Raw genomic sequence first — 143493 nt, 5'->3', positions numbered from 1 at the left:
TTTTTCTAAAAAAGTAATTACTAGTGAAGTAAAGGATGGGTTTAGGCATCCAGAGGTTTGAACTGACATGAAGTATTTGGTGCTACTATTCTAAGAGGTGATTTATCCTGGTGGGTCCAGAAGGCTGGGGCAGTGAAAATATTTCTGGCTGCTTTTACTGCTTACCCTGCATAAAATCCCTGAAAGAGAAGTGTCTGAACCATCCTGAAGAGTAATACTGGAAAGAAACCCAGGATGCGTGGTTCCTTGCAGTTTGTATTCATCATCTCAATCTCACTGTTTTCTTTCTGTTACCTGGAAAATTCCAGTATACCATGAATAATATTTGCTGCTAAAACACCCCAACACTTTCACTGTGTTTATAGAACTACAAGCTAGACCTGCAAATGAAGGGAAGGTGAGATTATTTGGCTGATTACCCATTTTCACAATGATAGGTTTCCTTGTTGCTCGTGAGAACGAAATGATGATGTTCCAGTCACGACTGCACCTTGGCAGCCTTTGAATTTGGATGTGCAGAGCTTTCCTTGAGGTAATATCAGAGCCTGGTAGCACAGAGCAGTAATTGATGGGACTGATCTGCCAGTGAACCCTGCAAGGTGGAAGAAGAATAGCAATGACTTGCAGGAGCTGCAGTAATGAGCCAGGCTGTGTTTTACTCTGCTTTTTGAGGTGTGTGCAGGTTGCTCAGACCAACTCTGTGCTGAAAAGTAAAGGGCATCTTCATCTAACCCCCCAGAATTTTAGTTTTCATCCATTTCAAATAGATCTAGAAACTGAGAGGTTTTGTGGGTGGTCTAAATTCTCTTGTGTATACATTATGCTAAAAAGGGTTTGTTTTTTTTTCTTTTTATGAATCTTCCTTCTGAGCAAAATCCCCGTGCTATTTGGAGTGTTGCTTTTGTGTTGTTTCATACCAAGTTACAGGATGGTTTCTTGTATGTAACAAAGCAGGCTGCTTAACTTACTCAGGTGTTTAAAAGAAAGAAGAGTTTCCTTCTGCTAAATAGTCCTTAAACTAATAATATTATGTATGATTTAGCATTAATAGACTTATTTCTGAATTTACTGAAAGAACTCTCTGCAAACAGCTGGCTTCAAACAAGGGCTGCAAAATGTCAGACTCGCATTCTCTTATTTTATTCCCTAGCCAATATATTTCAGATTTCAAATGATGCTTTTGCTCACTTGTTGATACAGAAGAGTTCACCTGCAGAGCACCTCTCCTTGGCAGGCACTGCTGAGGGCTCTGATGCTCCAGGAGGTGCCTTCCAGCAGGGCTCACCTGGGCTGTGCTGGTGTTCAGGTGAGAATTCAGGGTTTTTTCAGTCAGGTGGATGTGGAGCTATGGTGGGATATGTCAGAAAAACCACCAAGTCTCACAGGCCACGTTGAGTGAGATGTTTTCTCGTGGCTTTTTCAGTTCTTCTCAGTGAAAGTGCATGAGAAAGTATGATGTGAAAGCAGAAAATGGGGCATTAATGAAATTGGTAACAGACGAGCTCCTCTCTCTGCATGTTGGGTAACACAGCAACGATGGTTTGCACAGGGCTTTGGCAAGATGAGAAAAGTTCATCTTTAATCCTTAATTTCCTTGGTTTTTCCCTGTCCTTTGCATGCACCTCCAGCCCTAGCAGCACTGCTAAGTTTGAGTTTGTTAGTTAGAGTTGAGGGGAAGGGAAGGCACAGTTTGTGTTGCTGAAGATCAATGGCAGCACTTTAATTGACTTCCATGGGGTGAGCAAACAGCACCCAGAACCAGGGGTGGGGGAAGGAGTGATGGGCCATTACTGCTTGGATGTGAGGGGAGGTGGGAGTTAAAAGGGTCATGAAGTTTATGCATTATTGACAGAATGGCCATAATGACTCCTTAGGAGCTATTACACGGTGATATGTGGAGGCCTTAGTTGGGGATGGTTTAATTTATGAATCATTTCTGTGATGGATTGCCTGCTCTGTCAGCCTGGCTGCTGCACTAACTCGGGGTTCTTAATTCATTATGGGAGATTTCATGCAAAGTAATTGCTGTACAACACCACTCTTCAGAATGAAATAATGTGGCTGCTTTCCCCCACCTCCTGCTGGTGAAGCTTTTGTTCACGTTCTGAGCAGGGCCCCGTTGGTGAAGCATCATCTGGAAAAGCTTTGCAAGCTCTGCTGAAGGAAGGAGCTCCTGAAATGCCCAAGGTTTTTGCACTTTTGGGTCTGATCTTTCAGGTTTCGGCTTCTCATCTGTCTAATGAAGTCTCATGTTAATTCTGGCAGAGGGAACATATTGAAATTCTTCCCTCACAAATGCTCTAGAGGAATTCAGGACTTGGTTCTGAAATATTGGGGGTGAAATTCAAAAAGGTCTTTTTATTATTTTGGTGGTTCTCCTGTATGGCCCTTGAATGAAGCTCATAATCTTTCTCTGCCTTCCTCTTCTTACTGCAAAACAAAATTGCCCATCTATCCTTTTCTAAGAGGAAGTGAAAAATGACATTTTCAAGCAGCACAAAATGAAGGAACTCAGTTTTACAGTGTGTGGAGCCCCAAAAAAGTACAAATGAGTTTTGAAGAATTAGACAAATTCTGTTCCCACCTGCAACACTTGGATTCTGTGGCCCAGATGCAAGTTTTGTCTTGGGAAATCTCAAAAGAATACAAACAGAGTCTAGAAGGATGGAGCACCCCTCCTGCAAGGAAAGGCTGGGAGAATTGGGGTGTCTGGAAAAGAAAAGCTTTGGAGTGACCCAGCTGTGGCCTTCCAGTACCTGAAGGGAGTAGAGGAAAGATGGAGAGGGATTATTTACATGGGTCTGGAGTGACAGGACAAGGGGGAATGGCTTCAAAATGAAGGAGGGCAGCACTGGATGGGATATTGGGAAGAAATCTTTGCCTGTGAGGGGAGTAAGGCTCAGAGCAGCTGAGGCTGCCCCTGGCAGTATCCAAGGCCAGGTTGGACACTGGGGCTTGGAGCAACCTGGGACAGTGGGAGGTGTCACCATGGCAGGGGTGGCACTGGGTGGTCTTTAAGGTCTCTTCCAACTCAGGCTATTTTATTATTTTATCTTTCTTTCTTTCCCTCCTGATGTGCTGATTGCCCAGCCCTGGGGCAGCCAGGACATCTCCCAGCCCTGGGACAGCCAGGAATCTCCCAGCCCTGGGGCAGCCAGGACATCTCCCAGCCCTGGGGCAGCCAGGACATTTCCCAGCCCTGGGGCAGCCAGGACATCTCCCAGCCCTGGGGCAGCCAGGACATCGCCCAGCCCTGGGCTAACCAGGACATTGCCCAGCCCTGGGCTAACCAGGACATTGCCCAGCCCTGGGCTAACCAGGACATTGCCCAGCCCTGGGCTAACCAGGACATTTCCCAGCCCTGGGCTAACCAGGACATTTCCCAGCCCTGGGCTAACCAGGACATTTCCCAGCCCTGGGCTAACCAGGACATCTCCCAGCCCTGGGCTAACCAGGACACTGCCCAGCCCTGGGCTAACCAGGACACTGCCCAGCCCTGGGGCAGCCAGGACATTGCCCAGCCCTGGATGCTGTCCCAGGTCAGGCTGTGCTCACCTGGGCACCTGAGGACCCTCTTTGCTCACCTGGTTCCCCCTGTGAGCCCTTGCTGGAGGGCAGGGCAGCAGGGTGAGGTTAAACTCCTGTTCTCCAAGGCCTGGAGGAGCTCATCTCCTCCACACACAGTGCAAGGGATGTTGGAGTCAGCCCCAGAATAAGAAGCTTGTTAATGTGGCACATGCTTAATTTATTCTGCTCCTCAGGGGGTGAGTGGCGAGTCATTACTGAGCAAGAGCACAAACACAGAAATCCAAGGCATGGTTTTGATAGTTATTTTAAAAATCTTAATTCCTTCATTCTGCTTTCCTAATTCAAAGCAGGGATGGAATTGTACTATATTCTTCTGGGAAACACAAAACCGGATTCCTCTGGGGGAAAAAATTCAAATTTGAATATAAAAATAACTTGAGTGATCCTTTTTCTTTCCATTAGTATGTCCTATTTTTGAAGTCTAGAGATGAAATCTTGTAAGATTTTTTTTTCCTTTTCCTTTCAAATAAAGGGATGAATAACTTAAAAGTGGAGTCCCAGAAATCTTGTAAGAGGGTACAAGCTCTTGTGCCTGGGACAAGATTGATGAGGTTAGCCTGACTGGCAAGTGTGCAGTTTACATGCTAATAGCAAGTAGGTTGCCTTGCAGGGAGAAAATACATTGCAAAGTAAGTGTGGAATGTTTATTAGTCCCAGTAAAGTGCAAGGGAGGCAGTGCAGATGGTGCAGGAGGGATGTCGTGCAGGAAATATCACGCACGTGTGTTTCTTGGCCAGAACTCCTTTGTGTTCTCTGCGAGGCCTGGCTGCAGGCAGACGTGGCCCTCATCATCCTCACCCCACGCTGGTTCCAGGGGCTGCAGGCACTGCCCAAACAGCCCCATGGCTCCAGAAATCAAGGGTGGGTAAGACCTGGTGAGCAAACCCTAAGGCGACCCATACTTGGTTTCAGGGGCTGTGGGCGCTCGTCTCCGCTGCTCACACAAAGCCAGGAGGGGAATCCTGCCCTCCCCTGCTCCCAGCCAAGCCTGGGACAAGGAGGAGCTGAGTGGAGAGAGGTACAGAGCCTTCTGCTCTGGGATAGCAAGCTTTCCCCTCGCTGGGGGAGAGGGAGGGCAGGGAGGGTTTGAAATCCCACCGTCCTTTTTGTCATTTGAGCCATAAATTTGAGGGAGATTTTAAGGCACAGTGACTGGAAATGAAATTTATCTTATGCTGATCCTTCATAGATGGCACTTTTTGTTGTGGGAAGCACCTTGGCTGCAGCTGCTTTGTTTCCTTCTCCATTTTACATAACCTACCACTTACTAAAATCAAAACGTGATGAATTTATATCACTGTAATTTTAGGATGTGGAAGGGGATTCCAGTTCTTTTATGCTGTACCTACTTTTCTCTAAATGTTCTTCTTCAAGAAGAGAAAATTCAATTAGTTTTCCTTTTGAGTATGTTTGTTTTATACAAGAAACTCATCAAAAATATCCTGTAGTAATTACTGGTTGTCTTAACCTTGCAGTACCCAAACTTCATTTCTTAAGTTTGTTGGACAAACCATTTGAGTTTTCATTCAACACAACTAAAGATGTACTCCCATTCCTGTTTGCCAAATAAGAATGGAAATTTCCAACAAACTATTGTGGTGTTACCAACTGCAAATAAACCAAAGGAAAAGCTGGCAGGAAGCAGGAGGAGTCTGTGATGCCTGGTGTTTAAAAGGGTTATTTTTCCCAGTGAATGTGGTTCTTATCCGTGTTAATATTTCTCCTGATTGTGGATTTGATCTTACTTGCCTGGTGTAGCTCTCTGCACTAATTATTCCAATATATCTTGGATTTTAAGTCCCTTGAAACAGGTGACAAACGTGGTGGACTAAGGAATCAGCTAGAGAAAATCCACTCCGTATTTTTGGGTTTTGGTTTTGCCTCTGGGTACAGACAGAAAAATACAAATCAAGGAAGGATGGACAAATAAAAACATCTCTTATATGATCAGTTGTTGACAATAATCTCCAACAAAAAGCCACCTGCTCTAAATATGCTCCAAAATTCATTATCAGTGGCTTTCCAAGCTCGAACACTTAGAAAATAAAGAAATAAGGAAAGTCTTACATTGATGCTTCACTATAGAAACAGAAAGCTCAAAAATTGGAGGACTCTAGCAAGAGTTTTTAAAAATAAAGAAATAAAATCACATCCCTGCATGCCATTTATCCACATCCTTCCTCATTTGCGTACTGGCAATCAAAATAACCTGCTCCCCAATCCTCGGAATAGGCTTTTCCAGATTCTTTTTTTTTTTTTTTTCTTTAATTGCCCTATTTCCTTCTGGCATGTAACACAGGGTATTGACTTTTTTCTTACTTCATACCTGAGGTGTAATAGTTTTCAGAGACATGCTTTTCTAGAAATATAAAATTTTGGGCAGTGTATTTTTAAAGCTGATTTACTGTTTTTCTTTTATTAGCTTAAGGGTTAGAAGCTTTGGACAGATTTTAAAGTGTTTGATCTTTTTTTTCTTTTTTTTTTTCTTTCCTGTGAAGATGACAGTTCATAGCAATTAGTGAGCTTTATCTTTCTGGGTTTTCTGCAAAATAAGTATCTCTTTCTGTGAAAATACAGTTTCACATTTTAAACAGGGGCCATTTTAGAAAAGGCCATACCTAAAGAATTTTTGAAACAATGGTAATGATGAAAGATAATCCTTAAAAAAATAAACTGAACTTCATTCTCTCCTTTATCTCAGTGCAGATTTTACAATTTGTAGGGAGAGAGCCAGTGTAATATCTGGGATTTGTAAATCAAAGCAGGAGGTCAGGCAGGCTCAGATGTGTGAATGGATGTTGGCCATGGAGAGGGCTCATAAGAAGGGAAGATGTTCTTATTTAGAGGTTTCATTCTTTTTTTGTCTGCTGACATCCCTCTGTTTCCCATTCAGAGCACAGTTTGCAGTTTACAGAATTTACATTTTGGGTTGCAGCAGTGCCCTGCTCTGGGGGCAGCTCCAGTGGCTCCAGAGCTGTTCCCAAACCTGGCACTGCCCCATCACAGCCCAGGGCACGGACAGGCTTGGGCAGTCCTGAGCTGAACGTGTGACAGTTCACTGCTTCAAACTCAGCAAGGGAAAACTACACTTTTTGTACTTAAAAATCAATTTTCTTCCAGTTCCCTGCTTTGCTTTGTCCCCAGACCATCTTGGGCTTTCCTGTTGTGTTCTGTTGTAACTGGAACATTTCTTTGCTTATCTCTTGAGCCCCTTTTCCCCTCTTTTCCACTTCTCCTTTGGTGTTCTCTGTGTGCTCAGCTCTCCCTGGGTGTGTGCTGTTGCTGTTTTCCCTCGCCCAGGGTGGAAGGAGCAGAGTAGTTGTTCATGGTAACAAGGCAACACCTCACATCCTTTGGGTGTGGATAAGTGACATTACATCAACAGCTCTTGGTGTCTGTGGAACCTGAGGAGCGTGGTTAATCTGGGACACATCTCAAAGTGGCAGAGGTATTACTCTCTCTTAAAAAAATTTGACTGTGCTGGAGAATTATTTGTAGGAATTAATCCCATTCCCTTTTCCCAGTGAGAAGGGGGAGAGTCTCTGTCTTGCCTCTTTGGAAAGCATTTAACTATTCAATTAGCAAGTTCATCTGGAAGCATGTGAAAAAAGACACAGGAATCCCCCTGGGCATGCTGTATGAATACCAATGTATTAATTAAAATCCACCTAAATTTGTCAGTATTGTGCAGTTGGGGCCATATCACAGGGCCATCTCCTATCATAAAGCTCCACTGTACACAGACAGCGTTAGGTGTTTATCCTTTGGAAAGCACTTTATTTCTAGGATTTGTGTGTGCTCCTGGGTTTATAAAAAGTCTCTTTACTGCAAAGACCCACGGTGTCATTCCATGTGCTGGGGTGCCCCACGCTGGGCCCTGGAGAGGCAAGCTCTGTTTGGGTTTGTCCCTCTGCTCTCCCCTCTCTGTTTAAACTCCAAAACAAAGCAATGTAAACACACGGCTGAAGCAGCCAAACCCAAATGTAATCCATTAATTTCGTTGCTTTGGGCTTAGGTTTTTTTAAATGCTTTGCAGTGCATGTTCCCAGGCTCCTCGGACTTTGTTCTGAATCACCAAATCTGCCCCTTTCTCCTCCCTCACTGCAATGCTCTGCTCCACCAGGCTCAGAACTTGTCACCTTTTCTGCTTCCCCTCCACTTTCTCCTAACTTTCTCCTGTTCTTTTTAATTATCCTCCCTTTTTCTCTAGAGAACTTCCTACTCAGCTTCTAAAAAATTGCTATTTTGGGACCCCAAATCCAAGTGAACTTACAGCTAGAACAGATGCTCGTGCTTTGGAGTCCACATTTCCCCTGACCACTGTTATGAACAAGACTAAAAGAGACTAAAACCCAGGATTTCCCTGCTGGCTAGTGGCAGGAATCCAGGAGAAGGATATTTTTGGGGGAAAATCAGCAGCTATTGGAAGGCTCGTGCAAATTCCAAGGGTGGCAGACCTCAGGTAATACTCTCAGTTGTGGGGTGAAATTGGGTGCTGTGCTGGAAAGTATTTAAGTCATGCTGGATTTTATATTAATTGAATATTAATATGTGCTGAAGGTGTTTAAAAGATGTGTGGACCTGGCACACAGGGACATGGTGGGCTTGGCAGTGCTGGGTTAAAGGTTGGACTCGATGAACTGAGAGGTCTTTTCCAACCCCAAAAGTGATGATTCTGTGGAAATGCAGTGAATCCCATGGGCAGGAGCATCAGTGCCTGTGTCCAGTGCCACATCCCTTTGCTCCTGTGTCCCTTTGGTGCAGGGGACAGGGAGCAGGGCACAGGTCCAGGTGTGTCACCTTTCAGGGGTGCTGCTGCCTTGCCACTCTCCCTTTAAGCCCTTTGTGCCTTCTGTGTTGCTTTATAAAGTTCATAAAGTTTTCCCATTCCATTTGCTGTTGCTAGGTGCTGGATTTTTTTTTTTTCCATTGTGCTTGTTATGAAGAAGCCTTCAGCAGGCTAAGAATATTTTATAAGGTTAGAAAATGGTGTTAAATGTTAATTAGCAGTTGCATAATCCCAGGTGGCATCCTTTCACATGCACTCGTCAATTTTTAATGAGTGTCACTTGTGCACATCAAACTCAAAATTAGCTTTCTTTCCCAAGTACTCTGTTTGATTTTCACACTCACTTCCCCTCCCCTTCTCCTTTGATGTTACTGACACAATATATCATGCTGGCATTTGCTTTGGTTTCATCTCCAATGCATATTGTCATGTAGCTAGTTAGTTATCTGCAACATAGACACACACTCCTACCCGCAGGAGCGCTGTTCAGAGAGGCACAGGATGAAGCTTGACTTTTATTTTTCCCTTCTTAGGCATAGCCTCTTGTAACTGCAATAGGGGAAACCTGATGCAAAGGCATTTTAGGTTTTGATCTGGAAATTCTGAGTGCTGGAGCTGCTCTCTGAGCTTAGCTGGAGGTGCCCCTCGCTGATCTGCGTTGCACCTGGGGGTAGTTCATCCAAATTAAAAATTGGAGCAAAAATCTCTGTGTACCCTGGAAATTTATCACCAGCTAAACACTAAAAAATGTTGTGCTTCCATATATCTGCTAGCTGGTGGGATAATTCCCCACTTCATCAGTGCATTGTTGCTATAAAAAGCATGACTGCTCGGAGGTGGAAAGGAGATTTTTACCCCCAAAACCACCCCCAGCCCAGCACAGGAGTGCTCTCAGTGGGGTGATTTGGCTCCTCGAAGGGGTGAGGAAGGCACCAGTGCTGGTTTGCAGCAGGTGGAGTGGTGAAGGTGAGGTAACCTGGACACTGCTGCTCTCAGGGGGAGCCGAGCAGGAGATGCCCCAAGAGCTGGGCTGGCAGGAGGTGCACACCAGGTCATAGGTGCAGACCAAAGGGCAGCCAGGCTGAGATGATCCCAGGAGCCCATCCCGGGGCTTCCTCAGTGTAGCAGAGCTGGAAACTCAAATCTGTGTTCATGGCCTCATGGCAAATAATGGGCCCAGGAGCCCAGACAACTGAATCCTCACTGCTGCTCATTTCCATCAGTCCTGCTGCTTGTGAAAAGCAAAACTCCATCCCCTCCCCTTCCCCCAGCAGCACAGCCTGGCCCTGAGCTTCTGATCATGGAAGTAATTTCGCTTTGGTCTGCATTTTGCTTTGATTTTTATTTGTTAAGGAAAGAGTTCTTCTAAGCATGGGGATGATTTTGTTTTGTTAAATGGAGTTGTTAGCTCACTTGGCAGGAGGCTCTGTACAGACTTTGCTTTGATTTCCCCTAAGAATACCATGTGTTTGTAAAATATTGGCTTCTTGACACCATAGTGCCAATGACCTCTCTTTCCAATGAACAAACTCAGCTTTAAATTATTTTTATTAATCAAGATTTTTATCTCTTAGCAGAGATTGACAGTTTTCCAAAATCTTTTTGACAGCTACTGTTACATGCAAGAGGTGAACCAGAATTAATGATCAAGGGTTAGGGGGGCCTGATTCCTGCTGTTACTTCCCAAAATGTAAATTGGGGGAAAGCTTGCTGATCCTCCTGTGCTTACAGCAGCACAAATGAGATTAGAACCCAGTCGTGTATCCAGGAAAATGAAAATGTCACGGCAATGACTTGTGTCCAACTTGTGGAATAAACAGATCAAGCAGGAGTAATTGCGCTTCTCTTTCCCCCTCTCTGCACACAGATACTTCTCACTGTCCTTTGATGATCTCTGCAGAAAATATAGATGATAATAAATATTTCCACACCCTTTGCTAGTTTGCAAGAGTAATGTAGCCACTTAGAGAGAAGAAAGTGGCAAGATAATGCACAAGGTGTTGAAGTGCCAAAATATCAGTGTATTTTCTGAAAGCTTAAAACTTAAAACCTGGGGTTCGTGGTTTTGGATTTTTTTTTTAACTTACAGTAGCAAAGAGGAGGAAAAAAAAAGCTGTTTGGTTTTTCTGGTTTGGGTTTTTGGTGTGGATTTTTTGTTTGTTTGTTTGGGTTTTTTTTATCCCAGCAGTACAGAGAAGCTCCAGTCCTGGACAGACCCCAGTGCTGGCACTGTCCAAGGAGGCAGCAGGGATAAATCAAATGGTGCCACTCTGCCAAGTCCCTCAGTGCTGTCCTCCAGTGCAAGCAAAGATACAAAACACTCAGATGTGCCCACTGAAACATATTGTGCTTTCATCTTAGAGCTCTTAATGCACACGAGTCTTAAAAGATCCCTCTAATCTCAATTAACCTGCTTTTGATCCTTTGTGACAAAAGGCAAGCTGTGGTGATGGGAATCCAGCCTGGAACTTACATCTGCTCTAGACCCATCTGGAAACTCAAGTGCAGTGGATGACTCAGGAGAGAAATGATCACTGGGTTTTTTCCCAGTCTGGATCAGAAGCTGAATTTTGGAAATGCAACGAGGTGGTTTGTTGGGTGGTTTCTGTGGTGGGAGTTTGAGCCCTACTGGAGTTTCCTAAAAGCTCTGACCAGGGCACAGCATTTCTTAGGACTAATTCTGGGTTTGCTTTGACTCTCCCTGTCACCCTTTGGGTTTTCATCCTTTCTTTTCAAGAGCTTTGGGCAGTCCATTGAAGCTTTGAAGAGCCAGGTACCATTAAAGAGGATGAGGTTTTCAGGCTGTTTTTGTTGGCACACTATCACACAAACTATCAGCTGCTTCTGGAAGATCTCCAGTCATTTCGTGTGCATTTGTGACCAAGCATGCACTGCCAGGCATTTGCCTCCTGAAAGCAGCTTATCCTTCTGTGCCTGCTAAGCCTTGTGCAGCAGCCTCAAAATGCTGCCTGAAGACAGCAGCAGAAAGGTGCTCTCAGTGCATCCCTTCATGTCCTGCTTCCTGACTCGTAATTAGGTATTTTTCAACACACATACTGTAATAAGTGAAACCTATTCATTTGGAGGGCAGGGGTTTTTCTTTTCTCTCCCTCCTCGCTTTTGAATTATGGTTTACTTAATGTAAGATACCCTGCTTTCCAAGAGACAGAAAATTGGTTGCTCCTGCCAATATTTGGAGTTATAAACCATTGCTTAAACTTTATGATGGCATTAATCCCAGTGTATAGATTGTTACTGTGGTTAAGGACTGTCTTATCAGCTTTAACAGCCCTTGGAGTTGCTTCAGGCCATTAAGCAACAAATTGGCTGTAAGGAATAATTTGTTGCATTTCTCCTACCTTGTTTTATAAGGAAAGGTGTTATATTTAATGTTATGCTTGCCTGGGTTCAGTTGTCAGCCCCAGACAATGCCACCAGCTCTTCAGTCTGTGTAGCTGGCCAGTTATTCCCTCTCTTGGGAATATACCTTGGAGAAGGTGACTTGGATTTTAAAGTATTTTGGAATAATGGCAGAGTTTGCTTGTTGAAATTCTGAGTCCAGCACTCTCGTGAAATCTCTGCTCTTGTGGTTGGGTTTGTTGTTTAACCCATGACAGGCAAAGGCAGACTTTTGATCATCCATTGGCATCTCAGTATGGAGTTTTGTGAATGCACATGCTGGCTTTCAGAAAGTTGTGACAGGAGGGGGATGTCTAAAGACAGAGTTCCTGCAGAAATTTAATTATGGAATAAAATTGTTAAATAAAATTAGAGGTGTGATAAAACTAGAGTATGGTCCTGTTTTGAATGAAGACCATGGAGATGTTTCGTGTCATCTTCTCACTTGCATTGTGTTAAATCCTATTAAATCAAACTCTTAATTGACTCCAAGCTTGTTCTTGGTGGGTTTTGTTCTCCATGTGTAAAGCTTCTTTTACCAAAGAGAGGAATAAAGACTTTTTCAGCCTTCCTAAGTTTCATTGTAGTTTAAAGGAGGAAGAAACAAAGGCACAAGTTCTCAATGAACAGAAGTTTCTTAGCAGCAGCAATATTGACTCCCTGTGTGTGCTGTTGACAGCAAGGTCCCTAGTGCACATAAAAAACATTCCTGTCTCCATCCAGGCACTGGTGCAGCAAACACTCTTCTCTTCAGCCAGGCCTTACTCAGTTTTTCTCCATTTATTCTGTTGGTTCATTAGAAATAATTCAGTTTCTCTGGAAATGGGCTGAGAAATGCCCCAAGTGCATCTCTGAGGAAGGGCTGGGAGTGAAGAACAATTGCACTGCTTTGCATCAAGGATCCACCCGGAGCTGGAGATCACAGGGGTGAAAAATGCTGTGAGAAAAGGTAGGAAATGTGTCTGATGGTTTTTTTCCTGGACCATCTCCTAGTCTGGCTCCCATTGAAACAAAGGCTGGATTCCAGCCAGGCCTGGTGCTCTGCTCCAGACAGGTGTTAGCATTTCACAGTTACTGATTTGGGCAGGGTGATTCAAAAACCTGTTAAAAGCCTTTTCTCCTTCTGCCCTTAGACTGGGGGAGCCAGCAAACCCAAGGACAGTGCTGTAGGGAAAGCTGTGGGTGAGTGAACTCCATTGATTTTGATGCAGAACTCCATCGATTGTGATGGAGCCACGCTGACTGACACCACCCAAGGAATCTGCCTGAAGTGAGAGGTGGATTGGATTTTCTTTTTTTTTTTCTTCTTAGAGAATTGGGAGGCCTTTACATTCTCGTTAGCCCAGAAATGTGTAAATTTGTTGAAAGCTTTTGGTGACACAGGGAGCAAGAAGGATGTAATTTGGCTCTGTGGAACTTTCAAGCAGGAAAGTGGGAAACGGAGAGGTTTGATTTTCCTTTTAGGAGAATGAAAATCAGAAATAAGCACTGAAATCAGTGAGCTACACAAATGTAAAGAATGGTGAAGGCAAAAAGCAAGTCTGTCCCATTAGCATTTTACTTGTAAGCTCAATGCATCTGATAAAAAAATCATTTAGAAATAATAAACATGCCATTTCTGCAGTCACATTTCAGAGCAGAACCACACTTCGAGGGCTATAATTGTGACCTACATTTTGAATTATTTGATAAGGCTGACCCCCCATGATGATCTCAAATTAAAATCTTATAAATTACCACTTTCTGGCAAATAGGCTTGCTGTTATCATTTCACTCTGACATTTATTCTTTGCTATGGGTCACTGCTTTATTACTGTAAGAGCTTTTGGCCAAGTGCTGTTCCCAAAGCATAGAAAAGACGTTAAAGGTTAATTTCTTGCAAACTGTGAGAAAATGTTATGTCTCATTCATTTAGACTTGCCTTACTGAATTTGCATTCTTTTTATAGTATGCGTATTAGTATGTAGCTAAAATCCCTCACAGCAAATCAACCAATAAATTGCACTGAATTGCAGTGCAGTAATGAATTGCTTGTCATTTGCTTTCTAACAACAATAACAAGAAGGTTTTTTATGCTCTTGGCCAGACAATTGACATATTCTCTGGTGGTGTAACTCTGGAGTCTTTGGAGCTCTGCCTGCAGAGAGCTTGGCCCAAAAGCTGCTGTGCCATGAAAGTCCATTGTCCTGTCTTCATCTGAGCGTGCCTGGGGCTGGAGCCCTGCTAGAAAAAACCATGGTGATGAGAGCTGGTGTTTGGTTCCACTCTTCACTGGGTATTCAGATGGACAGGCAATTCCCCTGGAAATCAGCAGCTCTGCCTCCAAGGTAAAACCACTCCTGGCTCGCCAACACAAGAGCAGATGGGCTGGTTCCCCCCAGGAGGAGCCCTGTGGAGCGTTTGTTCTGCATGCAAACAAGATTCATGTGGGATTTGGCACTGGGACTGTGCATGGGGGAGTTACTGGGATTTATCAGCCCTGCCTTTCGGGTGGTGAGGAGCCCAGAAGGCAGCAGGAGTGATCTGAAGGTGCAGTTGTGTTCTTTGTGAGGGTTTCTCCTGGAGGTATTCATGTCACCCATCCCGGTGGGAAGTGCTGTGCAGGGAGTGTTGATTGTCTCCAGGCTCAGCTGGTACCCAGGAGGAGCTGAATGACCCTGATACCTCCCTGCTGCCAGGGCAAGCACTCCCCTGGGGATTGAAATTGTCCTTGGAAAACACAGGGTACAGCACAGGGTGGTGACAGTGAGGGCACCACACACTCCTGGATCCTCCCGTGCTCCTCAGAGGAGTTTGGCTGTGAGGAGGAGGAGGGAGGGAAACACTGACACAGCTTTCTACCAGACAGAAATGATTAAAAAAGTGACTCATGGTTCCACACCGTGCCAGCGATCACTGGGAGCTCCCTGAAGAAGTAGGTTAATAAAGTTGTGGCCTAATTAAGTCACAGATCTTGTTTTTCTCCTTTGCCCCTTGGAGGCTGACACGTCCCAGACTCTGCTGTGGCACCAGCACCTCGTGCAGGACAGGTGAGGTGTTTTGCACACTGAATATCCCACCTCTGCCTTGGATATTGACCTGTATTAGCCAGTTTATTGTTTAATATTTGGGTTTTTAATGCAGTTTCTGCTCAGCATCAGGAAACATCTGTGGGATGCCTCCCAAGGCTTTTGTCATTACTGCACCGTCTAGTCCTCATTCTCCCCAGTTATTTTGGCAATCGTGCAGTCTCCCTCTGCTGCCAAGTTTGGAGGCTTCAGTAAATATCAAATTACATGTGGAACCTGCGTGTAAGGAAAACCTATTCATCATAAAGGCCCTGCATGAGTCATGGTGCAGTCAGGGGAGGATGAGCTGTGTTGGGATCATGCAGGGTTTGCTTCGTGCCAACTGTGAGTTCCTCAGAGTTGTGGAGGCTCTCCCTGTGCCCGATGCCAGGGGGTGGTTGTTGCCCACTCCAGGTTTGATCCTGGTGGTGCTGGGGTGGATTCCCAGTGAGTTTCGTAGCAGTTCAGTGCCAGAAATGGAATTAGTGCCTCGTTCCTGGCACTGAGGAAGGTTCACATGCAGGATAAAACCAGTGAAATGTTCTCTCTCCAGTTGTATTGTGCTGATACACAACAGGGAGTGCACACACAACGTGAGATTTACATCCTACTCTTCTGTGGCTATACTAGGGTTAGGGTAGGAAATGGAGCTTGATGTGTGCCCCTGTTTTAACCATAAAATAAATCTGACCTCACGAGGTTTTATTTTCTTCAGTGTGTAAGCATATTGTGTCTGTAATTTCGTTCTTTCTTGGAGTTTTGAGTTAAGCTCTCTGATAGTTGTCAGTGAAGGATGTAGAACCATGGTTATGAAATTCAATAAGCCATTGATATGATTATAATAGCCTCAGCAAATAGCTGTGACACTCAGCCCTCACAGAGCTCATTTTTTCATTCTCATTCTTACCTAAAAGAAGTGCTAATGAGAACATTTTGGAGTGACTTCTATAACTTTTCTCTGCTTTCTTGTATGAGACTCGGAGGTTTAGTTTGGATTTGTAAGACAGCTTTTTTTTTTTTTTTATGAGGGTTTTTTTTTTTTTTTTTAACAGGAGAACATCAGGGACTGCAAGGAAAAAAATGATAGAAACATGTTGGAGATGAAAATAGATCAGTATTTGGCACTTCATGCTGCTTAATTAGGAAAACATTTAGTTCTTTTTAATTTAATTATTTGGTTGATGTAAAGAACTGTAAGGATTTTGCCATTAAAGATCTCATTGTACATCAATATTCACATTGATTTTAGGCATGGCTTGAGATCATGCACGTTTTCTCCAATGCATTCCTGGTGCAGATCCACAAATTGTTGTCTCTGTGCCAGTCTAAGTGACAAAGGGGTCACCTGGTGGCATCTTCTGGAGGGGATCCAGGCTCACGTGGGTCAGGTATTCCCTTAAACTGTCCCAAGAGCTCAGCAGCTGAGAAAGGAAATACATTTGGTGAGGAGCATCCAGTCCTAGTGCTATGCTGCAAACTGTGTTAAAGAATAATCAAAGAAAGTGCCTTGAGCTTAGAATTTTATCACTTTGATGACAAAATTATCAGTTCATGCTGAGTTGCCCGTGTCAGTTGTGTCAAGTCTAAATTTGGAACTCGCTCTGTTTCTGTGGCAATAGCAAATAATCCTCTTTTTTTAACCTTAGTGGTAATTAATTCTTTATCTGATTTAATTCTGATTGTTTTAAAGCTTTGTAATCTAAGTATTATAGAAATTATCCAATTCAATTTTTTCATTGCTGAGAGGATACGCGGTTGTCTTACATCTGGAGAAAGTTGGGTTTCCTCATCTTCTTGGAATCCCCAGCCCAAACTTGCCATAGGAGAAAAACGGTTTGGATTTCATTTTAAAAACAAATAATGAATTGAAAACCCCATTCAGCTCCTTAATAAGTAAAAATAACTGATCAAGGATACAGACTGAAAACTGGTTTGTCATTAAGTGTGTGTTGGGAAGAAATGAATTTTTATTTTAAGAAATGAAATGTGATCCTTTCAAGACCTTAAACCAGGAGAAGGAGTGTTTCTCTGTGCTGTGGAAGCCAGGCTGGTGACAATTGTCAGCTGAGTGAATTAAGGAGAATAACGAGTGTCTCCCCTGACTCTGTTCTGCTGCTTTGCTCTCCAGCTGCTCCCAGCCCTCACTGGGGATTTCTGTTACCTCTTTCATTGATAGCAGGCTGTATGAATTTGTCCTCTAGGTAAACACATTTCTGTTTTAAAGGGTGCAGAAATGGTGCCAAGTTACAACTAAATGATCAAGATGTGCTCCCAGCTCTTGGTGTAGTTTTTGGCTCATTGATTTAGTCTGTGGTTGGCTGCAGTAGATTTAAAACCAGACAAGTGAGGTAGTGGAAAATAAAGGAATATCCTGCAGTGGCATGGCCTGGCCAGATGATGCAACAGGGGTTTTTTTCTGCTGTAAATCATGGCATTGCATAAGTTTGAATTAAAAGGGAGATTTCAATTTACATGTTAAGTAGTGAGGATGTAATGTGTAACTTCAATATAAAAAGGCAGAAATACAGTATTAAATGGAAGTATTCAGTGTTAAGGCTCCTGAGATGTTTGCCTAGGTTATTATTCTCCTAAGTTTAAATACACAGCAGTGCTTTTGGAAAATCACTTGTACAGACATGCTATTTCTCTTTGGGTAATGATGATTTACCACCTTTTATTTTATCTTTTGGATGTCCAGGATAGTAGCATTGGCACACTGAAATGAAATCACATTTCTTACAACCTCTTTCATTCTCTTTAACAGTGTTTGACAAGACAAAGAACAGTACTACAAAATACCCATATGTCCTTAGGAGAATATTATGAAACTAATGAGGCACATTTCAATAACTTCAGTCACGTACTCAAAGGAGGCAGAAGCAATATATTGACTACTGAAGTACTTATATAAGGAAAAAATTGACATTTACTGTGTCGCAAGGACTTTATGACCATTTTATGGAGATTCCTGGACCCTGAGATCTAATAATCTTTTTGATTTGTCACTCCAGTGGAATGACTGTGCTCACGAATTTACTCTAAATAAAATTTTCCAATCATCCTTAGGAAAATTAGAAATATATGGCAGATTAAGGAACCAACCATTCATCTGCTGGGTTAAACGTACTAACATGAACTTAACAAGCGATGTCGTCTTTTAACACATGCAAAGGACCAAATTATCTGCTGAAAGACTGACATTATGTAAATGTAACATTTGCTGGACCTCTAAACCCTGTGATTAAATTACTGTCTAAATTATTCTGCAATATGAATGTCGCCTACAAAAAGAAAAGCTGTAAAAGAAATGACTGTGACATCTTCTGGGTTTGCAGTATTTCCATAATGAGTGTTTGAGACGAGGGGTTTGTAGGTATAGCTCAAAATCTTAATGAAATGAGGAGAAAGAAAGGGGAGGATGTGACGTGAGGAGAAGTTGCTCTGCAAAGAGGTAAATTTATCCTGGGGTTTCCACAAGAATTTGTTAGCAGAAGACACATGGCTCAATTAAGAGGGGAATTTAATCCACAAATCAAAACTTGTCACTGGAGAGATGCCTTCCCCCCTTCCTCTGTGGATGTGTTGGGTGATCAGTGGCAGGTAATCTGTTTTCACTTAATACTCTGAGAGTGACACATCTGTAAAACAGCAAAAAATAAAAGAGGGAAGAGTGTGCTGAGACTCTGGTATTGCAGGTAATTATGGCCCTGAAAGGCTGCGTGCAAATTGTTCCCTGCAAAAAGCCAGAACAACCCATCAGTTAACTTGCACTGTATCATTAACTCATGTAAATTGTCTTAACTCGTATCTCACTCATTCAAAAAATTAAGATCAAGCAGAACAAATGTGCTTCAGCAAATGGAAGAATTGAATGTTCTGTTAATTGGCTGCTCAGGAGGCTGTGACAGCAACAGAGAGGGGCTGCACTTCACCCCCTGGCACACCTGTGAGGTTACTGAGAGCCTTTTTTGGGTTACCTGGCACCAGAGCCCGCAGTGAGGAGAGCCAGCACTGCCCTGGAAGCCCACAAAGGCCAGGGGTTTGCTCCTCCAGCATCTCCACAAAAGCCCAGCTGGGAGTCCAGCAAAACCAAGATGCTCAGAGAAGCCCTCGATATCCACCTCCACTGGCAGGTCAGGATTTCTGTAAAGCTCAGCTTTATTTCTTTGCTGTAGCTTCTGCTCTTTGGTGGGGACCTTTTTCTTTCTCCTGTCTGTGCCTCTTTCTCAGGGGAAGGATTTGGGGAGGACAGGGGAGGCTGTGGGAGGGAAAGGCAGCTCTGAGACCTTGGACAGGGAACACTCCTTCTCCCCTCTAATTGATAAATACTTAACACTAGATAAAAGGAGACAAATGTGTGTCCATTGAGCTAAGGTGGGCTGTTCCATTGCTGGGTTTAGAGTGGCTGGTCTGAGCTGGCACTAAGGAAGACTGACAGTGCAGTGGGAGAGAAAAGGCAGAATATTAAACCAGCAATCAAGCTGGTTTTGTGTTTTCAGGTTTTGCCAACCAGCTGAAACATCCCAAACAGACTGTCTCCACAAAGGTGTCCTCTGGTTTGCAGGACACCTTGTTTAATTTGTGCTGCTAGCTTTCTTTCCCTCCCTCTCTTCCTTAAAATAGGCACTGCAAATTTTGTTTTGCCCTGTAACAGTATCTCCTTCCTGCGGAGTTTTTTTGGAGTTTTTATTCACAGTTCTTTATTAGAGAAGACAGTCAGTGTGACTGCCTGATTAATGTATGACCGTGCTGATTAATGTCAGTGACTCAGCAGATTGGTCTTGGGGGTTCCTTTTTCAGATGGACTTGACATTTCTGATCAGTTTTGCCTCAAGGTTTGTTGTTATCCTAAGGGAAGCTGCTCCAGATTTCCATCATCCTTAGTGATATTTTATAGTGGAGAAGGCAGGTTCCATCACATGGATGTCCCTGCTTGTTTTCTCAGCAGCTTGATGGGACTTCTTGATTCTTTTTATGAATATTTGTGGTTGTAATGAATAGAAAATGCAGTGTGATCATTTTGCCTGCAATGTGTACATGTTACCTCTTCTCACACACCAGCAGTTTCCTCTCAGTGCTGTTTTCCTGGGAGCCTTGTCCGGTTCTTGTTCCATGTGCCAAATCCTGTAACAGGAGGAGCAGTTCTGTGTTCCAGACAGGACCATTTCGTTCAGATTCTGGGGAAATCAGATGTTTCTGGATTAGCTCATGCTGCCCTGAGCCAGGCAATCCTGGTGCTGTTTCCACATGAAACAGATCTCTCTCATTCCCACAGACAAGAAAACTCACCTCCTCTCCCCATGTCCTTTCTGTGACTTTGTACAGTGAAATCAAGATGGAAAAGGGTTTAATTTGTGTGATTTTGTGGTGATGGTGCCTATTGCAGTGTAAGCTGCCTCTCAAAGGGCTGTGATGGTTTATTTCTTTTTGCTAGGAGATTTTTTTCACAAATGGAGCTGGCAGTTGCCCTTCTGGTTTCCCTTTAAACCTTCCTGGTGTGTGAAAAGAAAAGCAGAAAAAAACTAATAACAAATTAATAACAATTATAATCATAGAAGAAACCTTCTAAACTGATCCTTCTCCACAAACCATTTACAGATTCAACCAAAATGACATCTTCATGTTGAAATTTTCTTTTTATTTATGTCTCCTCCTCACTGGCCCTTACTAATGGAGCCTGGCCCCTATTTAACTGGGAGAGGGCTCTGCAGAGGGACTTAATTGTTTGCAACTTTTCTTCTTTTGAAGTAGAAATATAATTTTCTGTGCAACTGTACCAAAGTTACCTGCAGGATTTTCTTCACTTTTTGTTTGAAAAGGAAATATTTGGGGTTTTCCTCTTTCTGCTCCCTGTTCCTGTTTGGTCAGTGGCCCATAAATACATCTGAAAACAGCCCCTGATCTGAGCAGTTCAGTTTGTAATTGAAAATACGAGGAAAATAGGAAAGCATAGAACGCAATGCTATGTGTACTCCTTGATTTTTAGTTTATTCACATTCTGAAGAAAATGAGTTGCAAAGGTAAATAGCTGAGTTTAAATGCTTTGAGGGTCAGGGCTGGTCAATATTTGATTATCTCTGAAATATATATTGGGTTTTTTTTATCCCATAATCCCTGGCACCTGAGAATTTTGGTCACATCTGGCACAAACACTTGTAGCACTTCAATTTCTTGCCATCCACCTTAAATTACCCCAGGTTTACACTTGTGTAACTACAAACTGAACTTTTTCATTAATTTTTCAGCATTAAAAAGAAAAAGTAGGCTAAACTTCAGCTGTTGTAGATGAAGTATTTAGAATAATTTCCCAAAGCCCTTCATAAATGTGACATTGATTCATTGATATACAGACCATTAGCAGTTAGTCTCCTCTGTTCATCTATCATTTCAATTATCTCTAGACTTCCCCAGGGTCTTTGACAAATGGGAGACAATTTGCATTTTGTACATTAATGACCTTGGTGGAATTTGTAATTTTATTCCCCCCATCTTATAATTATACTTCAGCATTGGAGGGGAAAACCCCACAAAACTACACCGGTCCAGTTTCTAATTTAATTGGAGGCATGGGACTGTCGAGGTGAGGGGAAAGGAAGAAATGAGGAAAAGAAAAATGTTTAAAAGTATTTTGCACCTTGTGAAGAGCTTTCACCTGAAGATGAAGCAGATAGTTGGAAGTTAAGCTTGAGCTCTGTTTTACAGGGGAATGTTGTCACAGGCTTAGGGGAGCAGTAAAGAACACAGCCTAAATCTTGGCCTTGGGAGATTTGCTGGTCTTCTCCCAAACCAACTGACTTCTTCCTGGACAAGCTGTCTCTTGGTTCCTTTGATAATGCACTGAAGGAATTTCATAAAGTGATCCCTAAAAAGGGAAAGAAGGAAAAGGAGCTGTGTTTTAAGATGTGCATTTCAGGGGTGTATGGCATGGCTGGATGCTCAAGAATCTTAACAATTCCTATGAATAATTTTGGGTTGTCTACTGCTAACAAATTAGCCTTCCTAGCTTTATGTTCTGTAGAAGATTTTTTGTTAAGTTAAACTATTAATTTCCTCCTCTCCCATCTCTGAGCCTCGGGTCTTTTGCCCTCGTGGTGTAATAACCAGGTTTTAGCATTACCTGTGTTGGCCACTGTTCACACCTTCTCTGTGTTTAAAAAAACAAATATGGAGAAATGCACATTATCTGCACTTTCCACTGTTTGTTAATGGCCATAATGCAGGAATCCTGGAGAGGAGATACAAGTATTTAGTAAAATTAGGAGTTATGAGTACCTAGTAAAATGAGTAATTTTACACTCCTGACTGGGCCAGAGGCGGTGCAGTGTGGGCAGAAAAAGTGAAACTAATAACTAAAGTATCCTGTAGCTGAGGAATAGTTTATGGTCTTGCTGCATTCATTCCCTCAGGGCAGCTCTCAGGATTTTGGGGTGATTTGTTGTTTTTTGAGTAACCCAGGCACGCGCACGCAGCAGCCGCACCCCGCGTGGGGACGGCGAGCGCTGCCTTCTCCAGGAATATCCTCCAGGTGTTAGCAGCAACTGCAGCGTGGGATCTGAGACTCCAGAGGCTTTGCCTTTCCCTTTGAACACGAAATCTCTGCAGTCTCTCACACAGCATTAGGTGGTAACTGTTGGCAACAGCGGCGATGTTGGGAGCGACGTCTGTTTCTGGCTGCATTTCCAGAACCATCCATAACGTTGTGGTGGATGTGCTTTGCTCGTAGATCACACTTCCCCTTTGTGCGTCACACTGGATTTGGCTGCCTCTTCCATGCAAAAAAAAAAAAAGTAATTAGCCTGGGTTGAATGTGAGGAATTTATTTTTTGATTGGAACTGAGGGGTGAAATTCCGAGCGCGGAAACCTGAGCTGCGAACCGGCATGGACCCGCCGCAGTCCTGCCGTGTTGCTCAGGTTTGGGGGTGTTCCACTCATGCAGCTGGAAGGATTTTAGGATTTTGGTGTTGAACAGTGCTCAGGCCAGGCTGTTCAGCCTTGGATTGCTGTGACGTGCGTTGCACCACGGCTTTTCCACCAGCTGAGAGCCGGCAGCGCGGGGTTTGGAGAGCTCTGGTTAAATGAGGAGCTCTGAGCGGCCTGTGAGAGTGAGCTGAAGATCAAGGTCAACATATTTATTGATGTACTTCCTCACTCTTCTGAAAACAGGACTCGGACTCCAAACAATACACTTGCCTGTGGAATACACTTGGCTTTGCCTACGTTATGCACACAAGTGTGTGATGCAGATGTATTTATTTTTACACAGCCCTCTGGCCCTGTTTGAATTTTTCTCTCCCTAGTAGTGTTTGCCCTTTGTTGTCTGTTTTTAATTTTTTGAACGTTTTCAATATGTCTTTAAAACTTCGAGTTTATTTCTAATGCATGATCTGTTTAAGAGATTTAAATTTCATGCTTTGACCTTACTGTTGCTCAAAAAACCAGAGTTTGTTATCCTAAACCAAACAATCTTATAGGAGTGTGGTGTGATGTAATATTTTACTGTGGTGCACATTTTGTTAATAGTGAGGAACATGGAAATATATGTCAGCTGTTTGCAGGGAGAGAGGTAGAGGAACGCATGTTTTAAGGTGTAAAATGATCATACTAAAAAGACCAAATCGTGTAGTAACTTTGAAGTTCTAAATTATTTAAGCTGACGAGACGCTGATGTCTTGCTGAAAACATAAATACAATTTTTCTCTTTGGTTATACCCCCTGAAAAAATAGGGTTTGGCTCTCCATCAGGACCAGATGCCTGGCATCCAGAGAGATTTAAAAGGCAAATCTAGTTTGTGTTGGGAACCAGAATGTGAATTTTGGCTTACATGAAACTGACTCTTCCTGCTCTGGTACGAATTAATTTCAGCCCTGCAGGATTAACATTTTCAGCCCTCTAATTTCTGCCTGTGATCACCTTTGACTCTGGTCCTTTGGAAAAACCTTGGGATCCCATATTTTTATAAGCAGGGTTTCCCAGGGTGAGGCTGAGGCTGCTCCCTGTCCTCAGGCAGCAGCAGCACGTGGTGAGCACATGTGGGAGCAGGAGCAGGAAGGTCCCAGGTTCAAATGCTGGTGTCAGGCTGGGGGAAGTGGCTGCCAAAATGCTCCTTCTGCAGAGTGTCTGCCTTACCCCACCACGCTGGGCCTGATTTATTTGTTTTAGAGGAGGGTCCTGTGCTGTTCTGTTCTGCTGGGAAAGACCCTGAGAAATCACAGCTGCACTCTGCTCCTCGTTGTTAATTTAACTGGAGAGAGAAAATCCTGTTTCTTCAGTTCTGCTTCGAGTTTGTCACTGGTGAAATCTGCATGGAAGTTAATGGCTTGTACATCCCTCTTTTTTCAAGCTTGATGTAACTCCATATTTAAGTGCCCTGGTTGAATTCCTTAGTGGGGTTTCCCTTTCAGCTAAAGGATGCTCACCTGGTGCTGTTCTGCTGAGCAGGGTTCAGACCTCTCTGCAATATTTAGCTCCAGTGCAGTACTAAATGCCATCTCTGCCTTTTCTAGGGGCTCCCTTTCAGCAGGCACAGTCAGCTCAGCTTTGGGGGTGTTCCAGCAATCACAGTGTGGAAAAGTCAATGAGCACCCATTGGTGTCAGGGAAGTTGGAAGAATTCATAAGACAAGTCAAGCAGTGGAGTCTCTGGGAATAATGACTTCCCTTGGGTTTCATTACAAATTAAACTGCTGAAGATTTAATCTTTCTTTCTTTTTTTTTCTTCCCCTGGGTTGCTTTGCCCTTGACACACAAGCTCAGTTACTGGAAGGCACAGTGACTGTGCCTTACACTTCTGCAAGTTGTTAGAGTTTATACTTCTGTAAACTGAACAACCAGTTCCCATTTGTGTCTGTTGTGAATGAGTGACCTGGTTGTGTGGTTGTGTTTCAGCCACGCAGGGAATGATGACAGAAATGTTATTTTCTGTAGTAGGAAGTGGAGTGAGTTTACATTTAAAGTTAGCACAGGATTTTTTGTCAGGGCAGTGAGTAATTCTGCCCACAACGAACTGCTAGAAAGATCTTCTAGAAATGGAAAACAAAAGATGGGAGAGGATATTCAGGAGGCTATGGGAAAGAAGAGAAATTTAACCCATTCCAGGCCATAGCAGAGTTTGATCTAATCCCAGGCTAGACCTGATGATGAGCAAAGTTTTGGATTAGACTGGCAAGAACAACTATTAAGAAAAATCAGAAAAAGAAAATAGGACCTTCCATTTAAATCTCCCTAATGAATTCCTATTCTAAACTAGAAGCCAGCACACATCATCCTTTCTCTGCTGAGAATTTTTTTATATTCATTTCTGTTCCTAATGGTTTGGGAAAAGAAAAGGGGAAAAAAGAAAAAAGGGTTTTCATTATTCCTGTGAAAAATGAACTCATTTGCTCACATGCTTAGTGCTGGGGTTAATTATATTATGAAAAAGCACAGTTTGTAAGGAACTGGCTTATTACAATACGAATGCCCTGAAATTTCAGCTGCCTAATTTGTCAGCTTGCTCAGGCCATACTATAGTAACACTCAGGCTGTTTGTAGATTAAGCAGCAACCTCTGGGCTTGGGGCTTTGGTCCTGCACTGGGGCTTGTGGGCAGAGAGGGCTTTGACAGATTCTGCTCTGGGGGTTCCTGGTGGCAGCACCGTCCCCCATCACCTGCAGTCCTGGCCACTGCTGCATCAGGGACTGCCTTGGACCAGGGAGAGCTGCCCTGGTGTGGACTGAGGGACCAAAATTGGTTGTGGAGTGCTTCAGGTGTCCCTCTCCTACAGTGCTGCACTGGACACAAGGACACTCCTGGATTTGAGATGTTTATTCCACAGATGTAGAGAAAAGGAGACATTCGTTTGCTCAGGTTGATGAGTTCTTCTGAGGACAGAGTAAAAATAGAGAGAAAGCTGGAATAAACTTACTTTATTCTACACTTCCAACAGGACTTTTCTTTGTTGTCTTTCTGCAGCTAGAAGCTGAAGCTGTGATTTGTGTCCTTTCCCTGAATGTTTGGAAGCTGATTTCCAGATAAGCTGTTCTTGCAGAGCTCGGTTCCCTGTTCCTGCATCCTGCTGGCTCGAGCTCATCCTCTCACACTCCTGCTGTCACCAACTCAGATTGCTGCTGTACAGATTTTCCTGTAATATTATAGCAGAGCTTCTCAACACCCCACGTTGCACGTGGTATGCCACCACTAAATTGGTACAATCTGACCCATCCTCACAGGTTTTTCCTGGAACAAGCATTTATTTCTGTTTGAAATTGTTCGTTCGCCTTTCATCATGGGCACCCTCAAAGGCATCACCAACGTGCACCTCTATCTTTATCCCTGGTTTTGTTATTGCTGTGTTGGATTGCTGCCATGCTCTTCATAAGACCTGACATCATCAATCCCTTAAAAGCACAGGTTGAGCAGAGTACACAAAGTGCAGCCTTTGCTTCCTTGCTGTTCCTTTCTGATGCCAGTGCTGTGCTCTCTGAGCTTGTGTTTGATCATGAAGATGTTGGCACTGGCTAACCCATGGGTATCCTCAGGTCATTCACACTTTTAGATGGCACCGCCTGTCACTGTCCAGCTGTCTTGGCCTGAAAACCTCCCTTTTTTTTTTTTTTTTTTTTTTTTTCATGGAGATCTGTAAAAATTACTGTAAATGCAAAGCTTTCAGAAATGACCCAGCATGCTGTGGGTTTTTTTCTATATCCTTTTCAATTCAGTGGTGCTGCCCTGGTTTATAGATGTTTACAGGAAGCTGGAGAAAAGGCAGAAGTTCATGTAAATTTTCTTGAGATCCAGAAGCAAGAGAGGAGAGTTGGAGATAACAGAAGATGTTAGCAAAGAGGCAGCCTTAGTTCATGGCCAAGTGGTTTACTGACTTCCCCTCCCAGGAAGGCAGGAGGCAGCAGGGTCAAGGATGTCTGGAGTTCAAGGTGAATTTTGTGAACTCTCCTTTGGGCACCAGGACTTGGCTTGGCTGGAGTCAACTGTGGGGCTTGTGCTTGGGGTTTAGCCTTCAAAACATCAATCCAATTGCTGAGAGTCCTGCAGCCTCCCTGATAGTCACTGCCTTGGAAATGATGTTTGAAGAGTGTTTGCCTGCCTGCAAAAACACTAAAGGCTTACGGTGTGAAATCAGACTTGGGAAGTTCAAAGCCTTTCCATGGTTGTGAGTGCATAACCAGCACTTGTCGGTGCTGGAAGTCAGGTACACTGCAAAGAGACTGCATTTTTAGGGCAAAAGCACTTCTAGATAAAAGGAAGGACTTTTAAGGATGTCACTGCAGAGCCCTGAATTCTTTCTGAAAGGATTCCATTTTGTGGCATAAAAAGTCGAAGCAGAAAGAAACTCATTTCGGCAGAGCTCTGATGTGGGAAAGGTGCCATGCAGCCAGCCAGGCTTTCTTTTATGTTTTGCTCATAACCATCGTAGCAGGGAAAGGCAAACACTTGTCTAATTTGATAAAATATCTTTAATTGCAGCAGCAGTACTTGAGGTTTGGGCTGGCTGCGTCAGCTCTGTTTGTAATCACAGCTCCAGCCGCACTCCACAATCAGCGCCAATTGCTGCCAATTAGCAGCCGCTAGGCTGGTGTTGCTTTATTCAGATATTCTGGGGTGTTTGGTTGCATTATTCATACCTTGTCTGGGAAAACATCGTTTAAAAATGAGCACCTTTACAGGATTTCTTTGTACCGTGATGGACCTCGCAGCTCCACCTCTCGGTTTAGTTCTGGTTGGTGAACGGAGGAAAACTTCGGGCATGGTTCTGTGTCCTGCATTTCACTTCTAGGAAACATCCTAGAATTTCCCTATCCTGCTTGATAGGGAATTGTAAAGAGAGATCAAAGAAATCAAAGCTGGTGTTCTTTCATGTAACAGATTGGTTGTGGAAATTGTTGTTGCAAGGTGTCGTCAACGTGCAGGACATTAGGAATAAAAAATAAGAAAAATTTTAAAAAATGAGTAGGGTTATGGAGGAGTGCCATCAGGGACAGAGATTTTTAAAAGGACTTTCAAGGGCCCATTTCAGAAGTGAGTCTGGTCTGTGGTGTGGGAGAGCCTGGGGTGGAAGGGGCCATCTCTGTACCTGCAGCAGGTACAGAGTGTTCTCTGCAGTGGCACAAGATGAGCCGCAGGTCCAGTCTAACACAGCAGCATGTGCCAGCATCTTGGGCTTTAAGAGCTTGTGGTTTCACCTATTTAAACTCTGAGCTTGTATTTTCCCCTGTTAGGATTTTATTCTGACTTCAAAGGAGTTGTTCTTAATGTGAGCAAGTGCAAATGATTGAACGTGTTTGGTTTTTTTTTTTCTTCAGATGATGATTTTAATAAGGAGAAATGAACACTGGCTAAGTATGTTTAACCAGGAGCTTTGTTTGCTTTTGGTTTTGCATCTAAGTTGAATTAAATGACTTTTTTTAGTGCCACAGTAAGAAAAGGAGGCAAACCATGGCAGAGCCCCACATCCCTGGGGAGCAGGGGCCGTGCACGTCCTTTTTATGTGACGGATGCTCCCTGCATGTGGGGATGTGACATGGGGATAAAGAGGAATGAGTGCAGCAGTAATTTCTTTAATTAAAAAAAATTAAAAAAAACAGAAAAAGGAGGTGATAACTCGTGGAAGCACAAGGAGCACAGCTGGCAGCAGAGGCAGTGATGGGTGTTTGCTGGGAGGTGATGCTCCAGGAGCCTGTGCCAAACTCTCCGATGAGTTTGCTCCACTAATCAGGCGCTTGTTAATAATGACTCAGATTTACGATACTTCATAACAGCCCAAGAAGAAATATTCATCCTGGTATTGACTTTGTGGGGGAAGAAAACCTAATAAAGCATTGAGAGTGCTTAATCAATACCTGGGCAGGGCTGTGCTGACTATCAGAACGAGCAGCTTTGTTTGCTGTTCAGGCGGATAATTTATGGTTAGTGCTGGAAGTGATGTATGTAATTTATGTTTTAGAGACAATTACTGCTCAAAGACAGCTGCTGCAAAGCTTTTTGCAGGAAACCCAGAAAAAGACAAATGCAGTCTTTGGAGTGTGAGTGTTGTGCCTGGCAGCCTGTCCCATGTATTTGTTCATTATATTATATTTACATGTAATATTGATATGATATATGTGCGTGTGTGCTCGTGGGAGCTATGTTGCATTGTGGCCTTTAAAGTTCAAATCAACTTTCTCAGGTTTCAGGATTTTTTAGACATGTGGTTTTGGTTGCAGACCATCCAAGCTGTAATTAAAAAAAAGCAAAACAGTTTGTAAAACTTAAGATACGTATTTTTTGGATCTTCAGGATTTTTTAAAAATGGAATGAAATTATTTAGATTGATACATGAGAAACTGCCAAATGGGCATTGTGATTTGCAGACGCTTGCATATAATACCTCCTTATAAAAGCAAATTGTAAGGTAGTTGCAGTTCTACATCTTTGTGAGCCACACACTCAGATTGTTAAAGTACACATATAGGAGCATTTCAGATGCACATGATAAACTATATTTAGACATTGTTCCTAACCATTATGAGGATTTGCTTTGGGGTTTTTTACCCAACAGCATTTATATTTTCTGAGTTAATTTACATCTCTAAATTGCTATAAAAGTCAATATAAGCTGTCAGTGCCTGTTAGAGAGAGGAATCAAACTGCCTTCTTAAAGATATTTAACACTGGGATTCCTGAAATTAGCCCATCTTCATCAAAGTCTTCAGGAGAAGGTCCCCAGTGTCATTAATGAAATGTTGTCTTCCCTGTAAATAAATATGTTGTGTTTGCTGTGACCCCTGATTGAGGCAGGGTGTGTTACCCTAACGCTTTTAAACTAATCAAAATCACCTCCTCGCTCCGTGCTGGTGGGCTTTGTTCAGGCAGGATTGCAATAACAATGGGAATGGTTTTTTACAGATTTTATTCCACTTCAGTGGTTTATTACAAGTCCAGGGAGCTCTGACACGTGCTGGAGTCAGTGGCTCACGGGTCAGAGCACGGGTTAGCCCCAGAGCTGGGCACCCAAATGGCAACTTTGCATGTGGCTGCCTTAAATAAATAAAATTATTGCTAATATACAGCTGATAAGTGCATAAACCTTGGAAAGTGGGTTTTAAATACTGTGTGGCAGTTACGAGATCCCTTTTGTTATCTTTAAAAATTAGTCTTTATATTAATGAACATGGCATAAACTTGTTGTATGGAGAAAATAAAAATACCTTAACCTGTGGGCAGCGAGTTAACTGCTGTGTTCCAGTGATCTGAACACAAAAACTGTTGCCAAAATCAGGGGGGGTTTCACTTCGTGGTGTTCCTGCTGCAGAGCTCAGCCCCTGCTCAGTGCAGGTTCTTTCTCTTCCCCAGCTCTGGCCAGTCCTGTGCTCAGGGCAGGTTTAATCCCTGGCTGGATTTTAAAGATGCTGAATTGAGCTCCAGGTGGAGACTGCAGAGCTGCAGCCCTCCCCAACAGCCCAGTGGAGAGGAGACTTCTGCCCAAAGCCAATGTGCATTTCTGCTTTTTGAACTCATTTTTCTTCATCTGTTTCTACTTTTGAGAGCTGGTGGTAGAGCAGGTTGCTGCTGTTAGATTTCAAGCTTGGAGATACCAGTGAAAACCACTTTGTCCAGTGTCTGCTTCTGCATAAAGCCTTCATTTATTTGTAGGAAATCTGAAATCACTCTCATTTTCATAAAAACTTGGTGAAGGGTTGTTTTCCCTGGAGCTGAGGATGTGTCACTTTTTCAGATGGAATAACACCAACAAGAACAGAGAGGTGAAGGGATTGGAATTGTCCTTCTCCATTTAGCATGTAGCTCCTAGGCAGGGTTAATTGGGCAAAGGTGATCTGCTTCATGAAAAAAAAAAGGTCTGTTCCCTTCCATATCACATATTTTATAAGATTTTTGGAGAAAAGACACCTTTTCACATAGTTCTGTTCTATAACACCACAGGTGCAGGGAGTGTGGGACATGGGCACATGTCAACATGGATATATTTTAACATAGTACTGGATTTAAAATATATTGTGGCTATTTTTCCCCCCACATGTATGCTAGACAGATCATATATAAAGTTAATATCAAGTTAATCTAGATGCAAGGTGTTTTCAATTATTTTTCCCATGGCAAGATTGAAGGCTCACATTCAGTATGTCCCATGGATAATGTTTTTGTGTTGCAACATTGGCTCTATAAATAAATGTGAAACATTGCAGTAGGAAACATCACATTTATTTTTTTTTTTGAAGTGCCTACAGCATGTCATTACAGATGGATTGATAGGCTTGATAACATTGAACTTTTGTCAGACCTAACGTGGCAGACTTGTTACGTGTCAGAAATTTTCTGTCATTTTTCTCACTATTCAAAAGGCAAAATATATTTGCAACCTTGAGTGACATTGAATATGGAAAGCAGACAGAAATTTATCATTTGACAGAATTGTTTTTGTTGAGTTGATTTTAACTTTCCTTTTTTTTTTTCAGTGGCAAAGCTGTAATCAGATTTTAAAATCCTGACTACTCTGTTTTAGGAATATGGAACAGCTGATTGTGGCTTGTAAAAGCTCTATGACCCGGCCTTTTACAAATGTAAAACACATTCTTTATTACTTCACATTCAGATCATTTATTTTTGTGCTTCTCTGGACTGAGGCAACATCTGACCTTTATTATGGAGTTGCAGAAAACAGCTTGGCAGGGAGCAAGCAGTGGGGAAGGTCTTGAACAGGAGACAGGACAGATGCTTAGAGAGCAAATTTTCATAGCATTAGGGCTAAAACTGGTGAGACTTATTCCTACTCATTGTATTCCTTCAAATGTGATTGCTCTCTGATAAAGCTGTACCAAAAAAGCTCTTTTTTTTGTGTCTTAAACTCAGAAATTAAATCATAGTTTATTTATGATGTTTAGCTTTAAATAAGGTGTTTGTTTTAAAGGCACATGGAGATGGAAAGTCAGGTTTTGCGAGTATAACAGAAGAAGTGGCGGGTTTCTGGTGTAAAAAAGAGCAAAGAAATGCATGAAAACATTTCATCAAAAGATGAAAACAAATACTAAGGCAGAGACAAGGAGATTCTGGACAGAGCATTAAGAGTGTAGGGTTAGAAGAAGGAGGAAATGAGGTTTTCAGTCATGCAGCACCAATAGCTGGGCCATAGAATTTTATGCTGAACAAGGAAGGAAAATATTTTTAATTGCTAACAGGAACACTGCAATCAAAGGAGAAACTTCCTATATATATTAGCATGCACCAGCACTGTGCACTTCCGAATGGATTATACCCTGGTGAAATCAAGGGGATAATGATGAGCTCCTCAGCTGGAAAGGTTTTGTTCCAATATTTTGATTGAAAATACAGACACTGGTGTTAATAAATGGGGCTGCATATCCTAGACCACCTCACCCAGTCAATATTTTACACCAGGAGGTCACGTAGCATTGTGGGCGCCAAAGAATAAAGCAGCTCTTCCCTTAATTTAAAAATAAATAAATAAATAAAAAGAGCAAGGAGTTTTTATTAGTTTTCAATGCTGTTAGTATAAATAGAAGTGGGAGCTGTGGAGCCAGGTCATTCTGTGGCTCGTTAGTGTTTATTACCACGAGGCACATCAAGATGTCTGGGGGATTAAATCCCCTGGCAGGGCCCGCGCGCGGCGCCGAGCGCTCGCGTGCCTCCTCCCAGGGCTCGGGAAACACGTCCAAAATCTGCCTCCTGTCGTGTGTTCCTGCCGAGGAGAAGCGAGCAGACGCACGTTCTTATTTTGGTGCCGTTTGTTTTTGGAGGGGAAGGGGGTGGGGGGAGTGTTTCAGTGTTTTTCTCGGGGAAAAGTTTCTGTTTTAAATCGCGTTCCCGTGGAATGGAGAAGAGCCTCGTTGGCTCAACGCGGGTTAGGATTTGGTTTGTTGTGTAGCTCTGAGATAACTGAATTTTATTTCTTTTTCCAGTATCACTGAGGACAGAAAAATGATAATTTTGTTGGTCATTGCATTGAATCTAACGCTGTAGAGAAATGAGATGGTTTTAGTCGGTTTTTGCCTCAGCTACGCTTTAGCAAACATTGGTGTTTCACGATACACTTTCCTTTTAGCTTTTTAATAGTCTGAAACCTCCTTAAAAATTTCTTTTAACCTGTGGCTTTTAGCCAGGATCAGAAATGAACCAGTCAAGTGAAGCTTGAGCTCATCAAAGAACTAACAAACCTTGGTCAATCTTAGTCTTTAACACCGAAGGATTGCAGTTGAAAGGCTCTCGCCTCTCTTGCATGAATGTGAAATTCTTTTTTTTATTATTTTTCTTTACAAACTAATTAAATGGTTTTTTTAAAAGCCTAATTTCCCCCTTGGGAACGAGGAGTGCCACTAATACAAAGTAACTGCCTGTGGTTTTTACAGTCATGATGATGCTTATCTTCTGCTGCTTAATCCTCCTTCTCCTGACTTTCCTGCTGTCTGACCTGAAAGCAGAGTGAGCTCCCTTCCAGTGCCAAAAGCCTGGCAGATCTGTTACCTCAGCCTGGGCTTTGAGGAGGAGGTGGGCTGTCCCCTCAGCCCTGCCTCTGCCACCAGGTTAGATCAAGACATTTGCCCAAAAATTGAAGCCAGGCCCTGCAGAGCACATTATTCTGACACAGGTCTGTCGCTGCTTGCCCTTGCACTGCTGGGCTGGGTGTGTGTGGGGGACATGAACACTTCAGAGAGCAGAGTGAATGAGAAGGCATTTCCCAAGCTCCGTGTGCATGGAATCAGTGCAGCAAATACCTGCTGGGTTGTTACATTTACCATCCCCTCTGAACAAATTTTCTGTTTTGGAAATCACCTCCGTGCCATCTGTCTCTGCTCCTGCTCAGCAGAGCAGCACTGCTGGCCTGATGGCTTCTATCATATTTCTTTGAAATTTCTTATGTAGGGTATTTAAGTAGATATGTAAGTGAATGTCTTTGCTATTGATTTTTTCTCTGCCACAGGCTGTCTATTTACTTATTTATTTTTTTCATTTAGTTCTTTAATGTTCTTCATTTGTAACATGTTAAGTTCCATTTTGCATGCAGGAAAACACCAGCTTACAAAGTGGATAAGTCAGGGGTGTAGATAACAGCACCTGACACAAAGCAGGACCATAATTGATTTAAAATCCTGCCAGCTTTCAGAGGTTTCTCATCTCTGCCACTGCTTTTAGAAGAACCCTGATACCCAAGTGAGGCAGCTGAAAACGACTGTATGGGGGTTGTTCCAGAGGTGGAGGTTGGTGAGCTGGGCAGAGCCTGCAGCCAGAGCCAGGTGGGCTCTGCACTCACCTTGTGCAGGAGGGAAGGAGGAAAATCCCAACCTTGCAATTCTTAATATCACAGAATCATTTAGGTTGAGAAGACCTTTAAGACCATTGAGTCCACTCATTAACCCAGCCTGGTTAACTACCAAGCCCACCCCAAACCATGTCCCCACATACCACACCCACTTATGGCTGGGCTCCAGGATCTCAGAGGTGTTTTCCAACTGTAATGATTCTATGATATCTGTCTTTTAAATAACTCTAGGCATGGCAACTCCACCACTTCCCTGGGCACCCTGTTCCAGTGCTTGGCAATCCTTTCAATGAGGAAATGTTTTGTGATACCCAACCTAAACCTTCCCTGGCACAACCTGGTTGGGCGGAGGGGCTCAGCAGCGCACCCGGGAGTCGCTGCTGCTGGGGTTGCTTCAGGCTCCTGAGCTGTTTATCTCAGAAACCTTCTCATTTTTTCCCATCAGTCAAACCTGACTGTCCTCAGATCCCCAGGTGCTGTGGTCAGTGCCACCTCTTCACTGTCTGCTCGTGCTTTCTCCTGGCAGATGTCAACGAGTGCGCCACGGAGAACGGCGGCTGCCACGACCGCTGCTGCAACACCGTGGGCAGCTACCACTGCAAGTGTCCAGCTGGCCAGAAGCTGGGGGAAGATGGAAAATCCTGTGGAGGTAACGCTTTGTGCTGTGTCTCACTGCTGTTGAAGAGTCAGCAGACTTGGGAAGGGGAGGGAAACGCTGCCTTTTATGTGGAGCCAGCTGAAGAGCGCGTGCTCAGAGTTGTCGAGAGTGCAGATCTTCTCATGTCTGGATTATGAAGATGTAACTGTAAGAACACTTCAAAGGGTTGGGGTTTTGTTTTATTTTGTTGAGAAAAATGTTATCACTTAACCTGGATTGGCTGTGCCATGTTCTGATTATGGGATTTCCGTCATCAGGTTAAAAACTTGAAGAAAGTGTATACGCTTGATAATATTTCATCTGTCTCTAAAGCAAAATGGTCCCTATCAGAAAATACACGTACATTTTCACATTTCAATCACAATTCCACAGCTAGAGATTAACTGAATAAAAAAGGATTTAAAACCACATGCTATGTAAACCCATTTATCTTTTTTGTAGGGGAAAATTAAGTCTGGTTAGTGTATTATAGGGTAAAATTTGTTCTTATGAAGAAACTTAAGTTAGAACACATAATGAAATAAGGTCAGACTTCCTAAAGGTACCCTGGCAAACAGAGTGGGTGTAAACAAGCCCAGATGATGTGCTGACCTACAGTCACTACATTTAGTGCATCATCAGGTGCTGCACTGCAGGCCAGAGCAGCTCCTTCTTCCTGAGCTCTGCCCTGACACAGGTAACGGGGATGTGCTCTGCTGTGTGCCAGGATTGCACCTCCCCTGCATTTCAGTGCTGCAGTAAATGCATCAGTGATGATACTTTTTTAATCTCAGGGCAGCTTTTCATGAACTGTATTATCATCTTTTTACAAGGACCTGTGTTCTCTGGCTTTTCCCATTGCACAGTACCTCACAAATTCCATTCATCCAAGATTTCACTTTACCATTGTCCAACTCCTTTATTAGGTTTGTACAAAGCACTGTATTTCTTTCCTGTGCTCATATGCTTTATCCTAACATTATAATTTATTTGGCTGCACTCCTTTTTTCACTAAAAGATGATGGAATTATTTTCTATGGCAACCTATCAGTTGAGATCCACCTTGACAGTGTAAATAAGCTGTAGATGGTTATTTTATTTTGATTGAAGTATTTCATTATGGTCCTCCATGTTTTCATCTGGGTCTTTGGAGAGCTCAGCCCAGGAATATCATTTATGATTCACAGATCCCTACTTCACCTCTCTTACCTCTCTTTGAATGGCAATATGCCCATGGGCCAGTGCACAGGTTTGTGTTTTGGTGACTGCTTACTGCTTGCAGTGCATAAAAGTTGTCCACACCCCAAGGTTTTTGAAAGCAGGACTCCTACTCATCATATTCCTCAGCACACAGAGTCATTCTTCCTCTAGATTAGTTTTATTTTAATAAGTTAGTCGAATGAATGTTCCTTCTGCTCAATTCAATTCTTACAATACTCTTTAAATTCTAGCATTTGGACGGTCTTTAAAAGCTCAAACAGAGCTTAAGGTATTTGATTTTTGTACTAGATTTTATCTGACCAGGAATTGCAAGGGAATACATTATTAGCTGTGTTGAAGCCATGTTTTGAAAGCTTCAGGCAAAAAATGGAAAAACACAATGAACTGGAAGCACTCCAGTCATAGAGCAGAGTGAACGTGGTGGAGTCACTTAATACACCTGAACTTCTGCAGAGGTGACAATGACAGTGAGAATTGGGCTGTAGTGACCTGCAAGGAGGCCAGCTCCAGCCAACTTCTGGCCATCATACAATATGAGTAACTTAGTGGTTGGTTACTATGTGAGGGGAAAAGTGAGCTCTCAGACAAAACTCTGTGTGTTGCTGGAAGGTCTTGCAGGGCGTGAACTGGGGTTTTATTAATGCCTCTGCATTGCTCAGAGGAGCCATTTTTGCAGGTGGGAGTAAAACAGCTCCTCATTCAGGTTAACCAGTGGTGTTTTGGAGGAATAAAGTTTATTGTTGTTCTGGGTTGTCCCATTCTTTCTGCCTTTATAGCATCACTGTGCTTTATGTCATCCCTTAGTCTAAACTCAGGCGTTAAATAGATGTGCACTATTGTTCTGCTCCCATTATTTGTCTCATGGTTGGTTTTATTTCACTGGTGCCTGCAATGATCGATCAGTGTACAGGGTTTTTTATAAGCCAAGGTACAAATAAGGTGTATTGTTAGAAAAGAGCATGGAAGTAGCACAGATTTTATTCAGCAAGTCATTATTGCTGGAAAGATTGATCGTGTTTTTCAGAAACAAAATAGAGCATCCTTCTGACAAAAGGGAAGGATGTCAGGAAAGAACTGTTGGGGTTGTTTTGTTTTTTTTTTTAGCCATTTGTAGCTGTTTAATGCTGTGGAAGGGAAAGTGGATAAAAATTCTCTAACCAACAGTGTACTGAAGTGCACTGTTGTTTTGATCAAGCATTGCTGGGGGTTTGTGATCAATTTTTTTGGAGACCCAAAGGCCTAATTTCACAGCTTGAATGAGCTGACAATGCTCAACATCTCCACCTTCTAGGGTGTCAAAGTTGTGTGCAAGACACAAGGCTCCATGAATATGCACAAGACAACAGCATAGAATAGGTGAGATGATGTTAAAACAGTTATTGCTGTAGCTTTGGTTAAACCTTCCCCTTCTTGGATCATTCTGGGGCTGGTTGGACCCACATGGGTCAGGGGATAGAGCAGCACACCCTGTGCTGTGGGATCTGTCCTGATCCAAGGGCTGTAGGGTATTTCCTGGCTATTTGTAGGGATCTTTTCTGGCTGTTTGGGGGTTCTTATGGCAGGATATGTCATTCAGAGTTATGTAGTTTGTAAAGTCTTACTTCACTTTGGTGAGGGATACTGGTATTGAGAGGCAAGATGTGCTGAGCTGAAGGCCTGTGCATCTCCAGAGAAATGCCAGCCAGAGCAGTGACCTGATTAGCCTTTCAAAACTAATTATCTCCATGTTGTACTGCAGCTTTCACTCTCCAGCCTTCACGCTCAGAACTTCAGTTTGCTTCTCTGACAGAGAAATATTTCCTGGCAGCTCCTGGCGTAGGCATTACAGATTGTGACAGAAAGCTCCTGCTTCCCTCCCGCTCCTCGTGTGCCTGATGGAGATGAATGATGAGATGGGATTTGGCTTTAAATCACTGCACAAATAATGTGACAAATTAATATTTGACATTTACTAGTGTAGGACTGTCAGGCTGATGCTGTGCCCTGAGCATCCGTGCGGTGTTGCTGGGGCAGCCTGGGCAGGGGCCGTGGGTGGGTTTGCTCAGAAAGGTGTGAGCTGCTCTGAGGAAGGGAGAGGAGATGGGTGTGTGTCCAATCCCTGCTTGTTTGTGGAGCAGAGGTACCACTGTGCCAGCGAGACAGGCTGTGAAATGCAGAGATATCCTCATTTCATATTTTATTCTGATGCGGAACAGCTCCGCTCAAGCATCGCGAAATGCAGAAACGGTGTTTTCTGAACATAAATACCATTTAAAATACCATTTTAAATGGTAATTTTAAAGCTCAGTTGTTGGCACAAGTCCAGATCTGTAAGGGATGCTGAGGCTACAGCTACAAAAGCGTGTTTTCACACATGAATAAGCTGCAGAAGTCAAGTAGAAAAAGGTTGTGACCTTGTGTTAACCTTCTTTGGTAAACTGTCATTTCTTATTTATATTATTGTGCTCTCATCTGTCAAGGCAACTGAAGGAACGTAGAGACAAGTGAAGTCCTGTGATTAACTGTTGATGAAAAGGAGCTCCTATTTTGTTGATTGGAGTGATGCTGCAATGACTGTAACCCCAGCCCTGGGGGTATTGGTCAAACCTGGGAGCTCTGGCAGGTTTCCTGACCTCTGAGATATAACTTATTTTTGTCATATTCTGGTTTTATTGAAGAGAACAAATGTTAATTCTGTGTTTGGGCTGTTTTCCCTGCCCAACAAATCAATGTACCGGTGTCTGCCATGTCCTGTGATAAAAAAATGAAGGGCATAATATCATGCACTTCAAAGGATTGTTATTATTATTATTAATAATAATAATAATTGAAATACCAAGGCATTTTTATTATGTTTATTTCATTTTATTAGGAGAAATGAATCTACTGGAAGGATTCAGGATGCTTTTGCATTATCTTGGCTCTAAAAGTTGCATTTTGCTCGACACCCAGTGTTGGCAGGCCACGACACTGAGGTACTTATTGCCAGGAACATTTCAACAGCAGGAGAACAAGGAGAATATGTTTTACAAAAATCAAAAAGTGCCAGTTCTTATTCCAGGTGCAACAAGTACCCCACCAACTGAACTCAAATCTTAGAGCACTCAGGTGGAGGCACCCTTAGATGAGGTGAAGCCACCCAACCCTCTTCATCTTTCTCTATTTCAAGACCTTGTCTTGAGACAAGGAAATAAATCCAGTTGCAGGGATTGTATCACAATTATCTAATTGTCTGTAATTGAATTACTCTGTCCACCTAATGTCTGCCTCCTAGAGTGAGAGGAATGGACAACTCCACCTCATCACCTTAGCACACCCTGGGTGAGCCGTCTTGATAAGTGAGGCATTTCAGGGTATGGGAATTTAACAGCAATTCTAAAAAGAAGAGAAAAAGAATACACAAAAGAAAAAGAGAGAAGGGAGAGAAGTTAAAATCTAATTTCTGATTTTTCCAAACCTGTTGTTAGTGGCTCTCAGGTATCCTGGGACTCCAGCTTGGGTTTTTAGAGCTAAGTCAGATAATTTCAAGTATTTATGCTTCAAAGTATAAATAATCAGCAGTAATCTGCCAGGAGGGTGAAGAGTAAACATTTTCTGCTCCGTTAGTTTGTACATTCAGAATGCTGGTAAATGTCTTATATTTGAAGTGAATTCAACAGGAAGCAATATCTGTTTTTACATTTAAAAATTAATTGTGATTGCTCCAACCTGTCAAATCATTATTTTTAGTCATAAGTAAAAAGCTTAATAACTGCTTTTGATTTCGGATCCCAGTTGGTAATAATAATTAAAATAAAGGGGTTCCCCTACTTCTCTTAAAGAGGGAACTGTATTAACTGAGATTAATTGTGTATTATAAACACTGTTTGGCATTGTGCACTCAGACCTCGGTGGTCTTCTGGAGCCTGTTGGATTTAGGCAGGACTGTGTGATTTTTGTGCATGGCTGAGGAGAAGCTCCAGGCAGAAACTGCTGGAGATGTTCTACATTTGCAAATTTGATGGGGAATCTAATTTTATTTCCACTCCCAAGTCATTCTTTCAGAATTCTCAATTTCAGGCGTTTTCTCTGAGAAGAAATGATGGCTGGAGGTTGTTCCTCTGCCCTCCCTCGTGCTCTCCCGTGCCGTGTTGGATCTGGCTGGGATCAATAGCTGCGTGCAGCTCTTACACTCTCCCAGGCAAATTGTGTTGTCTGTCTGCATTTGTCTGCTCCTGGTAGTTCTACAGCAAAAAATAGACTCCAAATAAGCAGCAAAAATGACAACTATTCATAGTGAGGGCAGCACTGACTGCAGCCTATTGGACTTTTTAAACCAATTGCCTGAGTGCTGATTCCTGGCAAGCCCGAGCAGGCAGGACCCCCAGCTGAATTTTGGGGGCTCATCCAGGCTGGCAGTGGCTTGGTCTGGGCAGTGCCCTTGCTTTTTGTGAGCCCTCCCCAGCAAAAAACAGCTCAGCTACACACTGGGGACACACAAACCCTTTCAGTCTTATTAAAATATTTCAAACTAAGCTCAGCAAATTGCAGCATTTTTTGTCTGTTTCTCGTCACTTAGGGAAGGGACACATTGCTCAGCCAGAACAGGCACTTCCCACCTGGTTCAGAGCATTTCTGTGTCAGTCTGGGCCGAGGAGAGCATCTGAAGCTCTGATATCTGATTTATGGTTGAATTTTAATTGCCCTGGTGTAGTTTCTTCCCGATTCCTGCTTGGCTGTTGCCGAGGTCTCCCCGCTCCTCCCTCACACTCCGAACAAAGGCGGCTGCGAGCTGAACCACCCAGTTTCTCACATCTGCCATCCCTCGGGGTAGACAGGCTCACAGTTATGACAGCTCCCTCCAAAGTGAGCACTGCCACTGAAGGCTGAGCCCGTTCATCCTGGGTGTGTTTTCACCGATCGCAGCTGAGAACAGCCTGAGTCAGTTTGCAGTCACTTCTTAAGGAGAAGTTTTATGCATGCCAGTTGGGTCGAGGGTATTATTATCCCAATCCAAGGCTCCAAAGCAAGTTGAAGGAGTCCTACCCAAAAGCCCTTGACTTTTGGGGAAGACTGGGACCACTTACATTTCAAGGATTCAATGATTGTTTCCGGGTAATCTTGGTAAATCTCTTCTTCTCCGTGGAGCTTGTTTTTTGGTGCCTAGATTTTTGCCTTTGAACGCTTAATTCAGCTGCAATGTTTTAATAGCAGCCTTTTGCATAAACAAGTCGTGGAACTGGCAGTTTAATTCTCAGGTTATGTCAGGATTACACAGGGTTAGGTGTAGTGCAGCTTGTCACCGTGTCATACGTTCCCTGCAGCTCAGCTTGTGCCGTGTTCCAAGGTGGCAGCATCTTTTTAAAAGCACAGCTTTGCTCGTACCCCACGGAAAAGTGGCGCCTTTTCCCTTTGCATTGCAGTTCTCAGATGAATTATTGATCGCTGATCTGAAGGGGGAGGATTGTTTCTGGGTGTCACAGGTAGCAGCACACGCAGAGCCCCGTCCCCACGGCATCTGCTGGCGCCGTCCATCTGGCGCTCGCGGCTCCCCGTGCGTCACGGCTCATTTTAGGCTCGGCACATGGGTTGTGCTTCCCCAGCCTTCCAGCCACCCTGTCTGCCTCCAGCTCCACCAGCTGGAAGCAAATATGGACCAGGAACCTCAACCTGTTGTTATCCTTGGAAAGGAGCGTTTGTGGGACGTGCAGGGACAGTGACCGTCACCCCTCGGTTCCTCCGTGAGTGACTCCAGGTGTTGCAGTTGTGAGTTTGTGCTCACAACAAAGTTGGGCATGGGCAAAAAATACTGGCCTGGAGAATTTCCTTTGTCCAAGTCACTTGATGCATAAAGCTGTATTGATCAGCTATTGACAGTGAAAACATTCAGAGTTCAGAAATACTGCAGTATTTGCCTTATTACTCAGGGTATTAATGCTTTTAATTAACACAGGAGCTGTGAATAGTTTGATGAAAAGCATTATAGAATTGTATGAAAAGGCTGTTACTGTCCAGATGAAAGAAAATATTTGGAAATAATGTGACAAAAAATGATAGACTGCACTACAAATATGTTTTGAGGTTTTCTAGGGCTCTGATTAGTTTATATTAGCTAGTTTTTTGCATTTATGACTGCATCAGAAGGGCAGGTTATGGAGAATGTTAACATTCCAGTGGGCTGATTGACAATAATTAGTTTATTTTGAAGGAAAGGAAAGAAGCGTGGTATTGTTGGAGCTGACTAATGTGAATTAAAAGCCAGGTAATCTTTTCTGCAATTACAGAGATACAATGATTGCTGTTACCAGAGAAGAAAATCCACTCGTACTTTTAAGAATCATTGTGTAGGAAGAGCTTTGCAAGCCTGAAATTGAAGCTCTGGTCATGGTCTCCAAAAGTACACTTAGTAGTAATTTTATGCAGAAGCAAGACTTTTGAATACTTAAATTATAGCTTGTTTGTAGCAAGGTATTTACCAGCAAATACAGGCATCTTATAAACAGCACATGAGTCATCTTGGTGTTCATTCCGAGCACATCGAAAATGCAAATTGCAGCTGAATTATTCTTGTGCGGAGAGGCGAGGCTTAGAAAAACCTTAAATTTGTACTTTAAATGGAAATTGTGAGAGGAAAAATGTGCACATTTGCCTTTCAGAGGAGGGTGTTGTGTAGGGTGGCTACAGCTTTTTCTATAGCTTTGCCTACAGGCTGCGTAAACAAGAACTAACGGCAGATACGGAGAGAGGAAAGAGCACAGCTCCTGAGTGGTGTTTATCTTCCTCTTTGGGAGCATTTAATACTGTTCCTCACCAGGACAGCTAATAGAACTCCCCCTTTTTTTTTTTTTTTTTTTTAATATTATTGAAATGCCTGTGGATTTTATGAGCCATCTGATATAACCTTAAAAAGCTTTAAAACAATTTGTGATAAAATCTAAGGCAAACAGAAACTCGTCAGCTTCTCTGTTCAAAGCCTTGGCCCAAAGGAAGAGATCCAGACGTGACTGTCAGAGAGATACAACTGCTGGGAGAGCTACACTGCGTTATTAAAAGATCAGCAGTTTGATCAACATCATATTGGATTACTCAAACTTCAATTACAGGAGTACCTGAGGGCTTTAGCTGGGATATATTAGAAGACCAACTTGAAGTAAACCTGCTGTTGTTGCACGCCAGCTGTGTCAAGGGCCCACCTGAGAACCCTGTGAACAGTTCCTGTCCCAAAAGGGACTCAGTGTCAGCCAAGGAGTTCAAAAACAACTAATGAAAGTGGAGCAGTCAACTGATTAATTTGATGGGAATTTTAATCTCAGGAAGAGAAAGGAAAAAGGAAGGAAAATAAATTCTTCCATGCCTGGTGACATTATTCATACAAAGACAGGGTGAGAGAGTTGGGGTGGTTCAGCCTGGAGATGAGAAGTGTCTGGGGAGACCTCAGAGCCCCTTCCAATGCCTAAAGGGGGGAGCTGGAGAGGGACTTTCAACAAAAGCATGGAGTGGTAAGAGAGAGGGAAATGGCTTCAAACTGACAGAGGGCAGGTTTAGATCAGATACTGAGAAGAAATTGTTCCCTATGAGGATTGTGAGGCACTGGCACAGGTTTCCAGAGAATACCTGGAAGAGTTCAAGGTGTCAGTCTGGACAGGGCTTGGAGCAACCTGGGCTAGTGGAAGGTTTGCAGCCTTTCTGCCCATGGCAGGGCAATTAGAACTGGTTGATCTTCAGGGTCCCTTCCCACCCACCCAAACCATTCTGTGATTCATGGTTAGCATCCAGCTCTGGCAGTCAGCATGGATAGGTTTTGGATGTGTTAATGTCACTCCTCTCTTCTCCTGGTAGAATCTCTGCAGAGTCATACGGGGTTTATGTCACAAAGGAAGCAGGGCAAGGAAATCTGTGTAAAATGCTGTCCTGTGCTCGCTGGCAGTTTATGTCTTAGATTGTCCTGGAGCTGGGATGGCTCCAGTGAGGATCAGTGCTTGTGGGGGCACCTCAGGAGTCACCCCATGCACTGGTGGCTGTAGAGCAGTGCCAGGAGCCAGCAGTGACAGAGGGAGAGGAGTTTGTGCTGTGGGCTCAGCTTCAGAGTGGCTCAGTGGTGCCTGTGCCCTCCCTGTTCTCCTGGTCCTTGTCACAAATCACATCTGCATTTCCAGCCAGCACAGCACACTTGCTGTAAGCTGGAAACATCAGATTATGAAGGTGTTTGCATGATTATGATTTCCTTGTGCATGTTTTACCTGCTGTGTGTGGAAAACACTTTTCTCTGCATTCTGCTGTAGCAGAGACACGGAGCTCAGCAAGTGTGCATTAATATTGCTGCTGGCAAAATCCAGGTGTTCCCATCACATCAGGCATTTCTCTTTTTATTCCATAACTACTCTTGCAAACTGCCACATCCTGCCGAGAGAAGATGCTGATGGCCCAACATCTAAACCTCCTTAATGCAGCTCAGATCTGAGTCCACACGAGGAGTTTGGGCTGTCTCATGCTGTCACTTATTAAGTGCAGCTCCTTGTAGAGATCCTCTCCTCCTTTGCCACCCTCCCACCTCACAGCAGGGCCCAGCTGGGTTGTGCTGAGGAGCTGTATTTAAAAATTGATAGACCCATAACAAATATTCTCTCTGCTGTTCTGCCCCACATCAGAAAATCTTGCAGGAGTGTTGCAGTAGCTGGTGATCTCAGAGTCTTCCTCCTAAGCAGAAATCACCTGAAATTTTGATTGTTGGCTTTAAAACATTCCCACTTCCCTGTTTACAGCTAGTACATTTAACTCTTTTCTACTGGAAACATTGACCTTAATGAAGCTGGTTTTTCGGTGTGTGAATGGTTTTTTAGGAGCCTAAGTTACCCTTTTATCTGGTTTGTCGTTCTTCAGCTTGTACTCTCTTGTTATTTCATGTGGTCATTCACTTATCCTGGCACAGTTCTCCACTGAGAGTTTGTGTCCATCTGTGTGGGTTTCAGGTTGATGGGAGTTGGAGTTGTCAAGGGGGAGCAGTTGCCAAAATATCTATTATCCTAACCCCACTGTGGAGCCTGGTAACCCTATCACTCTTCCTTTTGGCTTTTCTTTGCTGAGATGCTGCTGTGTACTACATCAAGATCCCAAAATGGATCATTCTTTTTTGTTTTAAATACTTAGAGTGGAGAAAAACATGCAGAACTGCATTGTGAAAAGATGGAAAAATGGATTTCTTCACGGCTGTGTGAAAACATCTCAGTTTGAGGTCTGTCCATGAAATTATCATGTTCTTGCTTTAATTCTATAGCCTGGTTTTCTTGCAAATTGTCTGGTTTCAATAATTGCTTAAAACGTGTGTATGTGTGTGTATATATATATATATATATATCTCTATGTGTGTATATTTAATGAAGAATTCCTTGAAACTCTAATTAGGGCTGCTTGACTCCAAAGCAGTTTACATATCACAGGCTTACACAGCTATCAAACAGATGCTTCTCCTTTTTTTTTTCATTCAGCTGACATTTTCATTTTCTCTGCATATTTTGAGCACTGAGCAGTGATGTGTTTTGACTCCTGAGGCTACAGATGATATCAAAATGAGGATTAGAAATGAAGCTTTACCTGTCAATTAAGTTGTTAAGCTTGTCCTCCACAGTGTCTACACTTTGAAATGGCCTGTTTATTGAATTTGAAATAGTTTTCATTCTTGACTTAGTTTAAATTGAATGGACAGTTCTAATTATAATCTTCAGGGTTTTCATCTGCAACATATGGTTTGCATTTAGAGCTGTGGATGAGGGGCTCTTGGATGTTTATTGAGCTAAACCACTGTTAAATATCTCGTGAGAGAGTGGCATGTCAGGCATTGAGAGTAAGCAGAAATGGGCAGTACAAACACTGGCCAATTTTCTCTTTTCACATCACTCTGTCCAGGAGATCTCCTGGGGGACAAATGAGAAATGACCTGGTGGTGGCAGGGTCCAGGCATTGGTGAGGAACAAGTCACCACTTTAAGTGGTTGCCTTGTGCCAGTCTTGTCTTGAAAGCAAGAAAGAAAGGAAGGAAGCAAGTCCTAGAGCATCTTTGATATATTCCTCCCCCATCCCCAGGTCAAATACGGTGACTTTCAAATTACCAGGATCTTTGTCAGGTCAATGTTGTTCTTTCCAATCACCTTGGCCCCCACTAACTAGGGTTGCATGATATCTCATGGCAATTTATTCATCTGTTTGTTCTCCAGTAAGGCCAGTGACAGACCAGGAAATGAAATCCAGGTCTCTTAGACTTGATGGAGTGATTGCCCCTTGCAGTGCTCACAGAAATCTTCTCCCCCTCTAAGCAGGTTGTGGGGCAGCTCCTGCCATTCCTGCTCCATGGATTTGTCAAAAATGCTGTACCTTGGAGATGCCTCTGTCCTTTTCCCTTGAAAGCAGGCACCAGGAGGTGCAGATCTGGACATAAACATTTACTGGCACTGGCACAGGGTCCCATTGATGACTCTGCTGTTCAACGTTTCACCGTGCCGTGACTCCCATCCTTTGGTGTTTTCTGTGTAGAGAGAGGGAAACCTGGAGGAGAGAAGTGAAACCTGGCCTAGGCACAGCTGGATGTCCTTAAAACTACCTGGGGAAACATCTGAGGTGCAGGGCAAGGTACCAGCTGTGAGGTGGAAGATGCCTCTCCACGATGGACCAAATCTCCAGGGAGGTCTGGAGGAAGGACTGACAGACAGCGAACCTGGGACAGAAAGCTGTGGTGGCTTAATGCCATTATTTACCTTCCCATTTTCATGGGTGGATAAATAATTAGATAACTTGTAAAGCCACTTTCTGTGCCTGCAGAATGGGCGCTGCTAGAAGTTGCTTTGTCCTTAATCCCAGGTGAGGAAATGTGGTAGAAAAGTGGCTGCTCCAACGAGGGTCCTCCTTCATTGTGAAATCAGTTTGCAGAGGCTAAACTGGGTGAGGAGTCATTAACCCTGCCTTTTAACCAGTCTCTTCCCAGCCACACCGTGCTCCTTTGGTTTGCTGAAGCCATTCCATGAATGAATCCTGTTGGAGCAGCCTTGCCTGGGACACCTGGGAGTGAGGAACGTGAGGAAGCCGCAGCAGTCGGGCTGACCCGGCGGGCTCCGAGCTGGATGCTCATCTAATCCATGCCAGGGGCCAGCAAAGGGCAGAACAAATAGCAGAGGAGCAAAAATAAAAGCCTGGGAGTACTAACAGTTCCAAATGACCCAGCTGGCTCTGCAGGAGCACATTTATCCACGCTGAAAGCTGTTTCGTGGAGGTGTTTTAACACCAGGTTCTGGAAAACCACTCAAAGGAGCTTGTAGCACATTTGTGGGGTTTTGTGAAGCATTAAAAAAAAGCTCAGGACCAGGACTTTTGCAGTTTAAACCCTCCTGCTCCTCTCAATCTTTTCCACCCAGTTTGGTTCAATGAAAAAGAAATAAGTTTTTTATTAATATGCACTATTTTTTTTTAATATTAAGCTTTGTTTTGGACCAGACTTTAAACTTGTATTTTCCTTCCTAGAGTCAATACCAATGTAAAACTTTTTTCATTGTGGAAAAGATGGCCAAATATTTTTCTAGCAACAGGAGTTTCAAACCCCCTCCAATCAAAGTTTCAAAGCCTGAAAATCATTTTAGTGTTAGTAAAAGAGGAGAGATTCTTTTCAAAACTTCTGCTGCAAGAGCAAATTATGTCATGCTTAGTAGTGAGTGCATTTGTGAGGGGATTCACACTGGTTGTCAAATTTTGGACATTTCTGAGCTTGAGACTTCAGCAGTTCCGTGATTTAAAGTAAGCTGTGAGTTGAATCTGTTATCAATTTACCTACTTGAAGCAATAGCAGGGGCTTGTTTTAAGTTTTACTTCTATAGAGTAATTTCTGACTTTTGTGATCAGCTTAAGAATGTCTGGGAACCAAGCCTGTTTCCTTTCCCATGAGTACATAAATTATTTAATTGAAAAACACACTAAATAATGTGCAAAATCCACCATGTAATTAGTGGGGAAAGACCATATGATATTTTCACTTCGTAACTTTTGTGAGGTTTAAACACCCTTTGGAATATAGAAAAGAGAGTAGTAACAGTGTAGTTACAAATAACAGAAGGCAAAGCACTGTCATGCATCTTTGTTGATTTAAAATATCACATTAAATAGCAAACAATCAGAGTTTTCTTATCAGATGTATGAAATGATCTGCAGCTGAGGAGTCTGGGGAGCTGATTGGGGCAAGGGAGGGGTGAGCCAGATTGTTGGAATTTATTTCCAAATCTGTGTTGGAGTTGAACAGTTTATCCACTTGTGATAATTTCAAATAGAGCCACTTACGGTTTCTTGTTGTGGTGCTTTAGTTAAAATCCAATCTTCTCTCTTTCTCTATCACCTTCATTCCTGATTTATCCACACAATATTTTGTGGGAACCAGTGACCCACAGAGCTCCCTGGGTAAACAGAGGTCAAACCCTGATTTCACTGAATTTTAAGATAATGCTGCAAAGACTAGACCATGTTTCTTCTTTCTTAATAAATAACCATTGTAATTATTTTTAATTACAATCTGAGTTTAAATCCATCAGCATAAACTGTTCTCTAAGTAAATACAAGTAGGGGTTTACAATCCTTTCCAGGGTGAAATTTTTCCTACTTTCTGTTCTAAATGGTGAGGTTGGTACTGTCCAGTTCTGGTTTCTTTCTCCATCAGTCCCTGGGCACTAGGAAGGGTGAGTTTGTTGTCTGCCCATCTCTCAGAAAATACTGACTCTGAGCAGTTCTCAGTCTGCAAGTTTTAATAGTGGTTTTAATATTCATAAGTGACTATTAAATAGTGGCTTTAATAGTCAAGGGAGGGAAAGGCTGTTCATTTGTCACCCTCAGGAAATGCCACTGGCTGGGGGAAGCTCCTTGAGAGGCAAACCTTGCTGTCACCTTGTGTCACGTGGAGCTCTGGGCAGTGTCCTCCTTGGAACACCATCCCTGGGGTACCTTTGGCACATCATCTCCCCTCCATTCAGGAGTCTCAGAATGGAGGCTTGATATCCTTCTGTTTGTCTGTATTTTTGGACTTCAGTTCTCTATCTTGTTTGCATTTCTTAGTGGTCTAAAAAGCAAAGCTTTCTGTTAGTAGAGAATTGATCTGTCAGGATTTTGCTTTCTTTCTTCCTTTATAAAAACCATGATTGCAGGTTCACTAATTATCCGTGTTTATCACTGCTCCCTGTGTATTTTTGAGGAACTGATTGATCATAGCTGTTCCTGAGCATTTTAATAATGATATGAAAGAAGCTGCTGATGTGACAGTTCTGAATTCCAAACAAGCAGTCACACAGCTCTGTGCTGAAACAGGTTTGGGGCAGGGCAAATGAACTTTTGTCAATGTGGTTCATCAAATCAATTAGGGACCAACCTCCTTGGGGATGAGCAGGGCTCTCAGTCGGGGAATGGAGGATTTCACAATCTGGAATTTCAGCTGTAGGATCTGCCCTTGGAAAGGGCACGGTGCTGGCAGTGGGCTGGGCATTTGTACATCACATCCTCTTTTATTGTGTTGGGAGCTTGAGGTGTTGGGATGGAGGAAGGGTCAGTCCAAGTGCACAGCCCTCAGGAGCATGAAGAGCTAAAAAAGATGTGTAACATGGTGGCTAAAATGTTTTACATCTTGGGAACACACAGACTTTGGTTTGTATGACTGTTAGGTAATTCCTGATGAAAGGTGAATAAACAAGGACACAGGAAGGGACCTTCAGTGGGGAATCCCCCTGTAAAGCATCTCTGAGATCTTTTGAAGGTGAGGAGAATATCCACACCCCACCTCTGCTTTGTTCACCCAGCAGTGTAATCTCCTTGGCAGGACAGCCTGGGGACAGCACACAGCTCTCATTTTCCCTCTTGCCTCCATGGATTGCTCTCCCTCTGTCTTGTGGGGATGCAACTCCTTTCATCACACTCTGACTTGTGATAAGCAAATCATAAGTGGCTTGAAATTCAGGTTATTCAGATAAGATCCTAAGTTGTAACTATAGAAAGTGGAGCAGGAAGGTGTTTCAGTTTGATCTGCACTGGAAATAATCCAAATTTAATCACAGACACAGATACAATCTTCCATAATCCTGTGATGTTCTAGAATTGCAGTGGAAGGGCTTTATAATTTCAAGAATACTTTTAAATATTTTTATACATCTGCTATTCTAGAATAATTTCATCTTTCTGTGGCTGTTTCCAAGTAAAAAAAAAATCTGGCCACTCATGTACTGGCACCAGCAGAAGCTGTTGTTTTGCTGTGTCCTTTACTAGTACAGCAATTTGAACATAAAATTCCAAATAGTTTAGACTTTTAAAACTTTCAAATGCAGTTCAGGCATTTAGATCAGTGTCTGCTTTGCAGACTGCTCCCCAGACAAAATAATTAGGGAATTTTTCTGCTGTAACTGGGGGCGAAGCTGTTTCCTGGCCGGGAGATGGAGGAGACGTGGAAAGGCGACTGCGCCTTGCATTTCTCTTGATTTTATCTGTAGGATGTGAAGGAATCTTTCAGCATATAATCCTTAAAATATTGATCTTGCAGAGGAAGTCTGGGGCTGGAAGGGCTCATCTGTCATCAGATTTGCTGTTGCTGTGGCGTCGTGGAGCTGCATTTTCAGCTCCTGGGTCTCGCCTCCTCTTGCTGCAGGGAGTCTCAGGCTAGGGCTGGGTCCTGCCCATGTGCACAAGTGCTTTAGGATCTTTTATTTTGCATTGAATTGTGTTGCCTCTCAGCAGTTTCACTGCTTTATGGCCCTCTGGGATGTGCCAGCACGAGGGAAATGCCACTGAGGGAAGAGCTGCTGCTGGATGCAGAGCTCCCCCATAAACCAAGTCACTCCTTTAAATCTCCAAATGGAGACTAACAAATATCACTAACTCCCAGCTCGTTTTTATTAGCTGGACTATTTTTCCTCCTTTGTAAGTGCCAATATCTGAACTTAAAACTGTGTTTGGTATATGAGAGAAATTCTCCAGCTGATCGTAGCCTATAAAATTAAAATATTGAAGCTCCCAGTGTTTGAGTTTATTGAGGTATAAATACTAGAGTGTGGTGTACTATGTGGTTCAGCTGCTTCCTTGTTCTATTTTTCTGAGTCTTTTTGCTGATTTTATTTCTCTGACACTCCATCCAGAGAGTCTGATTTCAGTTCCCTGGGTTTGATTTCATCCTGGCATTTTTCAGCAGTCCATACTTAGCAGTATGGAATTCAACAAGGTGAATAACATTTTCTATTTGCTGTTTACCTTTTAAAAAGCGAAATTTCTGTTTAAAGAAAAGCATATTCCAGATGTCTCCGGGCAGTAGGACATGTGTGTAGTATACAGTCTAATAAAACAACAAATACAGCAGAAGGATCAAAAAGTGATGCATGTTAGCAAATGGTCTGAATTTAAACACTAGTCAACACCAGGACTTCATTTTAAGTGAGGGAAATTCACATGTGAAGTATTAAAATTTAACTTCATAAATACATTTCCTCAGGAGCGGGATGTTGTGCATTTCCAAGTCTTCTTTAAAACTTCCTCTTTCAGTGAATTCTGATGAGATTTTCTAAAGTGGAATAAACATAAAAGCATTAAAAAATATGTAAACCATGAAAGTTAAATGCAAAACAGATACAACCATAGCAAAGATATAAAAGCCAGACCCCTTGTTGCTCAAGTGCAATATGGGGGGGAAATTCCTTCACTGTGGACTCGCTTCCCCACAGGAGCAGTTGTGGACTTGCCTCCCATTAAATGATTTCAAAAACGTGATCTAAAGAGCAATTAAATCAGCAGGAGGCTTCAGTGTTGAAAGGGGCTCCTTTAGAGATGTCTGTTGCAGGATGGAGGCTTGGCTGGACTTGAGGAAGAAAATATCTTTGGCATTTGGGATAATTTGGGACCAGCATTGCCCCTGGGGGAGATGGTGGGAGGTGGAGTTGCTATCCCTGGGGACTGCTAAGGAAAGGACAGAGAAAATCTAGGCAAACATCTGCCAGGTGAATCTTTTCCAGGGAATGGACTAATTGACCCTTATTTCCAATGACCTCTGTGTTGATTTTTAAGGTAATGGTGTCAACATGTCAATCAAATGCTATTTACAGTAGCCCAGCGTTGCTGAAGAGGTGCAAAAACTGCTTATGTGGTACTTCTGGAAATCCAGTTTTACGACTCTGTCTTAGACCTTCACCTGTTTACTTCAGCTCTTCTTGATCTTTGTCCATCGTTGTCCATCATTTTCAGATGAAACTTTACAGCAGTGTTCTCAAGCTGGTTTAATGCTTATTTCCCTCTTGGTTTGACCGAATGTAATCTTCTAAACCCCCCTGAAATGTGGAATTATGCCTGCTTAGCTTTGGAAAAGCTATCAGCAGGAGTTCACATCATTTTTGGGGAGGTGGTCTGAGAAGATAGGCAGTTTATGGACAGTTTAGGTGAACACAGGGAAGAAAAATGCACAATGTTATTTCCCCTCCCTGGAAGTGTCCAAGGCCAAGCTGGATTAAGCTTGGAGCAGCCTGGGCTAGTGGAAGGTGTCCCTGCATGTGGCCAGGGGGTTGGAATAAGATGAGCTTTAGGGTCCTGTCCAACCCCCAAACCATTCTGTGATTCTATGGCAAGAGACACAGAAAATGTGGCACAAATTCCTCACTCTTATAAAGTTTTCTCTTTAAGCTCTCTGTGCTTTCCATGGTTGAAAACGTAATGGTGATGGAGAATGTGTCTGTTTTCTGTTCATGTCAGTTGTACCTGCTTGTACCCCCAAGAACAAATAGGATTAAAGGCCTGATGCAAAAGAAAATCTTCCTACAGCAAGTTTTTATAAAAGCCAAAGGTTTGACCAGCAGTTCCTAGAGGCTCAGATGTGTTATCTAACCCTAATTCTTCCCCTGTATTTTTCTCTTGGCGTCTGTGAAAGAGCCATGTCACAAATCACTCTAATTAACAAGGACTTCAGAAGCAGAAACTACAGAGGCAGTGCCTGCAGGAACTAGGAAAAATACCATGAAATCCCACTTTTCTTTGCTGCCAAAACGAAGTAAACAACAACCCAGCCCGAGCACTGCATTACGGATGAGCCGTGCAGGAGAAAGCAGGCTCTGTGTGTGCTGGGCTCTCCTGTAACCCTTCCTCCCCATCTCCCTTCCCTCTGCAGACGTGGATGAGTGCGAGGTGCTGAACGGGGGCTGCCAGCAGGGCTGTGCCAACACCCAGGGCTCCTTCCAGTGCCAGTGCCGGGCGGGATTCCGGCTGCACGCCGACGGGCGCACCTGCATCGGTAAGGAACTGCCAGCACGGGGTTCTCTCCAGGTGCAAAAGGTCTCTAGACTTCCCCAAACTCAGTTCTGACTAAATATCCGTACCCATTCTGGTTCAAGCAGCCTGTGAGGGTTCAGGTATTGCCACATTTACTCTTTGGTTTGGGTTTTTGATAGTGTCTCGTGTCGGTGAAAATTCTTTTGTAGCAGGCGTTGAAGATCTTAGGGGGTCTTCGTTTCAAATGACAACATTTTTTGAATTCTGAGTGCTTTTTCTTTGTGGTACATCTCCCTGTATGTTCCAGCACTGCCCTGCGACCTGGTGATTTTAGAGGTTGTTTCCAAGCTAAAGGATTGTGATTTACAGGGTGGAGTTACCCCGTGTGCACCATGGAGCTCAGCCATGACACGTTGCCTGTTTATGTGCCTCAAATACTCAGAAAGCTCAGTTCAGCTTTGTCTGAGCTGTGAACAATACCAGAGAACAAGTTTTCATTTCATAAACCTGAATGTTCTCAAGAAGTTATTCAAAATACTTCATACAGTGATCAGCTTTGTTTGCAATATCTCAGAAATTATCAAGGAGAAACAAAAAATAAATCCTGAGATGAGAGACAGGAGTTTCAGAGAGCTCTGCTATCATGATAATGGATGCACACGATACTGAGGGAGGATATTGAGTCCTGTTCCAGCTGTTTAGACAAGACACCAAAATAAATGGGTATAATAAGCTCTCATGCACCGAAGAACAAGACAGTTACTAATTGATGAGGACAGGGAGAAGCATTTCATACAAATCAGGAGTGCCTAGGACCAGGATTTGGGCAGTAGCTGCTTGTTGGGGATGGAGAGTTTGCCCCTTGTGCAGCACCAGGTTGCACATTCAGCTTTCACCACTCATGTGATGAGAAGCAAACCACTAATGCAGCTCTCCTTTGACCTAGTGCAGCTAAGCAGAACATCCAGCATTTCAAACAGGCTGGGATTAGCAGTGGTATTTCTTCCATGGATACTTCAGAGGATGTAACGATCTCTCCCGCATGCTGAGGATGAAAAGGGACCACATTCTGGCACTGAGCTGTTTATGGAAGGTGATTATCTCAGCTGCAGAAATAAGAAACAAGAGTCCCTTTGGACAGGCTTTTCAGAGGAGCCCAGCCCAGATTGCTGTTACGTTCATTCTTTCCACGTCTTCCTTTTCTCTTTTGGCAGCCCTGTGTTTGTGGGAACAAAAGTGCCAAAATCATTTGAGGGGAAGCAGATTTTGCAGCCTGGATGACTTGGAAATCTCCCATACATAAGGAAGTAGATCTATCATCTTAAAAGATACTCAGCCTACATCTGAGGACTCAAAAACCTGGGATGAGATACTTTCTCACGTGATTCATGGAATATTACTGAACTTCTGTCACACATTTTCCAGTCCTCCTGCCACCTCATCACAGGGGTCCAGTCCAGACTATTTGCTGGTGGTCCATCCCTCCACTGCCAGTATGAGCCTTAAAATAGGTGGAGAGAGGAAATCTGCTTTTGTCATTCTTCCTGCTCTCACTGGAAACTTCTGCCCCTACTCCAAGGCAGAGAACTCTACTCCTACTCTGCTCAGACCCCAAGGATCTCCAGAGTGGGTTGCCTTGTTCAGTGATGACCAGTGTGTGAAAGTAAACCACTCAGTTCCTGAATACTTTGCTTTTATCCAATGCTTCGTGCCATGATGAAATCCCATCTCTTTCAATGCTCCTTTTCTTCCTTCAATGTTTTAGTCCCCCAAATTTTGCTCAGCATTGAATTAATTTATAAATACACGTGCCAGACCAAATATTCACTGCAACCCTCTCCAATTTTTTTGTTTGTTTTGTTTGTAATGCCTTGATTATGTTAATGCAAGGAATCTGACTTCACTGGAGTTGTACCAGCTGGTATCTGAAAAGCTGAAACTCAGAAAGAACATGTTTATTGTAGTATCGGGCTGTGGGTTTGGATTGTTGTAGATTCATTGTCTTCAGTGGAATTTATTCCTGTTTGAACTCCTAGAAGTGAAAACAGGGCACAGCCATTAGACCCTGATTCATCTCTGGTGCCAGCTGTTACCTTTGATGTCTGCTTTATGTGGAGAAGCTGTTGAGGTGCAGGTTTTTTATGGAGGTTTTAGCACACTAAGGCTCTTAATAGAGAAAGTAACAAAGAAAATATCTCTACAACTCTGCAATCCATGTTTTCCAACAGAAATATAAACCCTGTACATCTGAAGTTTCTCGTCATTGCCAAGGCTGGATTTAAGGTGATGGAAAACATAGGCTGGAAGAGATTGTATGTCTCAGCCCCATGGTTGCTATGCATGTATCTAACTATGGCTTCAGACCTAGCTCTTGGTAAAAACACCACCTTTATTATAAAAAATAATGAGTTGAGAAATGTGTATTTCTGAACTGTTACCAGATCGAGGGCCTACAAGAGAGCTGGAGAGGGACTTTTGACAAGGATATATTGTGACAGGACAAGGCAGAAAGGCTTTGAATTGGCAGCAGACAGGGTTGGATGGGATATTAGGAAGGAATTGTTCCCTGTGAGGCTGGGAAGGCTCAGGGTGCCCAGAGCAGCTGTGGCTGCCCCTGGATCCCTGGCAGTGCCCAAGGCCAGGCTGGATGGGGCTTGGAGCAGCCTGGGACAGTGAAAGGCATCCTGCCCATGGCAGGGGGGTGGAATGATGATTTTTAAGATGAACCCAAACCATTCTGTGATCCTTGTGTTTCTCACCTGGTGTCTGTCACCACTGTCCCCCTTCCCAGATGTCCCCTCCCTCTCTTGGCATCATCCCCAGCCTGTCTGGAATCCACGTCAGGGCTGGGTTTCTACCAAATTTTAAGAGCAAATCTTTGAAAGTGAGTGTCAGGCCATATTTCTGCCTGTGGAGGTGCTCAGACCTCCAGCCACCAGCCCCTTACTGACAGATGCAGTCAGACCATGCGGTGCCAAGATCCCTTTCCCTGATCAGAAACGTGTTGCTGGCACCTGGCAGCCACAAGCACAGTCCATGCTGTCCTGCCCCTGGAGGCTCTTCTCCTTCAGTCTGGCACCACAATCCATGCTGTCCTGCCCCTGGAGGCTCTTCTCCTTCAGTCTGGCACCACAATCCATGCTGTCCTGCCCCTGGAGGCTCTTCTCCTTCAGTCTGGCACCTCCTCTCACAGATCCAGTGTGGTGCCTCAGCAGCAGCCGTGACAAACCTGCCCTGGCTGCTCCAGAGCCATCCCTGGCCACTGGCAGAGCCCACACCAAACTGGGATGCAGGGTCCCTCCAGCACAGGATTTCACACCTGTCCCCTCCCACCTTCAAATCCTCCAAAACTCTCATCATGACAGGTTGCTGCTTATCTCCCCTTGCATCCAAATTGGCTCGTGCCCAGAAACGGAGGGAGAAAATGGCACTTTCGAAAGCCAACATGTATATTCTGTCACTTGGATTTAAGATGTTTTTCGTCTTCTATTTTCATCTTATTTGAATATTCTTGCCGAAAAACAGGTCTTTGGATACAAATGTGCAGGGAGCTGGAAGCTCAGAGTGTATGGGGTCTGCTGTCTGCTGTGCAGACATGAAGCTGCTTTCAAGTTCTGTCTCTGACAGGGCAGAAGGTTTGTGGGCACAGGTGGGGATCGGGAGCCAGGGTCAGCTTTCTGTGCAGTGAGGTGCCTCCTGCCTCCTGCTGTGTGTGCAGCCAGGAGAATGTAAAAATTTGCTTTTCTTTTCACCTTTTTAGCACATACTTGACTGCACAAACTCAGTGTTTGCTAATTGGCGGCACAGGGTGAAACGAATCCTGTAGCAGGTTTTGTAACTAACATTTACTAATGTCTGTTACAGATAAATGAAGAAATAGGAATATTGCTAGAATAAATATTTAAAAAAAAAATCAAAGCTCTTTGCTGCCATCATTGAGTTCAGTTTGGTGCATTCCATGAAGGACCAAATAGTCTTTCCAGCTACTCACAGAGAACACAGAATCCTAAAATGGTTTGGGTCAGAAGGGACCTTAAAGCTCATCCAGTCCCACCTCTTGCCATGGGCAGGGACACCTCCCACTGTTCCAGGCTGCTCCAAGCCCCATCCAGCCTGGATTTGGACACTTGCAGGGATCCAGGGGCAGCTGCAGCCTCTCTGGGCACCCTGTGCCAGGGCCTCACCACCCTCAGAGTCAAGAATTCCCTCTAATATCTAATTCAAATCTCTCCATACTACATCCCTGCTGTGGAAATATCTCAGTGCAGCCGTGCACACACACTTCCATCAGCACAGCACAATAGCAGTGTCAAACCATCACTCTTATTTTTACATGCAGCGTGTGAATAGGTGTGGGTGTGTGTTAACATGTTTTGTCAGGAGGAGAAATGTTTCTCCAGAGGCCAGAGATATGTGTCGAACAAAAAAGAATATTAATTTGCTTGGGTGAAAGAAGCAGCATCTTTAAAGATGTACAGAGGACTCTCTGTTCCTGTGGTTTGGTGTGAGCCTGTTCTGCAGAGCTTTTGGGTTCTGTTATTTGAATTTTTTTTATTTATGAGGCTGAGGAAATCACCCTGAAAGACAATTACTATTTTTAATCAGTGAAAGCAAGGAGAGAAGAAGATAATCAATGGGCAAGTGCCAGCAGGGCTGTTCTTTTTTTCCCCTCCGTGCCTCGGTGGATTGGCAGTGCTTTGGTGCTGTCAGATCAAAGGGTGCTGTGCTTCAGTCAGCATTACAGCCCTCAGATCTCACCTGCCTCTCCCTGGAATGGGGATTTCACTGCTGTGGGACACTGTGCCAGCCCAGCTCCGTGAGCACAGGGGAGGGCAGCCCCTCAGGGCTGGGGACAGGTGCATTTGTGAAAGCTTTTCGGCGGGGTTTGCCTGGTTTTGCTGTCATTTATGTATTTAAAATAGGAAATAGGTTCTCCCAGGTTGTTGACGTGCATTCCTTCACTGCTTCCTTGGCTCCAGCTGTCAATTCCTGCAGCATTAACAACGGGGGCTGTGAGCAGGACTGTGTTCAGCTCAGTGAGGACCACTACAAGTGCCAGTGCCAGCCAGGCTACCAGCTGAAGACAGATGCCAAATCCTGTGAAGGTGAGTCCTGTGCTACCTGCCTGAAGACACACGGTAAAGGCAATTTAACAGACCCCAGGATGGTGGTTTGGGTCACTGTGTTCATTCCTGTTTCTCCCTGTGTGCCAAAACCAGCTTTAGGAATTGCTTTTAACAGGATTTGGAAATAATATGTGTTTGAGGTGTGAAGTTCACTTTGAATCACAACTTTGAACAAGATTTTGGCCTCATAGATCCCTTGCATGATAATGGTGATGACATAGGTTAGGAACTTAATCATGATTTAATTCTAACATTTTATTGCTCATCAAGTTGTATACAGAGTTGCCCTGCATTACATGTTTTATTCTATAAAAAGTCTTCTCTTTATCTCCTTTTGGCTTATCACAGTCTGATTCATTCAAGCTCCCCTTCAGGTTTCTAAGCACTCTCTCAAGCAGAACAGCAATGCTACCTTTAGGTTTGATTGTTGCTTTTCTTTTCTTGTATATCTTAACATATTCACCAGTTTTGAAGGCAAACCCCCCCACTCCCCAAGACAATCACACACACACACACCCTTGAACATGCCAGAGAAAAAGATAGGGCCAAATTTATGGATTTATTGAGCTGAAATTCTTGTCACAAAACTGTTTCCATATGGCTCCTCTTCTGCTCGGAGATTTTCTGCGCTGCGGATGAAGTGTAAGTAAATCCTGCTGTTCAGATGGCTCCCAGCTCCTGCTGGGTGCAGAGAACTCTTCCCCTTTGGAAATCCTGCCCTCTGCACTCAGGGAGCACCCACGGCCTGCTGGCCTCTCTGTCTCTCACAGGGTGGCCACGTTTTGTCCCTGAGATTATTAGAAAGAGCCAGAAAAGGGGAGCTTCAGGGAGAAGGGGGTGTCAGAGACCTTCCTCTGCTGGTCTCCATCTCGTTTCCAAACATCTGAGCTGTGTTTGGCCAGCTGGCTCTGCAGAGCCTGTACAGCACTTTTTGGGTGGGTTTTATGGAGTGGTGGGACAGAGTTTGGGTCAGTGTGGAGATGCCAGGAGTTGTCCTGGAGTGGTCACAGCACAGTTCAAGCTTCTGTGGATCATTTCATGCTCTGTCTCAGCTGGGACCCCTAAAGGAGGAGGTTTTGCCACAACTGTTCACCCCTCACATGGTGGGGCTTGTGGCTTTGTTATCTTGTTTTCTTTTGTAAGAGCCAGGATTAAATGCACAGGAGATGCAGTTTTTGTGTTTATTAATTCTTATCTATACTACAGTCTCATGAGTTGTGAGCTCTGGCTAACAAGGTGGAAAATGGCTGTGTCTAACTCTTTCCAAGGTCTTTTTAAGCATAAATTATCCAATAACGAGATGACACCTATATTATTTATACTTTTAGCCCAATAACCAAACACCTATGGTCTGCAATGTGGACTCCTTCACCCAATTATAATACACCACCTAAACCCATGAAGAAGAAGGTGAAAGAAGAAGAATTTAGCCTACACCCTAAATCCTCCATTTTCCTCCAATTCTGGGATTCTGTGTCCTGAGGCACCTGGCAAATGAAACAGTGCCAGTAAATTTTTCACCATAGTGTTTAACAGCTTGGAGTAGAGCTTTGTAGGATGGAGTCTGTTATCTACTAAAGTTATTAAATGAACCAGTAAGAGGCAAATGTGTGAAAAAAGAACATTAATGAGTTATTTTGGGCTTTTCCTGAAACCTGCTTCCAGCAGGAACATACATATCACTGGAAAGCAAGTCAATCACTGATTACCTTATGTCATGAAGATCTTCCCTTTACAAACTTACCTCATCCAAGGATTTCCAAGGCTGCTACCTTTATTTGAATTACTATGTTTTACTAACATCTACCGTGTAATTTGTTGTTTGCCTGTTGTCATGTCACAGAGCATTACAAGCTTTACTCCATGCAGTAATCATTCTCAAATTAAAGCTTTAGCTGCTCTGAAAACCTTCATAATATGCAGGTTTAACAGATGCTGTTTGATAGTGATTTCATTTAATTTACCCAAATAGAAAAGGAATCGGCAAATAACTCAATATTTCATATCAGCAAGGAGTGAGTTCTTGCTTGGAGCTAAATCCTTTGTAGACCGCAAATTGTCGAGCTGCAGAGCCAAGTTGTCAGCCTTGGAAGTGTCATGCACGATGAAGTGCTGCTGTTCCTTGGAAACCTATTTGCAACCTATCGTGTCAGAAGTCCAATTTCAGTTCTACATCCCTAACCGTGCTTTTTTTTTTTTTTTTTTTTTAAATTTTTTTTTAGTACTGTCAAGTCAAGCTCAGCCCTGCAGACTGGAATGGTTTGTGTGTTGTGTGTTCCCGAGGTGGCAGGAGGTGACTTCGGGGAGTTTGAGGGTGTTCTGTGGCAGCTTCCTCCTTCCCCAAATGGTGGCACAAAATGCCACTTGGCTGCACAGAAAAGTGACAAAGAAAGCCCTGCCCATATTTAAATCCACATGAAGCAGAGGGTTTTCTCTGCTATTCCCTTCTCCTGCATAGCCAGTGGAAAAGAAAAGGAGGCAGGTCCAGAGCAAAACTCCTTCAGCCCTTCCCCAGGGTTCCTCCAAGCTCTGACTCCAGTGTGGTTGAACTGATGGTGACTTTCCTCTGGGGCTCTGAGAGAAGCTGGCTTATACAGAGCACGAAAAAAAAATGCTAGGCTGGAGGCAAGCAAGGAATATTGGTCATCTGTCTCAAATCAGACATAATTAGTAAAATGCTGAGACCACATTAGAGCTGTAAGGAAATAGGTATTGCTTTTACGAAGTTTTATTCAAAGTTAAGCAGAACTCTAGAGGACACATTTTCAAGGTGTCCCCCAAATTTACCTGTGCAATGTTATTCACCAGAATTTTGGTGTAATGAGTGCTCCAAAGCAAAACCTCAGCCTGGTGCAGAATGTCAGGTCTTAACCCAAGTCAGACCTGTCTGAACAGCCATGGTAGGACTATTTTGGGGTGTGCCAAGGCTCTGTTTGGGCAGTATGCTTCCAGCAGGTACATGTTCCAGAAATAAACCCATAAAACACAGTGAAATCTTCGAGATGGAGGCTTCTGTAGGCAATTCACAAAAGTTTTTCCAAGTACTTGCCACACAGAGCACTTTATCCTTGAAAAGGTGTGTTATTGTTCAAGAAGAGGAAAAAGCCTTGATGTACAACATGAATGGCATATGTTTATAGACTGAAAGACGTCTTTGGGGGCTCTTCAGTGTTTATTTCCTCTAGAGCCTTTTAAATATTCATTGTTTTGTGGTGAACTCCATCACTGTGTGTGTTTATGGATTCACACATACTGGAGTGCTAATTGCTGTTGTTTAGAGGACTCTTGAAATCTGTTCAGGTACAGCAAAATAACAATAAAATGTACTTTTTTGTCCTACTTCCAATGTAATACAAGCTCGGTTTCCTGCTGTTTAAACCCTCGTCGCTGCTCTGTGACAAATGTTGTCCAGCAACAAAGAGCATCCAGAAAAACAGCAGCTTTACTCACCAGATGCTGTCACATTTTTTTCCCAGTCTAATCTCTTACAGCTGCTTCGTCGTTAGCTGTAACAATGGCAGGTAAGACCATTTTCAGGCAAAAAGTGACCTTTCAGTTGACAGTGTGCTCTAATTGGTTTCAGTGATAGACCCCTGCACAAGTGGGAATGGAGGATGCTCACAAATCTGTCAGAATGAGAGAGGAACTGCAAAATGCAAGTGTCATCCAGGGCATTCTCTTTCTGCAGACAAAAAGTCCTGTTTAGGTAAGAAACTCCAGACTCTTTATTGCTAAGAAAGTTATTAATCAGTGCTCTGGCTTACTGAGCTGCGAGTGGAAAGGAATATGTTATACAAATGGATGTGTGCATTTTGAAACAGCATTCCTCTCTGTGATATTCACATCAGCCCATAGTCTTGAAGGACTTTTTAGTGATGAAAATTCCTCTGTGATCTCCTAAATCATGCTTTCTAGCAACTGGGTTTGTGAATGCCGTAGTGTTATTCTTGTAAAGTCCCTTTAAAATCATGTCCCAGATACAGCTCCTGGAAAATTGGTTCAAGTAAAACTCTGAACCAGGTCACTGAAATCCTACTTAGAATTCAAAGGGCTTTTTAGCTGGGGAACTGTTTCCATATTAATGGAGAAACTACTGTGAAGGAACATACGATGTGTAAGATTTCCAAAGAGAGAAACCTGAAAAGTTGAATTCTAAAGTCCTATATTTAGTCTGGGTTTCTCAAAAGGATCTGTAGTGTTTCTGACCCAAAATGTAGGGGAATTAGAGGTCAAAATACCTGCTTTTCTCTTTCAGTGAAACTCGTGGAAGAGTTTAACAGTTTAATGAAGTAAAAAGCATTTGTGGACTTGACGGTGCACAAATTTTTAATGGCCAAGTCAGGATTAGGGTGTGTATATATATATATATTCAGACACTAATATTTCACTTCTCTTTTGAAAACTTGGCCGAAATCTTTCCAATATTTGAATTATTGTCTCATATAAAGGGTGCTGGATGCCTTTCAAAATATTTACTTCCTACCCTGAGTATTTTACTCAGTTGCCTGTAAGCCCTTCTGTAAGTAGAATGGCACATCTTAGTGGTTCTCTCTTACTGGAATTACTCCTGAGTAATTACTGAAAATAAAAGCTGATTTCAAGTAATGTATTGATAATGAGTGGATGGAAACAACAGTGGGTTTAGCAGTAGGGTCTGCCTGTTACTGGTTTTATCTCAGATACACATTGACATTTCCGTTGATTTATGTATAAACTGAATCACTGAGTTAACTTGCAGTGTTATATATTGGAACAAATTTTCTCCCCAGCCTCATGGCAACAATCTTTTGAATCATTAAGCAGCATGTCTTACCATGGATATACAATTATTGGTTTTTGCTCCTAGAAGTTACTCAATGTCTTTTGCAAAATTCAAGCTGTTGTTTGACTCTCTGTAAACCGAGCTGGAAGGAGACAGAGGGCAGCTGAAGTGTCATACTTCAGCTATTAGCTGTAGGACAGCAAGAAACCTGCAGGATGGTGGCTGTGGTTCAACTTTTCATTTTTTTCTATTTAAAAAGAAGAAGAGAAAAGAATATTTTACAGCGTTGGCCAGCACAGTGTGCTCGCAAACTGACAATTAGAGAAAAAGGAGAAATAACCCATTTTATTCTAAGCAGCAGCTGCTCCCATGGCTGCTTCAGAGAAGCTGTCATTTGTCCTGAAATTTTCATGAGGCAGTGTGTGGTGTTTGCACTGCCTGGGGCCTCTCTTTGCAAGGAGCCTGATTGCAGTTGTCAAGCTCCTTGTGCTCTGGTGCAGGGGCCATGAACACAGCACTGGGCACAGCACATGTGGAGGGGCAAACCTGCTGGAAAGTGGTTTGCTGGGATAAAAAGGAGAAGAGCTGCACAGCAGATTGCCCCCTGCCATTTTCAAGACACTGACCCAGGATCGGTGCAATAAATAAATCTGTGTTTTGCCAGAAAGATGTCAGAATGGGAAGGAACAGGAGATGGATGAGGGGTTTGCCATGTGTGATACCAGTCTTTGCAAGAGGTTGGTATTCTGTGCAGCTGTATTTAGTGTAAATTTTTTGTGGGTTTGTTGTTTTTAGGTTATTTTTTTTTTAACTAATTACTCCTTAAAAGTACTTCTATGTTCCACTGAGATTTTAGGAAGATGGGTCCCTTTGGGGGCACTTAACTCCAAAATACAGACTAACAAGTGTGAAGCTGAGGAGCAGCCAGCTTGACAGAGGACCAGGGGAAGAGCAGCCTCCCCACTTAGGGCTCTGCACCTTTTCCTTTCCTCACAGGGGCGGTGAAGCTGCTGTGGCTGCAGCAGGGGCCTCCCCCCTGCACTGCTGCAGAAGCAGCTGCAGGATTCAGGGGTTGTCTGTCTCCATTGTCCCTGCTGAAACCCAACCACCACTTAATCCAGATCATTAGACATTCACAAAACAATCAGCTATTTCCTGTTCCATTAATTTAACTACAGTGGCTTGGAGGATGTGCTGATAATTTGAGTTTTGGAAGTTTCTGAGTTCTTCACAAGAGGTCTTCTTTTGCCATTGCTCTTTTTACAGGAATAATAAATAAGTTGCTTTGGCTGATACTGCAAATATAGTGTTTGATACTGTAAATGTTCACACTGAGAAGTTCAAGGTCAGTGGTGCTCAGAGAAAAAGATTATTCTGGACAGTAATGTGAGTGTAATGTTCCTGGGTTCATTGGGCGCTGTCCTTCGTAGACTGACACCAGGATAATCCTTCCAGCGGATATTTGGAAACGCAGCCATGTCCATGCAGAGCAGCATTATTTTTGATTCCAACACCCATCTGAACGAGTTTCTCTGTGCTTGCAGATGTCGATGAGTGTGCAGAGGGCAGAGGCAGGTGTGCCCATCGCTGTGTGAACACCCCGGGCTCCTTCAGCTGTGCCTGCAGCCCCGGCTTCGAGCTGGGGGCGGACGGGCGGCAGTGCTACCGTAAGTGACCCTCACAGCCCTGCTCCTCAGCCTCCCCTCCCTGCTCCCTGCCAGGCCTCTCCTCTCATTCCCTGGGATTAGCATCCCCAGCAGAATAAGTGTATGCAAAAGCTCAGGCTTAACGCTGTTTTCTTCCTCTGCTGCTGGGTTTGCAGGGTGACACGTTCCTAAGCCTGTGTTCACAGACCTTAATTACTGCCTTTCAAAGAGCAAATAGCCCTGTTGGTTTATCTTCAGTCTGGTGAATTCTGCTGCAGAGCTACCAGAATGCTGCTGTTCTGTGAAATGTATTCATCCCTGCCCTCCTCCTCCTCCCAGCTTTCTTACAGACCTGATGCAAGAGAAAACCAACATGACGTTCTGCTCTTGTCTTTACTTGTCTGGGTTTGCTTATATTTAATAGTCCTGAGATTATTGACGCTATTAAGAGGTTGCTTTTAAAAAGAGGCAACAAAAAAAGATAGATTTGGGATGAAAAAATAGTTGAACAACTCAAACTTCCCAAACTAAAGCGAACCTTGTTGTCTTTCCTCACATACTTACCTCTTGCCAGCGGGGTTTCTTAATGAATACAGCTTTTCTGGAGAGGGGGACTGACACCCAGTGCTGTTAGCTGATAGGTGATCCCTGGCCTGCCCTTGAGGGCAAATTTAGATTAATAAAGGAGGTGATGTGGAAGACTTGGGGTTATTATGGACCTAACATAAGCTCCCTGGAATGCAGACAAAAGCATGACCTGTTTTAGCAAAGAGGTGGGCAAAGATCATTCAATCTAATAATAGTGTGCCAGAGCTTTCAGCAGAGCTTCCTTAGGAAAATACACTGCATGCCAGAGAATGAGTGCTTTATTTAAGAATGTGTGTGTAAGAAATAGTTATTAAGAGTGAAATCCAGTGTCAAGGCATTAACATACATTAAAAACAAAACCCAATTATGTGAGAGACATCCTGGAGAGTTATTTCGTAGGTGATGGGGAGCTGTGAATGGTACAATGGCAGAGGAAATGTGATTAATGCATAGATACGAAATCTTCTGTCATAGGCATAAAAAAGAGTTTAGACCACTTAGATTTCATTGTGCTGTTCTGATATTATTTTTTCTGGATGTTCAGCAGATCTCAGGGGATGGTGATTCTCTGTGCCTCATGTACAATATTGCAGAGCAAACAATAAAAATAAAAACATTCTGCATATATTTATGATCAGGATTATCCCAGTGTTTGAGCAATTTACGGTCTTTGTTTATTCTTTCATTTCCCCAGTGGCTGGGGAAGAACTGGTATTTCAGTTTTACTGATGAAGAACTGAGACAAAGTAAATGATGAAGATCGTGTACCAAGTCAGATTCTGCATTTAATCGCTGGGTTTACTAAATCCCAGCTTAACACGCAGGACAGGAGACACAATTTCTTCTCCCTGGTGCAAATAATCACCCTATGCATGAGATGTAGAGATATTTATTCTCTTTAATTTATACCCTCTTCCAGCTGGAATTACATTTCTTGTTGGCAAGCACATTGCTCCCTGGGAGCAGAGAGAGGGGTAGGACCAGAGCCCGCCAACACAGATGTGTCTGGGGAAATTCTGTGCAAAATTTGATGGCCACCACTCTGAGCTGGGGTGTTTCTGGAAGTACAGTGGCTCCTTTAGGAAAGGTGCTTCTCACTTCTCTTATGTAGTAGCAGAAATTATTTCCTCTCTAAATAGCTCTGTAACAAGACAAGCTGGTCTTCATGAAAAACTTTATACCTGACCCTATGGGTCCTTTTCGTGGTGGAGAAATCGTCTGATGGAGTAGCTGGGTGAGAAAGAGGTGGCCGGGTGTTCCCTTTTTCATGCGAGGGCTCCTGGAATTGGCCGGGATGTTCTGAGGACTGCCCAGTGCCACACGAGGAGGGCATGGAGGGCTGGCAGGGCAAAGGGGGGTGGCAGTGGCACTGTGCCCCCTGTCCTGGCTGTAGGGGACAAAGACTCAGCAGAGGAGCTGCTGTATCCCCCTGAAGGGACATCCAACAACCAAAACCTGGAGATTGTTTTGCATTCTGTTTGGGTGTCCATTCCACCGGCAGGGCTCCGCTGAGGAAGTTTCAAAGCCTTTGTGTTTGGGGGGTGTTTCAGAATCCAGGTCTTGCCTTTCCCATGCAAAACTCCAAGCTGACCTTTGGGAGGTGTCTCAGGCTGGCTTGAGGGGCACCGCCCGGGCTCCTCAGAGCGTTCTGTTCCTCCTTTGGGACAAAAACTGTGTGCAAAGAAAGCATAAACCTGAGGAAACGCGGGGAGGCTCCTGTAGCAGGTGGCTGCTGGAGCACTGACCCAGCTTCTCATGGCTGAATTTGAGAGCACACGAACACCTCGGGCTCGGTGACCCAAGGCCTGCTGCTCCGGGCAGGGGGTGCGAGCTGATCACACTCACTGCTACGGCACTCGCGGCTGCTGTTTCACTGCAGGCTGAGCCTCCAGTGACTTCCCCCCACCCCCGGGGCTTGCTTTTTAACTTTTGCTTTATTTCTGTGCAAGGCATCGAGATGGAAATCGTGGACAGCTGCCGGGACGGGAACGGCGGCTGCTCGCAGCGCTGCGAGCACACGGCGGCCGGGCCGCGCTGCTCCTGCGACCGCGGCCACCGCCTGGGCACGGACGGCAAAACCTGCACAGGTAACCCGAGCTGGGAGCGGGGACAGGCGGGGAAGGGCGCAGGGAGCCTGCGGGAGAGCTGTGCCTCAGGGAAAGCCTGCCTTCCCTCCTCCTGCAGGTGTTAATTAACACCGTTCTCTGCGCTGCTCCAGCTTGCCTGGCTCCGGGAGCTCGCTGGGATGAGGCGCTAACGAGGGGAGGGAGTGGAGGTGACACCGAGGCATCGCCTGTTACCGTGGGCAGCCCAAGCACCACAGAGCTGACACTGCTTCCCTTCCCTTCCCTTCCCTTCCCTTCCCTTCCCTTCCCTTCCCTTCCCTTCCCTTCCCTTCCCTTCCCTTCCCTTCCCTTCCCTTCCCTTCCCTTCCCTTCCCTTCCCTTCCCTTCCCTTCCCTTCCCTTCCCTTCCCTTCCCTTCCCTTCCCTTCCCTTCCCTTCCCTTCCCTTCCCTCAGTGATGAGGTTACACTTCTGCCTGTGAGAAATCTCTCTTGGGAGGTGAAAGCAACAGAGTTAGCTTTGGGTTTATTTCGAGACAAGAGCTTAAAAAATTCATTCATGTTTTGAGCAAATCTGCAATGATATTTTTTTGTTTGTGTGTGTTTTATGGTTTTGTTGTGTTTATGGCTTTTGCCATGCAAACTGTATCTCATTGTGCTTTGGGCTTGCTGTCATTATGCCATTACAATTTTTAAGAATAGCCAGGAAGAGAGGGGGGTGGAAAAAGGAGCAGGCACCACAAAGCAGTGTAGTGAGAGATGAGATGATGAGAACAGGTAGAGAGTGGGAGCATTGATGAGTGTGAGAGGCATTACAGACAAAAGGAGTCTTGCAAGGAAAAAAAGCCAAGCGCAGGAGAGAGGAGGAGCAGGAGAGGAGGGAAGCACTGAGGGCTGCAAGGGCGGGTGATGATGGAGCTTAAAAAGCAAAACAGAAAAAGTTTGGGAGGCAGATGTGGAGCCAGAGCCTCACAGGGGTGGGTGGGTTACACAGTCTTGTCTGTACAGATGACAGGAGGCAGAGCAGCCTCCTGCCCACATCCCAGCTCAGTGACCTGCTGCTGGGGATTTCAGGGGGAAGCAGATGCTCCAGGCACAGCAGGGGAAGGGGGAGAACACAGAGGAAGGCTGAGGACATGAAAAGTTGCTCTTAACAGCAAAAACCTCCTTTTTGTTGGATGCAGATTTTGCATTCCTCCACAAACAAGGGGCTGTTGCTGGAACCCAGAGCGAGGCGTCACCTGATGTACTGCAGAGGAGCTCAGCTTGTGACATTTCTGGAAAACACTGCCTTCAAATAACCCGCATTAATCATTTTCACACTGACCTCCTCACCTCGATTGATTAATTACATTTTCTTTCTCCTGTCCGTGTTTCCTCATAAAGTTGGTGCTCCTTCCAGGGTTAATTGAGACACTGACCTTCCCCATCTGCAGCTGCTCAGCCGGGCCACGTTCAGAAGCATTTTGCAGACTCAGCATTGACAAGGTGGCCCTTGGATGGCCACTGACCTGCTCAGCAGCCTGACAGCAGCCAGGAGCCTGCACTGCACGGATAACAGCTTTGCTCTCCCATCTAATCACTGCAGCAGTGGTGTCAGTGATACCAGTTTCTGAGTGGGCACAGAGCAGGAGGAGGCAGCAGGAAATCAGTTATCAAAAAAATGCAGTTGAACCTTCCAGGCTGCTGCTGTCCAGCAAGTGCCTGGTTGGATCACAGCATTGTTAGTTTGCATTGGATAAGGTTGAATGGAAGGAAGTCTGAATGGTCAGATGTAGGTTACTGTTAAACAGAATGTTTTTGAGGGCTGGTGGATCCTTGCTGTTGTCTCTTTTCCTAGAACCATAAAATGTTTTGAGTTGGAAGGGACACACAAGGATCATTGAGTCCCATTCCTGTCCCTGCACAGACACCCCAAAAGCCCCACCCTGGGCATCCCTGGGAGCACTGTCCAAACCCTCCTGAAGCTCTGGCAGCCTCAGGGCTGTGCCCATTCCCTGGGGAGCCTGGGCAGTGCCCAGCACCCTCTGGGAGAAGAACATTTTCTGATATCCAACCTGAAACTCCCTGACACAGCTCCAGCCACTCCCCTGGGTCCTGTCCTCGGTCACCAGCGAGACCAGCTGGTGTTTTGTAAATCCCCTCATGGCAGCTCAGACTTGTGGAGGAGCTGCCTCTCGCAGGGTGTGGAGGGTCCTGGCTGCTCTGGGAGAAGGTGGAAGGCAGCTGCTGTCAGGATTCAGGATCACACAGTGTTTATGTGGTTCAAGGAAGCTGTAAGGCAGTGAGTGCTGCAGCGTGATAGCTCTGAGCAGAGCTGTGGCAGCAGCTCGGGGTGTCCCAGGGGCTGAAGGTGCTGCCTTTTCCTTGCAGAGGTGGACGAGTGTGAGACTGGAGAGTCCTGCTGCTCCCAGTTCTGCATCAACTACGTGGGGGGCTACGAGTGCGCCTGCAAGGCAGGGTTCCAGCTCAGCACCGACGGCTGCTCCTGCGACGGTGAGCCAGGGATGGGCTGGGCTGGAAGGGGCCGTAAATCCCATCTCATCCCACCCCTGCCATGGGCAGGGACACCTTCCACTATCCCAGGTGGCTCTAAGCTCTGTCCAACCTGGCCTGGGGGATGGGGCAGCCACAGCTTCTCTGGGCAACCAGGGCCTCACCACCCTCACAGGGGAAGAATTCTCTCCTAATATCCAATCTAAGCTTCCCCTCTGTTAGTCTAAAGCCATTCCCACTCGTCCTGCATCATTCCATGCCCTTGTCAGAAGTCCTTTGGTACCAGTGGCTTGGTCTAACTAATCACAGCCCAGGGTAGAAGAAATGCTGTCAAAGCCCTTTGCAGGGACTGCCCTAATGAGAGTCACTGACCCCATGCCAGCTTTGCTGATAAGGTTTTACAAATGTGTAATTTCCACTTTGTGAGGCTGGAACACAGGAATAACCCAGCATCCAGTGTGGGGATGTGGGAGATGAGCCAGCAAAGAGGAACTTCCTCTTCTCTCTCCATGGACACTGTATATTGATGTGTGTTAAACACTCCTTCAACAAAAGAAGAGCCCTCAAAATAACTGAAGGATCAACTGAGCTTAACAGCTTAAAGCATCTGTTTTCACTCGAGACAAAAACATCAGTGAAATAATCTGCTCCCTTTTGCCCAGCAACATTTTCATACCTCCAGTACCAGAGAGAAACAGAGAGCCCCAAAACACATAAGAAAAATTGTGTTTTCTTATGTATAGAATAATTTGTCAGATGCAGCTGGGCACAGCGTGGGCTCTCCAAGCAGAAGTACTTGTTCCTAATCACCATTTATGTCTGGATTTTCTAGATGTGGATGAATGTCGTGTGGATAACGGCAACTGTGACCATTTCTGTGTGAATTCCCTGGGGTCGTACGAGTGTGCCTGTAAGGAGGGCTACAGGCTTGGGGATAGCAGATGGGCCTGCGTGGGTGAGTTCTTCTCAAAACTTGAGGGCCATTAAGCACTTCCCACTGATTTGAAAAGTGATTTTGGAACAGGGATTTTCACAGATCCTGGGATTTTAGGAGCCCAGCTTGAGCCATCTCTGAACGTGGCCAGGGTAGGGCTACATGCAGTGCGTGGATCCAAGTTCATCCTCCAGTAATGGGTTTTGCCAAAGATTAATGGCAGATGAACACTGAAATCCCCTGGACATGTTTGAAAACCTAAAGCTTCTGGTTTAGAAATAAATACTATTTTGACACTTTTCTTGCACTATTTGATGAAGTTTAACATCCTGTGGAAATAAAAAGGTAGCCAGATTCTTCTTTGATCAGCCATGGCAAGCTTTCCATTAGTCAGTGACGTTATTCTGGATTTCTGCCAGTGTAACCAGTCCAGAGTTTAGCAGAGCAACTCAATTTTACAACCAAGTTTAACAACTGCTAAACCTTAAGCCAGAGTTTGATATTCTAACCACACCAAAAAGAAAGCCAACTGATTTCCCGTCATTTTAAGGCTCAAATTTTAATGTTTCTGAAAATAAATTGCACAGCCGGCCTCACTTTCTATTTGTCATCTCCAAAACGAGCAAGAGTAATGACCTTCATTAACTAAAAATAATCTCAAACTTCAAGTGAGGAAAATGAATCTCCTCGTTTAATTTTGATTCTCCGGGAGCAGAGGTTTTTTTCCCAGAAGAAAGAAAAGGGAAAGATGGGGTGGGGAAGGTGTCTCCCTTTTTCTCTCTGGTTGCTTTTTTGTTGTTGTTCTTGTTGTTTTATTTTTGTTTGGTTTGGTTTGGTTTTATTTTTTTTTTTTTGGATAGCAGAGACCCTGTAAGAACAGACAAGAAAACACCGAGGGCTGGGACTGCTGGGCAGAGGTGTTGACTGGGACATCTAAAGGCATCATAATAGTAAAAAATCATGTAAATGAGAGGCTGTGGGGGCAGGCTGGGGTGCTGATGGCCGTGTTTGTCCAGCCCTAGGTGTGGAGGAGGCGGATGCAGAGGAGGCAGCCCCGGGGCTGCACTTCCGAGGGCCCCCCCAGCTGCTCCGCTACGCGCTGGGGTCCCTGGCCGAGGATGGAGACCCCCGAGGAGAGCTCACCCTGGTGCACAGGGTCGGTGAGTGACCAGCAGGGCCCTGAGCCAGCACAGCAAACTGGGGGGATCATCTCAGGGGGAGGATTTAGGGCTGGGCTGGTGGGGTTTGCCATCAGGAGGAGGGATGAGCGTTAATTCTGCGTGCTGCCCGTCGCCGTGCCGGTGGGGATGAGGCATTGCCACCCAAATCCCAAATGGGATGTGTTTGAGGAGCCAGGAGGAGGCTCTGGGAGGGAGGCAGGGAAAAGTGAGCAGCACAGCAAGCAGTGGATGGGAGGCTGCTTGGAAAGCAGGGTGTCTGCACAGAGCCCCAGAGAGAGCTCATCGTGCCAGGGCTCACTGCAGTGCACTAAATCCCTGGGGATTTCTCCTTTCTCCTAGAGATGGGAGCATGGATCTCTGTTTACAAACCCTTTTATAACAACTGGAGGCTTTTTGGTTAAGATGTATGCATTTTATTTGTGTTAAAAACAATCCTCTGCAGGTTCAGGTTTCCCTCGACTCTCTGGGAAAAACACCAACCCACCCAGGTATTGCTCAGCTCAAGTGGTGGCAAACAGCACGGGAGCACCCACTGTCACAGGAGTGGGTGCAGTGCAGCTTTGCACCCACCTGGGCTTTGCATGATTCACTCTTTCCACCCAAAGGTGGAAACTTCACAATTTTAGGAGTATTATGAGGTGCAACTCAGTGTTTGCTTTGTGCTGAGTGCTGGTAGGCCACCAGGGAGGATTTCTTGTTTCTTCCTATGTGTGTCCTGTGATTTTTATATAAACTCTATAATTACCCATCTGAGGACTGTGCCCTACAGGCAAAAATCAGGAGCTGGTCTTGACTTTAATAAAATATTAACTTATTTTTATGAACAAAACTGGTAGGACCCTCCCAAATCACGCAGCATCCAGCCGGACTCAACGACACCGATAACCAAGTGGGAAACTGATAAATGAGATAACCACAGGCAAAATTATAAGGCCTAGAAACCACAATCAAATATTTATTGACCACTTTTTGCATGTTTTATTTATATTTAGCCACAGAAATTTGGGTGTTATCAGTCACAGCTGAGCAGCTGCACTTTTTCTAAGGCTCAGGTTTTGCAGTGCACAGTGGTTTGTATGAAAAGGTGATGGAGAAATGGAACTTTAAATGGTTTAGTAAGTTCTTTTACCTCCCAAATAGCAATTTATTCTTTGTGTTTTCAGACATGGTTTTGTGCTGCTATCTATATTATAAAAAAGCCTGCTTTAACAATAAGCTGATGCAAGTAATTAAACATTTTGTATAACTTGAATGACTTTTTAAGGGGGAAGCATGATGTTTTTAATGGTGGTCTGTATTCTTCTCCTGAAGTATGAATTTGTACCCTGTTCCACATGGGAGCACTGGGATTCTGAATGTCCCTGAAAGCTTGGGCATTTATTCAGCTGCAGAAAAGGGAAGAGTTGGGTGCTCAGACCTAGAGGAAATTTGGCCTCACACAGAAAACTGGTGGTGAAATGCAACCAGCCTGTGATTTACCGTAGGCTGAAATAAGCTGCCAGCTCACTTTCAGGGGCTGTTAAAATCTCCTTCCAAAGAGCCTCCAGCCACGGCCATAAAGCCTTGAAGGCTCTAAACTGTGTGGATGGGATCTGCAATGCCACTGAATTATTTTATCAGACAGTCACTTTATTTTGCATGCCTGTCTCAATAGACCCCACAAAGAGAACATGAGGGTGCAAGGGATAAAAGGAGGGTGGGGAAGGAGAGGGAAAAAATGCATTTTCATATCAGGTTACCTATAAAAAACTCTTCATATCCCTGAAGAGAAGAGATAAATGATAAATGTGTGTATTGCCTTTTTTCCCTAGAATACTTAAACTATGTGGTTGAAAGTATTACTGAACTATGTTTAAGTAGCACTACATCCACTTACTGCAGTAAAACAACAGGGATAGCCTAGCAAGGAGAGAAGGAAAATCCCAATAAATTCTTCTAGTTATATAAAATGTTATCAAGCATTAGGTGCAAATTCACTTTTTCTGAAGGCAAAACTCTTGCTTTTCAAAGGCAGCTCGAAGTGCTCTTCGCTGGAGAAGTACAGCATTTAGGGGAGTAAATGCCAGCTGAACACCCAGCTTTCCTTTTACTTAGAGTCAAAAATGTGAAGAGGGAAATTCAGGAATGCCCATTTTGCCGTGCCCTTTGTGCCAAACCATCAGTGTTTGCAACCCAGCGATAGGTAGGAGCTGCTGGGAGCATTTTTGCCTGGCTGCTCACTCAGCCCTGTGTGGTTTTTTTTGCTGCCAGTGTGCCTGGGTGACACGTTTGGCCAGGACTGCAGCCTGAGGTGTGAGGATTGTCTGCACGGGGGCCGCTGCAACAGCGAGCGCAGCGGCTGCGTCTGCCCGCCCGGCTGGGCTGGGCTCACCTGCAACGAGAGTGAGTACGGGGGGCTGGGAGGGGAGGGACCCTCCTGCAGGGACTCTGCAGGTGGGGAATGGGAGGAACCCCGTGTGCTTTTCATCTGTGAACTCCCAAAGGAGCACAGCTGTCTCATAGTCAAATGTGTTGTGCTGGGGCACATGAAATAGGAGCTGTAAGTGATGCCGCTGTGCACAGAGGTCCCTGTGCTCCAGGGAAGGTCAGGACACAATCCTGAGTATTTGGTTGTTACTCATTCCTATTCTCTGTGCTGCTAAAAGCTGCTGAAGTTTGCTGGCCGTCCTTTGTTCCACAACCTGCCCTGGTGACTTCCAGAAGTCTGTCCCAGCAGTTGGTGTGACAGTCTGGGTGGACATGTATGCTCAACTTGAGTTTTTCCATTGTAGCACCCCAAGACATTGCCTTTTAAATTTTTTCCTTATGTTTTCCATTTCTTTTTCATTATCGTTCTTTTTATTATTAGCATCACTTTCTTGGAACAGTTAATTTTTCATATTGGAAATGGGGTTTTTCAGAATTCTGTTGCCAAGTCAGTGCCCTTTATAATAGCTTTTCACCCTCCTTGCTCCTGTTTCCTGGCAGAAGATCTTTCTGATTCACAAGTATGTGTCAAAACCCATTGGAAAGAGAGCGGTGATTTCTTGATATGCTGTTCTTCATCTGCAGTTTGGCAAAACTTGTCTGCTGCTTGTCTGAGACATCATACAGCAGATTTCCTGTTTGAGATGGGTCTCTCCATTTCGTGGTGTGTGTGACATGATGGCCCATCATTCTCAGAAAGTCTTTGCTGTCACTGGTGAGACAAAAAGTCGATGAAAATTTATTACTTGACATCAGTAGACAGCACTCTTCAGGTTAATTGCCATCAAGATTGTTTAGGAGACGTCATCACATGGACTGAAATGTAGAAAAATCAAGCAAGTGATTGAAACCAGCAGTCTGCCCGTGGTTATTTTGGGAGACTGATGGTGGGTTTGGTTTGTAAACACTGGGGGCAGCTAAGAAAATAGGAATGGGAAGGATTAAAATGATAATTTCCAGTCTGTCTAAAACAGTTCAAGTTATCAAGTGAGGATCTTCATACTTCTGTTCCTGGTGTGCTGGTGGTGATAGATTGTAAAAATTTCAAGGCAGTATCCAAATTCTTTAGTTCATTTCATAAATAGCAACCTTTATGATATATATTTGCACTAGATATCCATGCATCTGGTCTAATGGAATTCACCCCTGGAATTTAAAGAACTTTAATAGGACTGTGTTATTGAGCTAAACCTGCTGTCTGGTGAGGTCAGCATGGACAATGATAAATACAATATCTAATCTGTATGAAGTAGTCATATGTGATTGCTTTCACTCCCTTCTTTTGCATTTTTTAATATACAGCCCAATTCATGAGTTTAGGGTGAGCTAAAACAGTGGAGAAAACTGTTTTCTAAATTTCTCTAATAATGCACCAAAGAAGCCCAATGGAAATTGATGTGAAATGTCAACTTTCTTAATGTACATTGATAAAATGTCAGTGAAGTCAGATGACTCCAGCAACTGTATTCACTCAGCCAGCTCAGGCTGCAAACAGCAGAGCAAGGCTTCATCTCACAGTTTGTTTTTGCTGTTGTGGATCCATTGCTTCCATGATTACCTGGGGAGTTTCAGAAACTACATTTGAAAAACAAGATGTATTTTCATAATAGTGTTTAGGAGAGAAAAAATTACATTTGAAATATTTATCTCCAAGTATTCAAAGCTGTGCTCTGATGTTTATTAAGCTTTGGACTTGACAGGCAATGGTTTTTGAGCCTGTGTTTGTGGGGAGGGGAGCATGTGCAGGGGAGGGTTGGATACATGACAGAACCTCCCAAAGCTTGGTTAATTCAGTATCTGAAATCTCGATAAGTATCCTTTGAGATGTCCTAGTAAATGTCAGGTGGATGTGCATTGCTTTATAGAAGAATATAACTTTGTTCAGAGCCTGCTCAAGTAAAAGGACTCTCTCCTTGCTCAATTTTCACAGAATCACAGAATCAATTAGGCTGGAAAAAACCTTTGAGATCGAGTCCAACCTGTGACCCAACACCACCTTCTCAACCACTGAGTGCCACATCTATTTTTTTTCTTAAACACCTCCAGGGATGATGACTCCACCACTCCCTAGGGCAGCCCAGTCAGGCTTTCTGTGGGAAATTCCTCCTGATGTCCAACCTAAACCCCTCCCCTGGTGCAGCTTAAGGCTGTGCCCTCTTGCCCTGTTGCTGGGTGCCTGGGAGAAGAGAATAACCCCCACCTGGGTACCCACTCCTCCTCTCAGGGAGTTTTGGGGAGCGATGAGGTCTCCAATGAGTTTTCCAGGCTGGACACCCTCAGCTGCCCCAGCCACTCCTCACAGGACTTGTGTCCCAGACCCTCCATCAGCCTTGCTACCTTCGACCAAAGCCTTGTTTTGCTCCTTTCCAGCAGAGGGGAAGGATCTCTTGGTGTGCTCACGCCCCCTGCTCTCTCCACAGCCTGTCCCCCCGGGACGTTCGGCAGAGGATGTGCCGGTGTGTGCCGGTGCCGGAACGGCGGCTCGTGCGACCCCGGCACGGGGCAGTGCCGCTGCCCGCCTGGCGTGCTGGGCCAGCTCTGCGAGGACGGTACGGCCCCACCTCTGCCCCAGCCCTCCACTGCTCCCCCTGATTTATCTTAAATAATGAGCAGAAAACAGGGGGAGAAAATACAGTGGCTGCACAGAGCCCCAGCCCGGCCACAAAGCGCGTTGGGGTTGGGGCTTTGACCCACAGCCGCTGATGCCGTCCTGTGTTTGTGCACTCCAAAGGTTGCCCAAAAGGTTTCTTTGGGAAGAACTGCAACAAGCCATGCAACTGTGCCAACAAGGGCCACTGCCACAGGCTGTACGGAGCCTGCCTGTGTGACCCCGGGCTCTACGGCCGCTTCTGCCACCTCAGTAAGTGCCCGGCGTGTTTCGGGTCTGTTTAATGTGTGCACACAGTCTGTAAAAGATTCCACATCACTCAGAGGGGGCTGGCTGAAAGGAAGGAGGGGGACTTCTTGCACAGTCACACAGTGCTAGCACAAGGAGGAATGGGTTTACTAAAACAGGAGAGATTTAGCTTAGATGTTAGAAAAATGTTCTTTACTGTGGGGATGGTGAGGCCCTGGTGCCCAGAGTAGCTGCCCCATCCCTGGAAATGTCCAAGGCCAGGCTGGGTAGGGTTTGGAGTGACCTGGGACAGTGGAAGGTGTCCCTGCCCATGGCAGGGGGGTGGAATGAGATGATTTTTATGGGACCTTCCAACCCAAACCATTTTGTTATAAAATGAGCAAGACTTTGGGCTGCAATGGGCTGGGAGCAGCAGGAGGACAGGACTTTTGAGATGTGCCAGGAAGCCCCAGAAGCTTCATTAATCTTTTCCTCTAGTGATTAATCTTTGCCATAAGGATTGAGATTTACTGATGCTCAGGGGTGAGGAGTATAGGTGGGGTGGGCAAGTTGTCATTAGAGTTATTGCTGAGGTTGGAATGTCATTGGAGCTGGTTAGTGACTGCTGATGAGGGAGTGGGAGCTGGGGAGCAGGGCTGGCTGGGGCAGGAAGAGGATCAGACATTAGATGGAATAAAAAGAACTAAAAACTTTGCAAAATAGATGATCAAGTTCCTTTGTACTTACAGGTTTTGCTGGTAAAATCTGTGCAAGATGAAAAATCTTCTGTGTTTTGTTTTATTTTGTTTTGGGTTTTATTTGAAAGCTTTTGTCTTGGAGTGCACCTACTTTTTTCATTCAGAAAATCAGCTGAGTTTGCTTTGAAATGTTCCTGGTTCTTGCATTCACCACGTATTGCTTGACATGAAATGAAGGACCTAACACAGGAATTGTGTAAACTCCTTTTACCCACCCACACACGAACAGGTGCTGCTGTAGGAGCAGGGATGTGCTTGCTGAAAGCGAAACAGAGGTTTTGCTTCTTGCAGCATTTGCATTCCACAGCAGGGTGCAATTTCAGCCAGCTCCTGCATAATTACCGAGCTGATGCTTCCTTTTCTCGTGGCTGCAGCCTGTCCCAGGTGGGCTTTCGGCGCGGGCTGCTCGGAGGAGTGTCAGTGTGTGAAGGAGCACACGCTGGAGTGCAGCCCCAGGAACGGCTCCTGCACCTGCCAGCCCGGATACCACGGCAAGAAGTGTCAGAAAGGTACCCCCACAGCCAGGGTCCCCACATCTGCTTGTTCCTTTGTCCCAGAAACTTCTTCTTCCACCCATCTGCTTTGTTTGGCTGCTGCTTCTCATATACTCATATCCTGCTGGTGGTTTTGAGGGGTTTTAACCCTGCTAGGGTTGCAGGGACATTGAGAGGAATAGAAAATTGGAGGAGTTTTAGCCTGGTCGAATGACAACAGAAATCCAGAGCCCAAATCCTAATGCAACCTTAAATAATGAAGATGGTGTGAGTTTTCATTTCTGTGCTGTTTTGACACAGTCAGTAAATAAGTGGCAAAATCTGTCTTCTATGGCAGTGGGGTGATTCGTAAGCAGGTTCAGTAATGCTTTTCCTTCAGATTTGCAGCTCTTTGAATTCAGCTTACTCTTTGTAGTTTTTGGGGGTAGTTCAAAGAGAATTGCATCCCACATTCATGTTTGCATGTCTCAGTAGCCCTTTCCCAGACAGCAGTGGAGTAACACACTAAAGAATCTCCCTTCAGATGTTTCTCTGGCCTGGCAGGACTGTGTTGCATTTATGGCAGTAGTTCTGGTGGGTTTGGTGGAGAACAATAATGACAATATTTAATATTTTTATCATTCTTGGGGATGGGCTCAGTTCTGACAGGGAGCATCCATTGCCCAGCACTGGCTATGCACCAAGGCAGAGAGGAGCAGAACTTGGACATATAAGAAGAGAATTCTATAATGTATTTAATTGAATACATCCTCAAGTATTCTAGTTGAATAAATCTTTGAGCATTCTGCCACTGTTTCTGGGTTATATTTAAGCAGCAACCTCTTTGAAATGTAAGCATTTATTAATTATTGTCGTTTTGTTAACACCACCTCTAAAATGTACGTTACAATGTATTCTCTGCAAGTTTCTGCCAAACTATTTTCTGATTTTTGTTCACTTCTCTTAACGTCTCCTTTTTCTTACACATGTTCTGTGTCTGCTTCTATTTCCAGAGTGCACCCCAGGGTTTTATGGGGCTGGTTGCAAACTGAGGTGCAGCTGTCCTCCTGATGTTCCGTGTGATCCTGAGACAGGAGCCTGCAAACATCCGTGTCCAGCTGGCTTTCATGGAGAAAAATGCCATTTGTGTAGGTACTCACTGCATGTTTTCCTGGCAGATACACTTGGGATGGGAGAGCTTTTTCAGGAAACCTAGGTTCAGATATAGAAGTTGCAGATAAATGGGTACATTTGTTGTTGATACGAGTTGGCAGTTCCCCACTGAAACCAGACTGGTATTTGGAGCCTGGCAAATACTGTCTCTCTCTCTCTCTGTCTCTCTCTCCCTACAAAGGTCAAGGCACAAGGCTGAGGCCAGTTACCCAAACTAACATTTTGTCCAGGTAACCACAGTTGCCTGTAAAGCTTCAGGCACAGATATTGCAGGGCTCTGGTGCAGGTAATTTCAGACCACCAGTTGCTCAGACTCTAATGCTAAATTGATCACTTCTACCAGCACAGCTCAGTTTAAAATTGGTGGCCGTGATGCCTCCTAATGTGTCTTCAGAATGCTTCTAACCATGACTTTGGGGTTTTTTGTCCAGCTTGTCAGCCTGGCAGCTTCGGGACGGGCTGCAGGCAGAGGTGCAGCTGTGGAGGAGCCCCGTGTGACCAGAAGACAGGGCAGTGTGTTTGCCCAGCTGGGAAGACTGGTGCTATGTGTGAGCAAGGTGTGTGAGGTGCTGGACCGAGGTAGGGAGTGCCTGGCTTTGGAAGATGTGATAAGAGGTAGAATTTGGCTGTTTCCCAAACCAGTAAACAGACAAACAGTGATGGAAATTGGGAGGGAGCCTTTGGTGTCTGTTCAGCTGTGCTCTTGTGTGCTGTAGTTTAATGGCAGGGCTGACAGGGATGTAGGTCTGTAGAGATAATATTTTTATTATTTTTAAATTCTTCAGGGTAACAGCAGAAATCTGCTACTATCCTGAAACAGAAAATGGCACTGGTTACACCTCATGTGCTTTTTCTCTAGATTGCCCAGATGGCCAGTGGGGACCAGACTGCCAGAACTCCTGCGAGCCCTGTGCCAACGGGGGACAGTGCAACAGGGAAACTGGAGCCTGTGACTGTCCCCCTGGCTACACTGGGCCATCCTGCTCTGCCAGTAAGTCCTTGCCTCAGCCTTCCCCAAGAAAAGAAGATCAGATTGAAAATTCAGGTTATGGTTTGATTTCTGCCTTCTTATTCTTTTGCGAGATAAAAACACACTGATCTGAGATTAAGTGCCCTTCATCTCCAGGAATTCCCCAGGTTGGATTTGGCATTATTTGTGGGAGAGAGATTGCAGATAAATGTGCGTGATCAGCTGAGCTGCATCCCAAATGGATGTTATCATTAGACCTAATTTATGGCAAGCTGTCCTTGGAAATGCAGTGTTTAACAGCCACCACACTGGTGGTGTAATCCTGGCTGTTTGGCAAGAGGTGTGACCCGCTGGCCTGCATGGCATCATTCTTGAGTTATGTTTGCAGCAGCACTCTTTGGTGCAGATAATTTAGGATTAAATAATACTGAAGATGAGGGAGCAGTATCAGTGCTATCCCTGTAGCCAGAGACCATGGGAATATGTTCAAGGAACTGTTCTGTGCTGCTCTTCAGCCTCTGGGTGTTAAAAGGCTCCTTGAGTTTGGCTGCTGAGCTCCACAGAGGCTCTCAGGGCAGCTCTGCCTTATGCAAGACCTTGATGGTGGCACATTTTTAATTCTTTAATCCACCCAAAATGGCTTTTGGGGAAGGTTTTCCTCCTCTGAGGAAACACCCTGATGCACAGGAGTACCTGAAAGTCACCCAGGCTATTCCCAGGTTCCAGGGCTCAGCCCCAGACATGCGGGGTGCAGATCCCAGATATTTCTGTGCTGCCATTTGGATTCCTGGGTTCAGCTGGAGCCTGTTTTAGGGGGTGAGCCGTGCTCTCTGTCTGGGAAGAGGAGTCTGGCTGGGTTGTGACCTGGGTAAAGTCTCAGTGTGTCTGTGCTTGCAGCGTGCCCCGACGGGCACTACGGGCCGAGCTGCCTGTCGCTGTGCAGCTGTGGCAGCAGTGCTCAGTGTCACCACGTCACTGGAGAGTGCTCCTGTCCCCCGGGCTGGACTGGCCACGACTGCAAACACCGTGAGTCGGGGATCTCCCGGGGACTGCGCCTGCAGGAGCCAGCTCTGTTTGCTCCTCGTTTATTACAGTTTTTTAATACAGTTTTGCTAATCTTGCTGCTTCTGAAATGGTGTGTTTGTGGGTTTGCACAGCCTGGGTGGTTATAATCCTTAATTATCCAGGTTCAAAGCATTGAAATAGATGGCTGATGAAGTGCAAAGTATTGATATAAGCTCTTATTTCAACACTATGGATCCCTTTGCCCAATACCATCTGTCCCGTCAGCATTTTGACTGACAGACAGTTTTGTTTTTCATTTTCAGCGCAGATTAGTTTTGAGATTAATTCTCCATTTCTCATTTTGTTTGGGGGAGATTTATTCAACAAGTGAGTGGCATGTAGAGTCGTGTGTCTAAAGGTCACTTTTTAACTAGGGAATATAAATGCTGTGAAAAATTCTGTTCTCTGGAAGAGCAGAGCATCCTTCTGTTGACTTTAGCATCGCTCTCCATATTGGTGGTTGTGTGAGAGAGTAGATTTGCCCTTTTTGGATGGCACCATATAAATGTGAAGCCATCCTGCTTGATTCCTCCCTTTTCCTGTGACACATCTCTTCTGCTTCATTCATTGTGATGCCTCGTGCAAAAAGCCAACAGAAGACAAACCTCTTTCTAAACTTGGTCTTAAACACAAAAAATCATTTAATTGGCAGTGTTGACAGCAGCAAGTTTTGCACCTGACTTCTCAGGCTCTGTACTGAGGAGAATCTGAAGTTTCCTCCCATATGCATATTTTAAAAATCAAACCAGTTGGTAGTGTGTAGAGCCACTGAGATGGCTTTTCACAACTCCCTGGGCCATCTAGAGAATTGAGAGACCATGACAACGGAAAGCTTTTCTTTCTATTCAACATAAGATCTGAGAAAAAATGTTTTGCAGTGGTATCTCAGTAAGGCAGCTCTTCCAGATATTGCAGACTGGGCATTAAACAGATTCCCAGCACTAAAACCAGGTCTCAGTTACCCTAATTGGCCCTTTCATCTTCATCCTTACTCGAAAGAAAGGAGATGCTGTGGTACATTGCCACAATTTTGTCAGTGCCGTGTGATTTTAGGATGAAAGCAGTAAGTTGCTTTCAGAAACATTGTGAAATTCCTTTGTGTCCATGCTGCATTTCCCAGTATTCTGGGGAAAGCGTGGAGGATGCTGCCAGATCTGTCTGGTTAAACCCATTAACTGGGCTAAGTTAATGGTTTTAAGTTAAATCTGGTTGTGCAGATTTTCATTGAGTGAGACAATATCTGATATTTTATTTCAGCTGATATTTATTATTGAACTTATAAATATGTGACTGATAGGTGTGGATTCACAGAATCACTGGGTTGGAAGAGACCTTCAAGATCGAGTCCAACCCATGCCCTAACACCACCTCAACTACACCATGGCACCGAGTGCCCCATCCAGTCTGTTTTTAAACACATCCAGGGAGGGTGACTCCACCACCTCCCCAGGCAGATGATTCCAGTACTTTATCACACTTTCAGTAAAAAACCTTTTCCTAACATCTAACCTAAATTTCCCTTGGCCTAGCTTATGAATGATTAGTTTCATGACTACAAATGATTAGTTTCATGTGGATGCGATAACATCTGCCTGCATCCAGCTGAAACAGACCAAAAAATGGTCTTAATTTCTGTGCTCTGCGCCCGTGCTGCAGCTGGGGGTTTGCTCCCGTGCCATGCTGTGCATTCTGGATTCTCTCACTGCAGAATTGCAGCAGGGTTTGGGGGTGGTGCTGGCTGTGACCCCGTTTCCCTTGGCAGCCTGCAGCAGCGGCCGCTGGGGCCGGGGCTGCGCCAACTCCTGCGCCTGCGACGGCGGCGACGGCGGCTGCGACCCCGCCACGGGCACCTGCTCCTGCCAGCCGGGGTTCACCGGGCAGCGCTGCCAGCTCAGTAAGTGCCCTCCCCTCCCTGGGAGCTCCCAAACCCCAGCTCTGGAAGTTGTGTTTTCCTGCTTTTCCAGCTCCCGCGCTGTTCCGTCCCTGCGCCGCGCGGCGCTGCGCTCTCGCCTTTCACCAGGGTTAGATGCTTTTCCTAATTTGATTTCCAGAAAAGGTATTTCCAGCCTTGTTTTGAGCCCAGCAGCTATTTTTAATGTTAGGATCTTGTGAGAGGGATTGATGTATATTTGGGTTGTGGCGTGAGAGTTTCCGTATTGGTTTTATTTATTCAGTTTTAGGCAGCACGTACCCTTTGTAAATCTCTGTTTGAGGTCAGGCATATAGAAATACTTCACATATTTACCAGAAGAAATAATACCATAATACCAGAAGAAAAAACAGGACTTTTTGGAGTCCTGTATTTAAGAACAACAAAAACGTGCAATGGTCTTATCAAAGGTCCATGACCCTCGCCTTAACATTCACCTCTAACTGAGGTCAGTGGCAGATGCTTCAAGCATATGAAAACAGGCTCATAGTCAATTCCTCATATGTCTCCCCAGGTATCATCAATTTCTCATTCAGGAGCTTCTTGAGACAGAAGCAATATCTCTATATTTAATACAATTTGATTTTTCTTTCCAATTAATGTGCCTATTTTCTTTTTCATTTCATGCAAGCATTTGGAATCCACTTCATCTTGTGGCTGTAAGTTGCATAGTTAAGCTGCTGTTACTATTATTATTGATTATATTGATGTTGTTAAATAAAATAAACATTTTATCTACTAGTTTAACAATCTTACAGTAGCACAGATGTAGCTACCAGAGTCTCAGCAGCGTGGGCAGGATTAACTGCTGGTGTCACACAGAAATGTCAAAACAATTAATCTGGAAGCGTGACCTAAGACAAGAAAGCCTGGAAAGTTGATCTTGCAGCCCTTGTTGCTGTTGGCACAGAGGGGATGGAAGGACAGTGTGTGGGGAGGACCAGCTCCCAGAGAAGGAGCTGCCAGCTCTGCTTCTCTTTTGCTCTTGATCTCTCTCAAAATAGCATCTCTGCAGAGAGAGAGTGGCCAAATAGCTGCTTGTAATCTTTGCTGGGAAGAGAATCAGTGAAGCCATCGCCACTGACAAAACATCTGGCAGTCCCTAAAGTTCTTTGTGTGGGTTTCCTGTTTATTTAGTCTGCTTTTTACTCTCTTCTGTGTGTGTATATATATATGTTTAAAATTGTACATATATGTGTGTGTGCATGCAAGATTATGAAAACCATCGTTCTTCCATAATTCTGTGCTGCCTTGGAGGTGAAATCTTCTTTATCCCTGGATATTTGCTCCCCAGGCATCCCCACCCTCTCCCTGCAGGCTGGGCTCCTTCCCCTGGCAGGAGCTCAGGCTCTCTGTCGGGGTGGCTGGATCCTGACACGCATCACAGCAGCCTGTGCCTGCTGGAGCAGGGGCAGATTCTCTGTGCTGTGGACTGTGAAATCATTTGTGAAGTGCTCTGACCCTTTGCCATCACCTTGAAAAGCCTCAGCTCCAGGCTAAACACCGTGGGCCTGAAGGGAGCTCTGCTGGGAGCCCTGCCCCTCTTGCTGCACTGCAGCACCATTTCCCCTGCACAGATTTCTCTGAATGAAATTTCAGCTGAAGAGGAAACATGAAGAAGGATCAAGCTTTTGAGGCACAAGTGCACCTCTGTGTATTTATTTGTTGAACAAGGATGTTCAGCTTTGGGAAGATGAAGGGATTTCACCTGTAAGTGCAAAAACTACTATTCTAAAATACTCGCATTTAAACAACATTCCATTTTTTGACTCCTTGAAAGCAAAGAAATACTTAAGGTACCTTGCTCTTCTCCTGTCTCCATCCCCACTCCTCTGTAAGACACACAGTTGGCAGAGTCACTGAGCTGCAGGAGCACCTGAATTCATGCCAGCTCCAGTCACTGCCCACCCATGGCACCAAACAAACAGCACAAAACCCACCCCCCTACTCCAGACATGGAGCTGTCTTTGAGGACTCTCCTTTTCTGTTCTCTCTGATTCCTTCCAGATTGCCTGAAAATCACTTTGTTGCTGTAAATGCTAAAATCACAGGCTTCTAGAAGAGATCTGGCAATAATCTCCATAACTCATTTAAAGGGATGTTCACAAGACCTTCAAACATGAGTAGAGGCCCTGTAATATTGTATTTAGCCAAGTCTATCTCTGTGTTTCAGCCGGTCCAAAATATCCAATATGAATTAGGCAACTGGCCCTGTTCTTAATTGATTTTCCTATAATCCTGGAAGAAATTATTTTCATTCTCAAATGTTTTCTTTCTTCTGATGGCGAGTACCATGCAAATCTTTTAAAACTCCTCACATTAACTGCTGTGGAAATGTAATTGTTAATCTGTCCCCCAGATGTGATGTTTTCACTTGAATTTCTCAAAGCAGAGCATGAAAGTAAAGCATGCAGCATTCAATTTGGAGCTTTGTGAAGGCAACCAACACATTTCATATTTTCTCCAGCTTTCTGGGGAAAGAGGATTTGCAGGAAAACAGAGGAGCTTTTCCCCTCCCAGTTGATGAAGTCCCAGAGGAGATGTGCACATTAGCAACTCCAGACCAGTGGGCAAAGTGTCATCATGCAGAACCTGTGAAGTCTCAGGCTTTGCAATTGAAGATGTTCATTTTCTGTGCAGAATTTAGTCTTTCAGCACTCTGGAATTTTTCTAAAATAGATCTTAAATGCAGCCCAACTTAGCTGAACCTCAAGGGGAACACTCAAATCTTCATTTTAAGCCATTACCTTTACGCCTTGATTATTTTGGAAATAGCCAGACTTCCCATGTATTTAAAAATTCCCCGTTGATCCCTGATCTGCTGTGGCATTAACCCATCCTCTGTTTGTGATTGCTGTGCTGCAGGGTGCCCTGAGGGGAGCTTTGGCCCGGGCTGTGAGTCCAGCTGTCAGTGCCAGAACGGAGCTGCCTGCGACCACGTCAGCGGAGCCTGCACCTGCACAGCGGGCTGGACAGGAACCTTCTGTGAAAGAGGTACTGCTGCTGCCCCCAGTCCCTTCAGGATTCATGGGGAATCTGTTTTGGTTTTTATTCAGAGAACAGGTTTTATAATTGACAGCTTTGGGTCTAAATGAACCACTGAACTCTACTGGAAGCTGATACCGAAATGTGCAGCCCCCTCCTAACTCAGCAGAGGATTGTGCTGGGTGCCAAGTGTTGGGCACGTGTTTTCACATGGTTAAAATTAGATACATGCTTAAGGCCTCTGCTGTATCACTTCTGTATGAAGACTCAGAGTCCCACTGTTTGAGCTATACTGAGCAGGGAGATGCTTGTTCAGCCCTACACTTGCTTGTTTCTAGTGCCTCCCTGAAGCAGTTTCAAGAAAAACATGGATGTGTGCATCATCTCCTTGGAGCTCTTTAAGAACAGATTCACTTCTAACTTGAATCCAGTCCTATTCTATCTAATCTGCTATTACCTAGTAATTTGGTAAAGTGTTGGAAAGGTTGGACTGGATTCTTTAGCTCCATTATGGTGAGTCAGTCTGTGGCATTATCACAGGAGGTTGCTTTCGTGCTGCATCATTTTGCAGATTTTATGTATAAAAAATATAAGAGAAGCAGCACAGGGCCATTCAGGCACTGTGAAGGTCTAGTGTAGGTGATTTAAGATTCTGCAAATTGTGGTACTTGAAGCGAAGTCACAACTATTTTGCATGGAAAGCAGCATTATCAGCCAGTTTCAGCAGCGAGGATGGAGGGAAGTGGCAGCACTTGCAGGCAGCTGCTGCCCTCTCATGGGAAGGAAGATGCTCCACAGCCTGAGCAGGAATGTGGCAAGGCACCCACCAGCTGGAGTTGATATTCCTTGTTGTTGTTTCCCTCTCGTTCTTACCAGGGAGTGTTACACAAAATAAACATTCTTTCCAAGGTTCTCCTGCAAATTGCACCTCGTAATTCATGGTATCTCCACAATGTCCCTTTTTAATATAATTTAGTTGAAATCTGTGTTCCTGAATCTACTATTTTTTTAAATTATTGTATTTTTATTGGGAAAAAAAACCCACAATGCAGTTATCTGTGGTGTTGTGTAAATCTCTTCATTCCAGCAGGAATTATAATGGGAACAAAGAGGCGAAACATCCTTTGTGAGAAATACAGAGAAGACTGGGTGATTCTATTGGTGGAAGAAAAAAGAACAAATCTCATCTTCTTCTAAATCAGTCATGTTGGACATTTTTATCTTTTTTAGTTCCTGAAAGAAGATTGTGGAGGGGAGAGTGAAATTTAGCGCTTTATAAAACACCGTTTGCCGTGTGTTTTCCCTCAAGAAGGCAGAGTGTTTGCTCTCAGCTGACCTGGGTTGCCTCTTAACTTAGGAAGTTTTAACCAGAACAGTTTGGCAGCTTCCAAAAGACGCCGAGGGAGGAAAACATGTGGGTGGTTTGCCCTTGGTAGAACCTTCTTGGCACCTTCTCTCGGAGGAGCTGCGGCGCTTCTGTTTCGAGTGACTGGGAGACTGGCAGGGTTTCCTTCTGGCAGGGATGTGCTTTTTGCTGTCCTCTTGGCAATCCACCCACGTTGGCCAGGCTCTGTGCCTTGCAGGCAGAAATTCACATCGAGCCCTGGCGCTGCAGAGTTCCCTTGGACTTCAAACATGCTGCTGATGCCTCAGCCCGTGGCTGGGAAGGGCTTCTCCATCATCACAGCAATGTTGGAACTGAGGCTTTTGCAGCCTTCTAAGTTCAGAGTGCTAGGGGAAGACAGACCCTTACAAAATCTGATTTTGATTGATATTAATAATTAATATGACCCCTATACAATGAGGGTGTTTGAACCTGCAGTCATTGCTTTTGGAATTTTGCATTGTGGCAGCACGGAGTTTGGATTCAAGCTGAGGCTGCAGAAATACCAATATTTGCCTTTGGATTTTTGGTTTTCATTTGGGGAAAGTTTCTTCCCATTTTGGTGGGAAGCTGCTGTCTCTTTTCATTAATTTGCTGCCCTCAATATGAATTAAGGCTTCGTAGGTTTAGGTTTCAAGACACCAGCCCCTGTTGCAAGACACCACTTCAGTGACCATTTCCAAGCTTATTTGCCACAAATTTAATAATCTCTTATTAATATTTATTAGAATTGTTAATGTATTCTTAGTCCTTGCTGAGTCTCAATCTATATATGTCATCTGTCAGTAATACAGATGACAGCCAAAGCCACACCATCATCATCATCATCATCACCCCCCAGCACGGGACAGTTTCCAAGCTCACCCAGAGCAGGAGACACTTTTGCTCCAGGGCTGCTGTTTCATGAGACCTTGCTGTGAATTATTCAGGAGCTGACTGAACTTCTGTGCTCCAAGCCACAGGATGCTGACAAAAGACCTCACACTCTTCAAAGTGTTCTGGTGTGTCCATCAGCATCTCAGTTCTGCTCTGCCCTGAATCACCTTTGATCAGCTGCTTTTCATCTGGTACCACTCAGTGGTACTGCTGCCTCTGCAGTTGTGCTGTGGTCACATATAATAATGACGGGGAAGGATAAAGCTATCAAGACACTCTCTGAAAGAAAATTAGACATTTCTGAAGGTGGTACATGCCTGCTCTGTCTTTCAGCCCTTCTCAGTGCTTTGTGAAAATGAACCTTGTGAATCTTGTGACTCTTTCAAAGGAGTTTCAAAAGCAGCAAAACTGTTTCAGTTGCAGAGTAGGTAACGATTACAGATCAGGCTGAAAACAAAATAATCTACAAAGAAATTATTTCAGTCTGTGAGAGCAATCTAGGAAAGGCTTCCTTTGAATTTTCTTGAAAGCAGCAAGTGATACAAGCAGAACACTGATGAAATAATGTGTGTTTCTTCACAAGGTCTTGCATTACCTCGCAAAGGAAAATGAATAATTTTTGGTGGGTGCTGCAGGGCTGGGGTTATAATGCAATTCCAGCTAAACAGGGAAGGCAAAAAAAAACCCAACCAAAAAAATCCCAACCCCAAAACCAGTCTTTATTGTGATAAATAGATAAATATATCAGTGCTAACTAACTAAAGGTAAGAATCTGCCATGCAGGAAGCCTAAGCCATGGGCTCCTGACAAACAGAGGAATCCAGGTGTGCCTGATTCCCCAGCCACACTCACAGTTCTGTTACAAGTGAGTTGGGACACCCTGCCCTGCACCAGGGCTGCTCCACTCCTGTTTGGGAAGGCAATTGTTACAATTGATTTAATTCTGTCAAGTGCCGCGCATCTGCTGCTCCCACTTTGAAGGCTGCACTTGCCTTCCCTGCACTGTAATTGTGTTTAATTCTCTTCCCCTCTGCTCTCTGGTATGTGCTGTATGACCCAAGGCTTGTGTCCAGTTTTGGGATCAGGCCAGTAGAAGAATTATCCAGTTCATTGATTTATCTGTCCGAATATCCCAAAATGCCAGACAATTAGTGCTCTGACTGGAGTCTCAGAGCATTGCTGCCATAGATGTAGGTGCTACATTGCTACAATCAGTGTAGATGATGGTAATCACTGTTAGATTCTTTTGGGAATCCAATCATTCTGATTTCATGGTAGAAGTATGAGATTGGATTTTAAATATAAGTTTATATTGAACAAGGTAAGTTTTACTGAACTACTGCTTATTTCATGAGCACCATCACTCCTGAGGCTTATTCAGGGATTCTGTGAAAAGAATGATGTACAGTTGTGTATCTATAGATTTGTTATTTATAACATAATATACTGTACTGTATGACATATATATGCACTTATATAATCTAAACACACACACAGAGTTAAATTAAGGCTACATAGAGAACATATTTTTAAATTCTGCATAGCAGCCTTAATGTTCTGTAGTGCAGTGTTTGCGCTATGATGTGGCCCACTGACAAGCACAGATCCTTATTTTCACTGCTCTCAGCACTGCTACAGATAAAAATTGAATCCATGGGGCTGCTCTTCCTTAGTCCAGGTTCAGTTCCAGATGCAGGTGCAGAGCTCCTTTGGCTCCCTGGGGTTGTTTTGCTATGTTTAATTTGTCTTGGTTTTCTCTACTCATTCCCTTTGCCAGTTTTTTATTTCAGCCCTGAACTGCACCACTGTGGCTTGGGTTCACTGTTAAAGAATCTTTAGGAAAGTGTCAGGACAGTAAATGGGAGCAGAAGGTTTGCATTTCCAAAAAGAGGGAGGTCAGAAGGGATGGCCTTGGAGTCTTGTATTATGTTGAATTATTTCCTCTGTCCATTACAGAGGCACAAGGAACAGCTTGTGTGAACCCAGCTCCATTCTCTCACTTGTTTTATGGCTTTTCAATATTATCAACCCTGTTTTCCTGTGCAGAAATTTGTTGCTTGTGTAAAAGGGTCACATTTTTCCAAGATGCACGTAGCAGAACTGGGCAAGCTTAACCCTTGAGGCAGCATCAGTTCTTGAGCATCTGTGAAAAACGAGATGGAGTTCATGCAGAAAACAAAAAAACAAACAATCAGGAACTGTGCTAAAAAGCTGTGTTTTGCATTTCCAGCTTGTCCAGACGGATTCTTTGGGATTGACTGCCACCAGGTGTGCAAGTGCAAGAATGCTGCTGGCTGTGACCCCGTGCTGGGCTCCTGCCGCTGCCTGCCGGGCTGGCTGGGGGAGAGCTGCGAGCAGCGTACGTACCCCCTGCCCCAACCCTCCCCTGGGGATGGGGACCATGCCCTTCACATAACTCACCTTCCTTCTCAAAGATGCCAAAAAAGGGAACAGTTTTTGGTGGCTTTCTAAAATCATCAGCTCTTTTTTTTTTTTTATTATTATTTTTTACCTCGTCAAGCACGCTAAGCATCAAGTTTTAAATAGCAGATCTGTCTCTTGCCATATGACAACTCCCTGCTTTTTATTTTTGTGTGACATTCAGAGATTAAATGTTGTGTATCTGTTTCTGGTGTATCTCATCCAAGCATCAATTATAAAGTGTCAGATTACAAATGCGCAAAGCGGAAAAATCAGAGCTGGGACTATTTTGTTATTTGAGCGTGACAAAATAGTTCTTAAAATAATTATTAGAAAATTTACTTGTTTTAAAATAAATACCAGCTTCCTAGATGTTCACAAGTGTGGATTATCCCATAATTTTTAAGCTAGCAAAGTGCTTGTGTATATATTTATATATATATATAAATGGCTATTCTGAGAATTTTTTCACTGCATTTCATGGGAAATTAGGTTATTTTCTTTAGCTGCATGGAATTACATATGGAGATCACTGAGCCTGTTTGCAAAGTTTAGCAATAAGTGGGGTTTTTTTAAGATCTTCAGGTTTTAGTTTCTCAACTTTTTTGTTTTCCTTGAGGATGATGTCATGGTCTAAACTTCCTTTTGAAAATATGAGTGCTGTCTGCAGGACTGGGGTGTAGAGCAGGGCTCCAGGGCAGCTTCACAACGAGCTAGCTCTGTTAGGGAACACTTCTTAAATCCATGGGTCGTGGCTTTCTGCAATAGAAAAGTGGTTTAGTTTAGAAAATTGATTGAAATGTGGCTTGTATTGAGGTAATGCTGTTCTCCAGCCATACACTATTTTATCTTCAGCCCTGTTTGAGGGCAGTGCTTGCTCTTCATAATATTTTCCCCTCATTTTTCCCCCACCACTCAACACAGCCCATCTCCTGAGAAGGCTTCTCTGCAAAATGCTGTGCTCTTTTGTTTTGGTGGGTCAGTTCTGCTGAGTCTTCCCAATTTTAGACACTTTTGCTAACATCCCACCACTGCAGGTTTTTTTGCCTCCTCATGCCCTCCCACAGGAACACTTTGCAGCTCCCACCACCTGAAGGTTCTGGGGGTAACCCAGCCTTTGGGTGTGCAGTAATGAGGGAGCACAGAACAAAAGCAGAGCAGAGTCCCTGACCCATCCCACAGATCAGAAGGGGTGCTGCTGAGCAGGTACAATATCTGCTGCTTGGTCACAGCCTGTTTTCCTGTTGAGTCACAGCACTGGGACTGTGTCACCTTGCTCCTTCCCCAGCCCTCAGCATTAGGGATGGGAATCTTTGCTAGATATTTCATTAAATTCAATTAAGAAATGCAGCTTCTTCTCCATGGCCTCTGGTGCCCTGCCCTACTCACATTAGGGAAAAAACCCTATTTATTATCTTGTGCCGGAGCCATCAGAGCTTTGTGCTGGGTTGATTTATTCCTCCTGCTGGTGGTGGAGGTGCCAAAGCCTCCGAGGCCTCTGTGAGTGAGAGGTCAGTTAACAGTGCAGGGTGTCTCCTCCTTTTCTCTTGGCTAAGTGAGGAATCTTCATTTTGATTTTACACCTGGGCCTCATCCTGCTCCAGGGCTGCTCAGAGCAAGGCAGCTCCGGGTGGGAGACAGCCCAGCACTCCCCATCCTCCCAGGGTGTTTAATATTCACCTTGCCTGTTCCTGGGACCCGCCAGCTCCAGCAGCTGGAAGGACAGCACTCGTGTGGAAGTAATCAGATTGCAGGCAATGTGCTGGAGGATATTGAGGAATAATTTTGGCATCATGGGATTTGAATTGATCCTAAGCCAGCCATGCAGTGAGTTTTATACTCTGCTATCTAATTACAGGCAATACGGACAGTGATGCCTTTTGTTGAAGCTGCCTAATGCTTTCCATTACCAGACTGTGGGTTTCAGTTGTTTGAAAATGAATTATGTTAATCTGGGATGAAATCTGCCAAGCAAGCTCTGCCTCAGCTTCAGTCTGTGCTCAGGGATTTTATTTGGGGATTTTTTTGAGTGTCCACCTGAGGTATTTTAGGTTTCCAAGAAAGAGGCTTAGGAAAAGTATGTTGCCTATTCTCTCTCCTTTTTTTTTTTTTTTTTTTTTTTAAATTTTTTTTTATTTAATGGACTGTTTCACTGAGTGCTGTGATACCTCAGTGATACAGGATTGAGGACCTAACATTTGGCATTTCTTTGTGATAGAGATGTAACCTTCCTTTCTGGGTGCTCTGTCCCTGGAAATGTTCAAGGCCAGCTTGGGTGGAAGGAGCAAACTTATTTAGTAATGGATCCCTGTTCTTGATGCAGGGTTGGGAATTGATGATCTTTAGGGCCCCTTCCAACCCAAACAATTCTGATTCACTACAAATTCATCCAAAGTTTGTAAACTTAAAAAATCCAACCAAACCCTCCAAAAATCTCATGTTGCATACGGTCTGTAGCAGATATACGCAATTCAACATCTGAATTTTGCCTTAATTCTATCAGTACTAAACATGCCTCTTTCTGGAGCTGTTGGAGCTCAACAGAACCTTCACTGAAGTGGCTCCTTGTGGTAAAAAAGAGACCACGCTGGTTTGAAAAATAAATGACTACAGAAAAATCTGCTCAGCCAGAGGCACTGATAACAGGGGTTTAACCTTTCATGGTGTGTGAGCATTTGAATTTGCAAATTCCCCATTCTTTTAAAGCTAAAGCTTCATTTTGTGGAGAATAATCCACAGAAGTCACTTGAAAACAAAGCTATTGGACTCTCTATAGAACATTAGAGCCCATCATTTTCCTGTGCTCCTGAGCACTTTTGATGACTGTTGACTTCTACTCTGGAGGAAGTCTCCAGTTTCATGTGTTCCTTACTCTGCATGCAAAAAGAGATTTTAAAGACTGCAAACAAATAAATCCTCCTCTTGCAGAGGAAAGACACCAAGAGGAAAATTTGGAACCAGGAAGAAATTTATTAATTTAAACCTTTGGATTAAATTACTCCTTTTCTCTCATCGTGAAGGAAAAAAGGCCCAGGGATATTTGTACATTCAGTTGAAATTCCATGAAATAGCTTCAGAATGTCACTTTTTTCCTTAATCTTCAGAAAAGTACTTTGAAAATCAGGATTGTCCCACCAGGAAGCAAAAAAAACCTTCTGTGTCTACCCAGTAGAATAGTTAAAATTTTCTTGTCCAGAAATTTCTGCTTTCTTACCAGAATTTGCACTGAAACACTCTATTGTCTTTTTGGTAAGTGTAACAAGAGCTTTGCACACATACTCCATAAACCTCACACAAACCACTGGTAACCAGTCAGGGCATCTGGTGGTGAGCTGGTTTTTCCTTTGGCTTGGTTGCTCTATAGTTCTGGTCTGTATTGTGGAAATATTTAGTTCTGCTCCCAAAAACCGAGCCAGAGCTCTGTAGATGTGCTGAACTTTTCACTTGGCAACCAAGCTTCATTTGCAGAACAAACTTTTAGCTGTGATGGGGCTGAGCTCCTGCTCTTTCTTGTGGTTTCAATGTGGACGGGGTCCAAGCGATGACAAGAACGAGCAGTGTGGAAAAGAAGTCCTGGGAGAAACGGTGTCTGAGAACCAGGCTGGGAAGCTGGAAGCCCTCAGATGGGGAGAAGAAGGCTGAGAATGGATCAGAGACTGTCAACCAAGTTCATCTCCAAGACTGAGGTGGTTTCACACCTCCCTTCTGTCCCCAGAGACTTGCTCTCCCACAGCACTGCATCACTGACACCCTGAAAGGCAGAGAAGTTTTCACCAAACTCACTGTTTGGCTGTGAAATGTGGAAGACGTCACATTCAGCTAGTGCAGGACACTCCTGGATCAGGAACCCAGGCTTTTTTTGCCTCTCCAGTGCATGCCAGAAGTGCTGCAGGGATGAGAGGCTCTGACAGGAGCCCCAGAAATGCAGGACAAAACCCGTGCAAGGAGGTGATCCAGCTCCATCAACTCCCTTTGTATTATTTTGGATGCTATCTGAAGAAAACAGGGTAGCAGAACTGTTTGTTTGGCACCATTCAGAGCTATCCAAATCTCCAGTGCAATGGAGACTGCAGGAATTTTATCACTGCCATTTTTCACGGGCAGCAGCACTGAAAGCAGAGCGTTTGCTCGTGAGATGACTGCCTTAAGTTTTCACCTGGGAGCCAGCTGCTTAACCAAACTCATTGAAAATATCACCCCTCTCTGACCAAAGAATGAGGGTCTGGGTGAGCAGAGGCACCCAGCTGTGAAAAATGAACATGAAAACAATGAAGTTGTCAGTTCTCTTAGCAGGATGCAAATAAATACCGGGGCTGTCAGGCTGGCGGTTCTGCTGGACCATTAGTTTAGCACAAAGACGTTCTGCAGAGCAGGGGATGACAGCTGATCCATCACCCCCAGTGATCCAGCCCCTTGACAGAAACCTCAGAATGGGCTGTGATACATAATTTTAACCCACATTATTATCTTAGGCTTTTATAAGACACATTATCTCTAAACTGTGAGTGTTGCAGAGCAGTTTATGTGATCTTAATTTGCAGAACATTTCTTTTTAAATATCTTTTGCAGTTTAAGTATTGGCTGCTATTTTGGACTTAGCAGTGCTGAGTTAACAGTTGAATTTGATGATCTTAAAGGTCTTTTCAAACCTCAATGATTCTATTATTGTTTCATGGCTAATATATGGAGTTTTATATATATGTATGTATTTCCAGGGATGGTGAAGTCACCTTTCCTTGAAGTGTAAAAAAAACAAGTAGACACAGCACTTTGTGATTTGATTTAAGGATCATGATGGTATCTGGCCAAAGGTTGGACTGATGATCTTGAAGATCTTTTCCAACTTTAATGAGATTCTCTATAGACTTGGGCACCTTTATTATGTGAAAAGTGTCATTGGAGCACAGCTCCAGCGTGATTTCCCTGGCACTGCCTTGTGCCTCACACTTGCTCTGTGCTCCCTTGGATGCTTCCTGATGGGGTTTTATGGAATTCTGTCGTTGCAGCCTGCCAGGGGAACACCTATGGGCCGGGCTGCAGGAACACTTGTCACTGTCACAACGGAGCTCTCTGTCACCACGTAACCGGGACGTGCCTTTGCAGCCCGGGCTGGAAAGGAGCCACCTGCCAAGAAGGTACACTTGGAAATTCAAACCCCTGCCTGTGGATTATAGGAGGGAAAAATAAAACCTGTGTCTGGGGAAAGCTCACTGGTATTTCAGCTCTCAGCTCATTGCCCTGTGTTGTCATTGGGCTTGGATCTGCAGTGACGTGAATTGGTCCATTAAATTAATCCGTGGCACTGTGTTGTAGGATCCCAGTGTGCACAGGGCAGAGGGGTGAATCAGCCATAAACTGGAAAGAGAGCTGATTTTGAAGGCTGATGAAGGGAGAAGAGGTCCATAAAATCCCCAATTGTGATGCTGAAATGAAGCTCTGTTTCTTTTCTATGGGCTGCTATACTGTCCCATGCACCAGACTGATCCTCGGCATTACCTTGTGCTGTTCCAGACAGAGCCTAAATCCAGAACATGTGAAAGACATTGAGCCTTCCAGCCTTGGCAATCAGACCCAAATGTGAGGCTCAAACACAAGCCCAGCTCTACAGAGCCTTAAGAGGCTGGCAAAGAAAGTCTGCACTGTGATTTGCAATGCATTTGCATTGCACGTCCTAATCCATGCATCCCAGACAGCAGGAAAAGTCTGTCCATCCCTGTTGCAGAATCTCCTTGTTCTGTGCCTTCCCCATGAGGTCCCTGGGGTGGCAGCAATACCATGGAGCTGCATTGTGTGGCCAAAGCTGATAGGCCAAAAAATGCTTATAATATATTCTAATTAGGAAATCATTTGGCTTCTGATGGTGATGGCATGAATTGTAACATCAGTACTGTCTCACTCTTCACATGAGCCTGAAAATGGAATAGAAGGTGTTTTTAAAACACCTCTCAGTTGCCCCATCTCTGGGTCAGAAAAAGGTACAGTCTGACAGGCTGTAAGGTGGGAGAGGTGGTGCTGAGCCTGTGTCCTGCTCCTGCCCTTCCTGATGGAAGGTTTTCCCTGCCTCCCTTCACAGCCTGTCCCCCCGGATGGTACGGAGAGAATTGCCTGCAGCGCTGCCTCTGCCACGGCCAGGCCACCTGTGACCCCGTGAGCGGCGAGTGCCAGTGTCCCCAAGGCTGGACAGGGACAGCCTGTGAGCTGGGTGAGTCCCACCACCCCCTCCACTCCTCCAGCACCTCGGCTCAGCCTCTCTGGAAGGAAGTTCAGTTGTGCTGGGGTCTGGTTTGAGACAATCCAGAGGAAAAAGGAGACAGAAGGATGGAAAACACCAGGTGGGGAGAAGTTAAACTGGGGTTATTTAGTCAGAAATGAGAAGGCTTGATGTTTCAGTGATATCCACAGGAGTCACTGGAACATCATGGCAGTTGTGCAGCACTGGAGAGCAGCAGCAGAGGCTGAGGGGAGACGTGATACTGGTTCTTGAACATATGAATGGTGCTGGAAACTTTCTGGACAGAGGAGAGGAATGAGCTATTCTTTGTCCCTTGGGAACAGATAGGTAATGAGCTCCATTTAAGGAGAAAGAAAGGAATTCTTAAAGAGGAAAATGATGTATTTCTAGAGAGTTTTGGCAAAGAGGCTTCAAAATCTCCTTCACTGAAGGTTTTTAGGCCCAGTTACGGTGGCTCATCATGTTGCAGAGGCATGAGGGAGTTCCTGCTGGGGTTGCTCCAGCCTGGCCCCCATCAGCCTCCCCCATCCCGTTTCAGAGTGTGGGGACGGGCAGTTTGGAGAGGGCTGTGAGCAGAACTGCAGCTGCCACCACGGCGTGTGTGACCAGCCCTCAGGGAAGTGCCTCTGCCACGCCGGCTGGACCGGGGACCGCTGTGATGTTGGTAAGGGCAGCTCCTTCTTCAAATCCTTCATTTTAACCATCAGCCATTTCTGGCAGTTTTCTATTTTCTACCTTAGATTTCCAGTATTCTGCAGGCCGGTCAGGATTTGTGCCCTCACCCCATCTCAGACCCACAGGCAGGTCTCTACCCAACCATGCCCTTGCCCAAATCGTTTTATCTCCTCCTACCTCTGTTCCCTGCCTGCTAAGAAAATGAAGGTGTTTCTCTACCTTACACACACAAGGAAGAACACATGAAAGGGAGAGAGTTTTAAGGAGAATTTGCCAGATCAGCCACTTGCTGCTAATTCTCTGTGGGTCATGAGGGGAGCTGAGCAAAATGGACTGTGATGGTTCAAATAGTTCAGATCTGGCACGTGACCCAGATTTGGCACAGCTCTTTGGCATGCTTAGAGCCATCCGAATCCCTGAAGTAGGGGTTAAATCTCATACACAGGTGACTTAAAACATGCTTTCAGCTCAGCCACTGAGGTGCTGTGCTTTTAGCAAGCCACAAGCAGCTTTCTGAGGACTCACAAAGCCTCAGCCACCAGTGCAGCCTGTAAAGCCTTCTCAGTGTCCACCTGCCTTTCTCTTTGGTCACTTTGCAGTGACCTGGGAGGTGGAAGCAGTTCCTGGGCACAGATCCCACTGCTCAAATGTCTGTCCCTGTGTGCATGGCTGTGTCAAAGCAAACAGCATCACCCACTCCGTGGATCCCATCTGGATTTGCACTCCAGCCTGTCACTCAGTCTTTTCAAACTTTACTGTGCAGACTCATTAGCAGCCAGCATTAAATACTTCTAATATTTTTAATATATTCCCCTTCACTATTATTTTCTGGCCACGCAGTCTGCTGATTATACTCCTGAGCAGGAGCTCAGGCAAGGAGGATGCTGGCTGCTCCCCAGGCAGCAGGTGGAACCTTGCTCTCTCTGCTTGCCCCCAGCCTGCCCCCCGGGATTTTTCGGCCAGCGCTGCGAGGAGCGGTGTGACTGCGCCCACGGCTGGTCCTGCCACCCCCAGACCGGAGCGTGTCACTGCGAGAGCGGGTGGCGAGGGAGGCACTGTGACAAACGTGAGTGAGGGAGTGGAGGCAGCTCGGGTTGGGGCTCACCTTCCCCCAAACCCAGAGCTCACGGCCGGATATTCTAACACCGTCACTCCGCAGGGTCGGGCTGGAGGTGTGGAGGCCCGGGGGGCTGTCACCAGGGTGGTCACGCCACAGCCCTGGGGGGGCAGAGGCAAATGGGGAGAGACACGCCTCTAGGTTATGGGGAGAGAGGCCCCTTGTCCCATGGGCCTTTGCAGCCCCATGTTAATAGCCTGTCAGTTCTGTTATTTCACTGGTTTATCTGTTTATCTCACCCCTGTTCAGCCCCGTTTACCATATATGTACTTACTCCAGAATGTTCTCCCTTCCCTTGATCCCCATTGGCTTGTTTTTGCCACGGTTCTCCACCCCTGTTGCCCTATTGGTTCTCCCAACCTTTAGCCACTCCCCCTGCACCCCTTTCCTTTACCCCTATTGGCCCTTGACCCTCAGACCCGCCCCTTTTGCCACCTATTTAACCCTGAACCCTCAGATCAGTTCTAGTTCTCATCCCTGAACCCGTTTGAGGCTGTCCTTGTCCCCAAACTCCTTGGACCGTGTTCTTGTTCCTGCAATAAAGTCTTGGGACACTCAAAGGAGAACCTGCCCCTTTGCTGTGTCGTTGGCGATCCCACAGCAGTGAGCTCAGGGACACAGGCTGCTCTCTGGGACCGGCTGCAGCCTGTGCCATGACACGGAGGTGCTGGCAGGGCTGGGTGCATGGAGGGAGTGGCTTTGTCCCGTCCTGCTGGCCCTGACGGGGTTGGTGTCCCCCCTGCAGCCTACTGGGCTGTGACACAGAGATGCTGGCAGGGCTGGGTGGCTTTGTCCCATCCTGCTGGCCCTGACGGCGCTGGTGTTCCCCCTGCAGCCTGTCTGTCCAGCAGTGACACAGAGGTGCTGGCAGGGCTGGGTGTCTTTGTCCCGTCCTGGTGGCCCTGACAGGGTTGTTGTCCCCCCTGCAGCCTGCCTGCCAGGCTGTGACACAGAGGTGCTGGCAGGGCTGGGTGGCTTTGTCCCGTCCTGGTGGCCCTGACGGGGTTGGTGTCCCCCCTGCAGCCTGTCTGTCCAGCAGTGACACAGAGGTGCTGGCAGGGCTGGGTGGCTTTGTCCCATCCTGCTGGCCCTGACACGGTTGGTGTCCCCCCTGCAGCCTGCCTGGCGGGCTGTGACACGGAGGTGCTGGCAGGGCTGGGTGCGTGCAGGGGATGGTTTTGTCCCGTCCTGGTGGCCCTGACACGGTTGTTGTCCCCCCTGCAGCCTGCCTGCCGGGCCGCTACGGCGCGGGATGTGCCCGGCGGTGCCGCTGTCCCCCAGGAAGGCCCTGCCATCACCTGACGGGCGCCTGTGGATGTCCCCCGGGATTCACCGGCCACGGCTGCGACAAGAGTGAGTTTGCTACCACAGCACTAATACTTCCCTTGTTGGGTCATTCATAGATTGATTTCTTGAGTCAAAACACTGAGGAGGGAGGAGAGAGCAGCCTGGCAGGAAGAAAGATGGCCAAGGGCTGCTTGTCCCTCACCCAAGTGGTTTAGCCAGCTCTGAGCTCTGTGCCAGTGCTGGTTGGGCTGCTGGGGTTTGCCCTCCCTGTGTTTGCAGCTGTTGGACTGGCAGGGAGCAGCCAGGGGCTGAACTGGACCCAAACAGGCTGAGGATGTGCCAGTGGAGCCCAGCCCTGCCCACAGCCAGTGCTGTGCTGTCAGTAGAGCAGCAGATCAGTGTTTGTTGGCCTTGTCCCTGTGCGAGGCTGTCTATTCCTGCTCTCAGAGCTCATGGAAAGGACGTTTTCTGGCTTTTCTTAGCATGGAGTTTGGTCCCCCAGAGCTGTCTTTGGAAGCAGGCTGCTGCTCTGACCCCAGCTGCAACCCCCGACTTTGTTCCTCCCTGCAAAACTTTACCTGAGCCCTGTTTTAGCCATAGGAGAACCAGCAATAAGTAAGAATTGAAAGGACTGACATCGGTGTCCCATATCCTCCACCAGAGGACTCTAAATGCTGACCCACAACCAGGGCAGCTTAATGGAAATGAGATGTAAGTATTAAATGTGGAAGGGCCAAAACCTGTAGGCAATGTGGCTGTCAGCAGGCAGAGTGAAACCTGTGGAGATGTTGATGTCGCAGCAGCTTTGCAAGTTTAAACACTCTACCAAATGTAGAATGTCTTTATCCACATGCCTGGTCCCTTGGGAATTATACTGTTATTTTAGTCAATTTTACCTGACATTTCCCTATGATTTTTTTTCTAGTGACAAGAAAATTGTATCTGGCCCTTGACAGTTGGGCACAAATTGACTGAACAAAACAAAATCAAGCAGTCAAGTAACCTCCAAGTAAATGTAATAAATCCAGAGTCCCGGAGGAGAGCGTCATTCTGTAGGCAGGGATTTTATTTAATAAATTTCAGCCCTCTCTTTGTTTGAGTGCTATGTTTACCAAGACAAATTTAATTTGTTGGTTTGCATTTCTTCTTCCCAAAGCTTGTCCACCGGGCACGTATGGGCAGGACTGTCACGGAGTGTGCCAGTGCTCTGCTGAAAATCAGGAGTGTCACCCTGTCACCGGCCTCTGCTCCTGCAGCCCGGGCTACCACGGGGCCCACTGCCACCTCCGTGAGTATTTTTGGGGGTTGCTGCCTTTCTGACAGAGAATTGAGTCTTGCAGGACCATCTCTTGCTGCTTTGGGTTCATCTGTGTCAATACAGCAGTGACTGAGAGAAGCAGAGGTTAATAATAGTATAAAAGTTATAGTAGTACAAATAATATAGAATTATAGTATAGAAAGTAAGTGTAAGGTGGCTTACTTTACACTAAAAAAAGAGTAGTTGTATTGTTGCAAGGAATTAATTTTTAAAAACATTTTCTAAAAAAAATCATAAATAATACCAGTGCAAAAATGTAATTAATTCAATCCTTCAAATTAATTTTTAAAACCACCAGGTTTACCAGCTAAATTCTTTCCAAGCTCATGCCACTCCAAAGAATGTAAAGTTCATTCTCTGCATTGCATGTCTCAGCTACACCTGGATATTGCGCAGCTCTCTCGTTTCCAAATACCAAATCCAAAATAACTTCCCGAAATCTCTGCGTGCTCAAGTAAGGACAAATGGTTATGAGAAAACAACAAGCTGAAATTGGCAATAAATCCAAGTGATTCATAAAGTCCTTTCAGTTGCACAGCCTTCTGAGGAACAATCAAATTAAACCAACTGTTACTCTGGATTGAAAAATGGTGACTAGTGTAGAGGACAAAATGCCAACTGGCCCAATACTCCATCATAAAAAATATTCCCAGATCCACATGGCTCATGTCGGTATTTTAGAACGTCTGTAAAGTTGTTTCTGGTGGAATGTGGCAACTGATAAGAAACATATACCAAAGCAGCCAATAAAGGAGACAGTTAATTACCTTTTTATTTACAACTTTAATTTTGGTTTTACTCCATGGCTTGTAATAGTCTCATTTAGAGGAGAAAAGAAGGAAAGAAAGAAAGAAAAAAAGCTGTTGTCTTTCTTGCTCAGTTTTTCTCTTTTTGGCAAGTGCTGATTTCCCTTTCTTGGGAATCCAGTACAGCTCTGTTTGGCTTAATTGCATTTTGGGGTGACAATTTGTATACAAAGGCCAAGTGTGACATGTGCAGCTCTAGTAAGGGTTAAACCACTGTTTTATTCCTTGAGCAGAAATAGGAGAAAGACTCACTTTAGAGATGGGCCTTTGTATTGCCATCACGTCATCCCAAGTTATTCTTTAAAATATAAATTATAAATAAAATACAAAGGATTGATTCTGTCCTCCTTTGTGCATCAGTTTTTGCTGTAAGTGAGATCGAAATCTGGCCTTCAATATTGGGGCTGGAGCCATCTGGATCCATTATACATTAGATTATAATAAATGTTATAGTAGAGCAGTAGTGGAGATCAACTATTTAACAGGATCATTTTAACAGACTTAATCATGGTCAGCCTATTACCTTTATGAAGCAATTTCTCAGTAGTCATTACTCATTACAGTAAGTGTCCTCAAAGTTACTTAGATATTTCTGGTGTTATTTTAGAATTTTAAAATTTAAAGCATTAACAATTACACTGAAATTCTGATAGAAAAGATATTAAAAGATTCATTGCAAAATAAAATCTGTGTTATGCTGCATTCAGGGGGGATTTTTGGCATGGATTTCTGTGTAGCTGGAATTAAATCTGAAGAGTATGAGGTTTGAGATTTCATGGTGTTTTGTACTCCGAGATACCAAAAATATACAGCAAATTCTTAAACAAAGGTTTGATATTTGTTGGAGAAATAATGAAACAATGGAAGTTCACAGAAAAATACTCATCTATGTTGGTGTTGTTGTCATTGTCCCCTGTGCCACTCATAGACAGACACAAAAAAAATAGAATTGTGATTTATTTTAAGTTTAGGTCAGTGGAAGGAGAGATTGTGGGCCTGATGCTGAAGATGACTGAAAACCAAGGATGGCTCGCGTGACTTTGGGGGGAATACTCCAAGTTCCTGCTGTCCTCACTGCAAGGAAAGCTGGGGCTGCTCCAGGGTGAAGAAGCTCTCGATAGAATATTAAAACCAGCACAGGGAGCCGCTCCCAAACGGGCTCTGGTCCAGTCAACATGTGGTTGGATGCTGCTGGAAACAGTTTCTGGCAACTGTTGCTGTATTTATAGTACAGTGAAAAAAGGTTCAAGAAAGTATCTATAAAAGGTGTAGTTGGCTGGGAAATCAAATTTCCAGGAGCCAAGAGCAACGGGGCTTTCATGTTCTCAAATTTTGGAGTGAGGAGCTGAAAAAGTCTCTTGGCAGGGTCCAGAGGAAGCAGACAAACTAGCAATAATGTTCCCATCACTTGTCCATAACTTGGTGGATGGGCAGATCTACTTGTTAAAAGGAGTAAAAAGCAGTAAGTGGTGGTGAAATGGTTTAAAAAAAACAAAAGCCATGGTATGTTTCTGTGACATTGACTGGGCTGGGAGCACCCAGAGCCAGAAAGATCTCAGCAGCTTCACCCTCAAGCTGTAGGTGACAGGATGTGTCGGAAGGGATTATTTGACAATGTGATTAACAGCATTGGTCAGAAAAGCCTCAGTGTGTGCAGTTGCTGTGGAAAGATTTAGGAGCTCTTGGTCATGACAAACCCACTCAAAGCAGAAGGAAAATCAGGAATTGAGGTGGAAATCTGTCTGCCATTCTTTTGTGCGCGGAAAAAACAGGAGTCAGAAGCACAGGAAGCTGTTAAATCAGAAAATGTCTTTATGAGATAACTGGTGGTGCAAGAATAGCCCTCTTTGCAAAGGCACAGCCTACTGAAATGGTGGGACATGGTGCAAATTGCCCTCGTTATCTGCATCAAAATTCTTCTGCAAAGTACTAACAGATGAGGTGGCCTTGTTACTGACCATGTGCACGTTGCAGCAGCTGAACATGCCCTGCGTGTGCTGCTCCTTCTCCAGCCAAAATACAGCAAGGGAATACTGCAAGGACAAAGAATTTGGTAAGGAGGAAATTACTGCATCCCATTCAGTCATGGAGCAACTACCACTAGCCTTCAGCTAAGGAATAGTTCTGAAAGCTTTGCCAGGGAGAAGCAGCATCTTTTGGAGTCTGGGAGACAGAGTTAAAAAAAAAGAGAAAATCCAAAAGGTAAAGAAGGAGGAAAAGAGAAACTCAGAGTAATTAAATCATTGGATCTGGATGAGTCCTTAGCTTTAAGTCTTGGTGGGAATGAAAGGGGTGTTGCAGGGCTCACTCCTTGATGCCAGGACTTGCACGTGAAACAGATTTTGCGTCCTGGCAGATGGAAGCACTGATGACAGAGCAGTCATTGAGAAGAATCTGTGCTTGAGAAGGGCTGGTGAGAGTATCTGCATGTTATAAAAGCGTGTATCTGTTTAGTCCTGATGATCTGCTACCCTGGTTTGAGCAGAAGCCAACGTGCAGTTTTATTTTAAAGAGCACCCCTTCAAAGCTTCCTCGTAAGCTCTCCCTCACTATTGAATAGTTCAGAAAAGCCAGAGATTTCTCCAGCCACTCAGGCCATGCTTTTGTGCCTTTAGGAAAGACAGAATACATGAAGTTATTTATGCACAGATTGCAAGGGATCTGTTGCTTGGAGACGTGAGGAAATATATTTTCAACCAGGTTTCTAAAGTAGCCACAGATTTTCCTTCTGTCAGGGAAGAGAAGGAAGGGGTGAGCAAAGAAATGACATTTAGAGGTAGTAGCACAAGTGGAACTGTTGGATGATGATCATGCTGCTCAAGCACCATCTACTCCTTCTTCCAGTACACTGGAAAATTAGGAGAATAACCTGCATCTCCAGAGCTCAGAGGTGGCACACTGGAGGTTCACTGGTGCCTGTGCCCAGCAGCTCTGCCCAGCTCTTCCCCTCAGTTCCAACCTCCATCACTCCAAAGATCATCCCAAAGCATGGCACTAAGCATGGCAAATGCATTTACATCTCCCTGATCTTTTGTTTGATTCTCTTTGAACATTAGCTGTCCAAAAAGGAACCAGAAATCCTCACTGCCACCTGGAGAACCTGTCCATAGACAGTTTTTTGCCATGTAACACTGGCTCAGCAATCCCTCCAGGTGTAATGATTCTTGTGGTTCTTACAAAATACAGCTGGTTTTTTGCCTCAGAGAATTTTCTGGTTTTGCATTTAAATAATGTTCCTCCCTTATCTATGTTCTGAGAAGGTGTCTTCTGAAATTCTGTGCACATTTTCATGGTCTTCCATCCACAGAGTTGGAAGGGAGCTTAAAGCCCATCCAGTTCCAGCCCCTGCCATGGGCAGGGACACCTTCCACTATCCCAGGTTGCTCCAAGCCCTGTCCAACCTGGCCTTGGACACTTCCAGGCATGAGGAAACCACAGCCTCTCAGGACAACCACTAACAATGCCAGCTCCAGTTTTCAGGGAAGGAGTAGATTATAGAGGAAACAAACTTTCTCCAACTTACATATTTTTAAAAGACATGACCTACCCCATATCCATAAAGCTGCTAAAGAGGCAGAAATGGCTCACAGCTTCTCACTGACTTGGGCAAACCAGGTGGCTGCTGCCCAAAGGAAGAGGGAGAATGACCCCATCTCTCCTTCTGTGTAGAAGGAAAGAGGGAATACATTAATTTGGAACAGAAATCCCTAGAGGAAAACCTTTGTAGAACAGGGCTTGCTTTTCATGCTACAGTTACATAAGGGGAGTGGAAGAGCACAGAGCCAGGAGCAGCAGCACTCAGTCCAGCTCTCCAGGATTTGACATTACAGTCAGTGCTGTCCCAAGGGCATGCTGTCCAGAGCAGTCATCTGCTCCTCAATGCCCACTGCTGGCCCTCTGGAAGCGATTAACATTAGAAAATGAAAATCAAACTTTGATTGAAAGCAACAATGTGCTTAAGACATGAAATGCAACTGGCCCAGTAGCAATCTAACCTAATTGCTGGGTATTTTTTCTTTTAAAACAGGGTGTCCAGAAGGTACTTACGGTTCAAACTGCCAAAATCTCTGTAAGTGCATGAACGGAGGCCGCTGTGACCCTGTGTCAGGAACGTGTGATTGCGCTCCCGGGTTCATCGGAGCCAACTGCAGCAAGAGTAAGCCAACATTCATGTTCTGCTTCTGTCAAAACACAGCAAAGAGAAGCATTTGCATAAGAGCTTGTCAGAAAAAAACCAGACAGATCCCAGCTACCTTTTCCTTGAATTGTAAATCAGGATTCCAGTTTTGTAAAAAAATCTCTTGCAAAATATTTTCCCTCGCTCCTGCATGCGTAGAAGCAAGGACACTTACCCCAGGATTACAACCTGCTTGCCCAAATTTATTTCTAGAGCCAACTCAGCATGAATTGCTCAAGTTCCTTCTCCCTGTCCAAAATTTTGAGGTTGAGAAATTATCTCAGTATTTTGCTTCATACTACGGTGCCATTAGTTTCAATAAATGGGAAAAAGATCAGGTTTTGTCATGGCAAAACTGGTAAAGGCTCCATGGCAACTCTGCTGTTGCTTCTCTGTTTCAGAGCTAATGGTGTGGCCGAATTTCTGTGCTGCTTCTAAAGCTCTGCTCGCTGGGAAGTTCTTTTCACAGAAAAATTGTTCACAGAAATGCAGTGTTTGAATATTTGGTTGCTCATAGCTTTGCTCTTCAGTGTTGAGCAGCATCAGTATTAAGGAAGGAGAGTTGTTTTAAGCTGCAAGGATGAGCAGCTCATATTTCAGTTGTACATTGACTCTTCTGATAGGAAAGACAGTAAATACTCCATGTGAAATCATGGATTATCTTTATAATCACAAGTAGTCTCAGAAGGGAAAGCAGTCATGTCTTTGGGTGGGTTTTGGGTTCATAGTTGATGCTTTGAAGTGCATTAGGTGGAATAAAAACAAAGCCAGCTCTTCTCCTAAGATGGTGACTATGCTAAAAATGAAAACTGCCATTGGATCCTGTGGGTGTTTAACAAATCCTGTGTTCCTTCAGCTTGCCCTGGGAGCCGGTATGGGAAGGACTGTGCCCAGTTCTGTGCCTGTGGCAGAGGCCAGTGTGACCCCCAGACTGGCGAGTGCTCCTGCGCCCCCGGCCACACGGGCCCTGCCTGTCAGCAAGGTAACAAAGCAGCAGCCAGGTCACCTCGCCAGTGGGTGACACACCTGAAACACCCAGCAAATAAACTCAGTGCCAGACATTGTTCACAGCCACCTTCCCCAGGGCCTTTGCTGATAACGCTGCAGTTTGGGGTGCTCAGCCTCTGTCCCTCCCTGCTCCATCACCCAGCCTAATCCTGCCCACACCTCCCTGCCACCCTCAGTGCCAGGGCACTGGGTTCTCCAGGAAGCTGAGGGGATATATCAGGACAGAGTGTTTGGGTGAAACTGATAATAATCATGGAGTGGTGTCCCACCACCCTAGGGAGACACTGATCAGTTGGGATACATGTTGGGAGCATGTGTTTGTATTTATTCCCTGTCACCTTCATCCTTTCATTGGGGTGCTAATTTTTGGGTTTTTTCAAACTTTGTTAATTCTCTGTAGTGTGTCCCCAGGGACAGTATGGCCCCAACTGCCAGCTGGCCTGTACCTGTCAGAACGGTGGCATCTGTGACCACGTGGATGGCAACTGCACCTGCGGGCCCGGCTGGACTGGAAGATCCTGTGAGAAAGGTGATTCCCTGCTTCCATGGCAGTGGATTTGTACACTCAAGCTGGGGTTTGCAGTGTCCCCAGACACCCAGAGACAAGGACAGTTTCAGAACTGTGCCTAGTTAAAGCTTCAGGTCTCTTTTTAAAGACAGTTTTCTCCTGAGTCCTGCTCATGAATTCCCTTGCACACTCCATATTCCTTCTTCACTCAGTTATTTCTTCTCCTGTCCAACTTTTGTGTTCTTTTGTTCATAGAAATGTTGGGTTTTGCCTTCCTCCGTGTGATCCTCAGAGCAACAGAAGCCTGTCTTCCTCCTCACTGGTTATGTTCTTTCATTTGACTCTGGAGTTGAACTTCCCATGTATTGTCTGCCCAGATGTTCTGACAACATCTGTGCAAAGCAATTGAGATATCCTGCTCTCTCACCTTCACTTCTCCATGACAGCTGTCCCTTGTGCAAGACAAAGCACGCTAACAGAACAAGCTCATATCCTACTCCAGAATCTCTCCTGTCACCCCAGTCTTCCCACAGCTGTCGTGTCCATCTCTCAAAAACCATTCTGCATTTCTGTGTCCCTATTTTTCTCTGTAAGTAAGTATCTGTATAGTTATGGACCTAAATGTTCAGGAAATCACAAGTTTACTGGTATGAAATATAAGTAAATAGTTCTGAGTACCCATTCAAGACAGATGTCATCATTAAATTATAACTGCCATGGTTCAAGCTCCCCAACATCTCCCAGGCTCTCATTTACAGCACTTCTGACCCTGACACCTGTGGAATATTCACCTCAAATTCCATATGTATCTATACCAAGGTTTTTTTGTTACAGGGGAGTGTCCCAATATAAAAGTGTCATATAGAAATGGCACTTTTTGGCAGCATTCTGAGATGCAGTTGTTCTGCTCTGCATCTGAGGAGACTCAGAGCCCTATGGTGCATCTCTGTGCAGAGAAGGAGCAGGGTGGAAAGGGAAGATGCAGCTGCTCACAGTGTGAATCCTGTGAGGATTCAGTGGGCAGTGAATGTTCTCTGTGGACAGGCTCTAAAACATCTGCAGTGAAGCAATATCTGGGTGACCTCAGAGGCCACCTGTGCCCATCTCCATCTGTCTGTTCCTGGAGATCTCTGCAGTCACCCACGGGCTGCGTTGGGGCTGCCAAGCCTCAGCAGGGTGGTGCAGGTGTCCCCACATGGAGCAGTGGATTTGTGGGTGTATCTTACAGATAAAACATCTCTGGAGTGGAGCATGGGGGGCAGACAGGCACACGTTGTATAAGGGGCTGTGTGTTGTATCACTAGAGAGAGCTTCGCTATTTATCTTTTGACAGAGGGAGTGAAATTATTGGAAAATTGAGTCTTGATCTCCACAGCAGTGTGGGTTTGAGTGTGTTGTGACTGGAAATCAAAGACAGCTAATCAGGCATCCTTTTAATAGAGATTAGATATGATGTTCCTGGAAGATCCTGTCTGGCATTTGCTGAGTTTTCAATCTGATTATTTGGACGGCCACGCTCGTTTAAGTTTGTCTGCCCAGATTCAAATTATCCCAGCAGTGGGAAGTTAACTTATTCAGAGATGATGCTGAGGTTAATTATATTGGCACAGTCCCTTCTGCATGACTTGGCTTTCAGTAATTTGAGACGTGTTTGGTTCTGTAAAAGCAGATAGCTCATTATACATGGACAGACTGTTGCTATGTGTGAAAAAGATCCTCCTGGCTTTATTGGGAATTTGAATAGTGTGAACTCCAATGATAACACAGAGGAGAGAAAGCTTCATGTTTTCTTTCACACTTTTTAAGTGCCTAAAAGAAAATATTGCTGTGGATAAAGAAAGAAAAAAGAAAATGTAATTTATGCCATTCACTACAAGGCTTTACAACTTATGGTGAGGGTTCAACATCGAGTCTGTGAAGAGACAAATCAAAAAAGGCAGATTGTTAAAAGGATCAGGAAATTGCTGTTCAAACATCTATATAACACAAAATATTTCTCACCAAAGTATGTAAATGCATCATCATTGTGCAGAAATCCTGTGTCTTCATAACAAATATTCTTGGGTCTGCAAATCATTCTCCAGGCATCGTGTCTCGGCAATGCAATCTCTCACATGTGAGCTCTTCTGGGTGAGGGCAGTGATTGTTTGTCTGTTTTTCTGTCCATGTCCTGCCAGCAGAGTGCCTCCCAGGGAAGTACGGGGCTGGCTGCTCCTTGGACTGCCTGTGCCAGCACAATGGCACCTGTGACAGGTTCACGGGGTGCTGCAGGTGCCCCGAGGGTTTCTACGGCCGCTCCTGTGAGCACAGTAAGTGGAGTCACTCGGGGTAATTGTCACAGGTTTGGGGTTTCACAGTAGGCAAGAAACGCCTCACTGGTTCTGTTAAAATTTTGGGGATGTCTCAGATCATCCAGCTCCTTCCAGATCTTGCATGTTCCTGTTGCTGGGTGGTACAAGTTTAAAAGCCCATGGCATTATTAAAGTTAAGGATAAATACCATTTTTTGTCAGCTGCCAGGGAATGTCACAGAGAATACAGAGGATTTTAATGGTGTGTGTGATTTTCTCCATGAACCTTCTTAATTTTAATTTTTCAGGGTGCCCCCCTGGATTTTATGGGCTGGGATGTCTCCAGGCCTGTGCCTGTAAAAATGGAGCGAGCTGTGATGCAGTGACAGGACAGTGCCTTTGTCCTTTGGGTTATCATGGTGTCCACTGTGAAAAAGGTACTGGTACACCTCTGATGGGAAAGCAAAAAACCAAAATCAACCAAAAAAAACCCAAAAAACAAAACAACCCCAACCAATTAAAAAAAAAGAACTCAAAAAACCTCATATTATTACTCATATATTTGTTGGGAGCCACTTCTTCCATATTTTGAGCTTAATGAATATCCCGAAACACTGAATTTGGGACAGATATCCTGTTATACAGCTGGGTGTTCACATTCCCTTATAAATTAACTAATCTGGTTCTGATTAATACAGTGAAAGTCCTGGTCTCCATGATGTCTTGCAGCAATGAGTTCCACATGCCATTTATTAAAAATAAGTCCCTTTTACTGATTCTAAATTTGCTTCTAAAACTCCAAATAAGATTATTAAATAGGTGCATGTCAGACCTGTTGAGTGTTATGGAGAGGTCTTCTAGAGAGTTCTAATTAAAAATAAAAATAAGTGCCAGCTATATTTCTGGGACAGATTTACAGATACCTTTGAGAAGTTAGATTAGACAACCCCAACAGAAGGAGAGCTCATATAAATATTGTGCCCATTCCGCTGTGTTTGATTCTTCATTAAGCTTGGCATTTACACTGGCTTCAGCAGAGAGTTTATGAGCTTTCCTCTGAGACATCCTGGGAAAACTCTGGGTTTAATGTGCATCTTGCCACTCAGATGTGCAATCTGAAGGTTCTCTTGCTGTCAGGCTGTGACAGGGGCTGGTTTGGTGAGAGGTGCCAGCATCAGTGTGACTGTGGAGATGCTCCCTGTGATCCAGAGACTGGGAAGTGCCTTTGCCCGCCTGGGAAGACTGGAGACAAGTGTGACATTGGTAAGGGCAATATTTTTAAGGGCTGGGCTGTGTATAGTTAAACCACTCTGATCTGTTAGTTTCAGAATAACTGTGAAAGGACATTTGCTGATGGTGAAGAACACATTGTTTGTAGAAAATTGCTCTTTGAGGTTATCGACACCTTTATCAGCAGGCTTGTACCTCTTGATTTAATCAATATTTAAATTGATATACTGATAGGAAAACTGTTCATGGGTCAGCTGTAAAATGTCATTTGCCTTGAGTTTTGGAGAACACAGGCTGGGGAAGGATAGACCAAGAAGTTTTGCAAATGTAGTGAGGAAGACTCCAGAGGGTGCAGTTGGCCACCAAGGGCTCCCATTGCTGAGTGTTGTTCACTCTGACATTTGTGACCCTTTTCAGACCAGTGCAAAAGTGTGGCCAGCTCTGGATTTGTTTCCCCTGGAAGCAGGATGGAATCCCCACAGATGAGGGTGGTGGAGCTGCAGCAGCTGTGCTTGCCCCTGGCCTTCAGCAGCAGCCCAGGAACTTTTAACCCAAATGTAATTCCCTCCTTTGCAGCACAGGCACCTGGGCTGTGTGCTGGCCCACAGGAGCAGAATTCTTCTGTAGCAAGGATATAAAAATAGATGAGAAATTTTTCCTGTAGGGAGAACCAGCCCCACTGCTGTACCCTGATGGGGCTGGGTGCAGGTTGAGAGGCAGCAGTGGCAGATTCCTGAGCCAGGCTCTGGTCACAGCTGTGGTTCTGATCATAGTTCAGGGCCAGGTTGGTCGGGGCTTGGAGCAACCTGGTCTGGTGAAAAGTGTCCCATGCCCGAGGTTGGAACCAGATGACTTTAAAGGTCCCCTCTAACCCAGACTATTCTAGAGTTCTGTGATTATGATGGAGCAGTTCTAGAGTGATCACTGGAGTAAAAGGATTTGCACTGGGTTAACTGAGTGTCAGTAAACATTTGTGATCCTGATGCTGTGGCAAACAAGATAAAAGGAGTAAATATCCACGTGCTACTGTGGAGCTTCACCAGGAACCAAAATCCTCCTGAGCTCCTGGAACAGAAGGGGAGTATTATTTCTCCTTTTGTTCTAGGATGGGGCAGAAATAGATTTAAGCAAGTTGTTATTAATACAAATTGCTGTGAGCTTAAGCATTAGTGCAACTTGCAAAACTAAAATGGAAGAGCATCTGATTCCCTCAGTGCAGTGTCCTGTGGTCAGGAAATGAAGCTCCCAGTCTGCAGCACTGTTCCATGGGAATGTGAGCCACCCTCCCTGCCCACACAGCTCTGGGTGTCCATGGGCCTTTCCAGTAAAATTTTAGGCACAAGTGGAACGCAAGGGGGAAGCTCAGCACCAAAAATGGGAATTGAGGTTCTCCTCCTTGCAAACTCTGCGAGTCATTTTTATTTCTCTGAAATCAGCTAGGGTAGCCCCCATCCATGAAAAGCTGTTATGGGGTAGGTTTTATTTGCATTTTTATTTTCAATTAGGCTTAGTTCATCTGTGATATAACTGTGAGCAGCTGTGACTGTGCAGCAGCCATAAAGATAAAAGGCCTGATTTTAATTTGAACTCTGGTAAAGCACCCATTAAACAGGCAAAATGTTAATTAAAAAAAAAAAAAGAGAGAGAGAGAATATAACAGACTTTTATGGGCTTTCTTTTTTCTGTAGTAAATTAACATTGCAGACTTTCAAACAGATGTCTTAAATACACATTGTTATTAACATGAAAATGTGGTATTACATAAATTAAAATCAGGTCCAGAGGTGTTTGGGGAGACCTTTTCTCATAACATTTCCTAATTGAAAAGGCCAAGCTGGGAGCACACGGGGCGAGTTCTCCCACGTGCTGGGGCTGCAGCTGATGCAAGTCTCAGCAGGACTTTATTTACCCGAGGGTGCTCGTGGGAGAAGGCAAATTCCCTGGTTATAGGGGTTTTCAGCGAGGTGAGGGAGAGAGGGCCATTGTTTGCTGTGTGTTTCACACCCTGCCCTGTGACCCTGCTGCTCAGTTTCCTTTCCTGCCTGTCCTCTGATGCATAAAAAATTACAATGAGGATTTACCAGCCTAGGTATGAAATGTATTTGCATTTGGAAGTGAGATTTTTTTTTTGTGAGTTTAATTTGCCAGGAGGCAGCAGAATTGTGCAATCAGAGCAAGACATGAGTATCTATAAAATGGATTAATTCTCAGTGTCACATTCTGTGAGGGAAGGCTCTTGGCCAGCACGCACTGACAGCCCAGCCAGGCAGGAGAGACGGGGGCAGGAGATAGTGTGGATCCAGGATGCTGACAGCAACTTTCCTGAGCAGATCCCAAGATGTTCTCTGTTGGGCTGTCAACCCCTGTTTTTACACCAGTAATGATTTCCATTCTGGGAACCTCTTCAGGACAGCTGGGCTGCAGCTTGGGCAGAGCATGTGGCAGACGAAACTTGACGACTGCCGCGCCTTCCCAAATGTCGCGTTTCAACGTGAGCAGATGTGGGTGTCTGAGCAGCTTCCTGATCCCACAGAGAGGGGAGACTACCAGGGTGCTCTCCCTTTCCCAAAACCTCTCCCAAACCCTCCTGTCCTTGCAGGGTGCAGGCCGGACAGGTATGGCCCCGGCTGCTCCCTGCGGTGCCAGTGTGCCGGCAGATCCCGCTGCAATCCCCACAACGGGAGCTGCGCCTGCCCCAGCTCCTGGATGGGCCCAACCTGCAGAGAAGGTAACCAGCCTGGGGGATAAAACACGTGGCTCATGCTGGTGCTCGGTTTGGATGGGAGTGTCAGCCCACTGGATTGTTTGGATAATTTCTCTTTTCATGAAATTGAGTATGGAGGGAAAGTTTCCTCTCACTTCTAGTCTAATCTCAATTCCTCCTCTAGGAGGGAAAGCTTTCTGATTTGGAGGTGTTTTACAGTTTTGCCTGCTCTCAGCCTCTGCAAAGAGGCCACTGTAACTCCCTCCTCTAGCTTCTTTTCAAGGCTACCATTTGTTGAACTATTTAGGTGTAAATTGTTTAATCTATATAATATTCCAGTATTAGGTTATATGGACCTGAAACCGTGTTTCTACTTAATTCTCTAGGTGGCCCTCCAAAGCTTCCTTTTTATGAAGAGCAAGCTCAAGAAAGAGGGAGTATTTTTCCAAGAGCTCTACAACAGTAACATTTGGACTAATAAATGAACTGTTTTATATGCACAGACGGTATTTGAATTTGGATATGAAAACAGTTATTCAATTCAGCTTGAATTGTACTGAAGTATTCACACTTCTTATGGAAGACTACAGAGGCCATTTAGTAGCTGGATCCTTTTAAAAAGTTGAATCTGTTTCATGTGCTCATTCCTAGCCTCCTGCCCCTCCATTAATCTACTCTGGACATTCTTTCTGGTATTAATATAATTCATTGCTTGAAAGCCGGGACATGTTTTTAATCAGACCAGCTCCAAAGAGTATCATGATAAGCAGCGTGTAACACATCACCATGGAATGAGCCACACTCCATATCAGGGACTTTCTAAACCCACTTGACAACCAGCACCAAGTCTGAAGAGCGTTCCACAGATTATTTCTCTACAGATTCACTGCAAAATCACGTTGCACAGAAACTAGAGGGATTCATCAAGTTAATTCCTCTTTGAATAACACCGTGTGTCTAGAGAGTCATGCAGTCTAATTTTGAACTTGCAGCTAAAGAAGAAACTGCCACAATCCAACAAGAGTCCTCAATACACTGTAAATTTATTTAAGAGCATCTCCTGCATTTCTGGTGTGGTTTGACTAATTGGAAGGTCTCTGTCTGAATCTGTCTTCCAAAGAGTGTGGTGTCATCTGCCAGACTCTCCTGGCATTATGTGTTCTCACATCCTACCAGATAATTTTCTTGGTGGTTTGTCAAGCTGAACTGTGCAGCACTTCCCATCAAACAGTATCTGCTAATGCAGAAAAGGTTTTGTCTTGAATGGAGAAAGCAGATAGTAAGCAGGGAGAGATGCTTAAAGATAATATTTTTGGGTTCTGTGCTTTTACTGAGTCTTTTTTTTTTTAATCATCTTAAAACAGTCCTGATCCCATTCAACAGCTGCTGGTGGCCACTTCGTAGAACAGAGACATTTTGGTGCTATTTTGTCTGATTAGACAGGTTTACCTTTGACATAGAAATACATCATTATAAAGAATTCTGTATTTTAATATTCTGAGTTAACCAGGCTAAAAGATTTCAGAGTGCCTCTTTATACCTCTCTTTAGATTAGTAGTTATAAAATCTGTGTAGTAGACACTTGATTTTGACTGTATCAAAAGTGCACTTCAGGAGGGGCATCAGGACCGTGGTAGACACAGGGTGTGGGCAGTGCCAGCTCTTGTGCTGACACTCCATTCACCACCAGAATAAACTGCAGCTCTGCAAGAGCAGATTTTTGTTTTGTAAGAGACAAAATGACAACAATTGATGGTAACTTGGGATTTTTGAAGAAGTTTGTTGTTGTGGTTGGGTAAGTGCTGAGTTGGTGAAGCAGGGTCCAGGAGGTTGGATGGGAGGTGAGGTAACAATTTTCCCCCATGGTTCACCCCAGGTCTTAAACACCTCTGCAGTCAATGGCTGTCCAGGCTAAAGCAAGTGGCACTTGCTCTCCTGGGAATTTATTTCAAATTGTGATCTGTGGGGGGCAGTACAGTTTTAGGAGGCGTTTTCCAAGCTTCATGGAAGTCTTATTCTTGTTATTCATCACTTCGTAGGTATTGAAAGTAAAGGTATTTGTGAATGTGTCAAAATTAATTAACTAACTGTGCTTTCAGCCAGAAAATCACTGAGGCTGATCCCTTTTAATTTCTTCTGTAGAGCTCAATGAATGTCACTGGAAAGTTCATTCAGTGTAAATGTGGCAAAATTATGGTCCCAGAAGTGTGTGACTCTCATCAAGGCAGTGACATTTTAAATGTTCTTTTGGAGGCATGATGGCCTGGGTCTGATCCTACAATTATGTGAATTTGGGGCAGTTTCACTGAACAGGAACCTGTAAGGCAAATCTCCTGTGAGACAATGAGATATAATCTTAGCAACTGCTGGAGAAGAACAATTCAAGTTGAGCAGTTGACATATTTTGATCTTAGCTCTGTGTTTACTGCAGAGCCGAACTACAACAGTAGTGCAAATGTCACACTGTACTCAAGATCTTTTGTAGTCATCAAGTGAGTAAGGCTGTAGAAAACTTCTGAAGGTCTGAGCTTCCCTTTAAAGCCTGGTCAGCTTCAGGGTCAAATGGGTCAGAGAATCATCCATCATTCAAGTTAAATTTCAGAGATTCTTCCCACCTGGTTTTGAATATCTCCAAGAATGGAGATCCCACCACCTCTTTGAACCCGTCCTAGTGAAAATTTCATGATCATCTTTTTTTTTTTTTTTTTTTTTTTTTTCCCTGGTTTCTAATCACAATTTCTTAAGTTTCATCTTTGGTCCACTGCTTCTCATCCTTTCAGTGTGGATCTCTGAGGAGCCCTTGGCTTCCTCTCAGCCACAGCCCCTGTGGGGTAGTTGGCTGCAGCCTTGGTCTTCTCTTCTGAAGACACCCCACTACCTCAGTGAGCCTCCCCTGGCCACATTCCAGCACATCAGATATTCCAGTTCATTCCAGCTGCCCAGAGACTGGTGTGGTTACTCAGCAGCATAAAGCCTTTTTTACACTGCTGTCAGACAGCAGAATGTATCAAATGTACTGTTTTTCTCTTATTTTTGCAGACTGATGTGTGATTTGAGCAGCTAATCAAAGGGGAAACCTTTCTCAAGCCATATTATATACTCCTGTGTATACTTGTTTACATTTTCCACAGTACCTTGATAATAGAACTGTAAATATGTAGTATAAGGAAATAAAAGATTTTTGTATTAAGTGTTTTTAAAGGATGTCACGATTTTAGGTACATGATGAAACACATATTTTAAGTGACCGATACTGAGCCTGTGCCAATGAATTAAGAGGCCCAAGTAGATCTGCTTTGGGAAATATTTCAGCAAACTTTTTTTTTAATCAAAAAATGCCAATTCATACAAACCACTCCATATGGAATAGCCTTTTTTTACTCAAAATGCTTCTTGGCTTCTTCATGTTATTACCTTGGGAAAAGAAGTTCACTTCAGTGCCATCAGACAGACTATTCTGATTTGTGGTTCTTCATGACCTTTGTTCCAAAACAAAGTACAATCATATACAGGTAAAAATCAGAATTTAAGATTTCAAATATGTTAAATGAGGCATTTTGATTGGGGTAGGTGGAATGTCTTATCTTGGTTCTTATTTTTTTCATAAGGCAGAGAAAATGTTTACAGGATTTTGGTTTCTAGTAGAGCCACAACTTTACATTATTAACTATTAATTATGGAAGTTTACTGGCTTCTGATATTATTGTTGTGATTCTCCTCCTTACACATTTACCTAATTCTTTGCCTGCAAAGTAGTCTTAACTAGACAGGATGGAATTCTTTAATGGAAAACCGACTAAATCAGCTTTTCCAGAGATTAATTCTGTGGCAAGTGAGTGTAGTTGCTACTAAATTAACACAACTCTGCTTATTTGCTCCATCAGATTCCAATGAAAGAGTGTCAGGCTGATACAGTCCTGACCACAGCACTGGGGCTTGTTGAAAATGAAAGTGAAAAATTCAGTGAAAATGGGCTTTGCAGTTAAATTGATGTCCATCTTCCTCTTGGTGAAGGCCTTTGCTGGCTGCCCATTTCCCAGGAGGATGAAGTTAATTACACTTCCTTGAAGAGAGCGCTCTGTATTCCACTTGCACGAGCAGATAACTCCTTTCAGAAGGACACTGGAATTATTTCAGCCATGCAGTTCCTGTGCCAATTCCCCAAATCTCTCTTACCTTGTGTGCTCCAGATAGCTTCAGTTTGAGAGGAAGGAGTTGAGTGTAACTCAGCGGGCCCAGCAGAACCTTGCTCGCTGCGAATTCATGAAACCAGAGCAGCATGTTTCAAGTTAGACCTCACTAACACTATCCTCATAGGAAAACAATCAGAATTTTAAAAATTCCCCGCTTCCCCTGCCAAAAATTATTATTCTACTTTTATCCTTTTTATGTTGAAGAACCATAGCTATTAAAGTTTGCCCAGATTCCTTGCCAACCATATTATTTTGATTGGCTGCAGGTTTCTGTTTGTGTAAGTAATAACCAGCATAGTGTCAGGAGTTGCCAACGGGACAAACATGGAAATAATACCTTCATGTCCTTCCCAGAAGAGGCAACAAAGACACATTTGGGAGCCATCGTGGGTTCATTGTGCAGATCAAACAGTGACTCTGTTAGAATTTAGCTTCTTATCAGAGCAAAGTAAAGCTCTGGGACAATCTTTGAGAGTGCTGGTGGACCAAGAAACCTCCATCCTCCCATCCTTGTGTTAATATTTTAATATTTAGGCTAGAAACCTTCTCAGTCCACAGTTTTTGAAGGACTTTTCCTTCAGGTTGACCTGTGGCTGGCTGAGCAGCTCCGTGCATGGGCTACAACTGAGCCCAGTAATTCTTTGGTAAGGTCACAGCTTTAAATTCTGACACTGTGTAAAGCAATTTCCTGCAGTAAACACCAAATCTCTGCCTTGTAGAGCATAAATTGTTCATTCTGTTCTTTTTGTTGCTTCTAATAGGCACTTGCATAGCAATATTATGTCTCTGTGAATTTGTAACCCCTCTTCAAGGTATGTGTGGGATGTATCTCAGATCTGTACTGTATTTTCTGTTGTAGACATGTTGTAGTGAAAGGATGCTGATTTTTTTATATAAACTTGTCATTAAAACTTGGTCTTGTTTTTCCCTTATTCCTAGTCTTGAAGCAATGGGCTTATGTTGTGGATGAGACTTTATTCTACTGAACTAATTCACATTCAGAGCAAACAGGCTGAAATCACACCTGCCTTTAGTAGTTTGTATAGAATAAATAATGGCCTGTGGCCAAATGGGTTTGTATGTGATCAACCTGGCCAGTGACTGAGCCTGACAAGTAGAGCTTTCTGGCACTCAGACTCCAGAGTATTAGAAATATTCAAAACACAGCATAAATCTTGCTGGAGGAGGATGGTTATGAAGTGTAACATTTTGGGGAGACTTGGGCACGGAGCACTTTGAAGGCATTTGAAACCACACACCTGCAGCCTGCTTGGGCACTTCCCAGAGCCCAGTTCTGCCAACAAGTTGCCAGGTTCACCTTCAGGGTATTGTCTTCTCATTGGCAGGAGCTGAAGGAACATGTGTGCCTGCTTAATGCCAAATAATGCAGTAAGAGTGTGCTGGTTAATTGGAAGTAGCAGGCTAAATTGAATTCAAAATGTGTAACAAAGGGGGAACGGTAGATCAAGCTGTCAGAGAAAAAGTGGACAGCTCTGACTTGCTGCTTTCTGGGAGAGCAGGCTTGGATTCCTTTTGAAATTTCAGGGCAAACGTTTTGAGTGGAGCTGTGTAATACTGCAGGGTTCTGTCCTGCATGATTTACTTCACTCTTCCTGCAGTTTTCAACAAGGAACAGAATAATTAAGTTCATTTGGTTTGTCATCTTTTTGACATATGTTCTAAAAATAATTCTGTAATCCTTGCAGTTTATCCAGTAATTTCTTTATTAGAAGCCATATTTAAACTATTTGAAGAAGCTGTTGATGTTATTGCTATTAACCTCTCAGATTGCTGTTAAAAGCTGATCAAAAACTAGACATGGAATATTAAACCAGAATATTCTCAACCTCTGCAGAGTTAGCATTGATCTGTGTTTTAAACCTTTAAAAATCCATGCCTCTGCAGCAATTGAAATGTTCATAAATCATGGAATGGTTTGGGTTGGAAGGGACTTTAAAGACCATTTTCAACTAGATGTGGGGCAGCCACAGCTTCTCTGGGCACCCTTTGGCAGTGCCTCACCACCCACACTGTAAGGAATTTTTCCCTGATATCTGAGATACGTGGGATCAGAGGGTCCTTGTGACTGTGGCCAGGGTGCACTGTTCCATGGGATGCATCTTCAGAAATCACTGCCCCAATCTGCAGCCAGCACTGCTTATCTCTTCTTTTAGTCAGCACTAGAAGTTCACAGGGTGCTCATAGAATATTCTGCATGCACGCAATAAAAACAACCATCCAAACCTCATGGATGGTTTAAAAATGGCTTTAAAGTGCTGTATGATAAGGCACTGCTTTGTTGATTCCTTCAAGCATGGTAGTTAAAAAAACACAACTCGGTTGTGTTGTTTTATACATGAATAAAGATGTCAGCAAGTAGTCATCTAACTGTCCGTGCCATTTGGCAGTATCTAGCTTCCTTTTCAGTAATAGCCCAATAAATCTTTATCTTTTACTAAGCTGATGACAGCAGAACATCTTGAGAAGCTGCATGTGGTGTAGATATTATAGCTAATGCTTAAATGCTTCATGCCATCGTCTACTGGGTGTTTTTTCCTGTCCAGATGTAACATCCTGGTTTAAGGCATGTGCTCGATTCTCCCCCTAGTGATTCCAAGAGCCTAATGATAATTAATTCATTAATTAAGGTCTGTTATCCAAGGCCACCGTGTTGGTCCATAGTAACTGAGATCCACCTGCTCAGGTGAGCTCGCTGACCTCTTACCAGAAGCAGTACAAAGGTAGGAGCTTTGCCATTCGGAGCATGTCCTGTGATTTTCTTTCTGCCTGCAAGTCCTTGGTTCATCCAGAAGTCCAGGGCTTGTCTCAGCTCTGTCCCCTGCTCCAGGTGGCCCTGGAGGTTTCCCAGTGGGAGCAGCACTGTGAACTGGGCTGATGCTGGCTGGGTAAGTGAAGCCCTTGCTGGGGTGGAAATGCTCCGTGTCCCGCTGATTCCCTGTTCCCATTAAAACCAGGCTGTCATTTCTTTGTTACTTGGTAAGTCTTAAAGTGCCATAAATTACTTAAAAAGTGACTTAATGAAAATGCTCTAATTTTTGCAGCTGGAGGAGGCCTTTTTCAACCAGAGATCCAGTTTTTAAATGATTTATTTGTCCTCTAGGAACCACATTAAGATTTCTTGCTGTACATCATCATCAAAGAGCAAGATCAGTGCAAGTAGAGACTGTGGGGTAATTCCTGCCTGTCCATTTGCTTTTTTGTTTTTCCCTTTTCCCTGACACTTCAGCTGTGGTGGCTGTTGTGGATCTTGGCCTTGCACTGCCAGGCACAGGGGAAGGCTGCTCTTAATTACTTTACGTTAAGGGTATATATGAAATATGAAGCTGCAAATAGCATCACATTAAATATGGGCTGTGTCCCTGGGCAATGAGGGGTGGGAATGCTGCAGGAACAGCAGCCACGGATGGCATCACTCTGCTCAAGCCCTTTGTGGAGCCCTTCACCCTCTCAAAAGTAAAGAGGTTTGAACAGGCAGCTTGAAGGGCTATTAGGACTGCTCACGGTCATAGTTAGCGTGTTAAAATATTTTACAAGAACCAGTGAATTTGATCAGAAAATAGTTATTTTTGGCTGCCAATGTGGCAAAACCACTTAAAATACAAACTCAAGAATGTGTTGAAAGGAGTCAGTTTGCCAGAGCAGCTATTGTTGTAGCAAAGTCTCTCCTCTGATCCAACGGGAATCCTCGCCTCAAGTTTTATTACTTAAAAAGTTAACGTGGATGTCAAGCACCTGGAAATCTTTATGTCTTTGAAAAGAGCATTGGAAGGGGCTGGGTGGGTTTGGTTTCTCATTGCAAACTCTTTTGCTGTGGGGTGTTAGCTGGGGATTTCCTTCCCTTGGGAAGCTTTGGGGATTGATTTGGTAGTTCACTGTCACTGCTCTGATAATGTGCTCTCTACAAGGGATAACAAGATGTGTGATTTGGTGCATATATTCAGTATTTGGTGCAATTCAGTATTGGAATTTGCAGTGGATTTTCTCTTATTTTTGGTTTCTAGCTTAAAAAAGGCAGCAGCCTTGGGGTTTTTGCCTTCTTAAAAAATACAGAAAGAACCTCAACTACACAACCACACAAGGGTTCTCTAGAGAGACAGGGCTGCCTCTTTTGTGAAAAATCCAAGGGACAGAATGGTTTCAGTAGTAGAAATCCATTTTAAGGCATGTCTCAGTGAGGGTCTGTGCAGGCAGAAAGCCCCTGGACCCTTCAGGAGCTGGAGAAGGGATGGACCTGCAGCCCTTCTTGTCTGGAGTACATAAATGGTGCTGCAGCATCACGTGCCAAGGCAGGGGAGATGTGAAAAGCACCATGACCAATAAATTAATGTTTTACTTTGAGTGGGCATGAAGGAGGATGATGAAAACTGGGTTTCTTCCTGCCTCTGCTGCCAGCTGAACCCCCACACAAGAGGGTTTGAAGGTCCCTCTGGGAAAAAATGCCATTGCCAACTCCACCAGAGTGCCTTGTCCAAGTTGCCCTGGAGGAATCTCTGCCAGAAATACCTGTTAACAATAAGGACCTGTTAATGTTTCACAATTATTTTCCCAAGTATTTAATTGCTGCACCAGTCCCCAACACAAGAAACTGGCACATGTTAAACACACAATAACTGTGGAAACCTCTGGTCTGTCTGCATGTGCCAAGAGCAAGATAGAGCTGCACATCTGCAGGTCTGGGGAGGGCTCTGTGTGCAATCAAGAAGAACAAAAAGCTGGGGCTCTGTCAGTCATAACTACAACTTTTCCAAAGAAAATCATAATGATTTTCATCTTTTATGGAAGGAATCTAAGCCACAAATTACTCATGGCAGGCACGTCCCAACTTTTCTGCACAGAGGCTGCTCTGGGGAATGAAGGAGAGCAGTGTTGGTGGCTGATCAGGAGGGATTGTTTGTAATTTCCCACCCCCATGAAGGTGTTTCTTTCTCAGAGGCTTCTGACGAGATAAAAACTCATGATTTATAAGAGGTGTCATCTTCCTCAAGGTGTATTTGCAGACCTCTTGCTTGGCTTCCCCTTGTGAGTGTCAAAGCTGACCATGCTGACCTTTACAACTGACAAAACCCCACAAATTGTAGCTCCTCTGCCTGATATCAAGGCAACATTGAAGCTCATTTTATAATTTATCCTCCCCAAGTCAGGAAACTGCAGCACTGGCACAACACCTTCAATATTTCTGCCTCGCTCTGCAGGGTCTTAGAGACAAGGCTGTGCCTTGATGGATGTCAGAGAGGGACATTGGCTTTTGAAGTGGCACTGAGAGCCTGTCTTCATTCTTGAGCCTTGATACACCTTTTCAGCTTGCAAATTTAGATATCTGCCTAAAACTCATCTGCCTGATAGAGTGTATGAGCTACTGGACAGCAGACCTCCCCAGTTCCTGATGGGTTCATCACTGATGTGGGACCCACGGGGCAGTTCCTGTTGAGTGAACCCTGCTGGATTCTCACATGTTGTGACATCCATTTCTTGCAAAAGATGTTCATGGACTGCCACGACACAGACTGATTCATTTTGCTTGGGTTTTCCAGAGGAAGAGGTGGATTCAAACCTGCTGGGAGTCAAGGGGGAGCTGGACTGGAGTCTCCTACACCCTGGTAAGAGCTCCAGTCACTGAGTGATTTGATAACCAGAACACTCCCTATGGCTATCTTCCCACAGGCTTACAAATATAGCTTGAAGGTTTGTTTATTTTTAACTGGAATGAGCATATTGGTAATTTGCATGATTTTTTTTGGCCTCCAAAAATGTTTGAGCGACTCAGTAGGTGGCACCCTTTCTATTCCTTTATTTCCCACCAAATGTCAAAAATAAGTTGGAGCTGGAGCTTGTGAGTGTGTGTGTGAAACAAGTTCAGTAAAAATGTAAATGCATATTTGTCTCCTTAATTGAATATAGTATATTGTGAAATCATTACTGTCAGGGCACACTTGGGTTTATACAAACGCTTAAGTAAAGAAAATATATAAACCTAGATTGACTTGAACAATTTGAATGTGATAGCAGACATCTGTGTTCAATAACATCACTTTGGTAAGCGGTGTTTAATATTTCATGTCAAAGTGGGGAGGGTAATAGAATGGGGTATTTTCAGAATTCTTAGATTGCTGAAGTTTATGGCATGGCATAATATATAATCTGTCCTTTGTCAAGCTCACCAGAAAGAGCCCTACTGCAGCTGAAGACATAAAGTGCTCTAATATATATGTTTCTAGGCCTCTCCCTGCTTGAGGAATTAATCTTGGAAGGTGCTGAGTGCCCTGAAGTGCCAGTGAAGTCAGTGGGATTTGAAGTTTCTCACAGCTCTGAGGACGGGGATCCTTGCAGGGGCAAATCACTCTGCTCCAGTCCCGGCCAGGAAAGCCCTTCAGAGCTCCTTAACTTCCAGTGTGTGTGAGTCCTCCTAAAACTGGCATCAGGAATGCTGCTGGGATGGTGTCCAGAGGTCCAGCCCAGTCCTCCATCATCTGATGGAATGAGAGCTGCTCCCTGGCCTTGGGAATTTAAAATTTCGTGGCCAAGAGGTGAAAATGAGGAAGTTCCTTGCCCAGGGACAGATCTGGCTGAGCCCAGAGTGCCCCAAAGCAGATCAGAGCTTTGTCTGCTGGGTCTTGGGGGGTGGAGGAGGAGGAAAGGGGCACCCCCTCATTCCAAGTGGAGTCCATGCACCAGCACATCACGAGCTCGGGGACTCTGTTGGGCTGCAGACAGTTCAAAGGAAGAGAAACATTTTTAAGTATCTTCCAACTCTCTTATTAATGAGCAATCACACTGATGTTCTTGGATGAATTTCCACAGAGTAATTCATCTACAAACAAATCTTTCTTTTGTATTTCTTCCCCCACCCCAAACCCCAGTCTTTTGTATTTCATTTTTAGGTGAAATTCTGTAGGGGAAGGGGCCAAAAGAAACATGCTTTCCTGAGCCTCATGCTGAATGTCTGTCTGGATAGTTTCATTTTAACTGCAGCTTGGGAAAAAAAAATGTAAACATGGTGTGAGTATCATTTTTAAGCTGAAACTGGTTTTCCCCCGTGTTCAAATAGCATTATAAATGTTTGCTCAAAAGAGGCATATTTATTCATCTAGCCTCTGAGAGAACGCTGTGTGCATAGGTAGCAATAAAAATGTGTTAAGGGCTCAGAGAGATTCCCCTGGTAAATGGCTTTTCTCTTGACCTCCTCTTAAGCATCTTAGTGGGGCTCTGCTGCTGCCTCTCTGAGGAAGTATGTTTGCACTGGGGAGGAAGAATTTTTAAAGTTGCAGAGTGTTACAAACAGTGAGCAAATAACGGTGGGGGTTTGGATATTTGGGAGTTTTTTTCCACAATGTTGGGAAAAAACTCTTATGAAAAACATGGAATGCAAAGCAGTCACACACATTGAAAGTTGTTCTGAACGTGCTGTATGATTTCTTGCAAGGAGGATGATGTAAGGCAATTGTTATTCTCTAAATCTTCTTCTGAGTAATTTCTCAGCAATATATATATATATATATATATATATATATATATATATATATATATTTTTTTTTTTTTTTTTTTTTTTTTTTTTTTTTTTTTTTTTTTTTTTTTTTTTTTTGGTGTGGATATTCACCACTTCTGTGTTTGGCAGCTGAATCTACTTGCAAAGGTTGTTTAGTATGGAGAAAAGCAGGATCAGGGAGACCTTATCACTTTCTACAACTCCCTGACAGGAGGTTGAACCCAGGTGGGGAGTGGTCTTATCTTCCAGGTAATGAGTGATATGGCAGGAGGAAATGGCCTCAAGTTGTGCCCAGGAGAGGTTTTGGTTGGAAATTAGGGAAAATGTCTTCTCTGAAAGGGTGGTCAGGCCTTGGAACAGGCTGTGCAGGGCAGTGGTGGAGTCACCACACCTGGAATTGTTCCAATAACAGGTAAATGTTGTGCTTAGGGGTGTGGCTCGTGGTGGACTGGGCAGTGCTGGGTCAGTGGTTGGACCCAATGGTCTAAGAGGGTTTTCCAGCTTAAATGGTTCTCTGATTCTGTGCATATCCAGATACAGGCACTCAGCATCGTGTGGCTTCTCTGGCACGTGAGGTTGCTGTCTCCTGATTACAAGCCCGAGTGTTTTTGTGTGCAGAAACGATTTCCAGTGACTCTTTTGCATAAGACCATGGAATTGTTTTTCTGTGAATTTGGTTCACTCAAATGTTTGTGGAAAGGAAACGCAAAATAAGGAGGGACTGCAGCAGAAAGAAATCCATCAGGCTGTTTGTATGAATAAGGGCAAGGCTTCCTTGCTTTGCTCACCCAACTCTCTCTCCTGTCCAATTAAATGTGCACTTGGCAGTTGTCAGACTGAATAACTCCACTCGCCACAGAAGCCAGAGATGGAAAACACCTGCTCAGACCATCCCCTGTCCAGTGCAGAGCCGTTTCCCTGCAGGACATGGGTCATCCCTAAATCCTGCAGCTGACACGCAATGCACAGCCTCAGCTGGCCACATCCTGTCCAGAGCTGCACTTCATAAATCAGGGGCAGGCCCAGTAAATCAGCAAGGAGGAGCAGTCACCAACGCTGTATCTCCCTCCCGCGCGCTTTCCTCGCGTCCCGAGGAATCAGTGGCATGTCAGAAATGGTCCTCTTGCCCAAGCACTGGCCAGTATCTCCACAGTGCTGTATCTTGCCAAGCAGCAACATAAGCAAACACTCAGGTCTGCTCTGGGGGCTTGAGCAATCTCCCTGCGTGGCCAACATTCCTCCCAGCTGTTTACGCGCCCGTCGCGGGGTCGCTGCTGCTGCAGCCCCGTGTCATTTCATCGTCCCGGGGTGGGAGGATGAGTTAAACGATGAATCTGCGCATTTTTGTCACGATGGGAGCCTCCAGATCGCTGTGTTCCCATGGAAACCTGGCCCTGGTTTAGCTGAACTGGCCCCGTTGTGGGTGCTGAGTGCTCGGAGCGGGGAAAAAAAAGAGCTGGCGCTGGGCTCTGCTTGGAAATCTGCTCCCAGATGTATGGATGTTTGTTTATTTTTGCATTTAGGAGGTCTAGAAAACTGCACCAAGATGCGAAATAGCACGGAAGAAACAGTTTTTGCAAAGACTAATCCTCGGTGATTGGCATAAAGAGGGTACGTATTCGTTCCATAAATTTGGAGTAAGATTAAATTACAAGAGGTCTAAAAGGAAAGATTAAAAAAAAAAAAAAAAAAAAAAAGGCCTAACTTGGCCAAGATTGTTAGTTTAGAATATATGTAGTGCCAAAACAATACAAGTTGCACAATTTCACCACACATACCCGTTTCTTAACCCATTCTGTCTTCATCAAACCCAGCAGAATTTGGTGATTCCAGTAGACTGCGATGGCCTTCACACTGGGCTGAGGCAGCAGGTGTCCTGCTCCTGGTTGACCTCAATCAGGTAATATTGGACATTGTAGGGTTATTTCTGCCTTACCTGGTGAGTCTTTTGAGTAGATTCCTTAGGTACTAATCAGAAATGGTGCACCCTCCCCTCTGCTAGACGTGGGTCAGAAGCAAGCTCTGCTGAAAGTCTGTTTTTTCTGAAAAAGCCCAGTGTTATTGTATGTGCCTTGCCAGGCCTCGAGATGAAGTTTTGCCATGTTCTCTTGAGACATCTGTGACATCTGGTGACACTTTCAAGTCCTCACCATGCTGGAGAGTCCGTGCCTTAATGTCACTGCCACGCCACGGGGATGCTGGGGAGCAAAGATTAAATTGCACTGGCCAAATTTCAACGAGTTACCACAGCGGCCCAGGGAAAACTTCAGCCACGTGGCTCTCTGAAGACTTGGAGGTATTGTTAATTAAATGACTGCTGTGCTTTTACCTCCCATAAAAAAATCTTTGCCTCCCATAAAAGGTTTTTAGCTTGACGATGCATCAGGCAGAACTTCTGCCCAGTGTCTGCCTTATATTGCAGCTGGGGCTGTGCAAGCTCCAGCTCCAGCACCCCAACCCAACTGTGTCTGGCTGGAAGGACCCCGAAATGCCAGCCCTGCCTCCCATTTGGTCACGAGGGAGACAGTGGCAGTAATTTTCTGGCCGGTGAAGGCGCCAGGCGAGATGGGAAGGGCATGAAAACATTCAGATTGCCACGAGTGAGAAGCAACACAACATCCATATTGCGTCTCTTGTTCTTGGCATTGCAACAATGCACAGTTTTCTGTTGTCTCTGGAACCACTCAGGCCTGTAATGAATGGAGTACCAGTGATTGGAAACGGTCCTTTTAAGCGGATGTTTCCATTAATTTGCTTTCCTCCTTAAACCTTGTAATGTTTTTCCTCAAGTGTCGGCAGAAGGGCTGAAGCATCTCTTGATCTTGCAAATTGTGTGTCCATGTGGGCCAGTCCAGGCACTACGTGGAATTTCCAACACAATATTCACTTGTTCTTCGAGCTCTCAATGTTTTGATTAGTTCATTTCACTGGTACTGAAAAGGGAAGATGTCCAAGGTCTACATTTTTAAAAGTGGTCGCAGACAGCAGTTCTGTTCACAAACTGGGTATACGTACAGCTGATTTTCAGAAAAGCTGAGGTCACCTCCTTCTCCATGAGTTCAGGCAAAGTTGTGGTAGTTTGATGTCTCCAAAAAACTGAAAAAAATAACGGTCACCCTTTAAAATATCAGTCAAATGTTTAGAGTTGATTAGGACACTGCAATTAAAACAAATCTTGGGAAAATTATTTGTCAGCACCAAAACTCTTTGAAAAAGCAGATGAATTTAGACCATCCCTTACACTGTCTCCCCTTCTTACTCTGTGATTTACCCAAATCATAAGAACTCTGCTGATTTAAACATCCCAGTGGTCAGGAGAGCTCACATATGTGAGAACTGGGATTACAATCTTCAGCTGAACGTGTCTGAGCAACGATTTAGTCTTGAATTTCTCACACCCAAAGGCCTAAATTCCAGGATATTAGCAAGATAGAAAAAGTTGTTAGGCATCTATCTCGTTCTGTTGGAGAGAAAAAGGTGGAAAAAAAGAGAGAGAAAGGGAGAGAAAAAGCCCTTGGCTTCATCCCGGTGTGGAAACCTTTTCCCATCTCAATTTAGCTGAAAAAAGGAGCCAAGACTAACAGCCAATCCTTAGTAACATAGGGATCCCATTCAGAAAACTGTTTAATCCCATGCTTAAGTGTACCTATGGATGTGGGTTATGTTCAAACTTGCATGTTTTGCTGGATTTGGATGGATTTAGATGGAAACTTGAAGATCTGGAGAAGTAAGTCTGTATTAGGATGGCTAGTGAGGACCGTGGCACAGGTTGCCCAGAGAAGTTGTGGCTGTCCCATCCCTGGGAATGTTCAAGGTTGGATGGGACTTGGAGAGTTGGAATGAGATGAGCTTTAAAGGCCCCCCTGCAGTTCAGACCATGCCAGGATTCTGTGATAAAAGAGGGATATCCTGGATCTGATTTACTTTAGCACCACTTCAGCAGAGGAGTCCCGCGTTCCCATGCTCCCAGACGTGCTGGATGTGTTTTGATGAGCTCACAGAAACGCGGCGTTGGCTGGGACCTGGGAGGTCACTCAGCCAAGCTGCTGCACTGAGGCCAAGACCATCCCTGACGTGTGTTTGCCTGCAGTTATTGCAAACCTCTTCCCAAGGGGCTCGCTGACTTCCCTCTTTGCATTTAGGGATTCACAACGTCCGTGGCTGGGAAGCGCTGCCTGGCGTCCCAGCCACACCAGCTCTGCCACAAACCCTGTGGGACACAGAGCCCTTTCCATACCCCCCTGGAGCTGTGCCCCTCTCCCAGCCCTCTGTCCCATCCTCTGCCCAACAATTCCTGTGACCACTCTCACCGCTGCACGTCGAGTGACCCCGAGCTCTCTCCTCCAGGGCATTTTTTCCTAGATATTTTTCCTAGACTGTGTTAAATGGGGACTCTCAAAACCCTCCCCAAATCCCCAAGGTGCAACGTGGGGAGGTGCTGGAGGACCTGCAAATCCCAGAGGCCGTGTGGGGTGACCCATTATCTGGGGGCTCTCACGCTGATATAATGTCTTTGTTGTTTGTAAAAGGAATGTGCTGGGATTCAGGCATGACTCTGCCCCACAGGATCAGAGAGTGATTTAATATTTTAAACTATGAAACTTGGCCTTTAACAGTTTCTGCAGGGTGCAAGGGGACTTACAAGATAGCACTGTATTATTCACTACCATGGGCCACCTTCTGAATATTATAAACCTTAATTTACTTTTTTTATAATCTGAATGGACTTTTTAAGTATATCTAAGGGAATTGGAGTGAGGAGAAACATTGCTTAATTCAGCCATTGCATCCTTAAAGCCAGATTGGAAACATGGAAACCATATGTGAGCTTTTAGCTAATAAAATAAAATGCCAAAATGTGGCGGCTGAAGCTATTGCACCCAAAATATAATTGCACATATGCTCATTTACTCACTTAAAATCAAAACATTAAAAATAAAAAAAAAATCTTTGATACTCAGGCTAGGTGTAACTGTTGGACTAAGTTATTTTACAAAATTATTTTACGTGGAAAGAATGTGCATGGGTTTTTCTAATGGCAATATGAAAAGCAAACTGTATAAATACAGCCACACACAGCAGCAATTGATAATGTTTCACCTGAACAGAAAAATGTCCTCAAAATCCTTTTGCAAGCCAAATTTATATTCATTTTACTACAAGGTAATCTTACTTTTACGTGGCTCTAGACTACATATTAATGCTAAATGTGTGTTTTATGCTGAGTGTTGGTTTTCTTAGTGGAACATTCATTTTTTCATTATGACGAGTCCTAAAGAGATATTTAGCCTTGCCAAAGGTGCCAGAACTGAAATCATCTCTTTGCTTTAACACTTCATCCCTCATGTCCTGACTGTCTCTAAAACATTAGTTTTAGCTGGTTTCAGCCTCTCTTCCATCCAAGTTTTACTGTCCCAGAACTGATTGGAAGCCTGATGGAGATGTTGAAAATGGTCTGTTTAAAAGTCAGTCAGAGAAGACCCTGCTTCTCATGCAGAGGTGAAGGATCACACAGTCCTTTTCCTCCCCCCATTTTTTGCTCTGCTATCACTTGCCTGAATCCAAGGAATCTCAGCTCAGTCTGGGCAGCAGGAAGGGGATTTGCAGCTCGTGGTCCCTTGGGAGAGGTTTGCTGGAGCCTCGGAGGGGTGGGCAGAGAACACTGACAGCATCAATCTTGGACGCCGAGGTGCAGTGCAGGGCTCAGCCACTGATGGGGCCACCATAAATCCCCTTTTCCTGTGGATTAGCTGTCAAGAGTGGGAAGCAGGAGGAGCAGCACTGCTCCCTCTGACCGATAGACTGCACTAAAACTTGTCTGAGCATAAACCTCAGCCCAGCGTGCGGCGAGGTGCCGTGGTCTGGCTGGAAATAACAGGAGCAGCTCCTTAACTTTGGCAGCAGTGACCTTCCTGGTGCTGCCCTCGCCTGATCCAAAGCATCCCAAGGCCAACACAACGTTCCTAGAAATTAGCCAAAGCGACTGAAAAAATGCGTGATGTTGGTGAAGATTTGATTTTTCAATCGCCAGCTCTTTATTTTTTTAGGAACGTGAGAGAAAGGGGGCAAAAATTATAATGTGCCTTCTAAAAGGGATGAGAGAGGAAAATTAATTAGTAGGGAAGCAATTGGATGGGAGTGTGGGTTAAGTGGCTGGCTCTGCCACTGGCTTCTTTCACAGCCATGGCCAACATCCATAACTCTTCCTCTCTCCATCCTCCATGTCCCTCCTGCCCCCATCCTCCATCTGCACAACAGCTCCATCTATAAAGTGTTTTCCATTCTTTGTCTCAAGGGCTTGGTGGCTTTTGACTCCGTGCAGCGCGTTGCACAATGGCCTCTGGATGTGATTTTATAAACAGCAAATATAAATAGAAGACTTTTAGGGGAGGCTAATGAAAAAACTTTAGGAATAATCTGTTTAAAGTGAATTTGAAAGTGAAAAGCTGACATGCAGATGCAGTGCTGGGATATCTTTAGGACGAGCTGGCCAAGAAATTGGCCCTTGTTTATTTTCTTATGTGATAAGTTTGATAGCAAAAAATGTTGGGTTTTTTTTAATTATAAAATGAAATGGAGCAGCCAAAAGAATGAGTGAAGTCAGATCAAAGATGATAAATTGAGTCTGATGAGATGAAAACTTTACCTATTTCAAATACCCAACTGAAAGTCTAATTTTGCAGAAAATTCTTTTGTAAAAAAAAAGAGAGAGAGGAAGAAAAAAAAACACAAGAGAAATGAAAAGAAAAACATGCCATAGCCAATAAGTTGTGAAAAACTCTGGAGACTGGCACTTTCAAATGCTTGGCAGGTTTTTAAGCCAATTTTTATTTAGTCCACTATAACTGTTGGAGGGTCTGTGATTCCCAACTGTTTCACATCAGAGAATGAAAACAACTATAGCCCAGCCAAGACCACATTGGTGACTGCCAGCCCCTTTATGTGCCAAACATGAAAGCAACAAGTCCAGATGCTTTGATCCCAGCATTTTTGGATTTAGCCCAGAATGTTTTTAACTCATGTTAGGACAACATACATTATAACTGGAAATCAATCAATAGCACTGTGACCTTCAAACACAGTAAATGTTTGGAGTTAGTTTCTGAGCGTGTAATCTAAATTGGGGATTGGAAGTTGGAAGCAATCCTAACCTAACAGAAAAAAAAAAAAAAAGTATAGTTTTAAAATCTGGAGTTGCAAGGAAGCAACAAATGAAGATTTAATTGTCTAGGGAAATATTATCAGGAACTGGAGATGCATCTGATGTGGAGGGAGGGCTGGAAAAGCCCGAGGAGCAAAGCAATGCCATCCACCCAAGCATGGTGGAGAAACAACAAATGGGATAATGTGGGAGAAATAAATATGGATAAATAAATATTTATAGCCCTTCCCCACTCTAGACAGGGCAGGGTGGCACAAAAGGGTGAGGAGATGCCCATGGGGAAACCCATCCATGCACCCCAGGAATATTTATGCCCAATATCTGCATGCTGGACATTTCACAGGAATCCTGAGTGATATCCCCATGCTGAGGGACTCCTTTCACAAAGTTTGTAGCAAGGAAAAAAAACCAAATAAACCCAGATTTATTGCAAATATAGCTGTGCCATAGGCCAGGCTTTAACCTGTGTTACAGACGAACATGATCCCTCTAACCTTCACCCTGCTGCTGCATCAGTGGACCAACACCTGACGTGCACTGATTTAAATCAAGGTCTGACCTCTGCAGGGAAGAAGGGGCTTCAAAAGGTAATTAAAATAATTCAATCTCTTTTTCTTTATTTTCCTTCTGCAGTATGATTTAATTGTATTGCCACTAAATACCAGTCTAGACAAGGTCTTGTTAAAAGCTTTAAAATCTCTGAGTAGTTTTACCTATTAGTGATGGTAAGTAGCTGTTGGCATGTGGACCAAGCTCACACAAAGCTCTCTTATAGTAGTGCTCCCAGACCCTATCACAAGGAATAAAAAACACCCAAAAAAGACAAAATTAGGGAAAAAAAGAGCATTCTCCATCTAGAAAAACAATCTATTTTTAGCAAATATGAAACCAGTAACAATGCAAATCACAAAATGTCAAAGAGCTGTGTCAATAAAATGCCAACCCCACGCCCAGCCTGGTTGTCACCTGCACTTGTGGGGACACAGGGACAATGGTGATGGCAGAAAGGTGCCTGTGCTTGTGGCACAGTGCAGGGAAAGGAGAGAGCCAGGTCAGTGGGCAAATGGAAACCCCTGGGAGAGGACACACTGCCCTCAGGCTGGAGTGTCACCTGCTGGTGGGAACACCTTCATTCCAGGGAACACGGTGTGCAGGAGCAGGGCTGGAGGTGCAGGAGGTCCTGAGAAGGGATTCTGGGGCAGGCAGAGGCAGCAGCACCCCTGGACTGAGCCTGGGAGTGGTTCTGTGAGCTCCAAACCCCTGCACAGCCACCGTGTTCCTCATGGTTTTGCTTTTACTTCTCACACCTGTATTTCTCACACCTGTGTTCCTCACACCTGTATTCCTCACACCTGTATTTCTCACACCTGTATTCCTCACACCTGTATTTCTCACACCTGTATTCCTCACACCTGTATTCCTCACACCTGTATTTCTCACACCTGTATTCCTCACACCTGTGTTCCTCACACCTGTACTCCCTTTGCCCTCTAAGCACAGCCCACACCCTCTCTCCTTTTCCAGTGCACCATATTCTCAGTGGCCCCTTTTTAGGAAAAGGGAAGATTCCCCAAGTGTCACAGGGGATCCAAAATTGTTTTCATGAGCCTCCAGCCCTTCACTGCCAGAAAAAAAAAAAAAGGTTTTTGTCAATACTAGGAGAAAATGACATGGTGGTAGATAATTGCCCTCGTTTGTCAGTCTGAGCTGATGACTTTCCCGTTTCATTTCCTCCTGTGTAATGTTACAGGGGACATATATGAGATATTCAGCAAGGACTGAAGCAGGGAAGTCTGCAGGAGTGTTTAGTGGGAGGTCAGGAATTTTTAAGAGGTATTATTACAAGGCGGTGTGGTTTGGGTCATGTTTCTTGTAGACATCTTGTCAGGAAACTTTTTGAATAATAAATTATAATCTTTTTATATATTGTACAAGCTTTTTAAACTTAATCTTCAGACATAAAAATGAATTTTGAAAATATCATCAGACAAGCTCAGAAACTAAACAAACAACATAGAAACATAAAAAAGAAGAGAAATAAAACATATGCTGGCCAGAGATTTAGAGACAGTAGCCACAGCACAGCAGATTTTAATTAGCAGCTACCTGCAGTGGCAGTGGCCTGGGATGAAATGTTTTGATGTGTGTAAATGTTTCTATAAAACAGTTGAAGCTTTCTTAGATCCTGAATCACTTTTTTCCTGAGTGCTGAGGTTTTCCAGCATGGACATTTCACAGACTGGGATCTCAGGAAGATCTGAAGTCTTTGCTTTCTGTCTTTGTTTCTTCGATCGTAAATTGAAGATACTTATATGTATTTACCATGAAAGGGTCTCAGTGCTTCCAAAAACCCAGAATTTAATGACTGGGTAGACCAGCAGTTGTGGTAGCGATAGTTGAAGGCACAATCTTGCCGTAAATCCTGCTCACACTCAGACTTGAAAAATAACTCCATATTTAGTGATACAGAATTCCTTTTTGAAGTATTTGTGCTGTGCCATCTTTTGTTAAAAATATTCTTGAGCTTAACCAGCAGAGACCTTTTTAGAAGTGTAAAGCAAGCAGTTTCTGCTCATTCTGCCAAATGCCTCCTGCAAGAGGCAGGGCACTGCTGAGCCTGACTCACCCAGGGCACTTCACAAACAAAATCCTTGGAGGTGGCTTGGTGACCAAAGCTCCAGCTCTGCAGGGATTTCCTCGTGGCAAGGCCTCAGCTCTGGTTTGCATGTGGGGAAATTTGCTTTATCATCACCTCTTCCCTTCCAGATGGGGCAGGACCACCAAAAATCACTGACATCACTTTGTGTCCCAAAAAGACATGGGATGATGAGGTGGATCTTGAAGAGTTTTTGGAGAAGGAGGAGATGCCCAGCACCATGCTCATCCCTTGTTCACCCCAAGGGACTGACCTCATGGCACAGAAAGAGATGGAAAAGCAGGACCAGTGCAGTCTGTGAGTCAGGAGCTCATTGTAAGGGCTGATGAAGTCTGGAGAAATTCCATCTTCCTGAGCACAGCCTGATTTATATAATTTATAAAGGCTGAGGTGTGCTTGGAGTCCTCTACATAAATGCTGCCCCAAGCCAGGCAGGTGGCTGCTGATTCTGCTTAAAGGAATGCCTGCAGATTCCTGGGGTATCCCTTAATTCGTGTGCACTGTGGATGTAAATGGGAGAGGCTGTCTATTTAAATGTGTAGTTGTGTGCCCCACCTTCTGTGCCCGTGGTGCTCATTTCTGGGCTGGTATTTCTGCCCTGAATTCCTTGGAGCCCAAGATGAGGGATCTTGCAGTCCACACCTCCATCCACATCCCCAGGGAGGTCACCCCATCCCATGGAGTCATCAGATGCAGAGGATGTACCACGTCCTGTCCTGGTTTACACCCTGCACAGTCCAGCCCTGCCCCCAGCTGGCACCTGCTCAGCAGATGATATTTATAGAGATATAAATCAGGGAGCCTTTTTCCAATGTAAATAGTACCAAAAGGATTTGACTCTAGGTACTAATTTCCTGTCTTAATCTGTAGTCTAATAGAGTGTTCTTGTAAAATTCAAAGGTGGCTTTTTCAAATTCTTCATGGAGGTCGGTGAAGTGATGGATTGGGAATCTCCAGCCTCAGAGTGAGGGTGAAGGTGATTCAGGTAATTATGTTCTAGGCACTGTTACATATTAGACATAACCACAGGCTTGTGTTGTCTGCTGTGTCACATTTAATTGGTGGCTCTTGGTGTCATGTCAGAACTGAAGACACATAAAGCTTTTTAATGGGAAATCTCACCCGGGGGCATCTTCTGTCTGCAGTCATTCTTCTCTATCCCAGGGAATATTTCTATTCATCAGTACCACAGCAGCTCTTGATGAAAAAAACCCAATCTGCCAGTGGTCATGGGGAGGTGCTGGAAGGCCTGGGATGAATGGGTAGATGGACAGGACAGTGAGGGGTATCAAGGAATCAAGAGTTTATTCTCTTGCAATGCTAATTACCTGTGTTTGAATTTCTGTCCATTTCTGCCTGTTTCTGTAAGTTCTCCAAGATAAGAAGAATTACACTGTATTAGTACAGAGATGACCATATTTGCTCTTGTCTTACTTTTGGATCTGTTGGTCTTCCTATAACACAAATAGTAACTATGGAATACTACCAGACGCTGGGGATCCTTTAAAAATTTTATTTCAAAGTGAGATCCAAATCCAGGCTTAGATCAAGAATTTCTGGCGTGGGCACAGAACAGGAAAGGGAATTGTATGATCCTTTAATTAACCATGGACCAGGCAAGATACGTTGGCAAATCCCCCTGAGAAGCTGCTGATTCCAGCAATGTGCTACAAGGGGACCTTGCATCCTCCTGGGGGAAACACCCTTACAGCTGAACCACACAGCTCATCAGCCCCACAACCCTGGCTGGGTTTATCCTCTGCAAGTTCTCATCCCCATGTGCAGAGTCAGTCCAATGTTGTTAAGCTTGTGAAATTTGATGGGCTCACAGCACGAGGCAGTTTAGCTGCTGCTATGTGGGATCTCCGTCTATGTTCAGGTTTATTGAAAACCTCATGTCCCATCTGTTTCTAGATGCTCCTTTCATGTTCCTCATCTCTTCAGGCTGTCTTTTCCAAAGAGCTCGCTGGATCCATGTGGACTTAATCAGTGATTTTGGTGTGTGTGTTTAAGCTCAAGGACCAAGATGTCTTATTTCATAAAAGTCTGTCCCTGATTTATTCCTCCTCCTGCTGCCCTGCTTCCTGCTCATTTCTCCTCACACTTCCAGAGCGAGGGACGCTGTTTACATTAAGGATGTTTCTTGTGTTTACAGATGGGGCAGCATTTGTAAATGATTCCAAAGAGTTGTTGTTTCCAAGGAGCCTCTTCAGGCTTTCGAGAAGGGCTCTCACTGTGTTAGTGCTTCGTGCTCACTGTTTGTTTTAAATTTGTTTTATATGTCCTAAAAACGTCCCATGGGACCAGCCAGCTCCTGATGCTGTTATAACCTCCCTCCCCACCATCTCCTGGTGGACAGCCAGGAATGCATGTGGACACTGGATCCAGCAGCATTTGCCTTCTCCTTGTGTGGAATCGAGTGTGACACTCACTCAGGGGGGTTTATTTCAGAAGGGCACCCTTCCACCTCCTCTCTGTCCCCCGTGTGTGTTGGGTCTCTACATCATAACAGGGTTTTATAAAAGCACTGCCTTTTCTTTCAGGCAAAGGAGCAAAACCATACTGGCTCTGTGTTTCATTGCTTCGTGTCCTCTGTCACTTGAGTTCTGCTTGAAAGACACTTTTGTTGTTTTGGACATTTTCAAGTTAATTAAAAATACAGTTCAGAAATAGATCAGCCAGAGGCATGACTCCTCCTGGAAGTCCTTCTGCCACTCATGGTTGAGTTTATCCTTCTCTTGACATCTGAACCATAGAGGGACAATGGAAATAAACACATTTATCAGCTAGATGTGCATGTACTTGTCATGGAAGAGTGGGCACGAGTTTGAATCGACTGTCATCCTTTCTATCCTGGGGTGCAGGAGGATATATTTTCCCTACCATCTTGACATAGTTTTGCATAGCCTAAAATAAAAAGCACATGTTTGCATGGAGGCGGAGTGCACCGATATCTAAACTGTCAAAGACGAACAGCGACCAAGCCAAATATCTTTGGCTAAATGAGGCAGGAATTCAAAGCTGAGCACTGTTGATGAAGAAAATGCCAAATTCGTTGTCACTGCTTGCAGTTTTTTATAAAAGAGGGGCGTTGTTGGCTGATCTCAGCAGGCAAATTAACCTGGGGCGTTGCTGAGCTGGTGAGACCTGCAAATGCGTGTGGCAGCTGGCAGAAAGCAGCTGATGGCTTTTGGAAAACCTCCCCTGAGCAGGAGCATTTCTATGTCTTCTAACTCAAGCATTCAGCTCCTACTTGTTGAACAACTTTATTTAAATTATACTAGACCTGGTTTCTTGGATGAGATGGGAAACTGAGGTCTTAACCTCTTGTTTTACGTATTTTATTTTTAATCCGATTTTAAACTTCTCAGTGTCCTAATGTTCTTACTAAATTGCTAACATTCATACTCAGTCAAATCCTGGTGGAATTTTTTAACCATTTCTTCTCCAAAGTAAATTCCCTTGGGAGGAATTGAACTCAGCAGAAATATTTGTCTGAACAAGCACAGTGGGAGAAGTTTTAAAAGACACTGCACTTGCTGGAGCTTCTTATGCTAGTGAGAACTGTGGAAAGTTACTAAAGTCACTAAATAGGTATTTAAAACCCCAGTTTTGGCAAAAACCATCTCCATCTGGAGATACGTACAGAGAAACTGTTGCAACCTGAAGCATGGAGAAGTTACAGAGTTTGTTTAGAGAAGAATTTTGAATTAAACACAGAAACCTGCCTAGGTATGGGTTTAATATACACAATTTCAGTTTTAAACATAATCCATGAGCCAAATATTTGGTAGAGCTGCTGGTGCTGAAATGCTATCCAGGAAAGGTCTGAAAGGAGCTGATACTTCTGTGATAATGCAGCTTTGGGTACTTGATTGTTCTTTCCATTGCTGTTTTTACTATGCTCCATTACCAGTAAAATATGCAATGTCAGTCCAGCTCTACCAGTTTTGAAGTGCTGCTCGAGAATCGTAGGAATCTTTTGGCAGGAAAAATGTATCTTTCATATGAAATTCTATAACTATCAAGATAAGTTTTAAAAATATTTTCTTTCTCAAAGAACTGCAGATCAAGCACTGCTCTGCAAACTGACACTCTTGATGAAGCAATGCGCCCGAGCTGCCCGAAAGCAAAGTGAAGAGGCTGCAAGTCCATAAATTTGCTGTTATCTGAGTGCCTTTCCAGAAGGTACTTGAATTGATTTGTATTCTTGGAAATACCGTTTTCTGTGTCAGCACTGTAGGACGATGCTGCCAAAAGCCCCTCATCCTTCTGGGGAAAGTGGCAGCTCAGATGTGGATGTGCCTGACTGGCACGAGCTGTTATCCCTGCTTTTGTCTGCCTGCAGATCCCTAGGAGTTGCCTCTGGAATTCCCTTCCTGCTGTAATGGATTTGACCAGGAGGCCCTTAGAGGGTCAGTTTTCAAGCCCCTTGACCATCCACGCCTTGAGTTTTATTATTATTCCCACAGGCACCTCTGACATAAAGCACCTTTGACATAAAGAGAAAGTTGGGTTCCCTCTCTGCCATTAAGGGAAATATTCTCTTTCAAAAGAAGGGCAGCATTTACATCTTTAAAAAAATCAATTCAAGATCAGAAGCAATGGCTTCCAATGTTATTTTTCTTTTAGGTTTTCAGTACCCTGAACCATCTGAGCTCACCCATTAATGGTGGCCACTTCAGCTGATCAGTTCCTTGGTGGCCTCCACCAAGATGTATTTGGGTAAGGTACCACACTATGCCAATTTTGTTTTGGGATGGGCAATTTTCTGATGTTTGATTGCCCTGGGTAAGACATTTTTGGTGAATCATTATACCAAAATGCAAAGAAGGTAACTTGAGAAAGATGCTTATGTTTCTGTAGCACTTTGCAGCAGATGTCTCCTATTTACTGCTTTATTTTATTGCTTAATGACTGGATCTCGAGTAATTGAGAGATTTGACAGATATTTATTTGTAAAACGTGATTCATTTAGTCAGACATTGTGAAACAGTTTCATGCCAGTTCTAGATATTTTAGCAGAACTTTCTAAAGATGCAAACATTCAAGTAAATTGCTCATGTCAGTAGCACATCCACTTTTTACTGTTCTTTACTGCACACAAATATTTGAGTTGACAAAAAAGCGCTGGTGAACAGACTACAGGGACTTCTGAACTTTAATCAACCACAAGCACTGGCAGGGTTCAGAAGTAATTTCCTAACTATGAATCACCTGCAGACAATGAATCACATTCTGGAGAAGACTGCCAAATAAAACAAGCCATCATGTATAGCTTGCATTGACTGGACTATGGAAAGGCCTTTGATTCACCTAGCTGAAAGAGAAGATGTGATGAAAGCACTGAAATAGAGGCATAAAAGAATGCAGGAATCCCAAACCACATCTGCTAGCAGTGAATGGCGACACTTGAGTTCGACAAGGAAGATAAAAGAAAGCGAGACTAAGCAAAATAGCAGGCAAGGAGACACTATCTTACTGGAAAAGACTTGCCTGGAGAAGAACTTCACAAGGCATTTCTGGGAAGAAGACCTTAGCTTAACTTCAACCATATGTGCGGGCTCAGATTTCGGCTGTGATGGAGCAGTTGTCTCTGCTGGACTGGCCAATGATCTCCAGGCGATTTTTAGGGGAATTGAAGCGGAGGGAGGGCAGGGAAGACAAATGGCAGGGGAAGGCTGCGGGGAGAGGACGCTCTCCCGGTCGGTCTGGTGCCTGCTGAGGTGAACAGAAGGATTCTCCAGGGATTGCACTGGCCAAAGCCCTGCTGCTGGAGAAGGCGTGTTAGGTTTCCACCTTAAACAGAAAGGGGCCAAGATTCTGGGTGCTAACAATACTAAAAGGACAGGATCTTGTATAATGTTTTTCAGAGACAGTGCTGAATAAAGGGATAGTGAAATAGGAGAAGAAACTGAAAACTTCCTGGAGACTGTAAAGAATCACATATAAGAGTAAGTCCTACCACAAGGAAAAGAAATAGAAGGAGGGATAAAATAATTTACATTTTTTACTATTTTATTTCTTTTGAGAGGTCTTTGGCCATGCTCTGAGACAATAGCTGGTAAAGCAATGACAGCGGAAGCAACGAGAGCCTTGCAATTATCTCCACTTTGATGATTCCCCTCTGGTTGTGCCAGCATTCAATAAACCCTCAAATTGCATGCTGTAGCAGGAGAGTGAATTTACTGCAGCCAAAATCATGTGAGTGCAATGAATCAAGACAGCCTTTCCTCACTGCTCAGGTCTGGCTCGTGTGTTCCGCTCCGCAGACTAACATACATTAAAAAAAAAAAAAAAAAAAAAAAAAAAAAAAAAAAAAAAAAAGATATTGCTGAATTCCAAAATCCTGACGGTACCCACCAGCTGGCAGAGTGACACAGTAACAGAGTGACATAGGAGGTCAAAAATGGTACCTCTGCCTCGGTTTGTCTCCTGGATGTTTCTCGGCTTCTCAAACAGGCAAAAATCGGGTGAAAACCCGAATTCGCTTCACAGAAGGGAGCTGTGGCAGCCCGGCGCTGAGGCACTGGGCTGTGAAAAGTCCTCAAAAAGTCCTCGTACAGGAGGATTTTACGGAGTTATTGGAAGCTGGCGGCGGGCCGTGGCCGGGATTTGCGGTGGAGAAGCGCGGGGGGACCGTGCGCATTTCCCGGCGCAGCCACGAGAGAGCAGCCGGCAATCGGGGCTGGAGCTCCGGGACGGAACCGCGGCACCCCCGCCCTGCCCTGCGCTCCTCGAACTAAACCGGAGCCAGCAGTGCCAGCCCGGCTTAACTAAACCCCGCTCCTTGCTCTGAGACGCTGCCAGGCTTGGCGGTGCCTCGCTGGTGCGTGGATGGGGTGGTGGTGGCGGTGGAAACTGTATCAAAGGAATTTTAGTTATTATTTAATATTATTATTATAGTTCGGTTTTGAAATGTAAACGATATGAAAGGAATTTAAATAATTATTTATCTTCACCAACAAGTTTCTAGAAGACCATACATCCTGAAAGCACTGCACAGTGATGAAACAGCAATGGGCTCAGTGCTGCAATGCAAAAGAAAGGTTTTATTCCCACATCTGTCTTCATTTGTGTGCTTTGGGGTCAGCAGGAATGGTCCCAAAGGTGGGTACTGCTCTCGAAGATGCTGACCAATGAATCTTGCCCCGCTGCAGGGGCTGGGGGAGTTTGTCCCCTGGTTTAGGATATTCTTGCTCAAAGCCAAAGGCTGCCTAATGACTGCTGGCAGCTTCGACAGCCCCTTCACGGCGGCAGCTCTGTACCTAAAAGTCTAAAAGTTAAGTTGTCCATTTTCCTGTGTGCTGAATTACTCACTCAGGCATTGGCTGATCAAA

The 143493-nt window shown here is 44.3% G+C and overlaps 1 protein-coding gene across 1 annotated transcript; it reads left to right on the top strand.

Annotated features, from left to right (window-relative positions):
- Positions 1 to 34002: 34002 nt before the first annotated feature.
- Positions 34003 to 116098, top strand: LOC134555890 (multiple epidermal growth factor-like domains protein 6). Its single transcript, XM_063407934.1, has 34 exons — positions 34003 to 34030; positions 34534 to 34737; positions 53053 to 53175; positions 58133 to 58258; positions 64562 to 64708; positions 67225 to 67362; positions 69712 to 70011; positions 70667 to 70789; positions 71785 to 71928; positions 74200 to 74331; positions 76836 to 76964; positions 77147 to 77275; positions 78384 to 78518; positions 79496 to 79630; positions 80087 to 80212; positions 80515 to 80646; positions 81523 to 81651; positions 83453 to 83584; positions 86486 to 86614; positions 91096 to 91224; positions 96293 to 96421; positions 97360 to 97488; positions 98057 to 98182; positions 99131 to 99259; positions 100535 to 100663; positions 101754 to 101885; positions 106749 to 106877; positions 107755 to 107880; positions 108307 to 108435; positions 110595 to 110723; positions 111013 to 111141; positions 111842 to 111967; positions 114534 to 114662; positions 115025 to 116098. Exons 1-34 carry the CDS (start codon positions 34003 to 34005, stop codon positions 115102 to 115104), a joined length of 4521 nt encoding a protein of 1506 aa, XP_063264004.1. The 3' UTR covers positions 115105 to 116098.
- The last annotated feature ends 27395 nt before the right edge of the window (positions 116099 to 143493 follow it).

This window comes from Prinia subflava, chromosome 11 (assembly GCF_021018805.1).
Source record: "Prinia subflava isolate CZ2003 ecotype Zambia chromosome 11, Cam_Psub_1.2, whole genome shotgun sequence".
NCBI lineage: Eukaryota > Metazoa > Chordata > Aves > Passeriformes > Cisticolidae > Prinia > Prinia subflava.
The sequence above is the reverse complement of the archived record's forward strand: the minus strand, read 5'-3'. Positions and strand labels throughout refer to the sequence as shown.

What these genes read in the sequence shown, in the direction of transcription:
- LOC134555890 (XM_063407934.1), top strand. Translation starts at nt 34,003, where the DNA reads ATGGGGGTTGTTCCAGAGGTGGAGGTTG. An exon ending in TGGAGAAAAATGCCATTTGT is followed by an intron (nt 79,631 to 80,086) that starts GTAGGTACTCAC and finishes TTTTTTGTCCAG; the next exon opens with CTTGTCAGCCTGGCAGCTTC. An exon ending in TGGTGCTATGTGTGAGCAAG is followed by an intron (nt 80,213 to 80,514) that starts GTGTGTGAGGTG and finishes CTTTTTCTCTAG; the next exon opens with ATTGCCCAGATGGCCAGTGG.